At 41.1% G+C, this 144,179-nt stretch overlaps 5 protein-coding genes and 3 long non-coding RNA genes across 9 annotated transcripts in view; 4 read left to right on the top strand and 4 right to left on the bottom strand.

Annotated features, from left to right (window-relative positions):
• Nucleotides 1-6,154: 6,154 nt before the first annotated feature.
• On the bottom strand, nucleotides 6,155-20,149 carry LOC145441036 (estrogen-related receptor gamma-like). Of its 2 annotated transcripts, none has more exons than XM_080318820.1 (8): nucleotides 19,795-20,149; nucleotides 15,635-16,342; nucleotides 15,455-15,571; nucleotides 13,780-13,905; nucleotides 12,358-12,531; nucleotides 10,275-10,359; nucleotides 10,028-10,212; nucleotides 6,155-7,709 (listed from the first exon to the last, which is right to left on the bottom strand). In XM_080318820.1, the coding sequence occupies exons 1-8, from the start codon at nucleotides 19,883-19,885 to the stop codon at nucleotides 7,465-7,467; spliced, it is 1,731 nt and encodes a 576-aa protein (XP_080174946.1). In that variant the 5' UTR covers nucleotides 19,886-20,149; the 3' UTR covers nucleotides 6,155-7,464. The 2 variants fall into 2 exon arrangements, with proteins under 2 accessions (XP_080174946.1, XP_080174947.1); XM_080318821.1 differs by lacking the exon at nucleotides 19,795-20,149 and adding an exon at nucleotides 16,684-19,706.
• Nucleotides 20,150-28,702: 8,553 nt separating this feature from the next.
• On the top strand, nucleotides 28,703-44,887 carry LOC145441037 (uncharacterized). Its single transcript, XR_013915703.1, has 3 exons — nucleotides 28,703-31,938; nucleotides 32,308-32,448; nucleotides 43,721-44,887. It is a non-coding gene; the product is annotated as an uncharacterized LOC145441037 (long non-coding RNA).
• Nucleotides 44,888-50,489: 5,602 nt separating this feature from the next.
• LOC145440326 (uncharacterized) lies at nucleotides 50,490-62,419 on the bottom strand. The gene is made up of 2 exons (XR_013915521.1): nucleotides 51,033-62,419; nucleotides 50,490-50,971 (listed from the first exon to the last, which is right to left on the bottom strand). It is a non-coding gene; the product is annotated as an uncharacterized LOC145440326 (long non-coding RNA).
• A 1,621-nt stretch (nucleotides 62,420-64,040) lies between these two features.
• On the top strand, nucleotides 64,041-66,019 carry LOC145440302 (hepatocyte nuclear factor 3-beta-like). The gene has a single exon (XM_080317870.1). It carries the CDS (start codon nucleotides 64,211-64,213, stop codon nucleotides 65,765-65,767), a length of 1,557 nt encoding a protein of 518 aa, XP_080173996.1. The 5' UTR covers nucleotides 64,041-64,210; the 3' UTR covers nucleotides 65,768-66,019.
• Nucleotides 66,020-68,041: 2,022 nt separating this feature from the next.
• Nucleotides 68,042-94,587, bottom strand: LOC145440286 (VWFA and cache domain-containing protein 1-like). Its single transcript, XM_080317853.1, has 15 exons — nucleotides 93,821-94,587; nucleotides 92,857-93,074; nucleotides 91,089-91,328; nucleotides 90,832-91,029; nucleotides 90,394-90,634; nucleotides 87,114-87,254; nucleotides 85,897-86,014; nucleotides 84,381-84,694; nucleotides 83,390-83,547; nucleotides 82,619-82,861; nucleotides 80,673-80,898; nucleotides 78,264-78,525; nucleotides 76,909-77,069; nucleotides 75,855-76,005; nucleotides 68,042-72,526 (listed from the first exon to the last, which is right to left on the bottom strand). Exons 1-15 carry the CDS (start codon nucleotides 94,223-94,225, stop codon nucleotides 71,958-71,960), a joined length of 3,645 nt encoding a protein of 1,214 aa, XP_080173979.1. The 5' UTR covers nucleotides 94,226-94,587; the 3' UTR covers nucleotides 68,042-71,957.
• LOC145440329 (uncharacterized) lies at nucleotides 74,230-75,768 on the bottom strand. Its single transcript, XR_013915524.1, has 2 exons — nucleotides 75,638-75,768; nucleotides 74,230-75,540 (listed from the first exon to the last, which is right to left on the bottom strand). It is a non-coding gene; the product is annotated as an uncharacterized LOC145440329 (long non-coding RNA).
• An 18,806-nt stretch (nucleotides 94,588-113,393) lies between the features above and the next one.
• On the top strand, nucleotides 113,394-117,034 carry LOC145440306 (uncharacterized). The gene is made up of 3 exons (XM_080317873.1): nucleotides 113,394-113,948; nucleotides 114,618-115,683; nucleotides 115,926-117,034. The coding sequence occupies exons 1-3, from the start codon at nucleotides 113,741-113,743 to the stop codon at nucleotides 116,023-116,025; spliced, it is 1,374 nt and encodes a 457-aa protein (XP_080173999.1). The 5' UTR covers nucleotides 113,394-113,740; the 3' UTR covers nucleotides 116,026-117,034.
• Nucleotides 117,035-144,068: 27,034 nt separating this feature from the next.
• The window catches only part of LOC145440293 (uncharacterized), a 2,492-nt gene continuing 2,381 nt past the window's right edge, over nucleotides 144,069-144,179 (top strand). The window contains exon 1 of the mRNA XM_080317860.1: nucleotides 144,069-144,179. This exon is cut by the window's right edge and continues 2,381 nt beyond it. The gene's annotated coding sequence lies outside the window, so the exon portion shown is untranslated.

Here is a 144,179-nt window from a genome sequence, read left to right as displayed (position 1 = left end):
TCCAGTGCCCCCCAACCTCATACTGTAAGGAATGTAATAAAGACAATGACTAAGAGGGAGGGCCGTAACAGCACTTCGTCAGCCCCCCTAAAAACGATGCACAGTGCTGACACGGTCTCTGCGCACAGAAAATCTACGTTGCGCACAACAAATCCGAAGTTATGACCTTTTTTTAGTCGTTACGCACTGTTGTCCAAGGGTCTGCGCAATGAGTTGTTGAGTGTGCGCAGACTCGTCAAACGTAGAGCGAACATTGTGAGGTGTCTTAGAAACTGTAGGGCCCGTAACTAATAATTAAACATATTCGGGCGGACGAACCCGTTAATATGACTTCGTTGCATGATGTTATTTCGTGACCTCCTGTCTGCTATATCAAAAAATATAGAATCGCCCAACAGGGATGTCGCCCAACAGGAATATCTAGCTTTAGATATCCCTGTCGCCCAATCGTACTAAACTAAAAGACGCACACAATTTCAAATTGAGATTTCTTCACTGGCATGTAATTTTTCCCTGTCAGATGAATTCGTCTTCTGGGGTTCAGATGGCCAAGACAGGAACATTCGGTGCCAGTCATTTAGGCGCCCATGGACAATTAAACCTATATGTCGAAGTTTTCGGTGTTAATTTGCTCTGAATACTCAAGGTTAAGAACCACTGGCGTAGACTATGTGTATTTGAAAACTGCATTGTCCTACAAGCGTCGCTATCTCAAGGCATCAATGAAGGTATCATGCAATCCAAGATTTCGAGGCGCGCGATGGTGGGTAGATCGAATTCGCGAGTGGTGTTAGTCGCCGGCCCGACAGCAACTTATATTTTGGGATTTTGAAAAGGGAGTACGAACCCCTAACCCTGGTTACCCCACTTTCTTGACCTCTCAACGACTGGTTTATGCTACCACGGGAATAATTATTCGGGGCGTCATGAAAATATACAAACAAGTTGCTGGAATATTGAGAAATTTTGGAAATTTTTAAAAAAAAATGTCAAAGCGCCATATCTTATACCCAAAAGAGCCATAGGTTCCCGACCATTAAAATAGACCAATGACTAGCTATGTCAATAAATAGGCAATTTTATACTTCAGAACATGTTGACCGGCACGCAGAAAGTTTCTACTCTGAACGTGAAATACTATTCTGAAGGTATTGCCAAATTTTATGCCTCACATAATGAATCTAAGTTTGCCAACCTGAGAAAGATATGAAACTATTTGCGCTCTTCGGGTGTGTCCATATATTTTCGACCATGAACGTTAACAAGACTACAGGGATGATGTGAACCGCTGAAAGGTTCAGGTTCGTTTGAACGCGAACCTTTTTGAAAGGTTCTGTGTGAACGCGAACGTGAACCTCATGACGTCACGTGACGTCATATTGATACTTTCAACCCGATATTTCGATGATGTGATAGCCTATATTAATGTACTTGAACACGATAGCTAGCGAGGAATCGGGCCACATAAATTCCACCATGCTGAAGTCCATATTGACGTTTTAAACGTCGCTAAATGTATCATCTGAGACAATCAAGTGATCCCATAAAATCATTATCTTCCGTCGCTTTGCCAACAATTTCGACGAGGACTTGCCAGGGAATATAAGCTTACGCCTTAACTGTCTGGCCCAGACCGGACAGTGTATTCAGTGTATTCGGCGTCTGGGTATTGCTACATGGATATTGAGCAGAGTGCAAAACGGATTACTATTCTTGCTACCGATATTGCCCCATTAACAAGGTATACAGGTGTATAGCCAACACCCCAATCGCACGGATTTGGCTTTTATGATAAGTAAACTTATGAAGTCAAGATTGACCCCGTACGCCTGCTAGAGTTTTACATCAGAAAATGATATCAATCTCATTGATTGGTTGAATAAGCATCATTCGCTGACTACATGTAGTGTATTTCGCTCTTGGTTCTGTGTGATTGCAGGTCACAAGCTCACGCAGCAGAGAGTCATTAATAAATATTCACAAACGGAAAGCTGGATATTTCGAGAAAACTTTTGAGATTGTCATGGTGTATGCTCGCTTAGTGTTGATTGTTTATGCTGCCAGCACCATGCATAAGTGGCCCGCAGTTGAAATGCAATATATTTGAACCAAAGATGTTATAATGACGTGAAAATTGTAATATATGAAAAAGGTTCACAGTGCAGAACCTACCAAGGTTCTGTTGTGAACGCGAACCTCAAAATTTCCGAGGTTCACACACAGAACGCGAACGTGAACCTCACGTTCACACCATCCCTACAAGACAACGCTGCGATTCAATCTGACTGATGTTCACTTGCAGTCTTTACTAAAGGTTTCTACATACGACAAGCAGCCAGAGTTCAAGGAACTTGATGACAACTTTGACCGACCACAGATGTCTGATTGACTTAAATGGCTACTGTTAATAAATTTATTAATTACTGTTTTTGGTCTCTATGCTTTATTCCGTGGATAAATACGCGATTAGTGTATCGATTCTGTAATCCGACCCGTCAAGTGCTTCATTTTGCCATATCCGGCCCGCCGACCGGAGAAGTTGCCCGCCCTTGATTAAAATGCTGGTAATGGACTTAGCGGTTCGTTTTGGAGTAGAACAGGGTGGAGTTGACACTTCTTCAGCATGCGATATTTGTCAATGATGATTCTGGAGGAATCCCCCGCGAGAGCTCAGTCATTTCTAATTGATACTTCCTGTGAGATGCTTATAAGTAACGCAGTGCACATGTAATTGCATTGGCGTAGCCAGGGGGTTGAGTTTGAGAACCACTGTGTTAGATGTTAGTCCGATAACCTCGAGCCCTGATTAGTATTTAGAATTTCCAATACGTTGCAGCTTTGCTCATCGTTATTTCAACAGGTTAGAGGTGACCAACCTGCAGACGTGCGGTCACATGCTGTTGTTAAACAATAATTATGTGGCCATCTACACATAATCAAATTAGCGTGTGTTGGCGACCGTCAATATGCAATTTGAATTACCGAATTGCTTCCCAAATCTCTGAGAGATTTCAATTAAAGCTTGGCGAGATTCAGGGTGACTTGTACTTTTCATTACTAATATATAATACTAAAATCTGAGCCCCATCGTACAAATGCTAACCGCAGAGGAAAATAATGCACCCTGAAGAAATACCAAGTCGTCACGAATGAAGTATTTAATTGTGCGTTCGGGTGATTCCAATATATATTTCGACTATGCCTACAAACCTGATGGGAGGTCAAAAATAAAATAACAACATGCAACAAAGTGATCTTTACTTTGGTGCCCAAAATGTTCGAAGACACCCCTCCATCAGCTCTACCGATTAATCTGATCACAAGGGCTAAGAATGGAAGAATATTTGACAGTAATATATGAAACAACCACTATTATCGACGAAATTAATTTTCCTGGTAGAAGGGGAGTCCAGATAACTTTTCCTAGCATTCACACGCGTGATTTTGGTGCATTAAACTTGTGGGGGTTTTCTGCTGCTACAGTTTAAAAAAAATTATACCAGTAGCAAAGGTATATGTCCAGGGTGGTATAGGGACTCGAGTAACTCGATTTGACTCGAGTAATTTTTTCAAATGGCGAAATTCTGCATGACTCGAACCAAGTCATATGACTCGAGAATAGGACTGCCAAGAAAGACATTTTAATGCAACTTCGAAGGAGAGTAAAGTTACCTCATTATTTGTATTTCGTCTATCAGTCCTGATACTTGGAAAATTAGGGCCAGACGCTGTTAAGACTGAGGAAAACAACTAGATATATTATGAATTCGAACCATTCGGACTCGAATCGGGGGAGCTAGCGTATAGTGATGAGCGTTGGCACCATCCCAGCAGGCGGCCCGTGTTCCATTCCCGCCGTCGGGTATTATTCTGGGCTCCTTGTCCTCCGTGTCGTTGTTCTTACGGCGACAAAAATACCAGAACAAGAAGACCCGACAAAGAAAGAAAAAGAACAACAAATAACTTCTGAAAAGGACCGAGGAAGAAAAGAAGGATATCGAAGAAGACTGTGACATCGGGCGCTAGGTCGCGGGGGGAGGGCCAGTTCAAGGGACCCCAACTGTTCATTACATCGCATTGTGTGTCTTGTATATCGTATCGTACATTGTGTGTGTGTGTTTTGGGCAGATGAAAATATAATATATTGACACATTGATTTAGTCAAAACACTACTCCTCAGACTCGACTTGGACTCGGACTTGACTCGGTGGTGGATTTAACAATGACTCGAACTGACTCGAGTGAAAACTACAAAAGTGGGATTGACTTGTGACCAGGAACCTTGTGACTTGGTTACCACCCTGTATATGTCATGAAATCAGTGGTGGCACAGAACTTCACAAGGGCCCTCCGTGGTCCGAAATTACCAGTAACCATTTTAACATGCGTATGACATCCAGATGGGCGGCCATGACGACTCTCCGCCTGAATGCGGCCGTATGGAATCGAAATACGGCCATGAATAGCGAAAATGTTGAGTAACCCAGAATTAGGCTTAGCCTACTATATACGGAATCAGTGTGTTATGTGATCAGAGGTGCACGAGTTTCGAGTAAACGTTAAACGGGTGTAACACCGTGAAAAAGGTTGAAGAGCACAGCACTATACCGCGGGTATCGTATTCATTTCCCGTCCGATATGGAGAATTTAGCACCCTCAACAGATCGTCATTCGTATCAAACAGCACTACCCTACACAGCAGGGGCTGTAAAAAAGTAAACCAACGTCTCGAATGAAGACGCTGCAATAGGCGCTCTCTGATCGATTCAATAGCATTTACTAGGGATGGTGTGAACGTGAGGTTCACGTTCGCGTTCTGTGTGTGAACCTAGGAAATTTAGAGGTTCGCGTTCACAACAGAACCTTGGTAGGTTCTGCACTGTGAACCTTTTGGTAAATTGTAATTTTCACTCCATTATAAGATCTTTGGCTCAAATTTATTGCATTTCAACTACGGGCTACTCCATGCATGGTGCTGGCAGCATAAAAAATCAACGCTTAACGAGCATGCACCGTGCACCTCGATAGCCTTAAAAGTTTTAGTTGCTTTGTTACAAAACTTTCTCGAAATAACCAGCTTTCCGTTTGTGAATATTTAGTGACTCTCTGCTGTGAGCATGACCCGCAATCACACAACATCACGAGCGATATACGTAGTCAGTGAATGATGCTTATTCAACCAATCAATGACATTGATATCGTCTTCTGATGTAAAAATCGAACGGACGTACGGGGTCAATCTTGACTTCATATCTTTACTGTATCATTAAAACCAAATCCGTGCGATTAAGTTGCTTGCTACTGCTGCATAACTTGTTGTTGTTGGTGGTATTGGTAGCGAGTATAGAAACCCGTTGTACACTCTGCTCAATATCAATGTAGCAATACTCAGACTCCGAACACATTGTCCGGTCTGGCTAAGACCGTTAAGGCGTAAGATTATATTCCTCGGTAAGTCCTCGTCGAAATTGTGGGCAAAGCGACGGAATGTATTGATTTTACGCAATTATTATATCCTTTGATTACCGCGGTTGATACATTTAGCGACGTTTCAAACGCCGATATGTACTTACGCATTGTGGCATTATGTGGACCGAGTCTTCGCTAGGTATCGTGTACGTACACTGTACATTAATATAGGCTATCACTTCATTGGAAGATAGGGTTGGAATTAGCAATATGACGTCACGTGACGTCACGAGGTTCACGTTCGTGTTCACACAGAACCTTTCAAAAAGGTTCGCGTTCACACGAACCTGAACCTTTCAGAGGTTCACACCATCCCTAGCATTTACCATAATACATGTCGTTGGTCATCCTTCCACTGAGGAAAATACCATTGAATGAGTAATTATCGTTGATAAAGTAACTCTTAGTGACAAGGAGCGTATAAGTACAGTACTGGAACAAACCAGCTCTCACTGCTCATCTCGAAACAATGCCCGATTCAGATTCGAGTACTCCAATCATTTCGCCCAACCATTCAGTCACGACTGACTATATCCGGCCACCGAACAAATATATACTGGACCAATTTAGAACTGCCTATCTAGTAATGTATCTTGTTCTCATGCGGCCCGTAGACTGTCGTTCTTATTTACAATTCAGAACCATGTATCTGGATATGCTTCATCGAACTTTGATAAACGCTGAAGCCATTACGAATACCAATATATTATTCGGTGCATGCGCACCAATTTAATTTCACTCATTTCTAAAGGATAAAAATAATTACTGTGTAAAATATGCAGAACCGCAGAATTACAACGTAGGATTGACCATAAAATCTATTAGTATGACAATGTCACGAAGATAAAGAACTCGCACGATGCTATGTGAAAGAATGTACTTATTCAATACAATAAAATGAGATAATCGTCAAATACATGTACGGCACAGTGTTTTGCATCTACACATCAGATAGCAGTTCGCTGATAATTACTTATCAGAAGCACATTGGACCAACATTGTTGGCATACCAATTGCCGATATATCCGCTAGTAGTGATCGAGAGTCGGAAATACGACATGGCGGTAAGGACAGGAGAATACTGTGTTAACTTTTTCCAAGCATTTCGATTTGAAGTTGCATCTCGCGCTGATGATGAAGTATGTCGCGGGAATTTGATAAAGAGTATCCCAGAGGTACAGTAAAAGGCAATAGAACATGGGGAACAGAAGAGAAATTCCGGCATATTAAATACAGAAAGCATTTTACGCTATGAAAAAGCTTAGCATGGTGAAAAAAATTGTAATAATATAATGCGAACGCGTATAAATCACATACTGAACAAGAGGAAAAAACCTGCTACAACTAACATGATGTACTAACGGTGCCCAAGCACCGGCAGTGAGTGGGGTAAGCGCTGTTGCACTCAAATCAGTCGAAGGAGTCCAAACGATACGCGATGGACGTAAGAAGCAATATCGTTTTCGGCGAGACGTGACTTGTAGCCTAATCTTTCGTGATATAATAATGTATTTGTGATATAGACAGCAGGGATAGGGTGAGTTCCCTTGCAGCTGGGTGCTTGTGACAGCATAGCAACATAGCATAGCAAGCTCAAGGTAAAAGCGGTTCGTTAACCATGTAGTTTGGCAAAGGGTGTGTCGCAAAGCAGAGCAGCCATTCAAAACCAATATCAACAGACTTATGGATGGGTTAGTTCACGGATGGTTGAATTTCCGACCGGCATCGGGACGGGAAACAATCATTTAATTTTAGCGTGTACATCATTTTTCTGGCAGATGCCGTAAGAACCATTATCGCCTAAGTGAACTTTGGCAGAATGAAATTACGCTGAAGATAAACTTGACGACACAATGACATTAGATAAACGGCCCGTACCGGGCAACGTGCATTACTCAAGCGCGCTAAGTAGCGACACGTCTGAACCACTAAAAGTGGAAATAAATATTCGTCACATATAACTTAAAAGTTGATTTTTTTCAGGGGTTCCAAGCATTACATTTTTGCGTCCAGCATTTCCAAAAATAACTTACACATGGCGACGCCTCCCTTTTGACGAAGGCCGTGGAAAAACGACACGGCCCGCATCGAAGTCTGACGCAGTAGGGGTAAGCTCATTAGTAGCCTGGAGAAGCGTTTAGGGTCCGTCGGGTGATGCAGGCTGCATTGCTCGTGCAGGGCGTCTTGGAGGCTGTCTTGTAATTTCAGCAAGCCGCTCAGATCTTCCACGTGAGGCGAATCTGAGAACACAGGGCTCCGTGTGAATACAAGCGCCCAACTATACACTGTACATTAGGGCTGTTCAAAAATAACTTTTTTCTTCGGATTCCAGCCATTCACTGATTAAATTGTCAGGTTACCCTAAAAAACGCTGCACACCAAATTTGGTTCGATTCTAACAAGTATAGGACTCCGCAGATCCAATTAAAATTTTTAATTTATTATGGAAAATTAAAAAAAAAAAAATTCCAAATTTTTCTGCCAACCCCATGAAATTGTTGAGCTGTCTTCAAAGACGTTGCAAAACAAATTTGAGTCAATTCCGACCAGTGGAAGCGGAGTTATGTGAGTTTTTCGTTGATAAATCGCGGATTATCCACCAATCAAGGATAATCCTAGAAATTTCAACGAAAAACTTCAATAACTCCGCTTCTACTGGTCGGAATTGACTCAAATTTGTTTTGCAACGTCTTTGAAGACAGCTCAACAATTTCATGGGGTTAAGAGAAAAATTTGGAATTTTTTTTTTTTAATTTTCCATAATAAATTAAAATTTTTAATTGGATCTGCGGAGGCCTTTACTGGTTGGAATCGAATGAAATTTGGTGAGCAAGGTTTTCTACTGCAACCTGACGATTTAAGAGGTGACCGGCTTGAATCGGGAAAAAAAAGTTATTTTTGAACAGCCCTACTGTACATAGACGGCTGGAAAATAGGTGTATTAACCAGATTTCCACCATAGCGTGCGAATCAGGCCAGCGCACTTTTTGGTAACAAATTACGCTATCGCACCGATCGCAATGGGTGAAAACGACAAAGACAGCAATCATTGTTAAGATATATTCCAGTGGTACAGAGGGTACGTGTGCCACCTTTTTGCGATTTCTGGGGGCAGTCACGAAAAGAAACATTCCACCGCACGATTTTCATTCACAGTGTATTTTCCCACCTATGAAAAACTCGATATATATTGATTTTTATCGATGCCGACTATTTTCCTACGCGACATTGTTACGCGGTGATTGCCTGTAAGCTCTTGGGACCTTGCCAAATCCCTAATTTACCCAAAATCTCCCACGGAATTTGCGAATCGACGATTGGACATGGACATTGACTTATCTAATTCCCAGAAAGTAGCTAGGAGTCCTAAGACAGGAGCAGCACGGAAATGCGTGCCGTTTTTGCGGGCTATCTCTTAAATGCGGATACAGTGTTCAACGCCGCTTAAGTGACGGTAAGACACGTACTAGTAGCTGCTAAGTTAATTACGATCGAAGCGCAGTGACAACGTTAAGTAATCGTGTCGCCATTACGTAAAAGCATTACGCTGTCCTATCGACGCAATTACATCAAGTGTAGGGAGTAGTGTTGCGAAAAATCGAGTACCTTGGTGATTCAATATAGTATTAGGCTTCGAGTCGAATATTCGAGTATCACTCATTGTGGTGTCACAACATTATGAGTGACGTGGAAAGTTCAAATATACAACCACTGAGAATTAAATGCCAGTCCTACATCACTTTAACGATAATTTGGTATTCTTCGGCTGTACCCAATTCATTGTACTTGAATGCTGCGGGTTGATCAAGAATTGACAGATATGTTATTTTAGTCAACATGCGTAGCTTTGTACTACACGTTTTATCTGCTGCAGTACAAAAAATCGAACTTTCAAGGTTTCCACAAGGGGGAGTACTATCGAAACTATAATTCTAGTTGATACTCTCAGTATCAGTGTCAGTATCAGTTCATTAGTAATTCTACCACTCGATCCAGATTCGAGTACTCAAATCATTTCGACCAGTCCGAGTGCTGATGGAAATGATCTGTAATCGCAACATACAGCCTCTGTGCATCTGACATCAGTGCGAATTGGATTTCTATGGAACAAGTGACATCATCAGGCCCACAGCGAGTACAGCCTCTTCTGAGAAGACTCAAAGTCCACCGCCAGCTCGCAGGCAACGCCCGCTGGGTAATAAAGTAACAGACATCCCATTGAATACCGTTCCAAATTTAAACTCTGTAGCCAGCATCCAGCAACGCCGCAGCCGTATATGGCGGCGAGACAACTGCGTTGCTAGGATACCGAGAGACGTCACGCGCGTTTCGCATACGTCGCAGACATTTCGTCACATCGACCAATCACAGTACGGCTTGAATATCCGTTGTCATCTCTCGCACGATTTCGTAATCGAAAACGTCACAGTTCGAGAGAATGTGACGACCGCAGACTTGACGAGAGAATTTTATTCAATTTGCTCGAACAAACGCACGCGCTTGCTTGCAAACTTGGTAGTTGGTATACACGGTATGACCGGATTTAACGACGACTCACCTGAATTCACCAAAGCAATCGCCTTCATAATGACGAACTCCGCCTTGCTAATACTGAGAGACTTGAGTTTTTTGTGCAAATGAAAAATCGATTGTGAAAGGTCGTTTAACTGCGACACTTGACACATTTCCGAGTCTAATATGAAGTCCTCTGCAAACACTATCTCGTCATTGCGAGACAGAGACCTGAATAAAACATCGAATGTATACAGGCATTCGTGCGATTCGCGAATGTCATCCTTGATTACCTGTACACAATTCCAAGCATTAATATTTCCATCCATGCGGACTGCAATAGCGCCATTTGATCAGCCAGAGAGAGCATGGTGAAACCTGGAAAAGTACGGAAATTGTTGCAACACAATCGGTCGAGTGACGTCGCTAAATCACGTCATCATCTCTGTGTCACTGACGAATTGTGCAATGATCGTACATTACGTCAGTACACGGTCACTACACAGGGGATTTCATCAGTTTTCATTGCGCCATAGACATTCCTTACAACGTAACTATATTTTTCCAATGATCTGAACATCTTGACTTCGGAAATATCGCCGTGGTGGTACCAGTGGTTTGAAAAGGTAGTATATATTGCCATAACCATTCATTGGATAATTTCAACGATTCAAAGCGTCAGAAGTAGAGTTTACGCAATAACGTGAAGAACAGTCCCAAGGGATTCGAAACGTCTCGGCGAAGTAAGTGCCTTGCTATCGGCTATTCGTGAAGCCATTTGGAACGAGAATTGCATGCGAAGCCGTCGTTATCTGACATCACGAGCTGATAACGTACGAGTACAACTACTATTCGGAAGAGTACTGGTTTAATCACGAAAAAGGAGTCACAAAGATTACACATGTTATGACGAACAAGGAGTCTCTCACATCAATCGCCCGACTGCAAGGTATTTCCATGTAAAGCACAGACTGTACGATTGATTTTCTCAGAGTGGGGCCCGTTACCAAGGATTCGGTGATGCCAGTTATTCGGATTAAAGAAATACGTACAAGACAGCATGCAGAGCGTGGGCATGAAGCAGGCGTTTCCATTTATTGTAACGAACATAATCTAAATGCTCAATAGGGCAGATTGAATGGTCTGACTAAATTTAGAAGAAATGATGGCGCTTTCGTCGATAATCGCGCCGTAACTAGCTCTTATTTGAAGACAAAATGGTCGATACAAGTTCATTAACGAACCACCCCGCTAAGCATAATAAACGCGCCGAACTTGTCACGACCGCACATCATAAGCTGATGCACAACCTCCAGTCATCGTCTTATCGATGGCGGCGCGAGAATTCGGAAGATAAACGTACTATATTGCAAACTCATGAACAGGAGCACGCTTATCAAAAAAAAGATACGAGTTCAGACCAATGCTTACAGCTGTTTATTTAGGTCGGAATAGTCGGTAGGGTGCAAATTCCGCTGAATGGAGCGTATATAATAGGTCTTCGGCGCAATAGCGACACAGTCTACTACCGCCGGCTATTGAAGATATTCAATGCCAGATTAAATACGGCTTTGAGCAAACATGACCATTGCCCCCACGTATACAAATTCCGTATATACGCCTAGGGAAGTGCGAAGGGAATGGCCTTCTGGTTTCGTGATATCATAGTCGAAGTCACATCCGCTTGTGCTTTCCATACCATACTTATTAAATACATTCAAAAGTACATTTTATCCCCGAGGTATCTCGTGGTATGCAACGCTACCGGCGTCACGGAGCAACGAGTCATTACGAAATATGCATGCCATCCGATCTATGCAAAATGCATGCTCTCAAGTCTCAACAACTGTGATGTGCGTTGTGCAAACATTACAGGTTGAGTAGCAAACCCCCCAATACCCACAGTTGTACTAGTAATATTCAAATTGAACTCGAATGCAATTACTTGGAACAATCGATTAAACTGAGACATTGACATTCATATTGCGTAGCACTCCAAGTAGCTATACACCCTTTACCGCTGAAATATTCGCGTATATAAACATACAACTCGTTAAGGCCTGTAGCTCCGCCCTGACAAGGTGAGGAAACATCTCGTCGATAATACCAGAAAATTTGAAACTAATGTGCCGTTTTTTCCGCGCATCAAAGCAGTTCTAATATATTTGCAAATTTAGGAGTACATCACTAAAAACCAGTGTCGCGCATACTCGCGGAATTCGGCCGGGAATATGGTAATTTCTGTAGGTATCATATCGGGACAAGAGCGCATACTGCAGTCATTGGTCAACTAAACAACTGTCACATAAACGATCCTACACAAATTAATTGTCGCAAAGTAGGTCCGTGGAGAATGAGCGAAACAGACAATTGTACCTGGAATATGCTTAGCCCATCCGATGATTATCACCAATTCCCGGTCAGCTAGATCGCATAGGGTGTTGAGAACTTTTTCCTCGCTTTTCACGTCGAAGCCGGACGCGCCGGTGTCTCGAGACGCGTAAATTTTGTCGGGTTCAGCAAGTAGAAGATGGGAGATGACTTTGTTCGCTGTGAAAGTAAAGATTTATAAGGGTTGGTGGAGCAGGGCATCGTTCTCAATTCTTCACTATAGCTTGTCGACCCCCTCTTCTGCTTGAATACTAAATGTCGCCCAGATTTTCGGTTGATACTACCAACTATGACACTAAGCTACTATTGGGGCTATTGGGATCACAAATTTGACATGAAATTTGATTGATAACTTATGTGCATAGCCCGCTGCTAAAAATTTTATGATGCTTGCAATTCACAAGACCTTCAACTTCGTAAGGTCATAAGGTGGGATTGCGACGGGGTTGAAGTACAAACGGGTGATCAATCTAGCTAATATCCCGTGCCGTTGAAGATAAGGCCATTGAATTCATAGGTACCAACAAAATATTGGGATATTATCAGAAAGAAGACAAATGGGACGCAGCGTTTGATCACAGCTGCACATACGCACTTTGGAATGTAACATGAAACACACCGATAATCTGGAAAAAGTGTGTGTGGATGAAAGCCGGTATTATATCAGGTTTACGAGATATTCGTTTTAACAATAAGTTCATGTCTATGCAGGACTAGCTTTTCCATCTTCAATGTCGGTCATAGCGAGCGGACAAGACAGTATCGGATTCAAGAACGCCAAACATAGCAAAGTGATTATTTAAACTTTTTCGGTTGAAATCCCCAGAGTTTTGATCAATCGGAGGGATTGCTTTTAACGATATTGGCAATTTCATTACACGTGCTTTACACGGCAAACGCAAATCGATAATTAACGATAACGTCGAAACGCGACTGTGCAGTGTGCACCTCATAGATCGACGAACTTCATATTTGAACGTAGTCACGATGACTTGTGGAAGATCACAACTGATATCTGCGACGCTGCGCTTTGATTATCACTCTCGTCCTTTCTGTTGCTCGGGATTCAACGATTGAAACAACCGCTCAAGAAATATTCCAAACCGGGTCCCACAATCAATGCTCGCTAAACCAACTATCGAGCTGCACTGTGCCGATGGTACACAATGCTCTATACCAGAGCAATGGAACTACATGGGATTATAATCAACCACGCGCATGTAGGGATAACTAACATCGATTGTCATGTACAGAGGATTTCACTAACAAATGATGTTGCGATTGATTAATCAGATGCTATGTAGTTCGATCGATAGCTACACGAAATCGTACTTGTTTTCAAAATATGGAAACAAGGGTTTAGTTAGAGTCTTGTAAAATTAATTTGTCGATGTGCATTGTGCGTACCTTGCGGTAATTGCGATTTCTCCTGGTATTGAACTGTAAACACAGGACGCGCCTCCCCGCCTTCAGTTGGCTCGCTCTTTCTCTTGTACTTCTGTCGTCCTCCCCTTACCCGGTCCAAACGCACACCTGTGCAGAAACCAGGAGTGAGATTAAAGTGTTGTGTAAAAAAACTTCAACAACTTGAAACCGAACCAGGAGTAAAAGAAGTGTGGTACAACGTATCTATCTGACTGGTACCAGCGATATCACTTTATCCTGGCGAAGTTTACGACCCGATTCCTACCAGCTCAGCAGTGTCACGGGTGCATAGCTCAATATTGTCGAAGAGGATATGAGTGACCTAGGACTTATGAAATGACTTGGGCTTCTCAGCATTGGGAGGTTCAGTCAGGCATATTGACAAGGTGCAAAAACAATAACAAAAACTTTTTACGGTGCTTTGGTTGCGACAATTGACACACGCCGTCAAGTTACACGGTAGCTATATTATAGCCTGACAACCTAAGGGCAGTAAATGCTAAGACCACGGCAATAGTTACACGGAACAAACAGTTTGAAATGTTTTCTCAAAGTAAGCAAATAATTACTAAGTTTGTGCACATTCAGCTTTCCTAGACCGGGTACCAAACCAAGTCATTGAGTTTGCCCGCGGCATTAGGAGCCGCGATTTGATTGAATAGTATAGTAGAGTATAGTAAAGTATACTATGACTAAGCTCGTTATTGTCAAAAACATGCCATGTCACGAGCACATTGAGTGTGAAGTAACCAGGTGATATATCCTAAACTTTGAAAACGGAATTTTCCTCAATATCTTGTGGAGATGGGGCATTCTAGCGTTTACCGGGAAACGCACAGTACATTGTCACTTAGGTTACAGTTGTATTCACTGTAATTGGTAATTTCGCGATCTCACGAATTTCATTTCAATGCCAACAATATCCACAATGTGGTATGCGAAATATCGCATCATAAGTCTGGTCAAATTATTGCGTTGCTATATTATCATCGTGCTTGTTAAACACTCTTGAACAAACGAACGGGACTGAACTAGGATGTTACCAATTAGTTATTAATCATCCACTGTGAATTTTTCAGCAATGTAATTTCAAACCCTGGCAAGCCGTGGACACAGAGTGTGAAATTTTGAATGTTTACCGAATCCGCACAGACAGCGAAAAATATCAAATCGACTGCTTTTCGATGTACATTCCGTGCTCCCTATCGGGACCAAAGGTCATCCATCACTCACAAGCATGAATTTCTACCGAATCTTAACTTAGCAAAATATTGCGGTTGATTCCTACTTCATGGGATACGTCTTTGGTACTAAAAGTCAATACGATGCATAATATCATAAAGTCGATGGCGCGTGGGACCCGGCGAAGCGTGAAATGTGGTATTTGAAAGATTAAGCTCTGATGGTAATCTCACTGATGGCGATAGCGCTACGGATTATTTGCAGATTGATCGCACCGGTTGGGCTATCGGGTAATTTCTAGTTACACTGTCGAGAAGAGCCACAAGCATAGGCCTACGACGGAACACCAATAGAATTCGGCCACTTGAGAAGAACAAATGAAATACAAATGAAATTCAAGTTCATTATTAGTCTCGTTGATTCTACTTCAAAATAAGGTCTTAGCCTTTTACGGGCTTTGAACATTTGCATTTACCTTCTCTCAACATTCCTACTCGAAGGCACTTCGTGAAGCGGCAAGCCTGACAGGATTTCCGTCTTCGTTTCGTGATTTCGCAGTCGTTCGTAGCCGGGCATGTGTAATCGATGCTACCTATCCAACAAATTGAAATTGATGTCTGCTGTACGTCACAAAAATGTACCGCTGCATACGTACCTTGTATCGTTCTTTTGAAGAATGCCTTGCACGCTTCGCAAGAGGCCACTCCGTAATGATAGCCGCTCGCTATATCCCCGCATACGAGGCATAGTCGTTTGGGCGGTGCATTCACCGATGTTGCGTGGCTAGATGTAGCGGCTACCGATTGTGTACTGGACGACTGTGATAATGCGGGAGTATAAGATGAACTTGTAATACTGCATGGGGTTTTGATCAACACTGCTGATGGCTGGGTTAGGCTGGAAGAACTGATTATTGAGTCTTTCAGTAGGGTATCTGCATATGGTAATACCACTGACTGAGAGGAATCGTGCATATCCAACCCATCAGTGCGCAGTCTGTAAATTTCGTCGCAATCGCTGCTGTTAAAAGGTTCCAACTTAACATCATAATGTCTGTTGGTCCAGTTGAAACACATATGTTCATCAGCCCCGTAAGAACTAGCCGATCCTAGTCCAGAATCCCCGCTTGCATCGAAGTCGTTGCCCAAGAAATCAAAGCTGCTGGGGAAGGATAAATAGTTCGGCGGACTGCAAGGGATCCCATCGGATGAGCTATTGCTGTCCGGGCTACTTCCAGAAGAATTTAGACTTGTACTGAATCCACCGGTGCTATCGAGGGGACTGTACGGTTCTTGTTTAATGCCACTCGCAGACAGAACTTGATTCAAACGGTCGTCGCCTAGCAATGTACTACACATCTTCGCTGAAAAAGAATATCAAGTGATTGTTATTGATCTGTTTAATGAGAATCATCAATTATAAACCAGGCCAGTAGAAATTGTCTGGAAACTCGAAAAATGGTACATTCCTGCCGAGAGCTCACAATTCAACCGCACTGAATAAGAAGTACCAATCGAGGGTGCGGAGTTTTCCATAGTCTCGCCACCTACGTAAAACAGCGTTTGACATCAACGTGGTCAATCACACCATAGGTGTCGAAAAGATATCAAGAAACTCTACTCGACAAGACCTCGCGTGAACTTGTTTTGCTGGTTTAAATCGGAACTTATCCACTGTAGTCAAGCCACTTATATTCCTGCTTACCAACACCACAATCCATTCTATGTTGTTGATGAGCCATACATCTCGATCTCACATTAAGCGACAGCAGCATACGTGCTCGGCGAGAGCACCTACATCGGCAACTACTCTTGCTGAAGTGAGTGACGTGGTGTCATACGTCACGTTATATCGCAGATGGAAAATTACCGAACTCGTTACGTAAGTACAGCGCAAGCCACTGTTATGAAATTGCTTTTTTTAGTCGGCTACTTATTCTCTCGCATGTATTCCTAGTTCCTACATAGATTGCCGGGGTTGATCTGCAAACACGTCTCAATGCAATGGCATTTTGTACGGACTGAGATGGATGCGATCCAATTCACTTTTTATTATTTACCGATAAGAATGCCTATGTCAACTGTGATGGTTTACTAATTGTAACACAGAACATGCGATTAGTGATGACGATTTCATTTTTCTGGACTAGAAAGAAAGCTCAAGTTCATTTCCCGTTGAGATGAATGCAATCCAATTCACTCTTTCGTAGTTACGGAGAATGCCTATGTCCATTGTCCACCGTGATTGTTCACTAATAACAAATCAATATATGCGGTTATTGGTAATGCTCTTTATAGTACTGGGCTCGAAAGAAAGAGCGAGTTTATTTCACATTACTGTAACACCAATTCGAGAAATTTGGAATTCGTTGATGATTACCGAATGTACCACCGCTAAGTTAAGCACAATGGCCGGACATCTCGATATGTATTCGTGACGTCAAGTGGGTCAGCGACCTAACTGCTGGACAGCACACAGCCTGTCTGACGACATGATATGACGTGTAACTGACCCTTGTATACCCTAGCAGACATAGTAATTATATCAATCGCAAACATTACTGACAACCTATCCACAATTCAACCTGGAACCGAATCGAGATGCTAACTCTCGTACACGTTAAATCAAATACATAATCAGATCAGATACATTTCCGAATTACACATGTTTACATGAGTTGCGGAATTGGAGTAATGAAGCATCGGAAAGTACTTAGATCTATCAGATTCCTGTCGCGCTAACCCCAATTAGAGATTCCTATCCGCTTGTCCCGAAGGATTCGATTTGCCTAAACTGTTAGATAACATTTAACAAAGTTGAGTATATTTATAGAAGCTTAACTGACTTGTGTTTCCTAAACTAATGCCAGGGACACCATAATGCCAGTTACTTGATGGCTTATATTAATTACAGCAGTAACACATGCATCCTAGATTACAGCGAAACAACTATACTCGGCCAATATTTCCAAATGACAGCAAATGAAAGCGTATGCAATCAATCAATGATTGACTGTCTTGGATTGTGGTATACTTCGTCGTTTAGTTTTCTTTACCGGTTGGAAATTGCTGGTTTCCGCGATAGGATAATATGATCTGAACAGGATATTTGAAAAATAGCTGACGGTATATTCCTTTCTAGTAATCCATTTCTCACAATGAACGCATCAGATGCAAGCCCAGATTGGAACGAGATACTCGGTGGTACTATAACACTATGTTCTGAAGCCAACGATGTGGAATAACATCCCTGAACTGTGCGAAATTTAAAATCGATATCACATACTGAATGTCAAGTAAAACGTTCCTCAGGTATCTATACTATGCACTCACTAAACCCTCTCCTGCAGTTGACTTACCTGAATATTGAGCTGTTCAGGAAGTCTATTGGAAAAGTATACGTGAGTTAATAGATTACACGCAGTGAGTTTCTGCATGTGTGGTGTGACGGTATTTGCGTTGCTACATGATTCGCTGGCGTTTCAGTTTGCTGCATGCATTGCGACAATGCCCTTTTGAAGAAAATGTAGAATACCGTTTTTCAGGAATTCGGCTATTTCTAGTTCTGATTAAGATATCTGGAACTATCCGTGTATCGCCTCATACACAGCTGACCTATTAATATATCCCTTGCGGTCCACTTTTGGGACGCTAATTGCAGAATGTCTGCGCTCATATTACGATTCCCACAATTGTTGACGATTCAAATGTGCTTCGCGTCGCGGGAGCTGTGAAACACACCATATATTTCGATAATGAAAGTTCAATCTTTGATATACCGTCGTGGTCATCAGCTGATCGAAATACCGCGCTATCAGTAACGATTATATCGAAGTATATTTAACGGCAAACCGGGTCGGCATTGTTAACGACTAGATCAAATTACCGAGGATAGCGTCTTTTGTCTGTAATCACATTGTCTTGAATTTATCGAGTTTCGCCAAGTCTGGTAACGAATATTGGACTTTAGAATCGGGCGATGTTTTAACAGAAAAGAATGTTTCCAATGTCTAGCGACACCGCTCAGATAATACATTCGACTTTTTAATGTTCAGGAGTTACACTATCACAAAGTTCTACACCCACACAGGAAGTGGTTCTCACTAAAAACTTCAATAAAACGTAACTGATTACGCACTGAGTTACTAGTTCTCCCGTGTCATGCACATTAGGCTGGGAATGGTTTGTCTCTAGGATGCTATGATAATAGTCAATGTGTCACCGAAGGAAATCATGATTAGATGTAGCAGAACTTTACAAAACTCAGCAATGAAAATAGAGTCAGTAAACATGGCTGACTATCGCAGTCCTGCCTTACCTCCACTCGATACACTAAAGTGATCGTTCTCTAATCACCGACAATAAAAAGTACTATGGAATACTTGGAATGGACATGTGATAATATATCAACCACTATCACCAGTCGGTGTTGTTATCACATCGAATCTAATAGGATATGTAACTGTTTCATGTATAAATGCTGCGTATCAGATACGCGACCTAAGTGACAATACAGAATCGTGATGAAGCTATCCGGAACATCCATTTGCACGAGTATGAGAGAAAACTTGCATACAGCTGAAATTACATTGGGACATATATATGCAGACCTTCCGGTTATATTGGTGATTTTTCAATAACCATTTGCAATCAATATTTTACACTCGTCGAACCGTGAGAACTGGACAATAAGTCTGCCTGTCCCAGAGAAATTCCCATACTTATAATGTATGTGTCTCGCTCTTCATTCATCGGAATACAGGTGTATGAGGGAATGATTTCTCAGAAAGCAATCTATAGTAACACATCGAATTACCTCTTTTGATGAATAGTTTTGACGGCGCTGAGCTCTTTGTCGGATCCAGTTTTGCAGACGTTTGGGCTCTGTTCGCTTCGCGACAAAGCATCCACAAGAATAAGATAAAACGTTTGAACTAAGAAGTCTATACACTATATTTGTAAGAATGAAGTAATGAATAAATATTTCTATAACTTAAAAGCGCATATCTCAGTTTGGAGAATATGATTTTGAAAATATTTCTTCTGCCGACGCTCCATTATCCAATAGAGGTAGGCTATATGCTAAATTCTACCAAGGACTCACGCCGAGTGATAATGCCTACCGTGTCTTTACCACCACGAACGTGATAATTCAATAATACTTGGCTTGTAGTATTCCTCGCCCTAGTTCGAAACACAACAGCCGCTCTCTATCCCATTGTCAATATCTCGATACCTATCGCGTTGGCCTTAAAAATAAATGTAGGAATTCTACGACCAAGTAATATTACGTATTTGATTTCTTACTCGTGTAGGCCTTCACGTATAATGGCTAGGGAATCATGTAGCACACTGAATATTTTACTGTTGCTTGCCCAATAGGCATACGATGACGATTCAGCTAGATGTCATACAGTTTATTGAGTATTCCAAGAATTTTCATGCGTCAAAACTTAGACGGATTTTTATCACCAACAACATTTTGTTGTGTTGCTGATATTATGCTTTTCTCATCAATGCGGGTAATAGCAAAATCGTCGAACCGAAGTGATCTGACTGTTTACAAAGGTACATAAGTAGGCCTGCTGCGCATAGCACTGTTGCGGCTCGTTGGAAAAATATTTGGGTATTTTCTGCATTTACAATCATCTAATAACTCATATAGAGACATTTAATCTTGATTACAGTAATTGGTAACTCGAAGTACTGTGCTAAAGAGAACACCGCCCGCTAAATGAACCAGTACATCACCGGTAGCTGGAATATCTATACAACTGAATAAGTATAGCTGTAGTTGACATAATAAGCATACCCGAGTTAATGAATTCAAACTAAACGCCGAGCAGGTGTCGATATATTATAACATATATATAATATCATAAATCCCGCGGTACGCCATGTTATTTCTATTGTTCAATTGGTGAAATGCCGGTGTTATCCGCTACAATAAAGAATCACGTGACGGCATACATCTCAAAAATGATACCAATCTCGGCATGGGCACGACATAGCAATGTAGCAAAGGAAATACAATGGTAACTGTATTCCGAGGGACGCGATCGCCTATTATACGGAAGGAATGGCTTCCTATATGCTTATTCCAAAACTTATCATAATGACGCATTGTTCTCTGTATGCCGCCTGATGTAGACCGAATATTACATAATTGAAAGGTCGCGGGTCTCAGTTATTGATGATCCTTAGGTCAGCACTTGCGGCATATCGCTGGATATTATAAAGTTTACAAACAATTCCCCAATTAAAGAGTGGCTGTCTGGAGCGGGGCACCTTTGACCTCGACGCGACACTTTATACGTCATGGTATACACTCAACGAGATATGCATTGCAGTTGCCATATAATATGCGGAACTGTATCTTTCAAGGAATTCAAATAAAGCGGGCGTGGTGGTCGATACTTGTCTAAAAAGGCTTTGGATTCTGTCAATACTCTATAAATCTTTATTTCAATCAAAGTTAAAATTTGGAATTCTGAGCTGGAGTGTTGTCAGTAAAATTGCAATCTACCCGCTGCAATAACTACGACATCTGGCTCTCGGCATCATTGCTGGGCGCATAATTGGATCGGGATGTGTGACTATGATTACCCAGTCGCTACTGAAGGATTTGGTTTTTTAAGCTTACAAATGAGGAAGCTAGAAGTTGTCAAGTTTATGTATCAGTTTCATTGTCACGTGAAATTACATGCCTTCTTCACTTCGGAATCAATAACGCATGGGCGGCACATAAAAAACAGACGGGCTTAGGCTATTTGGTACGAATTACAAAAACGCACTTCGCTCTACCTAGAACAAGGGTGTAAAGCATACGGCACATCAGACTATTTCATCCGGCTCGTGAAGTATTTATGAGTAGATTGAAAAATGCTTGTATAATCTAGCATATTTATAACAAATATTTATATTTGATAGTAAGAAATACTTCCTTTAAATAATCCCTCACGACAACAAATGTAGAGCAACTTTAATTGTTCATAGGCCACATTATAACCATGCGAGAGCAGTTTCACTCAAGTCGCCAATACGAACAAGACGTTGGCATCGACATGAGGCAAGGAGAACGTAAAAAAGTGCACAGTGCACACTGAGTACTGAGTTTTACGGGAAAATTGATCTTGAAGTAATTTTTAGCAGATGCGAAAACGTCAATGCGAAACCGTTATATGCAAGTTACATGTAGAATATAATACTAACATAAAAACGTATTTCAAATATCTGTGGTCGCACTGCTGAATCAATTCTGACTTTAAAAGACCCCGACCTCTAGAGATACCCTATAATTGCGATTTATAGTAATACAATAAGTAATAAAATTCGAACGTTCGCATTTACAGTTCAATATCTTGTATTGGTCACAACGCCTGCGAAGGGCTAACGAATAAAACAAATGGAGAATAGAATTATATTACCTTATATCGTCGTTGGAGCCACTGCCATTGTCCGGTTATAACTGTATTCAACCAGCCGATTATCGTATTTTTGCTAATTCCGTTGTTTTCGAATAAAGGTCTTGCTAGAATTGAACCTTGTGATCCATAATTTTATATAATTTTTACGTTGCATGTAGACTTGATCATAAAGTATTCAAGTGAACAACTGGGGCTTGGTTTTGAGGTGATATTTTAGAATCTTTTGACTGGTCCGGCCCGCGAGCGATCTGAAGGTTTGCATCCGGCCCGCGACGTAAGTTGAGTTTGACACCCTAAGAACAAATATCACCGTGGTAGAAAATTCTACTGAATGACAGAAATCGATTTCATTGGACCTTGATCCGACCCATGCATCCGACACATCGAATTGGCCGACCATCGCATGTCGCTTCATTTTCCTCGCTTGTCATTTTTATGTAATGTCTTATTACTAGGGCAAGTTTTTTCAACTTTTTCAACCTTTTTTACAGCTTCCGGCAGCTTTCTAAGATACTCAGAATCTGTTGGGAGGGATTTTATACCGCAACTTTTTGCAAATTTTCTCAAGTTTTCATGCCAATTTTACTGCACCCTTTATCAAACATCGAGTAAAAATGTAAATGAGCGAATAAAAAACATGTTCTAAACTATTTCTAGTATGGTTCTATTCTCATTGAGTTGCATAACAAGAATCTATATGATGGGTTAGCGGCATCTCACTATTACACTGGTCAACACATATTTTTAGGCAGACAAAGTAAAAGTGGTTTTGGGGGTTTTGAAGGGCACTGATTCCGAATATGACCTTAGTTTTTTCAAATTGGCTCTTGTTGTGGAGATAACCCATGGGGCTATTTTGGCCAAAATCTCCCATTTTCGCGGTAATGACTAGATAAAAAATCGGCTTAGTCGTACTATAAAGTTTAGAAATTCAATCGACTTGTTATTTTTACACACAAAAGACTAATTTAAATCAAAATACAGCAACAGCACTATATTCAGGGGTAATAGATTTATCATAGTTACAGACTTTCACGGATATCATGTACACAAATATACTCCAGTCATGTATATAAGTATTTACCTAGATACTCAAATAACGTGGCATTAATTCAATCAGTTTTACGTCAACCACCTATTGTAAATTTGAAATAATCAGTTGGAATACAATATTATTGATATATTTTGAATTGAAATTGTTTTTTGTACGATTTTCGCCTGTAAGCTATTTAGTGCAGTTTTTCGAAAGGTTCCGGCAATGGTCTGATATAATATGTTCAATGGTTCATCTCATCTGCCCTGGTATCTTTCTTTTGTTGTTCTGATGTCTTTGTAGAGCCTCTCCGCTAGCTAATCAACAAAATGATCGGGAAATATATCAAGATGACTGAACAGGAAGTGAACTTTTATGCTCATGTTTGTTCCAAGTTTTCGATATGCAGATACGAATTTTCGGACCAACTGTTTGTAGTTGGGTGTTTTGTGATCATCTAAAAAGTTTTATTTACTACATCTTGGGAGAAAATACATGCTGTTAACTCCTTCCTAATGTGAAATTGGAATCTTTCATCGGGATTCAAATATACCAGATACCAGATTTAAGCTTCTCGTTTGATAGGGTTACTAGGTACACCCACTTTGTTAAATCAGTGGAAAATTATCCATTTATCAGTCAAAAGAAATGGGACACGTGCGACACGCTCTCTCAAAAACCCCAGAAACGGCTCTCGCAGATGTTCTGCCTAAAAAAATTTTTCATTTCGTTGACCAGTGTTATCTATGACACAATGGTCAGCAAGCAAGAAGTTCAACAACCCCTACCAAGCCCGACCGTGCTCGAACAATATGTGAATATAGATGGCTTTATCAATTCTGTCGTCCAAATTCGAGTTGGTTTCCCATTTCACGAACGCCCAGGCGAGACCGCCGAACATTGCTTTTCCCTTATAGTCACCATTTTGAAGCTACTGATTTTGTTAAAGTCACCAAGAGTGAGTTTTTCGGCAATGCCTTAGGTCAAGTTTGCAGACCTAGGGGGTTTGAGAGGTGGTATGTAACTTCTTTTCAGTGAGGGGGTTATCGCCACGCTGCTTCGCTTTTTTGTCAAAGTATCCCGCATTGCGTCATTTTCTTGCTGTGTACCGGGGAAAATGTAATTTCTCGCGGTCTCGCCAGACCGTCGATGAAAAGGCCAAGTAACAAACTTGACAGCTCGGCAGAAACTAGGTTATACAACGACACCTTCCGAGTATCTCATACCCTAATAATTTAACAGAAATTATAAATGCAACTTTTTACTGCAAATTTTGTTAAAATTAAATGCAACTTTCTCGCGATTTTAGTGCAACAAAAACCTGCCCTATATTACTTGTTATTCAAAGTGAAACTGTATTTACCTCTTATTGAACACGTGTTTTAGGCCACATGCTTTCCAAGATGGGCTTCTCATTGAAAGATACTTTCTACCAAGTCGTTTCGACCTCTTACGGTGTTTGAATCGAATAAAATATTAATATAACTAACCAAAACCAGACCTTTTACATCTATGTTTCTTCATAGATCATACTAACCTACGGATAGTAAAATCGTCACACTTGAATACGCAGATATAAGTCTGCTGCTGAGCCGGCTAAAACCTATAGCTGTGGCGGTGTTTTCATTGCCCTGACCAGATTTTAATTTGTGTTTTTGTAATCAGTGCAACACTAGCTTGCCAGTTTTATTGTAGTTGAGTGCTCGGATCGCCAGCTATTGGATCACCAATTATGCTGGTTTTAGTCGGTTAGCAGTATACCTCTCTGCGTATTCAAGTGTGGCGAATCAGTTGCCCTCTATATACGTAGGATAGTACGCTATAGTTTTTATCCCTTTACCGATCGCTCATCACTGATTTGTTTTTGACGACACCGCGTAACACCTTATTCACTAATGACTTATTTTTCTAATATGCACATTGCACAGGTATGTATTACTTATTATTAGGGCAAGTTTTTGTTGCACTAAAATCGCGAGAAAGTTGCATTTATAATTTTTGTTGAATTATTGGGGTATGAGATACTCGAAAGGTTCCGTTGTATAACGTAGTTCCTGCAGAGCTGTCAAATCTGTTACTTTATTGCCATTTAACGCACGGTCTGGCGAAACCGCAAATATTTCATTTTTTCCGGCACATAGCAAGAAAATTATGCAATGCGGGAATAATTTACTAAAAAAAGTCAAACATCATAGCTATAACCCCTGCCTCCTAAAAACAAGTCAAATACCACACTCACCTAGGGGATTTGCCTAGGTCTGCTAGCATGACCCAAGGCGTTGCAGAGAGAAACTCACTCTTGGCGACTTTAACAAAATCTGTTCTAAAAATAGATCGAATAGCAGCATTTGCCAATATTCGTCAGATTATCACACTATAACATGCTGTGACTTAGAAATGACAATACATATTTATAGACACTTAAAATGATGATATCAAATATCCCCAATTACAATTAGGAATATACCAACATGTAGTAGAACAACAAGATATCGAAGACGTAGAATAGGCGATATGACGACATGGCATCCACGGTCTTCTTGAAAGGGTGGGGGGTTCCGTTATGGTAACTCGACGTCATGGACAATGCCAAAGTAGTAAACAACATTACTATCCGGTAGCAAGTGGCGGTGATGTACTAGCAGATGCAGTATGCCCAATGTGTATTGCAACTTTTGACACAGCTTGTCTCTCTTACACTCAACGCAATTTATAGTACAATGTTTCTAACTTTCTGTAATCGATGCTGCTGTCAGGTATAATGAAATCTGTCATGTCTGGATGCTGAACAGTTAGAGATTAAAATTGTACAACTGCAAAATCACCTCTACCTCAAAGCCCACAAGGCTGCAGCAAACTTTTGGTGCCTTGTTGACACGGAAAAGTACAGTGGTGAATGCGCAGCAGCTATACGCGAGAGTATTGAACAGTAATTTGGAGAACGTCAGTTTTCGTACTTGAACTTACTTCCAAATCATCTTTTATGGATTTGCGGATTTGTAGGTCGTGGCAATGAATTCAGTGGTGAGGTAAATAAACAACAAATACGCAAACTGAAGACTCGTACATACTACTCAGTTTTCAAAACTCACAACTAGAACAGAACTAGACGAGTCGTCGGCTTAGCCCCTCCGCACGCCACTACATACGACGTGTACCGCCAGAACAGTCACAATTCGGCTGGTTCTCAGCAGCGAATGTTGCCAAGACGGGCGTGCCATCGCGAACCATGTGAGTTAAGTATGTATCTTGCCCTCCCTCAAACCGCTGAGCCTGGAATCACAAATCTACGACGTTCAAGTCCTCATTCACATACAATCATTAAGGTTCTCCATACAATAACCCGCGGTAGTACTCTTCCACCGAGAGCGGAGAATCACGGAAACCTGCGTGTTCTTCTGAGCTTCAACCATCAATTCCAGCCAAGTGCACGGGGTAAATGTGTGTGTATGTAACAAACCGATGTACACAGTAGGAAAGAAATCATGTTGAATTGTGCGAATAAAAAATCGAAATCTGTGTCAATGTAGGTAAAATAGTTATTTCATACTGTAGTGTGAAGATATGGCGTTTTTAAATATTGGCATTCCGGCCCTGGCTGACATAGCCTACTTAGTACCCCTTACACGAGGTTGGAGAGATAGCGTAGGCTAGTGGTATAATCCACAGCTGCAACACCAATCGGTTGCGGGTGTGCCTTTGCCTTCTTTGCTCTCCGTCGATGAAAACAAGGAATGAAGGCTAGAGCGGTTTCCTTCACAACAAAGCAGTCATGCTTTAGATTTTTTTGTTTTTTTTTTCATCATTGATTTCGTTACTTAACATGCCCTGAATTGATAATAAAACATTATTTGCCAACCAACTTACAACGCACTTCCAGAATCACCGTTAGCAGACTCCTTAGCCATCTAATGAGCAAGCTTCTGCTGTCGTGATCATTGCTGAAGTATAGCTGGTTAACCAATCAACGGGCTTGGTTTCGTCATTACTAGTCTTCTGGTCGTTTCGTGGTCGGTGGCACGCCCACTCTTCAGCAGTTACTTACAAACGCTTTGCGCAAAATCTTAACGACTTTCCTGTGATCTTCGTGCAGGCTATTGTGTTTTTGTTTATCAATAATAATCTATAAAATGAGACAGTATACAACGGAGCATTTTGGAGATTTTGCACATTTTGGAAAACCCTAATATACATAAGTGAAACCAACCCCTCCTCGCCACCTCATCCGCGTCAGCGGTGTCTTACAAAAAGCCTAGAGGTGGGCCGTGCTATAAATCGGCAGTTACGGAAAATAAGAAGAATATCGGCCTGGTGTAAATGACCATAGTAGTCGAGAAACACCATGAATACCCCAAAACAAACAAACAAACCCCGGTAATCATCGTCACGTGGATATAAAAACTGCCCGTTCCAGTTTACCCACGTCCCAGGTTGCTGGCCATTTTCAGAAGGATGATAGCTTGCGACTATTCTGTTTTAAGTTGAGTATAAGACTAAGACTCCATTCTAAGTGGTAGGCCACAGAACATTTTCAACCCGGAAAATGGGCCACGACCGAAAAAAAGGTTGAAAACCCCCTGCATTACAGTAAGTAGCAATTATTCCTTGTTTTCATTCTTTGATCGCGTCTAGAAAGTGCCACAATCGAAAATCGAAACCATGTTTCAGTGCCTATGTCATAATTGTTCATTCAGAAGGGACAAAGTGTTTTTTTTGTAAATTAAGTATAAAACTCGACTACTCTTGATCTGCCTTCAGCAACCGCACTTTATGCAAATTCGGTTCTTGTCACCGCATTCGTCAAATTACTGATAAAGTTACATTTTTATGAGTGGTCGTAATATGGATATTCAAATTACATGCACCTCAAATGCTTTATCAAACCTGCCTAAAGAGCTGGCGAACGTAATATGGGAAGTAAATAGCAGGGCTCGTCCACCGGGTGTATCGTACAGCCTAGCCTAGGTTGTACCACAATTTGCAAAGGGTGTACCATGCGGATGGGGTGTACTGGGGTGTACCGGATCCGCATAACAATGGACCGATGTCTAGCTGTGACAATAAACACTAAGTTTATGCTTCAAAACAGGTTGACCGGAGTGCAATATCGTATCAATATTCATTAATTCATATCAACTGTATGCAGCTGGTAAACGCCATTCCTTTTGTGATATCATAAGAAATATTTCTCATCATTTAACTGTTGATAATGGGCATTTTGGTGCATAACAGGGTTGGTCTGTTTTGGTAATCATGGTGTTTGTTGACTACTATGGTCATTTACACCAGGCCACCATTTATATCCCGCAGATGCCGACTTGTAGCACGGCCCACTTCTAGGCTTTTTTAAGATGACGTTTACACGGATGAGATGGCGGGGAGGAGCCCAGATAAAGCTCCAACATTAGGGTATATAAATTCTGGAGTCGACCTCGGTCGGACTCGAACCCGCAACCCATTGGTGTTGAAGCTGTGGATTATACTACTACGGTGTTTCGCCTGGAGTTAAAATGTGTTCAGTTCAGACTGGGATATCAGTCTATAATGATTCTCGAGGAAACCGCGGTAATAGGTCAGACATTTTGAATTGTTTCTTCCTGCAACAAGCTTATAAAGAGCGTAGGGGAGATGTGGTACCGATGGATCACTGGGACAAAAAATACTTAAAAAATTCTCCATGATAATTTCATGATTACACTCCGTAAATTCGTCTACAATTACATGCTGACAGAATCTTTCCTCACATGCAAAAAAATTCGACCTGCGTGAATGATGGGGTCTGTGACGAATGATTTACGTTTCAGGGGGTGTAAAGTAAACAGGACCGTACGTAACTGCCGCACCCCAAACCCCCCAATTGGGGGGGGGTGAGCTCAAAGGGGGCCCAAAATTATTTCGCGAATTAGCATAAATTATAGAGTATTTTTCAAAAATTTATGCAACTTTTTCACAAATTTAAAGTTGCCAACTTTCTTCATTATTTAGTAGCCTACTCTTCCCCAAGACAAAATACACAAGATTTATCGAAATGGACATATCGGCGAGACATTTAAGGTTTTAGGACATGTAACATGCGACTCCAAGAAGTGTGCCATAACGATCGGCAGTGAGAAAACCTTGGCCAAAAAGGACTGCCCTCTTACACTGACCGAAAACTTCGTTATATATGCAAAATACATATAGGTTTCATTGTCCATAGGCGCCTAAATGACTGGCACCGAATGTTCATGTCTTGGCAATCTGAACCTCACAAGACAAATACCATTCCGCAGGGAAAAATTATATGCCAGTGAAGAAATACCAATTTGAAATCGTGTGCGTCGTTAGTTTAGTACATTTGGGCGATTCTATATTTTTTGATATAACAAACACGAGATCACGAAATGACATCATGAAACGAAGTCATACCAACGGGTCCGCCCGCCCGAATACGTTTGATTATTATTTACGGGCCCTTCAGTTTCCAAGCCACCTCATTCAGCTCTACCGGTAAATCTGATAACGTGAACAGAGAGGACAAGAAATTGATAGCAATATATATGCAATTCCCAATATTATTGACCGATTTTATCATGAATTATAGAAAATTTTTGCACTTCGCGCTGGCTCACTAAACTGTGACCTTTATTTCGTGACAACAGCGAACAACGTGATGAAGGGGTCGGTTTAGCACCATATGGGAGCCCAAGACCCAAGCTTTATTGGGGGGCCTGACCAAGTGCTGTTTCGTTCCTGCGAACGGGTATACGCCCGAAGATGTTTAATTGTTATTGAGGGGTCCTACCATTTCAAACACACCTCACTCAGCTCTACCGGTAAATCTGATTACGTGGAAAGAGAGACGATAAAAATTGATAACAATTTCCCGATCATATTGACCGATTCAATCATGAATTTTGAAATTTTCCGCGCTTCGCGCGTCTAGCCGAGAAAAGCTGACCCACTAAACGGACTGTCAACACAGATGATGAGTAGCGGTAAACAGCGTACAGCCATGGGGGTCTGGGGGGCGAAGCCCCCCAGAAGTTCAGTTTATCACCCTATGCGGGCCCAAGACCAACGTTTTGGGGGGGCTGGCGAAGTGCTGTTACGGCCCTGGGTGTAAAGTAAATTTGGATCGACATTTTCATTTTTCTATATCACCTTTCAGACTGACAAACTCGCCATAATTTTTGATGTGAAGTATAGGGCTTGTATCAGGGTATATAATGGCTCATATTTTTCGAATCAATACCATCCTCGAGTGGACTATTCTCGAGTCAATTGCAATATTTATGGGGTGGGGGACCTATGATACCATAGCCAAATCAAGCAAAATAGATGGGCCAACTAATCACTTAACAACAGAAACTCGCCTACATATATATAGGCTGTAAATCATAGTTAGCTGTGGTGTTTTATCGCTATTACGAGGTATTTGAAAGTCAAGATGTCGATTTGCGGGTAATATGGATGTGGCATTAATTTTGTAAGTTTAGGCGTAAATCAAAACATGATTTTATGCCGACATTTGAATTGATATAATCTATTTTATTCTTGGAGGTCGCGAGGAAACATTTTTCATTGGCTTGCTGTAGCTTCGCTTATAGTACACAACAAAACAAGTTAACAAATTTGAGTTTTTAAGCTTATGTCTCATAGGTCCCATGGTCGTGTGCCTTTGCACCCACCGGGTGGGGATCGATGTTCGAGCAACAAATTTCATACGTTTATATATAGTTTTTGAAAAGGCGGATATTCATATAAATGTCCGCCATAGGTAGAGCTTTTATCGAAGTATTGGGACAGCAAAAGATCTGCTAGTCAGAGATGATTTTGCAATTTTTGATCCATCGGTACCATATCTCCCCTACATGAGTACAGGGGCGTAGCCAGGCGTGTCGGCGTCCAGCTTGAGAACCCCTGTGTTAAATGGTGATCCGGTAGTCTCGAGCCCTGACTAGTATTTACCAATTCCTATACGTTGCAGCCTTGCTCATATTTCGATTGGCCAGGGGTGGCAAACCTGTGTACGTGCGGCTCATGCAACCGTATTAAACCATAATAATACGACCGTCTTGAGCACGGGTCGGTAACCTTTTTCTGCCCAATATTTTTAATTGTAACTTCGAAATAGAGCCATACATGCAAATCAACTGTTACGTCGAAATTGAAAATTTGTGGAATGCGGCCGTAAGCTGGATATGTAATCCAAATGCGGCTTACCTACTGAATCGGTGAATTATGTGGTGAGGGGTGAACGAGTTTTGAGTAAACGACGAAACGGTGTACGACGACGAAAAAGGTTGAAGACCACTGGTATATAGGCTATCTCGCTCATTATTCATTATAACCAACGTAATTCCGCACGCCGACATCCCTGGACATAAATCCTCTCACATGGCGAAATAATTCCTCTCACATTATCTAGGAATACTCATTTCATCGATATATCTCACTTTTGGCTCGGCATATGATGCAAATTGGACGCCGGATGTTGACGGCAAGCCAGTTTGGGGAGGTAAGTTATTTCGATGTATATAATTACTTTTCAGCGTGAAAACTTCATCAGGACTCTAATTATGATTAAACTCTTGACATAAGTTGCAATGAGTTGTCATGTTTCATTTTCCAACGTCCGAGCAGATTCGATTACAGTTTTAAGTTTCTGATTTCAGATGTTGTTGCAGTTGATATAGTGTCGGCCTTCAAGTACGACGTAATATCGATTATTATCATTCTTTGTCCGTCTCATAAATATTTTTTGCCGATAATTTATCTATAAATACTATAAGCATAAACGTTTTGACTACAGTCATTAAAATAGATTATATCATGTTTTGCGGGTGGCATATTTTCTGTCTTCCATTCGATCGTATATTACCTACAGTTCTACACCATTGGTAATGCGGTGATGGAAAGCCTATCTGAAGCAGACCAGGGCTATATGTGCAGTAGCATGTCAATGCGTGCCGTACACGTCTGCCAGAGCTTGAAAACATGGTTACTTTCAAAGTTGTATATATTACCGGTAAGAAATATTCGAAAATGATGCATAGCAATGATAGCGTATACCTTTCATTTTTATCATTTTTGACAAAAGAGATACGTACTGTAATTTCGCGTAAATCCAACACTACTCACTCTCCTTCCATTACCATAGTATCGAGCCCAATTATATATCAAGAATAATTCTTTTTCTTGCGAATGCCTTTGGTGCGACTTACCAACAAGTGCAGGAATTTACCGAATGCTCCAGATGAACACCTTTTGTGTGAATCACCCTAAAGTCCTAGACTCAAATAGTGTTCACTCGTACGTACAGGTTCATGGGCATTGTATGGCCTCGAATAATACATTATTTTCATTTCAACATCGTGGAATATCAGCTAAAGCCAATGCATGCATCCATCCGCTCAGTTCAGTTCACTGCAGTCATTCCACCACTTCAGTATGTCCTTCCTGCCATCCCAGGCTCTGGAGCAGGAGCCTGACAAAGGTGCAGAAGCATTTTCAGACAAGCTGGAGCAGGAGCCGGGGTTCCGAATAAAATTCAAATGGAGTCGGAGCCGGAGCTGGAGTCGGTTGTTTGAAATGTAGCTGCGGCTCTGAGGTGCTACATAAGACGCTATGCTACTGTTATTGACTGAATTCACATAATTTTACTGTAATCGTTCACAAAATTAGCAATTGTTGTCTCGTTGGCTCACCTATTCTAACTGACCGCGCTTACTCCGTAATTACCGTACTGTGGGTATTCGTCATACCCACAATTCCGTCAGCAGCACAACACCGTTTGCCAGCTCCATATTGTTGGATAAAAGAGGGCAATGTATGACTGGGTGCGCGCTTTCCAGTTAGTAGTCATCTGTTCTGTGTATTATTCTTGTCGGATTGTTGATACACTCGTATTCGTCAATTGTCGCGCATTGTCACTTTGGAGGATGTGGCTTAATTCGTTACTTGCACAGTATACAGCTTGAATTGCCGATATTAAAACGTCACGTAAGTGTTTCAATGCTGTACTGTACACCAGAGGTTCTCAACCTCCTGTATGTGACAAAATTTGAACTTATTAGAAATGCGGGACCTATGCTATGCATGGCGGCGCAACGGAGAGTTCATAGTCGTTCGTCTCAATGGTACCGCATGTGTTAAAAGCAGGGCGATTTTTTGACATATCAAAATTTGTCAAAATTTTGTCAAAATTGTAGCGTTAGATCAACATTTTTTTGACGTCTGCATTTAGTTTGTATCGTAGATTTTGCACTCCGCTGGGTGGCGACTGAATCTAAGACCTTCCGGTCCCCCGTCGTCTCCCAATCTATACCAATTTACATGTTGTGTTTGTTGGTGAGATGAATAAAAGCATACTGACTGACTGACTGTCGGTGAACTTATCATTTGCTATTTTACAGCTTGCAGCCTACTTTATAGGCCTATACCGTTGTAAACGGCCAATTGTCTGCCCATTGTGAATCGCTTCTTGGAGGTACAGAACTTCAATATACAAATGAATAGTACATTCCAGAGTTGGATCAATTGTAATTTGTAATTGTAATTGAATGTAGTTAATTACATTTTTCAATGTAATTGTAATGTAATTGTAATTGAAGCATTTTTATTTTGTGTAATTGTAATTGTAATTGTAATTTGACAAAAATTTTGCTCAATTACAATTTCAATTACATTAAATTGCTATTGCGACCTGACAAGCACATATAAAATAAGTGACTTATAATGCATTCTCTTTAAATGTCGACAAGGAATTTGGTGGATCTATTCGCGGAAGCCCTTGACTGCGCCCTTGCGGGCGAAGTGTTTTTCTATTTTTACCGCTATGCTGGCCTAGGCTGCCATTGTATACAATTTTTAGATTACTAACCAGCGGATGGATTCGCAACACGTGACTCACGATTGAATACGTCGAGAAGCGAACTGCTGAGCCGGCTAAAAGCAGCAGAATTGATATTCCCATAGCTGGCGATCCAAGCGTCGAAATTTGATATGTATGGTCCTAATCGAAAGCTAGTGTCGCACTGATTCCGCAATAAAAGTATATTTCCAGGCAATGGTACCATCCCAAAATAGTCGTGAAAGTCTGGGAATCGGCATTGTTCTGAACAATCGCTAGGCGTAATTGGTAATTGTTGTGGTCATGCTGCTGCAGCGCTCTCACTTTTCAGAACAGTCGGCCTTAAACGGCTATTTTGGAGCAGTTACATTGCCCTGACGAGATTATATTTTGTATTTTCGGAATTAGTACATCAATAGCTTACGATAAAGAACAGATGCATCAAATTTGGACGCATGGATCGCCAGCTCTATGACCACAAAGTTTGCTGCTTTTAGCCGGCTCTGCAGTACGTTTGTCGGTGCATTCATCCGTGACTCACATCTTGGGCATCTATCCGTGGGTTGGCAATCTACAATACGATTTCAGATCACGATGCTGCATCGTTATTTCGTCTGGCTAACTAACCAGACCACTGGATATTATATAACGTCTTATCTGACAAAGCACGGTTTTGTTTTCACTCCTCATCCTAATTCCTACGTCCCTCGATAAAAATAATATCATTTCTTTAATTATATACTATATACCAGTGGTCGGGAACCTATGGCTCGCGAGCCATACATAGCTCTTTTGGGTATAAGATATGGCTCTTTGCCAAATATTTATTTTTGTACCGAATTGATCAATATTGCAGCGACTGGTTGGTAAATTTTTATCTCGGCCAGAATAATTATTCTCGTGGCAATATAAACATGTTTTTGGGAGTCAAAGACAATGTTTTCTTCAGGTTTAGGGGCTAAAAACCCCTATTTTCAAAATCATCAAATTTTAGTTACTGTGACGCCGGCGGCCAATATCACTCGCGAATTCTATGTACCCGACTCGAAATCTTGAATTGTGCGATACGTTGATTAATCAAAGAGCATATAGCAGACATGGCGACGCCCATTTCAATACGCAGTTTTCAAATACGCATTGACTTAATTGATTCATTGATCTATGGCGCGAAATGAACGGTTGTGGATGGGACAATTACAAACTCGAATTACAAACAACGTCATAGCTATCCACGTTCTCGATTGGTAAGTAGCTCTGTGTAGTACCGGCGATAAAATGTAGGCGTGTAGCGCAACGTTATGTTACCGCCGAATACTTTGAGAATTGGGAAATCTGTAAGTATTTAGATTTTCGGAATCAGTGTGACAGTCACATTCGATTAATATCAGTTATAATAATTTCTATGCTACTTACGATGAATTGTGTTTTCAATGGTGAGACTTGGCCCGTCTGTGCCTTACCTCTCGTTTCGAGCTTTATTTTCCAACAAAAAATAACAGTTTTTACAGAGAAATTATTGCGCATACGAGGAATCCCATGTAGTGAGCTCGCATTAGTACTACCATGACGTCACGACTTTTCAATTGTGACGTAACAGTTGATTGGAATGTATGGCTCTTTGGGAGTTGAGATGGAAAAAATAGGGTCAATATGGCTCTTCGGACAAAAAAGGTTCCCGACCACTGCTATATACGCAAATCCAACACGTGCATATGTTATAATACTTTTTCAACGCCATACTGCACCCTATCCTTAATCCTAACCCATAGGAAATTAGGTAAATAACATTTTACATTTCCAATTACGTGAGCCATAATTACCAAGCATACAAAACACGCTTATATTACGTCACAATGACATCTCACATAGCATACTATGTACGCACATAAACGCATTTATTACCACACAATCTGAACTAGACTTGAATTGTTGTTAAATACGACGCTACGGTTGTCAAGGAGCACAGTTGAATTTATGATTATTCAATTACATGTTCAACAGCAGCAATTGTAATTATAATTGTAATGTAATTGAAGCATGCAAGGAGTAATTGTAATTGTAATTGTAATTGTAATTTGATATTTTTAGCATGAAGTAATTGTAATTGTAATGTAATTGAAACATTCATGAAAGTAATTGTAATTGTAATTGTAATTGAACTGAAATAATGTAATTGATCCAACTCTGGTACATTCATATTGAAATAAACCCGAATATTTTCGGCTGACACTCGTCAGGGTAATCGTCAGCAACTAGTAGAGAATTGGAAAGAACATTGTATATCAACAATCGTATCAGCAAATGGGACATCATTGAAGTAAATTGAACGCTCTCTGTTTCCTGCTGGTGACGTCATATTTTGTGATACGATTGTTGATATACAATGTTCTTTCCAATTCTCTACCAGTTGCTGACGATTACCCCTGACGAGTGTCAGCCGAAAATATCCGGGTTTATTTCAATATGAATATACTATTCAATTGTCATTGTGGATCATGAACGGTCAAATAAAACAAATGACATGGTTTTATGGCAGGGACAGGCAACCTCTCCAGTCGGCGGGCCGGATATAGGAAAATTAAGTACTCGGCGGGCCGGATTGCGGAATCGATACATTATTCACCCATTCATCCACATGTACAATGAATAAATCGTATTTAACTAATGTATTTCAGCGTCAGCAATGTCACTTCAAATCCACTTCTCGCCAATGTGGATTTGAGAACGGCATTGTCGTAGAGGCGTCGCCATGTCTGCTTCTCTCTGATCAATCAACACACGCTGCAATCATAGAGGCATGTATGGTGTGGACACAAGCAAATGTCATGGCTCTTTAAAATTGGTCTACGTCACACCTTCCATTGGTCGAAGGCAATTTGACGGTAACTATACTGACCGGCTTGCCGAGCATTAAATTTGATTAAATGGGTATCAATCGTAAGCTATACCGTGGTACTGATAGCGAAAATATAAATTTTATTCTTCTCGTGGTCCTGGAACCCCCAAAAACCAGCCTCGAATGTTGCATTTCAACGGAGTTTGGTATTGTGACGCAACAATGCTGTCTGGGAGCAGGTGAGAAGCAGCGTGAACCCAAGCGTATTGGCCATTGTTGCGCAACCGTTTGAGCATCCACACTCTCACTCTCGTGCGAAATTGCTCCTCAGCTGATCACATATCATACCAAACTCCGTTACAATGCCACATTAGAGGCTGATTTTGAGGAGTCCAGCACCACGAGCAGAATAATAGTTATATTTTCGAAATCAGTACCACGGTAGCTCTCGATTGGTACTTATTATTATTATGTATAAGATCATTTAGTGGTGCTTTTCGCATCGAAGGTTTTTGCACCATGGCGATTTAGAAATTTTGATCAATATGGTGGCAGAAAATTTCATGAAAACACAAAATAAGTAACTATAGTTAAATGCGATTGATACTCATTTTATCAAATTTAATGCTCGGCAAGCCGGTCGAAAATCACCGTCAAATTGTCTTTGACCAAATGAAAAGTGTGACGTAGACCAATGTCACTGAGCCGTGAGATTTGCTTGTGTCCACACCATAGAACACTATGGTGCATTCCTTAATTAAGATTTCGAGGCGTTCGAAAACTCCGAGACCCCAAATTTACCAAGATATAGTGGTAGCATAGTGGTATATCCCACATGGGTTATGGGTTCGAGTTCGACCGATGTCGACTCCAGAATTCCTACCAAAGAGTTGGAGGTTTATCTAGGCTCCTCCTCGCCACCTTATTCGCATAAGCGGTGTTTACGAAAGCCTACAAGTATGTCGTGCTATAAGTAGGCGGTTGCGGAATCAAAAATGATAAATATAGGCCTGGTGTAAATGAACATTGTTGTCATCAAACACCATGATTACCACAAACTACATTAGGGTTGAGTAGCCTACATCGTAAATGTCTATAATGTAAGTCTTCTCGCTTCGACGAGCATACGCGTAATCTCCACTATCGTACGCTGCGCTGCGCGCACACGTATATAATAACATAAAGTCACTAAAATGTTACGTAGTTAGCAAGTAGGTGGGGATCTCGGCAGACTGGGGCCGCTATGGCCACATTATCATGTAAGACGGGAAACTGTCCGCGGGCCGGACAAAATCCCGTCGCGGGCCGTATGTTGACGCCCCTGTGTTATGGTCACCGTATCGCAATATCCTAACTGAAGAAAGACTTCTTGGGCATTGCACCATTCTTATATTAAGAAGCGCATGATGAAAAATTGTGATGTACACAACATTGTTAGAATGAAGCAACACGGTTTGTCACCAGCAGTACGCACAACTTGAGTGTTGTCAGCCAACAACTGCTGATGTTGAACGTTCTTTCTCCATTCTTGGCAAGCTTCTTAGTAAGTACATACACTTTCTACCCAAGAATGTAGAAAAGTATCTCTCGTTGTACTACAGGAAATATTAATTATTTCTACTGTAATACGTATTGTAACTATTGGAATTCTTCATAGGGCCAGGGCATGGTATGGTATGGTATGGTATGGAAGTATGGTATGGTATGGATCGCTATTTAGGTATGGAATATGGAAGAATGCAAGTATGGTATGGAATGGAAGATTTTAATCTATGGTATGGAACGACATTTCCATACTTCCATACTTTGATATTTTATACATTTTATCGTGATCTGTGCAAGCTTCATGAAGCGTACGTTGATCGCTGCTCAGTGCTCACGGAATACGATCGCTTTTGTTATGTGTGAACGTGAACTATTGAACGCTGTGGAGGTACAAATACGCGCTTGTGCAACGGTTTTAGGAGCACTTGGAATGACATGATTTTGTGATATAATAATGACAACAGTAATGTTGATCTGACATTCTATTGAGTCTAGACACGACGTCTCCGAGCATAGTCTATCATGTGACGCAATAATTGGTAATGTATAGGCAACTCCAACTATACCTCATTCCTTGAGTGACGACAGCTCACAAGCAATCATGATGCAACGTACTAATTGCTCAATGCGATTGATAATTACATTTCTTCTGAAACATTGCCCGCTCCACACATTTATACTATTAAATAGTATATTCTTATTGAAATGAACCCGAATATTTTCGGCTGACACTCGTCAGGGGTAATCGTCAGCAACTAGTAGAGAATTGGAAAGAACATTGTATATCAACAATCGTATCACAAAATATGACGTCACCAGCATGAAATTTCGAATGAGAGAGCGTTCAATGTACTATTTTTAGGTGATACACGAACTCCTTTTGTTGACAGAGTTTTGGTTGGTGTATTTTGATAAAAGTTGATTCCAAGGCACACAAATGGAATTGTGAACGGCCTCGACCTACGATTCGAAATCGGTCGTCTCGATAATTATTCGCACAAATCGGATTATCCAACAGATGTTTGCCGATGGCAGAATTAATGGCCTTTGATCGATCAGCATCAATCTTAAGTGGATGAGTTAAGGGTGAGCTTTTCACATCGCGTGACGCACGTGTTCTGATAAATCTGGGGACATGTTGGTTTATGCGGTCCTGCAGACGTCTTGACGTTCTTCCCACGTAGCCACAATCACAGTGGCACCTATATTCGTACACTACATTACTTTGTTGAAGTGCAGGAAGCACGTCTTTGCGTGTTGAAGGGAGCAGTTGTGTTGTTGTAAAAATCACATTGGTTTTGACTGTATCGTAACATTTACCGACAGCAGAAATCAATTGTTTTTCAAAGCGGGTGGAAATGGGGCCAATCCAAGGTAGATGGATATAAACATCTTTTATTGTTCGTGCGATGGGCTCTGTTCGTTTTTCTGCGTTGAATTGCGTTAATTTCCTCTCCATGCCGCGGCTGATGACGTGTTCAGGGTAACCGTTATCAAGTAAGATTTTTCGGATGTAGTCAAGTTCTAAACTCAGTTTGACTTGACTACATCAGCGGGCAGTATGTTACCCGTCCCTTTTATGAACGGTCCTAGATAACAATCTGCTGACTATCTCATTTTGCTCACGGAAGCTGTAGAGTAGACTTACACGGCACTTCACCACCGTGGACTAAACCTCCCCAAAACAGACTCTGTAAAACAATACCAGGAATTTGATTCGCATCATGGCTAGTTTAAGCAATTATGACATCCGAAATATCAATAATATAGGTGCTAGAAAAGGTACTATGCTTATGATATTTAAGTATTTGAAAGTATGGAATATGTATCAAGTATGGTATGGAACAATGTTGGTATGGTATGGAAAATTGCAAGTATGGTATGGAGAGAGTAAGGCAAGTATTGAGTATGGAAAATTCTCGTTCCATACCATACCATACCATGCCCTGCATAGGGCCACATTTTATGAAAATAGTAGTTTTTTCATGTAATAATTAGTCTCCTTCTAAGCAAAAAGCGTTTTTTCAGGTCAAATTACATCCTTATGACAGCCAGTTCCAACCATCAGATATGGAGATAAATGGTACAATTTTAACGTTATGTGGGAAACACCTAATTTGCATACGTTAGATCAAAATTTGGTCAACATTTTAATTTTTTTGGTCAAAATTTTCCTTAATTTAGGTCAAAAAATCGCCGTAGTTATAAGAAACTGTCAAAGAGTAGACTCGTTTCGGTCAATGCATATGTTTGTTTGTTTTGTGGTATTTATGGTGTTTGTCGACTTCTATGGTCATTTACACCAGGCCGATACTCTTCATTATTTTCCGTAACGGCCGACTTATAGCACGGCCCACCTCTAGGCTTACGCGGATGAGGTGGCGAGGAGGAGCCTAGGTAAACCTCCAACACTTAGGCATCGGAATTCTGAAGTCGACCTCGGTCGGACTCGAATCCGCACCCATTGGTGTTGCAGCCGTGGATATACCACTGCGCTATCTCGCCACCCACAATATATATGTAAAAGCTTTGAGTTTTTAAACAAAATTCAATTAAGCAGGTCTTGGCAGTATAATAGAGCCTATAGCAAATAGCAAATGCATATTTCTTTCAAAGGACACCGAACAGTCACAATCAAGATAGTGGTATACTATATAACAGGACTTCGCGAACTTCGCCTTGTGGAAACTTCAATGGAACCACGTATAAATGTCAAGTATCAAAAGCCATCATTAAATAAAGTCTCCAACATTACGTTAAGTTAAGTTAAGTTGTCGTGATTAACTGTAGGGATAATATCAGTATTTGTAGGTTTACATGTCCGCGAGGTCAAAAAGGTTGAGAACCGCTGCTGTACAGCCTGTACTCAGCAATAGCATGGAGTAAAGAGCGTTCTATAGATCAACTATGATGTCATTGACATCAGTTGACACGAAGTTATTATGACGTCACATCACTTCGCATACCCACACAAAATCAAGGTTCGGCGCGACGGCCCCAATGTGTTCATAGCTACAATTGTTGTTACTGACCACTGACTTTTAATTATGAACCATTCGATAGTATTCGGAGCCCAGAGCAGTGGTAACAATGAGATGCGGTGCTGGAGGGGGAGCTAATTTATGACAGAAGAGAGCTCCAGAGTTGAAGATCGAGCAGTTTAAAATTTGAGCAGTGACTTCTAAACCGAGGGTCACGGCAGTATATGCTGACAAATGTCTATACTGCCGTGATGTAGCATTGGCTGTGCGCATGCGCATATATGTGCCGTGAATAGTACAAGACAACTGCATTGCAACTATAAACGCGGACTCTTCGAATTTGGATAATTTATTGAACTCTACAGAAAGTGGGAGATGTGAAGAATTTTTTTATAACAATTAGCATACTTTCATAGCGCCCATCTGATGGATAGAATAGAGAAGATAGTTTTGTGGGGCCATGAACCTTTTGATTCAGGCATATAGCAGTGCCGCCACACAATATATATCTTTGAGCAGTATGTTACTTGCGCATCCTGGTTTTCATCGGCGTACCATCTTTTGGTGCATCTTTCCTGAAACCGTGCGGGTGCAGGTTTTTACCTTCTCGAAATTTGGTGTCGATGTCATAGACCAGTGGTTCTTAACCTTGCCTCCAGCGCCCCCCGAGGGGCGATTTGGATTTTGAAGGGGGCGGAAACGCTCAGGGGGCGAAATGGGGGGCGCTAGGCTCAGGGGGGCGGTATGGGGGACGCTGAAGAAAAATGGTGTAGTAGTAGGACATATCATTACTAAGTTTTCAGTGCAAATTAACATTTGTCAAAACATGTAAAATCTCTAGATGTTTGTTAGCGCTCCGCGACAATGTTTGCTACATATGTTTTAATAAATGTAGTCGCTTATTATAATTCATGTAAAATGAATTGCGCGTACTTATAGATCGTCAATTCCCCTTTGACACACTGCTTGCTAGGGGTATTTTCAACATCATGTTTCGTGTATTAGTGTTCCTTGGGCGCGATTGAAGCGCGAAATATGTCCATAATAGTAAACTCTCGACCCGAAAAGACCAACCGGAATTTGACCACTTACCAGGACCGTAACTGCCGCACCCCTAACCCCCCAATTGGAGGCCCGAGCTCGAAAGGGGGACAAAATCATTTCGGTGAATGATCATCATCATTTTTTAGCAATTTATGTAACTTTTTTCAATTGTTTTTCGCGCTGCGCGCGATTTCGCGTTGCCACATTATTAATGATTGGGTACCCTTCCCCACGAAAAAATACTCATGATTTATAGAAAATAGAAATAGGCATTTAGGCGTCGGCCATTACCACGCCACAATGCACGAAAAAAATCTGATTACGTGGGCTGAGAGGATAAAAAATTATAGCGATATATATAGATGCAATTACAAATATTCTTGACCGATTCGTTCATGCATTATAGAAAATTTTGGCGCCTGGCGCGAATAGGCCCCATAGACTTTGCTGACTATCGAAATCTCGCGACAGGGTCTGCTGCCTCTTACACATTGTCTTTATTACTGTCCTTAATATATGGGGTGGGGGACGCTAGAGCACGGCAATTTTGGAAAAGGGGCGCTGAAGGAATAAAGGTTAAGAACCACTGTCATAGACTATTTGTTCACGCTGATCAGATTAAAAGTAAAATGTGGCCGCCCGGCGGATATAAGGTAACGTATGAAAATCTTCGATATTAGCTGCCTTGAGGGATTATATTTATTTTCCTATTCCAAATCTCAACTTTAGATGGGAATCTGCTGATTAATACAAGCCTTATTCTATTCAAATAGTATTACTTCGAGGGCCGGATTAAATCGTCTATGGCAAGCCGCATCTGGCGCGCGGGTTGTATGTATGTCATTCCTGGGCCCATAGACCACCATACGGGTTATAGTCTCACATATGAACAATTGAACGTATTTTTTAATCTAATAAATTTATCAAAAAGCTTAACTTTTGATATAAAAATGCTGGTTCATGGTAGTATTCGCACAGCATTGCCTCGCGGGACGGATGAAATCGACTGGCGGGCAGTATGTTTGACATATCTGCTTTACAGCAAGGCCATGATTTTCAACTCGGGCTCCTGTGCTATTGGCAAGTGATGGATTAATATTGAGCCCAAAAGACCCACACCACCGATGCCGTATTGAAAGCAGCGGTAGGTAACTAATATTGACAATCACCGACACACGTTTGCGTCATATCTTTGACATCCTGTACTTTCAAGGAACAACCGAACCATCGACTGCGAAGGTGATTATAGACTACTACGTTTACAAATCAACGCCGTCCGTTTCGCACTGGTTCGGAGAAATGGACTTGAGAACTGCGATGCTGCTAAAACATGTCGGCTTGAAATAAAAAGTTTTTATATTTGAGGATGGGCCCGGATTATTTGTGTCATTTCGAAGTTGAACCAATAAACTAGTATGCTTTTACATAACGATATTGACAACAGCTGGAATAGTGCAACGTGTAATGCGCTTTGACATGCAACATGCGGATGATACAGTTTTACTACTGTATTCATCGGAGTGGTTAAAATTGTCGCTCACTGATTAATTCACACAAATCGCAAAGGACTCGAGACAATTAGATATCACATTTATACCCTCTTGGATTACTTGTGTTATTTATTTGCCGACCGCCCGCATCGTCCCTTCGTATCCCATTAAGCGGGGGAGATAGCGTGGTGGTAACGATAAGCGCCCACCAATCTGACGGATCCGGATCGATTCCCGTCGGAGGTTTATCTGGGCTCCTCTTCCCCCGCCGTTGCCGTTCTTACGGCGACAAAAAAGCAAAGAAAAATAACTGACGAAAGAAAGCACTCACTCACAAGAAATGGAAAAAAAACTAGTAGAGAGGGCCCCAGCTTCAAACAGATCAACACCGAAAAGAACTGTGACATCGGGCACTCTACGCCGAGGTGGATGTTAGAGTAAAGGATCGCGACTGATGCGTGTCGTTCGAACTCCTACTATCTGATCAAGCCGATGCATTGTGTCTTATCGCAATGTACATTATGTGTGACTTGTTCAGATGAAAACCATAACCCAACGATATATTCTTATTTAATTAATGCATGCAGTAGACTACAAGCTTTAAAATACTAGTACTGTTCGAGGTTATTTCTAGTTACTTCGCTAGTCAAAGGCCCGTTTTATTTAGTTGGCTACGGAAATCGGGGTCGCTAATTTCGAATTGATAGGTGGATATCAAAGCGGACAGGGATATATAAAGAGCTACACATAATTTGAAGGGGCGCGGCAGTTCCGTATTTTTAGAGTTCCACACGACGTCTCATAAAATACAGAATTGTGCCTATACATCACACATGGTGCGTTGCACCAGGTTTGTAATGAGTCTAGTGACTAATATATTCACCTACACGTTGCATACATACCAACTACATCAGTGGTTCCCAAAGTGGGTGCCAGCGCCCACCCCCCACCCCATGGGGGCGTTCGCGAGCGTGAAGGGGGCGCTGGGGATGAAATGTGCGATTGGCGGGCGCTGGCTATAAAATTGGGCGGTAGGGGGCGCTGAGTGGGCGGTGTAGGTTTAGAAAGTCACTACTGCGTATAGTGTTAAAACGATTGATTAATAACGCAGCTAAATTCCCAGTAAAATGCAGAATCGATTCAGTAAAGGCAATTTAGGGTCGTCCGTCTATTTATTCAGCTACACTAGAAATGTCCATTGTTACTTGACAATGTTGATCCTGCCCATCAATGGACTAATTTAGCAGTCGGTAGTAATCCTGAAAATCGTGGTTCGTTGTGTGCTGTGCGAACAACAAAGTATTTGATCAGTTATTGCTCACTGCAAGGTGCGATGGCTTTCTAAGAGAAACTGTCTTGCGTGATTATATTCTCAGTTTCAACCGCTCGTGTATTTTCCAGTGTTGCTACCGTGGCCTTCGACACGGCGTTCTATGGTTGCGAGAAACGATATCGCCATCCTACTGGGCGGGCACATTTTCCCATGAGTAGAATATTTCCGATCTTAGTTACGATGAAACCTGATAACGGTGAAATGGCACTGTCCGGATTCATTGATAAGCCCGTGATATTTCACTGACATTTTGCGATACGTGAACTGTTCCAATTCTCAGACTTGCATGAGCTACCAGTCCAGCTCGAATTTTGATGAAGAAACATAGATCATTTATCTCACAAGATTACAGTAGCATATGGTGATTTGATTCCAAGATATATTCCAATTAGAAATTCCTCATTAGATAATCAATCCATTCTAGAAGTTTCCGGGCATGAAATGGCTGAGGAGCTGATTACATTGTAGTGTAGAACAATTTTGAGTTCAACCCAAAGTTCAATATCTCCAATCAGTCGTTCTGGATACACATTTGGATCAAATAGAAATACTGCCGCAAGAGTCGGGTTGACTTTTCGTCTTTGCCTTTCCCTCTCATATCGGATAGAACGTGTTTTCAGTGCCGTGGCAAAGTTTCTAACTCACAGCAGAAACCGACTTGACAGTAGACCTGCATGAAGTGGACACTGGAGATTTTAAAATGTGATTGTTCCTATCAAAACTCAAACCCAATATGACGAGGATGTTCAAAATATTACACCAGCTTCATCCGTCTCATTATTAGTTGTATTAAATGCAGAACGACTTTCGTTTTATGATTTAGGCGGAGTGAGGGGTTGTCGTGGGCTGGCACTTTATTCATGGTCCAGGGGGTAGCTCAAAAAGTTTGGTAAACACGGAACTACATAATAAAGAGAAGGTATTTGCTCAGTACTACATGCTTCTGTCGGCTGTCAATCAGTGAGGCATATTTATTCCTGCCTCACTCACCTTGCATTTTTCACTGCGTTGTCCTTGTTCGTGTAGGTAGTAAAGTCGAATTTCACTGGCCTCCTGACCGCACGTCAGCAGCTATGTGACTGGTGACTACCGCTGCTACTTACCCACTTCTACAGTGATAATGATTCGCATTATAAGTTGGTTGCAGTATATACGGTGGATGCCCTCGTATCGCAACTCGCAACCGGTTACCAGAGGTGGTCAGTAACGAAGTAATTCTACTTTTTGGAAGTACTCAAGTAGTTTTCCGCTACTTCTGGTACTTACTCAAGTAGATCTGATTTTCTCTACTTCTACTTCTGCTTCGTAATATTTTGTTATCTACTTACTTACTTTTCGCTATTCTCAGTTTGTCCAGTAGAAGTCGTTTAATCCTCCAATACGAAAGATAGCCTGGGGAATTTCGGGGCCGTTTTCACAGAGTATACCAACATTTAATATTCATAAAAGTCAGTTAAAGCCAAGAAATTTTGTTGCGCTTCGCGTACAGTATTTATGGAGTGACAAATCTATATCTATATCTGTATCAGTGAATATAATTTAGGTACCGGATTACTGGTTCCGCTCACACCGCATTGACGCCCATATCAAATATTTCATCACATTAAATATGTCCCTCCATAACGTTTAAAACCACGGTTTCGCAATCTAGCAATTACCTATCATATCGTATAATCTAGCAGCCACTATGACGTGTCCTGCTAATCTGGAAAATCCGGCTTTTTTGAACGTTACACCTGTTTTAGCAGATCACCTTTGAAGCTTTATGGACAAAAGACATGAAATATATTTTCCGCTTTTTAGAAGTTTTATTTGTATTTCACTTTCAATTCCGAGTATGTGTTGAAGCATAAAAGCAAGTGTAGTAATGCTTCTATTTTCCGAAAATATAGCTGCACTAAATATATATTTTACCATCCACAATATTTGTTATTTACGTATACTAATCGCGCAAAGTGTTGAAACCGTATCCGATACAGCTTCTCCGTATTGCTCTTCGCCTAAACTTGGGACCTTATAATACGAGGTAGGGCGCCATGCCATGATATTATCTAAAATGGGGTCTTCTAGTAAAAAAAAAGGGTTAGTATCGAATTTTCATATCAATACTATAATTTGCATCCCATGCTGCGAACGAACTCTGATCCTGTTGTAAATTGATACCTCCTGGGATGCATCAATACGAATCAAGCTCTCAACACCTTCTGCGTAGCTAAATTGGCAGCTTTTGACAGTCCATGCGAACGAATTATGACTGTTTTCAAAACTACTTACTTACGGTACTTACTTGAGTAGATTTAAAGTTAGTCAATTCTACTTCTACTTCAAGCAGTTTTAGGTGACTTATGGAAGAAGTACTTCTACTCGTGCTTGAGTAGATTTTTTCGTCGCTACTTCTACTTCTACTTGAGTAGATTCCTTGACTACTCTGACCACCTCTGCCGGATACACGTTTGTCTTGCTTGGTGCCGCTACTGGAATGGAATCTGCTCGCCAGTGCTGGCTGGCTGTTTGTAGGATAGCGTCCGGTGGTATTTGAACCCTAAGCGTGGAGATCGACAGACCGGTTATGTAACCCCTCGGCCACGTCGACGGATAAAACACAGAACACACAATACGGTTTTATCGAGAAACCTTATTCGCGCTTCGATGGGCAATGGTGAATTTATGTCATATTGCGGGATGTCGCTATTGAGCCATCACCGTTGGTAAAATATTAAAAACACGGAGATACTAAGCTCAATGCCGGGGTGATCAACATCGTCGATATGACTACATCATTGTATAGTTTACAGTAACGCTGTTATATTAGATATCAATCAGTAAACAGCATAGGTTTAACAGGAATCTATTATATTTTCATGGTTACATGCCTGTACTGTACATATGTTGCGAGTGCGATTTCGTGTAGTATCCACTACAAATCGAAACAGTTCAATCTTTCGGGATCGACTTAATACGATTCAAATGATCATTGGATTTCCTAGAAACCCATACAGCAGTACATGCAGTCCTGTCTTGGATAAATTTATTGGGCACTCATTTCATTTGCGACATGGGCGGTATTTTTCATAGCAATAACCGAAAGACGGTATCGCCATATGTGTTACACGTGTCGATTTGGTAGGACGAAAACGTTTCGAATCAATATTATTGATCAGACAGATCTCCACAACGAAACTGGAGATAAAAGTCACGTTCTATCGTGGTAATTCAACAGAGACGAAACATATGAACAAGACTGGCTATTTCTAATAAGCGATCTCTGTTATTGCAGTATTGTCAGCATGCCATGTAGCCATACTTTAAAATACATGGGTGAGAAATAGATGTATTTGCCAGATTTTCACCTTAGCGTTGCCTGCAAACTAGGTAAACGGCACTTTCAGGTGCTAAATTATGCTTTCCACCGATTCCGATTTGTGAAAACGAGTCTATTACATGAACTCTTATGAAGATCTCCATAAGAATTTCTTCATTTGGCATGTTTGTACGCATTGGAATGGATGCGAAAGCCCAATTGTGTACCAGCAGCCCTGTTTATCTGATTTGCACCGTCCGATAGTGTGGGAATCTGCGAAATACAGGCTTTTCTATCGCAATGTACACTTGTACAGTGTACAATAGGGTTACCATATTTTGGAATCGGGAAAGGAGGACACTTTTTCAAAATTTTCAAACCCAGAATACCGGTGGAAAATCCTAAAATAATGGTAAATTCTTTCCACTTAGTAGTCGGTTGAGCAAAAAAAGGTCAACTTTCTCGCTCAGCAACCAAAATACTGTTTTTCCTTCACTTTATCAGGTGGTTGACTGATAAAAAAAGCTTCAACTTTCGCTCGGCTCCCGAAATACCCGCCTGAGCGTTAATTCAGGGCAATTTTATGGTATCTCGGTCGAATTTGAACTGAAATTTTTTTAAAAAAAGAGGACAAAATCTAAAAAAGGAAGACATTTAGGCGTCCTCGGAGGACTTGTTCAAAAACCCGAAAAAAGGGGACAAATCCTCCTAATGGAAGACGTATGGTAACCAGAGGTGGTCAAAGTAGTCACCGTGGCTACTCAAGTAGAAGTAGAAGTAACGCCGGAATTTCTACTCAAGTAGAAGTAGGAGTGGTGGTTCAGAAGTAAGTAATTAAGTAGGCATTGTACGCTTATTTTTGCCTAGAAAACTGAAAACTGTCAAGTAGAAGTAGAAGTAGTCTAAAATCATAACTACTTAAAAAGTAGTTTGAGTAGGCAAAATCTACTTCAAGTACTTCAAAAAGTAGAAGTACTTCGTTACTGACCACCTCTGATGGTAACCCAAGTGTATAATAGCTTCCACCATTCGGGATCATATAGGCTGCTTACGACGCGGCACGAGGTAATCAGATCGCAATAACGTTAACTGACAAAGGTTACACACACAGTTTCTCTGATTCCCTTGTTGCGCTTGAAGTCATTATTTAAAGTAGCGAAAACATACCACTGATTTTTATGAGTACCACAGCACATAATTTTTAGGCCGACGACGAAGGCATTCTCGAAAAGAGGCTATTGTAATTAGCCGAATTAATAATATTGTGCAACTTAACTTAATGCAGGCGTGCGTACGGTGATACGGGGATCAGTTTGTTATTCTACTCATAATGTTCTTTTTGTGGGAGAAATTTTTCTTAGCTCAGCCTATTGATAGTCACCACTGCTTTATGCAAGATAACACACTTCGTGCCATTGCCTCTGATTTGCGTTCAAACTGAGCTTAATCAGAACGGTAATCAGCGATTCGCGCAAGAATATGGATAATCTTCCCGCAAGAAACCGGAATTTATTTGGCTGAGTAAACATGTAATCGAGGCAGACAAATTTGCGGTACATGATGGACTTTCCCTTCGGGTAAACTTACACTGCCAGTTTCAGCGTTTTGTTTCGCAAAAGCAGGCAAACATCCTCATGTTATTCCAATAAATATGTACTCGGCATACGAGGAAAATATGAATTCCTTGTCAAATTTGTGTAGTGCTAACATTAGTAACAAAAGCTATTTATTTAGTTATATAGACCTACAGCTAAATACTGCTCATTCACATATTGATCGATGATGGTGGGGACAAGTCAATTTGCAGAGACTTCGGGTTTGTGGAGTTAGCAGCAAATGGTTCTTCACACCAACATTGTATCGGGTTTAATATAGCGAGGAGGTGTAGGATATTGCTGCAGTAAATAAAAGCCACCACCACCTGAAGTGATATATCGCCTTGGTTGGAACAGTGTTTCATAATTGTCCTACCATATTTTCATTAGCTTTATTTCGGTTTACCCCCGAAGTCGCTACCAAAGTACACAGTAGTCCACCGCACTTCGCCGGCCATCGTTGATATCATAACCGGAGATGTAGCATTTCTCTACTACAGATTCCGCCTATAGAGGTATTTCCCTCATTAGTATACCTCAAGTTATGAGCAGAAACTGATGCCATTTGCCGTTGCTATAAAAACATATTTTGGGTTAGTGACGAATCCCATCAACTCCTTCCTCGCAACACTCACCGCTTTGAGACATGTGCTTTTGAATCCTCATTATTTCGAACTCGCTCCATTTCAAACTCGCTTTTCCATCCGAATGCAAGATATCTATGCCGATATATGCAGGTATATGTACCGGATCGAATTCATCTGAATATGTTATAGCTGCCGCGTCATACCGTTCGGCATACGTTCTCGTTGATTTATAGCCGGGGTCATCCCAAAAACTAATAAATATACAGAAGACGGGGCTGAATTGTGAAACTGTTAGCATGAAATCGGGGTCTCGTACACTGAACATTGTACAACTTTGTTCTAAATTAGCCAGTGGCTATAATTTTTATGAAAATGAATAAATATATATCAGAAATGCAATCGACGAAGGCTCTGCGCGCCAACACCAATACCAATAACACCAATGTTCACACCCTACTATAGATTGACACTAGAATACGATTGCCCTGTTTTGGGATCCGGAAAAGTAGACACTTTTTACAAATCGCAAAGTTAGATTACCACACTAGAAAACGGGTTATTTGAAAAATTTTACGGGAAACACTCTTGTGTTGACTTAAAAAAGGTTATTTTTTCAGTCTGACCCCCAAAAGGCCCGCTCGAACGTCCAGATTCCTGATTTCGAGTCATTTATGGCATATTTTAGTTGTACCTGGCCAATGACCTGGCTGTCAAAGCTATAAAGGAGGACGAATTGCCAAAAAGGACAACATTTGGGCCTCCTTGAACTACATTTTCGACAGCCCGTAAAAGGAGGACGAATCCTCCTAAAAGAGGACGTATGCTAGTCCGTAGATATGAAAAAGAACACTGGATGAAGTAAAAAAATTCCTGGCGTTGTAATCTCCAATCAAACGCAAAATCAACAACAACCCTCTAGTTCGATTCTCAGCAGTAGCACGTTCCGTTATGTTAAAGTGTCGTCATATGTGTCGGAAGTTTATCTGAGCTCCCACACCCCTACGTCGCTTCACAAAAAATATTCCAGACAGAGACACGACAAGAAAGCGAAAAGAAAGAGCAAGGAATGGCGTCTAAAAATAAAAACTGCTGTTGCATTTGTATACTACTCCCACTATAACAGTTGATGCAGAAATGGGAATTTTGCATGCCTAATTTTTAAGTAAAATGTACTTTTAGGATGCATTTCAATCATTTCTGTGAATGAATGAATCAACAGATGGAACTAGGCGCAGGTAAGCTTTTTAGTTCCAATCTTCCTCTATCAACACCAACTTCGGTATAGGGTGAAAATGCATCATAGTCGTCGTGCAACGTGAAATTTCGCAAATACGGAAGACATACATACTGCTGACCATTAGGATAGCGGGTACGGTCGCGAAAATCAACCTTGAACCAGGCGCTGCAAAATTTTCGTATAATAAATACTCTTATACTGGCGATACACTAATTATGAAGTTTGAAAATAAGGACATATACCCGAATGAATGCTCGGTTTTTAGCGCATTCGTTCGGATACAGCGTTTCTGTAGTGTTCAGGTGCTCTGGTTAACATGGGTGGGAGGTCACATGACACGCAGGCAAAGTACAAATTATCTATGTCACCGCGAACCGCCGTTGTCACAGATTCGGACGTTGGATAAGGCATGAGTACAAATACAGGATTGGTGAATTTTGCTAATTTTCATATACTCCGCGAAGTTATACAGTGAGGCTAAAGATCTGAATTAATGCATTGATTTTACATTTGGGCTTCGTTCTAAGCTTCCAAAATAGGAGGATATCGACATCAATGGTTATGAAAATGTGTGATTTGTGTGATATCTACTAAGTTTAATATATCCTACATATAATGCCGTCTAGACCAGAGTAAAGATGATATATGGCACACTGGGAATTTGAATTGGGTATATAAATTTTATATGTGCTTATTGCTAATATATGTCATCAATTGCGAAAAAATTAACATGACCTGTTTGCAGATTAGTGGCATTCTGCTTGAGACTGTTGCTAAAGTTGGACCAAATGATCGAACGATGAATCTAATAATCGTATGTAGGTCCTATATATATATAGTAGTTGTTGCAAAATACAAAATATTACCAAGCACCGAGAATGTTCAATGTTCATTGTACAAACAGGAAATCATTGAATGTAGGGTTGCATGTAAATCAAACGGTGTTTTAAAACACTTTCTTTAAAACGTGTTTTAATCAGTGTTTTAAATAAAGACCTTTTTTAAAGTGTTTTTTAAGTTGTAAAATTGTGCCGTCATTTTGTCAATACTTTCCTAAAAACATGTTGTATGAGCCTACGGAAAATTACCACCCGATATAGCCAACGTATATCAATATGGGATGGTTAAAACCCTCAAAATAGTCGGTTCAACATTGATAGTGCAGATATTTCGTCAAAGGAGCCATATTTACCCTATATTTTCAATTGTCAATGTTAATCCACTATGGCGTAACAATTGAATATTCGTGACGTCATGGCTTTAAAAAAAAAATGTTTTAAATTAGGGCCTTGTTTTAAACATGTTTTTTTTTAATTTGATTTTTGTTTTAAATGCAACTCTAATTGAATGGCTTTAGCATCAGTATTGTCCATCAAAAGTCAACGTCGCAAGGAACTAGAAATTAAAACCTAAAAGTTGACACACTCGTGACCCTATCGTGCGCTGCCGTGCTTCGCTATCCGGACAGCCCCATGTCTCGCCAAATCACCCTTTTTGAGAACCACTGACCTATAGTGAAAGTGGCCTGCCAACGACCATATGACTGTAATGAGAATGACCAAGCACCCTAAACTCCAAAGCAACAATAGGCAGCAGTTCAGCGCCATGCCTGGCGGATGGGGATTGAAATGAACTTCAATGTCCGATCAGAGAATCACACGAATCATTCATACATCTGTGAGACTGTATATTAAAAACAGAATTATATTATTATCATTTTCAAACAAGGCAAGTTTGTCTAGCTCAAAATGCACGGTGCTCTGAAAATATTGATAATTCGTAAAATCTGATGTTAGTAGGACACATATTTATTTTCGGCTATCGCATGTTTACAATCGTAAACGAATAAAATGATCGCAATTTTTCAAGATTTGGTTAGCATACATCTACAGCTACAACTGTGCATATATTTAGGCGCGGTTAGACGAATAAATAAAACGCGTGAATGATGAACTTTTGCGATCGCGTCAGCTTAAATTTTGTATGGCCCTGCACAGGCGGCACAGGCGACGTAACCAAAACGCTTTCAGGATCAGTAAGTATACGCAGATAGATACCTATGTGACTGACATTGAATCGTCAGCAGTACAGCTATAGACTTAGCAATGAACGCATCCTTCGAGTAGTTCCGTGCGTCGTATGCAGAGTCGTAAGTCCTGCATGGTAACGGACCGACACATTGTCCTCCAAGACATTCATTGCATGCGTTACACGTTCTTTTAGCTGCTCTACGGCGAGTGAGATTTAGCGAGACTCGAACTCTGCATTTCTAGTGACCTAGAAATTTCATAGTGTGAGTAAGTGGACCGGATTGGATCAACACTCCTCTCATATAACCAGTAACTATCTGGCGACACGCGCGGTGCTCGCGAGTTCATAAGCAATGCTGCTGCATGCTGCATAACGATGTAGTCCTGGTCACACATATTTTTGCTCTGTTTAAGACAGAGATCGGCAACCTATTTCGTTAAAGGAGCCATGCTGACTCCATAAATTTTCAATTATAATCTTAAGGAACCATATTACAACTTCAGTCCATTGTGACGCCATAATTGAAGATTTGTGACAAGGACCCTGTTTTGAACATGTTCGTTTTAAATTGATTTTTCTTCTAAATACAACCCTGCATAAGTGAAGTTTGGGTTCACACGAACTCCCACATTTCACGTATACGAGAAATCGTTGCGCCGTGGCCCGCTGACCGAACTTCGGACAGGCTTGATTTAGTACAAAGGAACACTGTGTGATATTTGTCGAGTAGCCTATATGACACCATGACTGTATCATTGAAGACAATATGATTAGGAGAGGTGTTATCTTCCCGTACAAACATTCGTTTATTCAGTATAATAATAATTTCATCTTTTCAAAACACCACAAGAATGCGATAAAATTAAAAGATAAGACTGAGTCGAAACGTCTTGTAGTATAGTCTTTGAATCAGCCTATAACCTATAAATTGGAGGCGTAAAAACTGAATGGAAAGTAACAGGAGATAAATGTGGGGACATGTGGTTGAAAAGAAGTGTATCGGTTGGCAAAGTTGATGGATATGTGAGATCGTGCTCTGGCAATCTCGATAGCTGCCTACCAACAGGTAGCCGTATCTAATTTGATTATAAGACACAGTCACCTGTTGGATAAAAGCGTTGAGTCTTCTTGTGTATACTTCTAGGACGGTATACATATCTCATACAATCTTATCAAAGCTGAATGCTTGTACTAGGGAATTAGACACACGCGCATGCGTGTAATGTCACTACATAATCACCTGCGAACTGACAGTGCACACGGACCTTTATTACTAATATTCAATGCAGCGTCAGGTACCCGCATAAGCGAAGCACGGTGGTGGTGGTGGTATACACATTTCAAGTAGATATGTCACTACTACACAAAGGCCATTGCTCTCTGTTTTATTTGGGATTCGTGCTTTGAGCAAATAATCTGATTATTCCACCTCATTGGGGAGCGATGTTATCAGCCCAAACCCATATTTTATTCCGGATGTCTCTTTCAATCACGTTGTATTCAAGGACATTACAAGTAATTCATCAGACGCACGTCCCCTATTTGACGTATGGATTTTGCCGAAGTAACATCTGAAGACCTCAATCGATGTGATGCTGAAGCAACAGTAAATCGCCAAGGTTAATTGGGTATTGTGGTCGGCTATTTTCATATCAGGATTTCATATCCTTATCGAGTATGCTAAAGTTGTTATATGGAACTTGGAACGTTATTCAGTCCCTTTGTCGAGTACATCAAGACTTCCGGAACTGGGAGTCGCGTAACGAATTTCATGGGTCGCAGAGAACGATCCAATTCCACACCAAATACCGTGCATTGAACTAAGGTACTCTCGAATGTTCAAATCGGAGACTTCGCAATTGTAATATGCCAATGCACTTGTGTGATGGCAACGGATCTTGCTTTGTTAAAAAGGATTATTTTCGTTAACATAAAAAAATAATAAAATATTCCCGTTAATATGTTGTGTTATCAACTGATCTGCCACGCCGGATCTTGTATTTTGGATTCATTCATCACTGCACATTGCACAATACCTTACCTGGCTCCTTGCGAATTTTTTTATTGAGGGGATTAACTAGTAGAAGCGTAGTTATTCGAGTTTTTCGTTGATAATTCTCGGATTATCCTTGATCGTTGGATTATCAACGAAAAACTCAAATAACCCCGCTTTTACTATAGTTGGAATTAACTCAAATTTGTTTTGCATCGTCTCTGAAGACGACTCAACAATTTCATGGGGTTGACAGAAAAAATTGATTTTTTTTTTTCTAAATTTTTGTTAATAAATTAAAATTTTTAATTGGATCTGCGGAGTCGTATACTTGTTAGAATTGCATCAAATTTGGTGAGCAGCGTTTTTTAGGGTAACCTGACAATTTAATCAGTGAATGGCTTGAATCCGGGGGAAAAAGTTATTTTTGAACAGCCCTAGCGGGCATGCATTCGATATCGAGATTATTGGGCCTTACAGTTGAACAACGACGCTATCTCGTCACCTACTCAAGCTTAATAAATTGATATCTTAGTAAATTTGGGGTACCGGGCTTATCGAACGCCTTGAAATCCTAATTAAGGATTGCACCGTGTGTTGATTGATCAGATAGAAGCAGACACGGCGGCGCCTGTATGACAATGCTATTCTCAAATCCACATTGTCTTCGTTATCATAGGCGAGAAATGGCTTTGAAGGGACATTGCTGTCGTTAAAATACATTCATTAAATACGATTTATTCCTTGTATATGTGGATAAACGGGCTAATAATGTATGGATTCCGCAATCCCGCCCGCCAAGTACTTAATTTTCCTACATCCGGACCACCGACTGGAGAAGTTCCTCGCCCCTGATACAAACCGTGAGAGGTCACGAATAAAATTGGTCGCGAGCAAAGATGTTTTAGAAGCCCTGGCTTACATTGTGTGTTGATATCACCGACTTCCGACATGAGTCGAAAGTTAGCCGTCGATAAAACGTTTCGTTTGTGTCACTATGCGAGTCTGGGTCATAATTAGCACGAATAAACTATCCTGCGATAACGTTAGTCATGCAATGTGCATACATGAATTAATCCGGTACGTGATAGCAACTGTGCGTCCATTTGAAAAAGGCTATCAATTCACGAAATTGACTATACATCGTATGTGGCGCCAGCTCATGTGTCATGCTGGCAACAAAATACTGACAAAATGGTGATACCTTTGTAATGATGTAGTTACTTCGATAAGGCACGAGTTCTCAGCTTGTCGTATTTATTAGTACCAGTCGTCAATAATATCAACACGTAGTATATAATATATGCTACTTCATTTTGTGTAGACAATTTCTTGAACAACTCAAGATGTCTTACACATACATGTCGTCATCATCATCATGCATATACGTATGCATGAACGAAGAAAAATAATTTCGTCGGAACAACAAACAACTTTGGATTACCAACCTCGACCAGCTATACCATGCCATTGTGGCTTGCTGTCTTTGCTGACTCAACTTCTGTGATCACAAATGATATTTTGTTGCAGAAGTTGATATCAGCCATTTTGGTTTTACATTCCGTTTTTCCTGAAAATAGATCTGTCGTTATATTCATGAAAGCGTTGTGCTAATTGATCAGGCATCGAGTGGGAAATCCAAAATTGTATATCATAGCAATAGCAGACAATATAAAAAGAATCGCACTTCGGGCGTATGCCACGATAGGATTCCATGCAATTATCGCCGCATTAAAGAAAGTAGGGCAACCAAGACAGTGTTAGACCAATGAAATTGACAACGTCATATCACAACGTCCCAAAAGTCGCACACTTTACCATTTTATGCTCGATAGACAATGAGGTAAAAGCTGTTCATTTACTTCCCATTTTCGCACGTGAACTCAAATCCGAGGTCCGTTTACTGTAATTGCGTTATGACAGAAGCGTGTGTTCTCAGAATACTTGCGTAGAGTTTACTTTACGGTTAGTGTGTGCAAGAAAGACGGATAAGGCGCGAATGATCACATCAAATCGCTCTTAGTGTATATATGTCTTTTCATTTGACGCTGAGCGATTTCTTTTTATTAAAGCCATATCTATGAGCGTTTCCATTGGTAGTGAACAGTTCCATGGGTGACATAATTAGTTATGTTTTTCAGAAGTCAGTTAACACATCATGACTTGTGAATCTACAAAAGTGAAAAAAGATTCATCCAGTACGGTTCCGCAGGTACAACACTAATGGTTTAGCGGTTCCAGTTCGACCCAGAATCCCCACCTAGTGCTGGGGCGTCACTTAGACCCCTACCTTTCATCCATACCGCGTAAGCGGTGTCTTGCAAATAGTATATAATAACAGTGAGCCTTGTTATAAGTCGGGCTGGCACAGCGGGCTGGTGCAATGAATTACACCAGCCCGTTGTGAAATGGCCACAGTCGAAATTATGTGAATTCAGAAACAACAATTACAAAAATTACGACAGCGTTATTTCAGTTACTAAACCTCCAATATTTTGATATGGATATGGGGAAATAAAGTAATTGGCGGGCCGGATTCCTGAATCGATACATTAATTGCGTATTTATCCACCTACATACGAAATTAATCGTATACATTGGTAATTTTAAGCGTAAAGCATAGAGATCAAAAAACAGTAGTCAATGAATATCTTAAAGCAATGTAGACCTACTTCAATAGTTGTTGAAGTCAATGAGGCATTTGTGGAATATCAAATTTGTCAACAAGTTTTTTGAATTGGCTGCATGTTGGACGTACAAACCTGTAATAAAGACTGCACGTAGACATAAGTAAGATTGGAACGCAGCTTTGTCTTGTAAATGTACATGGTCGAAAACATTTGCACACAAATGCATGCAGATTCGTAGAATAATTGCAAGGAAAAATTCCTGCGAAACGTTGGTTTGTTCAAAAAGCGTATTAAACCTTTACCCCTTCCCGTTATTGTATCTCATTTGTTAATGCAGATACAATATGAATGCACTATTCATATCATAATGAACCAGGCATAACTATATACATATGACTAATTACACCGCGACCGTAAGTAAATGCCCAAAGCCTATACATGAAGGACATAAAGATGCACACGCCCTTTCAGATATGCCGGCCGATAACCCGAATGTATAGCGCTATGCTGATTACTGATATGGCAAATAGGCTTACCCTTGCCAGAAGCCAGAAGCCAAACAATGGAACCATGGCATTAGCGATAATGCCTGATCTACGCATTGAATCTTGATTCACCCAGTTTATGGCAGTTAACGTTTGTGCTCCATGACCGAAACTGCAAGTTATCAGCCCCCAACCCTACCCAAATAAACTCTTTCTCTGACCCCCCCTAACGTGTGAATGCCAGAAACGAGTCCGAACAGGCAACGTCGACCGCAAGACTTAAATTTCAATCAGCGTACTGCGCATTAACTTTGTAGACTCCCGAAGCCTGAAAAGAATGCATTTTGTGAATAATATTGGTATATTTTGTATTCATTATTAATAAATTTTATATCCTCTCTCAGCCCACGTAATCAGCTTTACCGATATAGCTTATGACTTTCAAAGTTGATGTATCGTAATTGTATGTAATAAGCCACGTTTATTGTTCAATCCACACGGTCAAAAATATTTATTTGCCTTAATTCAGTACCCAATACAGCCCCGCACCGGCAGGCTGCACAGTGCACATCCAGAGACTGAAGCCTCCCAACGGCCTCCAACGACCTCAAGCGATGCTAGAAGTATTCCTTTCTCTCGTAATTGGGAATGCAGTTAACTACTATCTGTAGATTCCGTGTTTTATTTAATTTTTTTATTTAAAAATAATATTTATTTTGGCAGGTGGGTGCCTATATTAAAATCAAAAAATATCGTGACATTAAATCGAGCGAAGAAAAAATTATAGTTGATTTACATAATAGTATTTGGCCCTCTTTGAACTCGCACCCGCTTACCAAAATGGGGGGGGGGGGAATTGTGCGGCAGTTACGGTCCTGATGTGCACGCGTTCCTATTTCTGCTATATTGCTAGGCCACTTAGCTACAGTCCAGCCGTGGCAAGGAATTCAGGATTATCAAACACGAGTGATTTGTAATCTCGTATCTGGATGATATGGTGTCAATTTGTAACGAGTGAGACTGACGCCACAGTTCGTTTGATAGCGCGTTTTCCCGACAGGGTACTCTTTGCATTACACATCCACCCGTTTGCATTCTGCGAAATACCTGTTCGTCATCAACAGCCGACTACATGTTCGACGCGAAGAAGGGGTCAATCGCCTGCTCAAAAGTCACATATTAACAGAATCGTGCAAATATTGACCGACAACAACGCTCCAGTTTTACCTGTTATCATCCGTTCCCATTAATTTTATGCCACGGAACGACATAACGCTCATGTAAAATGGCGGGACTATTACTTTTGCTGAGAGCCGCAGTAAAATTCTATTTGGTTTGCGACGTTAAGACCGTCACTGAAATCTCGATCGTATAATGCCATTTATTCCAAACCCTTTTTTACGTTCACAAAGAAACTGGACTGGATTTTTGTGTAGTGCATATTGTGCCTACGATATTTAAGATCGACATATGAATTTTTCGTGGTGACCTCCGGGCGAACTTTGCTTATAACATGTCTCGGGTGGACTGAAGTTTAATAATCCATGACTAAATAGGCTTGAGTGTGTCTCCGAGCGGAATTTCATGCTATCATCAGAAGCTACAATGGGAAAGAGAAAAGTCGGACTTCAATGGAAGAAATTTCCGTTGTTTTCCGGAGTCGGACGCAAAATCTTTGTGAAAGCCTCGAATGGTCCCTTTGTGCAATTCTTGCTTCCCGGGTGTGGTACACATTGCCAGAAAGCTCCTTTGTCTGCGAGTAATTGATTAACGCGGGGCCCGTTTAATTGAGGGGCCCGATAGAGCATTTGGTGCTTTTGTCGGAACGCTTGGCAAACATGAGTGGCCGTTCACTCTAAATGTCCTAAAGAGCGGGCCTTGACGCGCTAGAATATAAGCGATTGTTAATATTTTCTAAAAGCCCAATCATTCCGAGCAGAGGTACGCCCATACTGGTTTATTTGCGCCGGAACGCGCGCGTAGGTCGTGCAAATATTTGCTGGTAGATTAATCATTGAATGCGTTCGTTTGAAGGTCGCTTCATCTGGCCAACGATAAATTACGAAAGGCATCGTTTTTGTCATCCGACCGGCGATCCCACGACATGAGATATATTCGATTTGATAATATATTCGCCCTGCCCATCTGTAATAAAGCGGTTGATTCCTAATACCGATTCAGACATAAGGTTATTCCCATGTTGCACAATTCAACAACCTTTTTGACACTATATGGACAATGGACATAGGCTACTAACAAGACATACGGACTATTTTATTCTAACACACCTGCCTTTAAAACAGTGTAAAACATATTTTGTGGTCCTGCGTCTACCAGGTATACTATAAGCCTATTTATACTCTCTAAATTTTCTTGTTATATAATTGCTTCCTCACCAGATCATACCACATATGAGTTCACACTGCACACTCAAGTCTCTTCCAGTTAGTCTTGCTCACGCAGTCCCAGTGGTTCGGGATGCCTGTTCTGGGATCATTCCAGCTGTAACGTTGCTATTTGTAGGTTGTAGCAAACAATTTCCGTGTGTATTTTGACTTATTGAGTCCGGCAAATGTTTTTGGGTAAATAATTGCGTCTAACATTATACATAAATATCTTGCTTGCTTGTCAAATAGGAAAAGCAAACGACACTATTCCACTTTATGTCCGCATGTGGCTTGTCATCTCTGGTTGGTGTTCTGGCAAATATACTCCAAGTTTGATTTGGCTAACCCAAACAGGTAACATAAATACACATTTTTGGTTGTTTAGGAGAGATACTACTGCTTACTTTTCCTTATTCATGCTCGGACTCGGTTTACACGACTAACAAAATACTGTCCATGGAATCAATATAACACTGCGTTATTTAGTTAACAAAATTGTGGACAGTTTGATAGACCGGACTGTAGTCAGGGTCAACACCTTATAAGTGTTACTACCCGTATGATTACATTGGATTAATTTCGGTTTTAATGCATTGTAGAGGTGACAAATCCTGCCAAGTCAACATAATATTTGGCTCCATATTGTAGATGCCATATTTAACAACATATTTGAGGAGACATATTGACTGAGTTGAACAAGAAAAATTTTCCATATCAATGCTCCCTGTTTACTCGCAATACAAGACAAGCTAGAAATGTTTTCAGTGACATATTGACTTAAAACTATCTGTGACTAGTCAATTCAATGTAAACGTAACAATGCCGGCATAAGATTATTTATATAAATAACTGATCATAATTCCAGAGTACATATTACATACCCTTCGTTGACACATTTCCATCAACCTACAATGGAAATAAACAAGATCTTGCGTGTGGAATGATGGGGGTATGTGCACACTACATATATGCATGGACACCAGTCACTGATCATAATCATGTACAAATTAGCTGCAGCAGGTGACCAAATTCTGAACGTCAATATTAATTCAAGCAAGACTGCACACCATGGTCGATTGTCCGAATAAGTCGCGATTCCTAAAAATATCAGATTAATTTGAATTTGGAAAATCACAGAAAAAACACTTGATTAATAGTTGTCTCAAATCTGTAAGTGGGACGTGCGTAGTTATACGCTATATCCAGGCTGTATACCTGAATTTATAGAACATACTTTTTTATAGGCTTGCCAACATGGTTGTGAAATCGAAATGCATACGGGTTGTATATAGTCGGAAAATGTTAATATAATAGAAATAGTGGGTATAATTGAATAGGTGCGATTGAGTCCATATTGGAATATTATTTTACCAGTATCAAACCCTTGCTCCATCTTCCCCATGCGTTGCATAATTTCATGTGTCAGTTTTAATATCGCGACATTCATTCATTCTAATTTATCATATACCTTGTTCAATAAGCACTACACAGTGTCCATTGTGCAAAAGAGCATCAACTGAAATCGGCGTGTGTCATAGAATTCGCCAATAGTTACAGTCAAGTGCAATTGAAGGCTTACCTGCGACCGGACAGTAGCACATGGTGCATCCGAAGTAATGGCACCATGAAATGACGGGTGAAATATTTTCCGCACGCTGACTGATTTTCAGCGCCCAGAGCCGCGGTAACCTCTTCTTGAACTTTCTGTCATGCTTACGTTAAGTTGTAAAGATTCACAAGCAACAGCGTGCGGGCGTGAATTTGTCAATTGTTCATTATGAACTACGCTAGATCATGGATTTCAGTGATACAAAATACGTTACAATCGCCGTGCCCATACGTACAATGGCAGATGCGAAGTGTTGAATGTTTTGCTATTGTTGCATCAACGTGGCGGTGGTGGAGAAAGGCATGACATTCTTCGTAACATCAGAGCTACACTTGGAGAATGGGCAGAAGTTGACTAGCTGCGTCAGATAAATATTCGAAATTTGTAGTATCGCATTTCAAGCGTCACGTTATGAAATTTAAAACAGGTCGTAAATTTCCAACGTAAGTTTTCATATAATACTTGTTGTCGATAAAATATCGGGCAAGTTGAGGCATACCCATTATCTACCGCGCCGCCTGTGAGACTACAAGTCCCTCATATTTAGACATTAATTAGGATATGATCACCCTCGGATAGCAAATAGGGCGTCCAATACACAATACCAACGTACAGTGCTCCTGGTATCTCCTGATATTTTTTCTCTCGCACGGATAGAGTAGACGTTAAACATTAAATATCGCAATACCGCGTATCGAGAGATCTAACGTATAAATCGGCGAGCTGGTCCATCGCTCATATCGAAAAGGATTCGTCAACGTCGGCACTTAGTCCAAATTGTTTTTGTCGCGAGTCGTGAAAGGTCAGTGTACGAGAAATATACTGGATTTTTCGCTTCTGAATCAGCAGAGAAGATGCTCAATCCACCAAATGAACTTATGAACGGCGCGCGCTATTCTTATCAAAGCGCTTACGCCACAACAAGCATTCCAGGATCGTACGCTACGGGAGCCGCCAGTGCAGCCATGCAATTGCCAGTGTATACTGGTAATCAGTCAGGGATAAATCAAGGATTTCCAACAGGAAGTCTGAATTACGTTAATCATCCGGGAATTGGGCATACAGGAGCGGTAATGCCGCAAATATCCACAGGTATGAAGGCTCAGCCGTTACAGACTTCGCCATATCCGTCCATGACGCCAAATTTTGCGCTCAACGCGAACTTAGGAGTAGTCCCGGGGTCTCTTCCGGGCCCGCCTCGTCAGGATAAAGCATACCGTCGGAATTATACGCACGCAAAGCCCCCGTATAGTTACATATCTCTCATCACCATGGCGATTCAATCTAGCGAGAGCAAAATGATGACGCTTAGCGAAATTTATGGATGGATTATGGAGTTGTTTCCGTTTTACCGACAGAACCAACAGCGGTGGCAAAATTCAATAAGGCACAGCCTTTCATTCAACGACTGCTTCGTAAAAGTGCCCCGTTCGCCAGACAAACCAGGAAAAGGCTCTTACTGGTCACTTCATCCCGACGCCGGGAACATGTTCGAAAACGGATGCTACTTACGCAGACAGAAACGATTTAAATGCGAGAAGAGAGCAGCCATGAAGGCGGCGCAACGGAAACAAGGCGACGGACCGGACGACGATGAACAAGACGGCCAGGTACCAATGATGGATGTTTCGAAGCGAGAAATTTTAGCCGACCATCAAGCTGAGCAAATGACATTGGTAAATGGCGTGGACGGCGTGGATACGAAACCCTCTTTCGAGACACTACACCCGCCGACATCAGATTCGAATCTTCCTGTCGCGCAGGCTGACGAAAATAAGGAACATAACCCGCCAGCGGCAACACCAGTAGCCACACAAGAGCATATGGAGATGGACCGAAGAGTTACGCAGAACAGTGTGCAGGGCGAAGTAGCTTCCATGCTTCCTCCGCCGCATCAAATGATTCAACCCTATCCGGGGTACCCAACCGCCCATCACTTCCTTCACCAGCCAAGCTTCACTTTGGCAGGCGATCCTTCTGGATTCGGGGCGCAGTACGCGCAAATGTCCAACGCTACCGCCGTGAAACCAGACCCTCAAGCGTTTGCGCATCCTTTCTCAATAAATAGCCTGGTCGGCGATCAGCACAGGCGGGATTTACACGCATACCAGGAGGCCGCTATGCAGTATTATCCCATGCAGAGCCTGCCACATGTATCGGTACCTAATTCGGGATTCCAATCGCCCACTGTCGCCGCACAGCAGCATTCATCTCAGTCGCCTGTCTCTACCGCGCCCCAACATAACCAACAAACCATGACGACGCAGCAATTGGAAACTGTGAACCTATCGAACATTAACGGCGACAGGACGGTGTTGACCGGTATGGCACCGCCGCCAGAGTCTTACTACCCAGTTTCTGTAACTTCAATGCCGTCTCACATACCCGAGACCAGCGGTACCGTGCAATGAGGTCACTCTAATTTAAACCTAACGTATTCATATACTGAGCTAAGCCATGTCTGGAATTATGAAGCGGTGTTCGGCGCCGTTTCAGGCTGCTACATTGGCTTGATCATACAAGACGTTTTCTGTCGGTAACATCGTTAAGTTTCAATTTATTTTCCTTTTCAATTACTTTTGTTTGTGTCTCCAGTCTCGATTGAAGCAATCAACTACTTTTTGTATCATTTTTTCAAACTGCAATTCACTGTAACAATATCAGTTGCGTTCATTGTTTCGCGGTAAACAGGTGGGTTGAAGACATATTACAGTCAGCGAAAAGAACTGTGAGCACAGAGCGCTATAGGCCTAATATTGTTTTTGTTCGGTTGACGAAACGCCGAAATTCCGTTTTACCTCAGATACATTCTGTACAATGAATCGAACATTACAATTCGACGCCATTATGTTCCGTTTTGTCGTTCAACCGATTCGTGATCGCTCACGGGATGATAACTGATATTCTCTACATTGGTGACTGTTTGGCGTTTCGGGTCATTGACACAGAATCGAGTATTCCTTAACTTGGACGGGTGGAGATGATTTATGAAATAGTTGCTTATGAAATATCATCATTAAATCCCATAGGTAGCCATAGCCAAGATAACTCTTTGCGAATCTGAGGGCGTTAAAGACAGACACAGATTCTTTAGTGGTAATTGCCAAATCGGTTTGCGGTAAAAGAGATATGTTCCTTTCGTGAGATGAAACGGCCTTCACATCACCTCTACATATCTAGATAGAAAGCCCACGAACTGAATCCGGAGCTGGTCAAAGTAGTTAGTACGCAAATCAAAGTACAAGTCGCGACGTCAACTACAAGAAGCAATAACTTCCAATGCATCAGCGGTTCTCAACCGGGGATCCGCGAAGCCTCTAAACTTGCAAAATGATTGAATAGTACAAGACAGTTTCGCTTTATTACTCTTACAACATCAACATAATGGCCGTCTGAAATGAAATATCCTACTGCGCAAACTCATTTTAATTGCCAAATTGCCAATAGCCTACTGATAAAAAACATATTGCCGTTTGGAGAGGTTTGTTGGGGTGATATACATAACCACTATCCCAGACCAACCTCAAAATGAGCTGCTGCATGAAAATGAATAGGATGGACGTTTATTTCAAGAAAGTCAGCTACAGAATTCGATGAAAAAATAAGCTGACATGACGTGATGACCAACACGCTTAAAAACGAGTGAAAGTTTTAGTACAGGGCCGGCCAACCCGTGGCCCGCGAGGTAATTTCCGAAATTTCTAATATCATCAAAAATGGATTGCGCAGATTGTGAACTTGCAAGGCCAACCAAAAATTTGATTAGTCTGGCCGCAACACTTGAGATGTGATGGCTAAAATATCAGTTTCGACTCATTGACAGATCCATCAACCATTCATATATTGGTATGTCTTCGTAAACTACAATAAAGCAGAATAATTTTGCGATCGATTTATAAAGGTAAAAATTTTCTACAAGCTTAGCGCAATATGTTGTCACTCGATTTCTTGTTCTTAATATTGTTGCCCTTTTGTAAAAATTGAAGAACACCCAATGTATCAGATTGAGTCTAACTATATTAACGATTACGAGACAAAGTGTCGTTCAACATATGCGACCTTGCGTTTGCACTGGCAGTAAGACCGTCGACTATGAAACCTATAGGCACGAAATGATTGACGCATGTTGGTCGCAGCTTTCGATATCGATATGTCCATGCGCCGAATAGCCCAGTCCTCGCAAACTTAGCCCAGCGATATACAGCAGGTCCACAATATAATCAAGTGACAATATTATTGACCTATGAACTTCAAAAAATTTTCGCGATTCGCGCGGATATTAGCCCGCCCAAATGTTCGTCAATCGAATGTGGCCGTTGGCTGAAAAGGTTGGCCAGCCCTGTTTTAGTAGATCCGAAGTTTTTACAAGCTCACGCCGAAATCTCAAATCTAAATGTGAAACTTGGCAGCATGGCGGACATTGATTCTTATAGCGCAGTGGTTATCAATGTATGGGTGGATCGCAAGAGGTTAATAAAACTCAGATTTGGATTGCGGTCTAATATGCGCGACGTAGACAACGTTGTCGGTATGAAACGACACGAACGTAACAAGTACTCCAGCAGCACAAATACTGAGCTTCAATGCTGCCAACAATTGCTGCTGTTGAACGTTTTTTGGCTATTCTTACCAAGCTATTTCGCATGGACAGGCAATTCCAACCAAAACCTAGAAAACTACAAAAGTTTCAACATGAAGTGTCAAATTTTCCGTTTTAGTGCAAAATTTTCCGTTTCAAGTAAAAAAAAATATTCGCCCTACTAATTACGCTACAGAAGGCGCATGATTCGAAAAATATATTCAGTTACCGTGATACACGGGTACTTCGCCCAGTAATTACGACAATTTCGCTCGCCAAAGTGACGCAAACACATCCCAAAACTACTCTCTACTTTACAAAACACTAAATGTATAAAGTAAACAGTTTTCCCAAAAAGGCGTAAAGTAGAACCAATTTGGGCAATCTGAAAGAGTAGAGGTACTTTTTTAATGACCTCCTCCGCGTCAAACACATATGCGGCGCAGGTGAGAAATCGATTTATTTTCTGCCGGACGAATCTCGCACAGCGAGCTGTCACGGTCACTAACAAATCGCAATAGCGACACCTGGAGGCGCCGCAGACGTAACAAGTTGGGAGGTAGCGCTGAAACAAGGCCTCAGCCTTCGAAGTCCCCGCAGACAACATTTATCCTATAGAGGCCCATATTATTAAATTGCACGATCTGAAAATAATGAACGTGTACATCCCACCGAATCGAGCAATTTCACACGCTCTCTTCGAGCGATGCTTTGCGCAGTGCAACTCGAGAACGATCCTGTTGGCTGACTTCAATTCTCACCATCCAATATGGAGCAGTGGCGCCATCAATACGAATGGTCGTCATCTTTACTCAATAATAGACGATAATGACTTGGTTGTTATCAATGCAACAACGCCAACTCGTATTGATATTTCCGTATCGAGTACCACAAGGACTTCACTTTTAGACCTATGCATTGCATCCAGAGATATCGCCCCGAATGTTGTGACCTCGGTGACGGACGAACTATTGGGGAGCGATCATTTTGTTGTTATGAACGACTTGCAGTTATCCAGTCACGGGGATGATTTCCATTACCGGTCTTGGTCCTTCAAGAAAGCCAACTGGAACGTCTTTCAAGAGCTATGTTCGAAATACCTTTAAAATCTAGACGAGATAACTATAGAAAAGATCAGCAACTCGATAATCAAAGGAGGATCATACTTTCAGCTAGGGCTCTGGTTTAAATCATTTTGCCCTTGATTAAAATCGATTTTAAATAATTAAATAATTCAAATCAGGATTTTTTTGATTTTTTCGTTTTTTTTTTACTCATAATAACAACAACATAACAAAAGAAAATGGGATGAATGACGACAACGCCAATCAAGGTGATGAAGAATAACGCTTAAACTTAAATAATGTGGGGCAGTGAATTATCATCCAGATAGCTGAAAACGCTCAACCTATGTGGTAATGATTACTGAAAACTATGTGATAATGATGGGTCGCCCGAATCATTACTGATCGGTTCTAGTAACGAGGAAACATGTTGAGTCAAATCGAGACCATCCATAATATTTGCATCTTCATCTTGATCGATGGAGTGGTTTCTGCCAGAAAACTGGATCAGAGATGAGGTATTTTTATAAATTCGATAGAGACTCCCAATTGCGCTTCGCTTGCTGTATCCCAGCAGTGCCTCGGAAATAGCAGCAGCATGTCCCAGACAACTAACCAGTATCCACAGCAAAACGCTAACATATTGATTGACTATCGCTCTTTGCTCTTTTCCCGTCTGTCTGTCAAATAGCTGAACTATACCGGTGCCGGTGACGAGATGTTATCTCCGGTTTATATAAAATGCACATGATTGTCCGATAATAAACCACATCCACGCATCTCGTCCGAAAATTTGAAAAAACCAAAATATTCAATAAAATCAAAATGGTAAAATTAAAATCAAAAATCAACGAAAAAAACCTGATTTAAATCACACTGATTTAAATCAGCCTGATTTAAACCAGAACCCTACTTTCAGCCAAAAATCGTACTGGGATAGTTGATCACAATTCTAAGTTGTGCCAAGTGTGGCGTGTCGTGCGATCGATTAACGGTTGCAGCAGATCCTGGAACCAGATCCGTATACTCAGTCATCTTGACAACCATCTGACTGACAGCAAGGACAAGGCCAATGCTCCCGCAAATAGTTTTGCTGAATTCAGCAGCAACAATAATTTAGATTGCCAATTCCTACATCGGCGAACTTTAATGGAAACCAATCTTTCGTTGCCCCCTATTGAAAATTTTACCCAAACACTCGGAGTAAACGCGCTATTCAATATGGTAGAAATGAAACGTGCAATAAATAATCGCAAAAGCACTTCTCCGGGAGCGGACAGAATCTGTTATCAGATGCTGCAGCACCTGGACGAGGAAAGTCAGTTGGTCATGCTAACAGCCATCAATAACATTTGGGCAGTTGGTTCTTGTCCCGAATCCTGCTGGCAACATTCAATTGTTGTGCCCATACTTAACCAAGGTAAAGATGAAACCAGGACATCCTCCTATCGTCCTATTTCACTCACCAGCAACATGTGTAAAACAACGGAGCGGATGGTTGCTAATCGTTTAGAATGGTGGCTCACTGAAAACAATTTGTTGAACCACCATCAGAGTGGGTTTCGTCGACATAGGTCCACGAACAACTGTATTCTCGCGTTACATGACCATGTATATAAAGCCATTTGGACCAAGCGGTATGCCATAGCAGTTTTCTTAGATACAGAAAAGGCATACGCCATGGTATGGAGAAACGGAGTCATTCTCAAGCTTCAACGTCTCGGTCTTGCAGGTAATATTCTCCATTGGTTACACTCCTTCATGACACATCGGACGTTCCAAGTTCGCATTGGCAACACATTATCGGACGTGCATGAACTTGCGAATGGAATCGTGCGGGGAATTGTTATTAGTCCTCTGCTTTTCTCAATAATAATAAACGACCTTCCTGACGAAATTACAACGAACATCAATTTGTTTGCCGACGATGTCTGCATATGGGATTCTAGTTTGGTCATGAACAATGTACAGAAATATATTCAGGATTCTCTCGATACAATCAGGAAATGGTCCGAGCAATGGGGTTTCAAAATCAATATATCCAAATCTGCAGCCATAGTTTTTACGATGCGCCGCAAAGTCCCCACGATTCGTCTTAGTCTAGGCAATTCCATTTTGCCAGTCGTAAAGGAATTCAAGTACCTGGGAATCCTATTCCATTATCGATTGAAGTATCGGAGTCACGCTCGCGCATTGACTGCGAGATGTAGTAAACGGATGAACCTGTTACGTCTTCTATCAGGGACATCTTGGAGCGCCTCGAAATCGAGCTTATTGACGCTATACAGATCTACCATACGATCAATAATCGACTATGGTTCTGAAGCATACCTACTCTCCCCAAAATACGTCATTGATAAAATACAGAAAATTCAGAATAAAGCGCTTCGCATTTGTTGCGGAGGTATGAGGAGTACGCCCATACCGTGCGAGATCAAAACCTTCAGCAAAAAATTACTATGAAGGAAATGAAATCCCACATTGCCGATATATGTCGGAAAAATTGGATCGACCACATGAATGCCCACGACGACGACTCGCAATATAGAAAAATTATTGGAGATATCAGGGACATTAACCCAATTATCGATTTGTCACGCAGGGAATCTGGAATCCTAATTAGACTGCAGACTGGTCACTCTAGGCTGAACGGTCATCTACACAGAATTAAATGTCATCAAAATGGCCTTTGTGATGCATGCGGGATCAAAGAAACCGTCGAGCATTTCCTCCTCCATTGCCCTAAATATGACCGTGCCAGGATCAATCTAATTCAGACTGCTGACCAAAACAGACTGCCCCTAACGCCAGAGTCCCTACTCACAGACGCACATACTATATGGCCGGTCATCGAATTCACGATTTCAAGTGGCAGGGATATATAAAGAATTGTAATTCCTTCCTATAGTACAGGAGTATTTATCGCCAGATATCGTCCTGGGGCAAAAAGCCGAGTAGCTAAGCCCCACTACCCCCCTCATACCTACCTATCCCAAAACTACTCTCTACTTTACAAAACACTAAATGTATAAAGTAAACAGTTTTCCCAAAAAAGCGTAAAGTAGAACCTATTTGGGCAATCTGAAAGAGTAGAGGTACTTCGTTAATGACCTCCTCCGCGTCAAACACATATGCGGCGCAGGTGTGAAATCGATTTATTTTCTGCCGGACGAATCTCGCACAGCGAGCTGTCACGGTCACTAACAATATCGCAATAGCGACACCTGGAGGCGCCGCGGACGTAACAAGTTGGGAGGTAGCGCTGAAACAAGGCCTCAGCGAGGCGATGTCAATCTCACGCAGATTGGAGCTTCCGTCTTCTTCCACGATGAAGCCGAATCTCTCGTCGATGAATTTGTCGGGAACACAGGGCGGCGGTTCTGAAGCCCAGGTGAAGTTGAATTTGTTCAAGCACGCGTCGTATTTCGTTTCGGCTTCTTTCAAATTCACGCACGGGGATTCGCACTGTGCCGACTGTACCGGCCTCCGGCACGCTATCGACGCTTCGTGATGCTTTATGCATTCTCCTGTGACATAAACGGGATGATACACTGCGGAAGGGCGGGTTTTAACGGACGATTTATCGAGTCCGGTTTTATGGCAACGAGTGGACATCCGGGATTAAACCAACCTGTCTTACAATTGAATAGCATATTAAATATGGAATAAACCCGAATATTTTCGGCAGAGACTCGTCAGGGGTAATCGTCAGCTACTATACAGTAGGCACTTGAAAAGATTTTGGATGTGAATATATTATTCGATTGTATATCGAAGTTCTGTACCCCCAACAGTCTTTGTTTGTTTGTGGTATTCATGGTGTTTGTCGACTACTACGGTCATTTACGTCATGCCAATATTCTTCACTTTTATTCCGTAGCTGCCGACTTGTAGCACGGCTCACTCCTGGGCTTTTCATAAGACACCGCCTGGATACACCTCCGACACTTCGGTAGGAATGCCGGAGTCGTCCTCGGTCGGAGTCGAACCCTCAACCCATTGGTGTTGCAGTCTTGGATTATACCACTACCACTACGCTATCTCGCTACTTGGCTTCAAGTGTATCGTCAGATTAAAGTTACTATAAATTATCCGTATGGGAGAGTTGCGAACAAATTTAACGTACAGTGGGTGAGTCAAGGTTCTTCCCTGATTCATGGTCAGTTGATCACGGCCCACGGTTCATAATTTCTATCGGCACGCACGTACAGATTGCAGTAGAGGTCACACATCTGCTCTCGTATAGTGGCTGTCCATAGAATCGAGGTAAGGACGAGTAAAGTCAGTGATGGTCCCAAACCCGGATAAATAGACGGGACAGGAATGGCACGGTCGTATGGACAAATAGATTTCATTGCAATGCGTGCTACGATATTTTAAAATATGTGTTCGTCCGGGATATGAACCCAGGGTCTGCGGCGTTCGTCTTAACACTTTTCAATTGCATGTCAATTACTCACTATACATTGACGGGTATGAACAAAATATAATATAATCGCGAACTTAAAACTAGGCTGGGCAAAATCAAGTAAGCGAGCCGAATCGAATATCCGAGAACCGCATATCATGGCACTATAACATAGGGTTGCCATACGTCCTCCTTTAGGAAGATTTGTCCTTCTTTTTCAGGTTTTTGAAAATGTCTTCAGAGGACGCCTAAATGTCCTCCTTTACAGCTTCTACAGCAAAGATAAAGGAGAGATTCGAGTGAAAATGGCCATAAATGACTATAAATAGGAAACTCGTGGTTTGATCGAAAGTGACGACCTTTATTTTAGACAACACCACTAGTTTTAAGTAAAAAGTGAGTAAATCGGAAGTCGAACGAAATTGATGAACTTTTTTTCAATCAGCCAACCACAAAGTCGGAAAAAATTTACCATATTCCGGATATTTCTCCAGTATCGTAAGTCTGAAAATTAGGACAAAAGTGTCCTTCTTTCACGATTCCAATATATGGCAGCCCTATTTAACAGTAATGATGACTTTGAAGATTGAAATATATATCTTTTCTGTGACCACACGGGAAATAATGCCAGTTGCACTTCAACCAAAATAATTTCCTATATCTTGAGCATGACTATTTCATAGCTCTTTGTACATCCATTGTGAGGGTCTATCGTTCCTTGACAGTAAAGTCGTACCATGAATATTCGCAGCCTTGTGCAACATTTCTTTCTGTACTATATGACTATGAGATACTAGCCGAGGTTATACCAAACTGCAACGGTGGATGAAAAGATAATAAACTATATTTCTCGTTGATAAAATATTACTCCTGATGTGAAGGCGGGCAATATTTTCGTTACTTGAAAAGATTGAGCTTCACTAGCAGAATCGACACTCGACTCGGGTTCGAATATTCGGATCGTCATGCTCAACCCATCTTGCCTCTTGGCGAAGAATAGCGAAGTAGATGTTGAGTGTATGTAGTGTAGACCAGAGGTCTCAAACTCAAATGTGCTTGCGGGCCATTTTTCCAGTTTTGACGACGCCGCGGGCCGCAGCATTTAGATGGGGGTATTCTATGTCTTTTCAAGTAGGCCTTATTTGGCGGGAATGAATTTTCCTACTGAAAGTGAGCCGATCCAGCATACTTACAGTAAACACACATCGTCAAAATGTGATTTACGTTTGTATCAATTTAGGCCTGGCACGAAAAGAATCATCACATTTATAAATTATTTGAATAGAATTGTTGTACTTGATATATATGAACTATAAGATATAGACACCATGATGGGCGGACAAATGTATGATGCCATCATAAAAGCTATCAGGTTATAATTTTCAGCTACTATGAATATTTTGAATCCAACAAACTGATAATAGAGACTGATCTGATATCAAAACCTTTTTAAGTTGAGCATTGTAATTCCAATCCAGGATTCGGGTATACTTCTGATACGTAGGCTATTAATCTCATGGCCAAATATCTTCAAATATAGGAGCAGAAAAAAATATAAATATAATATAAATATATTAATGAATGTGTCCTAGTGATTGAAATGTCGGAACGCCGAACGGCCCATTGCTGTTACATCGTTGGAGCGTACCACTACGGTAGCCTACTCGGTACCTTTAAGTGGCCTTAATAACATGGTTTAGCGACCAAATATGTAGGCCCACCTAACAGATTGCCAATGGTTGCCATAACTATATACTTGCTTAGTTAGCGAAATACCAAGCTGCGACCTTCTGATCTATTACTATTCCCCTGATGCGCGATTAGTTTATTGCGTCCATGGTTCTAACAAATTTACGGCATTCCGAGTCACTTCAAGTCCACTGGAGTCATTATCATTTTGCCAGCGAGTTAGCCCGAGTCTGAGTAATTCTAAGAAAGGTCGCGTCCAAGTCCAACTCACAAATTTCAGTCTAGAATCGTCTAAGGGTCCGGTTTTGTCATCATGAATTGGAAATGTGGCGAAATAGTGAATGTTCCACTGCATGGTAGCGTTTGCAATTGATGTGATAGTGAAGTTTCATGAATAGTTTAAGGCTTTCGGAGCAATTTAAGAGGGAATTTTCACTTTAAAACCTGAAAAGATATATGTGACACTTATATTTTGTAGTGACGTTTGGTGAATAGTTTAGGGCTTTCGGAGCAATTTAAGAAGGAATTTTCACTTTAAAACCTGAAAAGATATATGTGACACTTTTATTTTGTCATATTAATAAAAATCTAAAATGTCGTCGCGGGCCGCACAAAATGCTCTGGCGGGCAGCATGCGGCCCGCGGGCCGCGTGTTTGAGACCTCTGGTGTAGACCTTAGTTTCGGGACTTTCACTCGGTTTTTCGCCATTGATCAATTCCTGGGCAAAACACGCCGCGCTTATAGTTAGGTCGCTTACTTTGTCCAACATATTGGGGGATCCAGAGGTCACTCGGAATGATCAGCAAAATGATGTTCGTGTGATCCACTCTCCCGGCTCTGAACGGCAGAGATTTGCGTGAAGCTTCCAACTGCTTCAAATCAACCCGAAACTCTTCCAAATAGGCCACCTAAAAGCAGTATTAATCGGTAACATCGCATGGCAGTGAGCGGCAAAGTGTGGTCCACTCCACATAAGTGGGCCTAGAGAAGGTTTATACGTGAGCCGCACTTAGGTGTACAAAAGCAGACTTCGTCGGTGGAGTATAGTTGCATTTTATTTTGATTACGAATTTTCTCCGATCTAGCTTAATCACGATGGATTAATTCGATTTATTCCCATCGTAACTTTGCAAAGTAGAACATTTGTTAACTTGGAAATTAACTTGAAAATTTGAACGCGTGACGAGTCATTCCGCATTTATAGCCCGACTCCGAGTCAAGTCAAATCCTTTTAGGGCAGTGACTCGAGTCAAGTCGAGTCTTTGAAACAACGAGACTCGAGCCATCGCAGCAGTGGTGCAATATAGTCACGTAAAGCGCATTTAGGCAGCCAAGATAATTAAAGATGTGAAGAAGAAACTGAAATGGACACTAGGCAGACTGCGTATGGTAAATTCATAGTTTATGGAACAACCACTTGGCTATTGATGGATACAAATGCTCAAAGATACTGAATACCGAGAAAGTCTAAAACTGACCAACACTTCCTGTTTTTTTTAATCAAAATCCGCTAACCTATAGTTTGTGCCAACGGAAGGAATTCGGGCATAATCTAAATATAGTACACGTCTGTTCGCCTCAGATCTTAAATTTGCATGCATGTGACGTCATATTTGATGATACGATTTTGGATATGCAATGTTCTTATCAATTCTGTATAGTTGCTGACGAGTGTTCGGCTTTATTGCGATATGAATTGAAGTTCTGTTCCTCCAAGTCTCTTGCACTACAGGTTCTCAAAACCCATCAGTAGGTGATCCGCTACAACCGATACAAAAATATTAATAGACGATTAATAACCCGTTTCTCACCTTCGACACATCCGCACATTTATGTCTGACAAGTACCCCCTTCGCATAGAGTACATCCGCCAACATTCTGTGTGCAGACGTGAGATGGTAGTTCGAGTTCACGATGTTTTCTATCATTGCTTCGCCCGTCGCGGCCAAGAAGCTATCGTACACGACATAACCTGTGGGGGAGAGTTCATTTAGTGTCGTAAATGATATCGCTACAATGTGCGATTGGATTTAAAAAGACTTTATTTGGATTCTTTCGACCGATCACATGACAGCAAGTACTGCATCAGAAATATTTTGGTATCCTTTCGCAGGAATGGAAACTGGAAAAACCAACGAATCAGAGCTGAAAGTCGGTCCAGTCGGCCGTTTAGTTGAAAATATTTCTGGCTGGATTCCCGTCAAGCGTCCGCAGTCGATAAATTAACGATATGACTTTTGTTTATCTTCGGCTGTTGATGTTACTATAGATCAGGGGTTCTCAACCTAGGGGTCGTTTGCCTAATCACCGGGGTCGCGGAGACGGAAATTAAATATCACTGGCTATTACAAGAAGGCCAATAAAGCGGATGCTATCGCTGGCTCATTTCTGAAAGTTTTATTTCATTTTTCACAATAGCAGAAAAATACCTTTGAGGAATGTGAGCTCGGCAAACAATTCGATATCAGAGCCAGACTTGGATAACTACATAATTCTAGTTGTCTAATTTCACTAGATAAGAACAAAATGCCAGTAATCTAATTCTAATCCAATTTGTGAAATTATTTCTATCTTCTAATTCTAATTCTAATCTAACTTGGAAACAACTGTGAAGCTCTAATTCTAATTCTAATCTAATTTGGTAACAACTGTGTAGCTCTAATTCTAGTTCTAATCTAATTTGTTCAAGTTTGATCAGATCAGTTGAAGCGTCATTTTGAAGCGTCACCTACTATGACGTAAGGTTGGTGTCTCGAGTCTAGCCATCACTATGAAGATTAAAGTGTTATGATGGTTATATAGGGTCACCATATTTTGGGAATCTGAAAAGAGGACGCTTTTGGTCGGTTGACTAAAAAATAAAAATAAAAATAAAAAAAGGTCAACTTCCCGGCTCAGCACCCAAAATAGCCGCCAGAGCGTACTTCGGTGCTGATTTACCAAAATTCTCAAAAATGGAGACAAACTCTTTAAAATGAGGTCAAAAGGACGTCCTCCGAGGACACTTTCAAAAAAGTCAAAAGAGGACCAATCCTCTTAAAAGAAGACGTGGTAACCCTACGGTTATATGACGATAATTCTTCCTTCCAGAAAACTATAAGTGACCGGTATAGTGTTATATAATATTCGACAACAAGAATTATTATCCAAATCTGCATTGACCTACCTGATAAATCCATCAATACACATTTGTATCCTCGCGATTTGCATTCTTTGATAGAATCTTCCAAAAGGATTTTCAAAAACGACAGCTTCACGTCTCCCGCCGCAACCCCCGCCAGATGCCAGGTAGTGTCACCTCTGCCGGACCGTACGGGCGTCAGCACGGCCTGGCTTATTGTAACGACAACGCCAGCCCCCGTCGCGTCCACGTAAGGAGGCGATACGGCAGCAACGTCGCCGCAATCTTGAGCACCGTCAACGCAGGGCTAAAATGATGTTCATGACTAGGTCTGGACTCAATGATTCGCGTACTCGAGAATGAATCCAGTGTTAATTGTAATGATTCGAGTGGAGTGGCGGGAAAGGTAATTTCAACTGCCGAAGTTATACGTCGCTCTACACTCAGAGTTAGGCTACATTCTGAGAATTATAGTTTCCATACTGTTTTCTCATGATGGAAGCCTTGACATTCAATTGGTCGCAACACACTCTCTCGGCGAAAAGTGTGTGTATAGACTGTTGTATACTCACGAGGGTTGCAATGACTCGAGTGGCGATTTTTTGTTGTTTCGACTTGACTCGTGGTGTAATATTTTCAAATGCGTAAACTGACTAGAACAGACTCGAGTCAATTTGTGTTCTGACTCGACTTGCACTCCAGTCATCGTGTCATCGTGACTCGAACAAAGTCATATGACTGGAAACTAGGACAGCCAAGGCAAACATTGCATTGCAACTTCGAAGAATAGTGAAGTCACAACATTATATAAGTATTTCGTCTATCAGTATTGATACTTGGAAAATAGGGCCAGAAACTGTTAGGACTGAGGAAAATTACGATATTGTGAATGTGAGCCATTCTATATCACTCGAGCAGAATTGAAAAAGTGGATTGAACCGGATTGAACTTAAAACTGAACAGTGAACATAATGACTTGGACTCGGACTCGAGTCACAACACTATAACTCGGACTTGACTCGGTGTTGAATTGAAAATGACTCGACTTGAATCGAGTCAAAACTGAAAAAGTGAGATTGACTTGTGACTCGGAAGCTTGTGACTTAGTTACAACCCTGAATCACACCCAAAAGGTGGTACACGACAACAGGACCAAACTCAGAATTATATCTGGGCTATAAATCCTACCTCCCTTGGTGCAAGCATGATTTGGTATAAAATAGTTGTTTGTGATGTATACTGTAGTGTAAGTTCGAGGTTGGTTCTGGTTTATGGCACGACGGGTGCATATTCACATCCGTGTATCACACGGGTGGTACAATGTGTGAAGACACATTAATTTAGCTAGGAGTGCAGCATCCGAAACATGTAGGCTATTAGAAATCCACACAAGTTATGGAAATGAATTTCTGTGAAGTCGCGATCATGCACCCATCATTGTCACAAAGTGCAGTACGACATATGATATGATCGAAGAAATATCAAATTTTCTGTAATGTAATATAGAACTAGCAATATTTTCTTTGTGAACGCATGAAAGGCACATATTTGAACTCTCCTCCTCATCCATACTGGTAAAACGTAATAATGACTGATACTGGAATACTAGGCCTGATGCGAAGCCAAATACTAGATTCGAAAAAACTATACTTAGAAGCGCAGTGATGATTGACAAATGACAATGACAAAGAAATGACAGCGTGGTATGAAGAGGTGCTATAATCATCAAACGTGAACACTCCACGGGATCCGATCCTTACGTGACAGATGCGATATTAATATTGGCAAAGTTCTCTTGAAGGCATGGTCCGAACGTTCGGTTGACCTCCGTGTTTGGTGTGCATGCGAGCCTTGATAATGCAGAGGTTCGTGATCGCTAAAGAACCCTGGTAGGTTCTATCTACACTGTGAGCAGTTTCGTGATTTATCCTAATTCTACAGCAATATTAACATGGTTGTCGTACCCGGATACACATGAAAGACTGCGGTATTTTGCAGCAACAAGAAAGTGAATTCAACATGAAAGCAAGATAACCCAGACTTGGACAACTAGATAATTCTAGTTGTCTAATTACACTAAATTAGAGCGAAATGCCAGTAATCTAATTCTAATCTAATTTGGAAAAGCTGAAAATTTTCTTATAGTTGTCCAAGTATATGCTTGGATAACTAGATAATTCTAGTTTCTAATTTCACTAAATTAGAGCCGAATTCCGGTAATCTAATTCTAATCTAATTTGGAAAAGCTGAAAATTTTCTAGTTGTCCAAGTCTGAGATAACCTTCTATCGTTAGAAATCATACTGATTCCGATAATTTTCCCTAAAATATTACGAGTTTCCTGCTGTAAATAATAAATTGACTCTATTCCGTTACTGGTAAGTGGTTGGCCTGAATGCGACCCGCGAGCCGTATGCTTGACACCCCTGCTTTTATGTGTTCGCACATTACTTACCCTGTCCTTCAGTTCATCTGCTAGTAGCGCTTGCGCTTGAATGTACCAAGGTCTGTGTATCGGATTGTATGACTTTGGCATTCTAATACCCGGCTGAATACGGAACACCCCATCTTCGGTTGAAAAGTACCGATACAGTATATTGCGACGAATCAGGTGAGGGGTTACGGGAAATCCGCCGATTGATAAAGTTTTGGAAGTCATATTGTTCCAGATTTCATCAAACCTGCAAAGATTATATCATTGAAGCGGCGATAATATGGCGACGGAATGATAAGCCGTGTACGGCCAGGTCAGCAACGCAGGACTTCTACTTTTTCATGTTACTCCGGTAGATCTGGCCTAATAGCACTTACTCAATAGGTCGTGTTTTAGACTCCTTTCATCTCTATCTGACAAATTTTAGGCCACAAGACTTGTTTCACTCTATATTTTATTAAGTAGCAAGCAGATTTGGGGTATTGTTTGTTTGGGGTATTCGTGGTGTTTGTCGACTATTATGGTCATTTACGCCAGGCCAAATTTCTTTTTTTATTCCATAGCTGCCGATTTTTAGCACGGCCACAAGAACAAGAAGCCACCTTCACGGATGAGATGGCAAGGAGGAGGCTAGATAAACCTCCAACACTTAGGTATAGGAATTCTGGTGTCGACCTTAGTCGGACTCGACCCCGCAACCCGTTAGTGTTGCAGCTTTGGATTATACCACTTCGCTATCCCGCCACCGGAGATATATGGGGTATGTTTGCAACACTTTTATCAATGAAATTTGTCATGACAATTGGAGAAACTACCGCTGTATCACGGTACCTGAACACATTCCCAAGCATGAAAAGCAATTTGACTAAAAGTCACCCTCCCCCCCCCCCCCGATTAATTGCTAAAAGTATGCGACTCTCGAATAAATCTACTTCTTGAAACTAGGCCTACTGTGTATTTACTTAAGCACGTTTAGCACCGCCGTTTTCACTTGAAGTATATCTCCGACATGTATTGGAAACCTACTAGCAGTGTTGGGATCAAGTCACTACCTTCGAGTCACGAGTCATTGCAGATTTTGACTCGAGTCAAGTCAAGTCAATCGATTTTCAAAGGTGACTCGAGTCAAATCAAGTCACTCGTTTTTTGGAGGTGACTCGAGTCAAGTCGAGTCAAGTGAAGTCAAGTCACGAGTCAAGTCACGATTCAAGTCAAATCGAATTTTCGAAGTATGAGGGATGATGCAAAGTCAAACAACGAATATAAAGTTAAATATACATGCAAAAATGTGTTGTATATTGCTCACGCACAGGTAGAACTGCTAATAAATGCGTGAGTGACCGTATAGCTACATGCTACAGTCTGTTATTATCAGGATTATCCAATATAGAGGATCGAATATGAAGCCTCGAGAATCTGAACAAATTGATGTGGTACAATACACTACCATCAACACATCCGTGAGAATATAAACGCATAAACTATATTCGTCTGATTTAAATCATACAAGAATGTTGGTAAAGATAAGCACCGCGCAATGTAAGAACTCATCCGTATAAGACATTAGATACGTGGCTATTAGATTAATCTACTACAACTACGACAACGTAAGCTGCGATAGTTTCGTTTGCGGTCAATTTATTTGTGATGTGGGATCAGTGAAACGTACAATCAGCGAATGACTGGTTGCTCTCACAAGTGACACCGGCGTATCGCGAACATGCATAAGATAGGGTGATTTAATCGACATCGCTCACTTAATGACTTGAAATTGACTCGCAAATTTTGCTCCTATAGTCACGAGTCAATCCACATTTCTGAAGCGCCGAGTCAAGTCAAGTCATGACTCGAGTCATCCCAACACTGACCACTAGTTATAAATTTACGGCGCTACTTTGACTTTTACTCGTGTACTGACTGCTTTGACGACCACTGATCGTGTACATTATACAACTACGACTACATACTTTGCAGTTATCCTGACAGAATCCCTTATGCCTTGTCTCAAATTAACGTCCTCGTGCGTGGTCAGGCTTGCGTCGTTACTCATGAAGTCTTCCAGCAGTTTGATGGATTCCGCGGTTTCCGGTCGTCCCAAGTGTGATCCGACGTCCACGAATGCTGAAGGTCCGAAAAACACTGACGACGCTTTTCCGCTGCTGACGGCGTCCTTGTAGGAGCACGTCTTCGCAGGTAGCTTGATGTCGAATCTGAAACAAGGGAGCTCGTATTACCACATGTCATGAAGGCGGCAAGATAGCGTAGTGGTACGTTCCACAGCTGCGACAATAATGGGGTTGCTGGTACGAGTAAGACCGAGGATGTCTACTCCAGGATTCCTACCTAGGTGTCGAAGGTTTATCTACGTTCTTCTTCGTCAAACAAAGTGTTTCAAACTACCATTTTTTTTTAAATGCAACTCTACCTATAATAGTGATGCAAACATAGCCAAAAACTTTTCTTTACTTTACAAAATCAAAAGTACAAAAAAGTAAGTTCTGCTCAAAAATCTGTTAAGTAGAAGGGGAAGTAGTCCACCATATCTTCCTGACTAAGTAGTGGAAGTAAGTAAAAATGAAAAAATATAACTACTTCGTTATGGACCCTCTCTGAATGCAAGATAATTGATTAAACCGATGCAGTGCGTGATAGTAAAGAGAATAAATACACTTCCACTGTCACATTACTGCTCATACCTATTTTTTTATTCAATCAAACAAGAACTAATTCTTCATTACCGGTGATAAATGAAGGAATAGTCGTTCCCTACGCGTTGTCGCTTCATGTTGACCTCAAAATGCGTTTCTGCCTCCACAACAACGCAAACTACCAGATGTCGCACCCTCATACAACGGTAAGTCATTGTAGCGTCCCTTGTCTCTACGTTGCGGTGATCCTAAGATATCACACACGTTACTTTTCTATGCAGGGGTATACAAAGTAGTCATTATCAGAGGTTCTCAAGTAGAAGTATAATAAATGGAAATTCATTAATTTCAACTCAAGTACAAGTAATATTAGCTATTTCCAGGTGAGTTACATGAAAAGTAAGCCTTGTTTTGCCTTGCTAGCTAATATTGCAATTAGGCATAACCAGGGTTGTAATGACTCGAGTAACGTATTTTGGAGACTCGGCTTGATTTGAGTCCCTTTTTAATATGCGTAAAATTACTCGACTCGAGTCAATACATAGACGGGTCAGTGTGCATGACTCGAACCAATTCATATGACACGAGAGTAGGACGGCCAAGACAGACATTTCATTGTAACTTCGAAGAATAGCAAAGTCACTTCATTATTGTTATTTCATTTATCGGTTCTGATACTTGGAAAATAGGGCCAGAAACTGCTAGGAGTTTGGAAAATTACGATGGTATGAATCCGAGCCATTCAATACCAGAGGGTTGAACCGGATTGAACTCAAAACTGAACAGTGAACACAATAACTTGGACTCGAACTCGAGTCACGGCACTATGACTCGGACTTGACTCGGTGGTGAATTGAAAATGACTCGGCTCAAAACTATAAAAGTGAAATTGACTTGGTTAAAACCGTTTCCAAGTGAGTAAAAAGTAACTTTACTGGGTCTTGTTTTGCCTAAAATGCCGAAAACTGATAAGTAGAAGTGGACGCAGTCTAAAATCATACTCAGTAGCGTACTTAGGCAGAATCTAATTATACCCCCTCTGTTCCTATGTATAATCTATCTTCAATTGAAAATATGATACCCGAGGCATTATGTATTTCGTCCGAGCCGTCAGCTCATATACCAAGTCACTGCCGCGATCGGAGCCGGTAGGCCGCGACAGAATGTTGTTTAAAAAATCCCGCACGACAGGCGTTCTCTCCAGCGCGCCTATATCCGCCAGCATGGGATCTTCGCCAACTGTGGCAGGTGATGGCATATAAGGGTGCAGCAAGACACGGCCGAATTCATCCATTAGAAAGGCGTATCCGTTCTTGCCGCCCGTGTGAAAATAAGTCACGTCGGCCATCATCTCGCGCGCGGTCAAGTCGGTTCCTATCACCCCGACAAGATCACCTGCAGTTGTGGAGAAATTAGTCAGCGGGCAGTCGCGCGGAAGTAGCCGCAACTGTCTTCTCAACTACAGTTAGACGTATTGACTTACGAAACATGTCAAAACTGCTTCTACTATATGTAGATAATGAACGGTTTAAACGTACTGAAGTACGTGGTTTTAGAAAGTAAATTTGATGAAGGGATCGTACACTCAGTAACAGTTGAAATCGGAGGTGGCTTATTTCTTCTTATTATTATTATTATTATTAATGAGGAGTTTTAAGTGGCTTATTTCTTAATCGTAAGGGTGCATCCTCGCGACTAACACAAATTGATGGAAAATTCTTGCAATAGTATCAGTTATACTGTGATACAAGCTTTATCACACACTGTCCTCATTATAATTTCACTCATAAACGTGATGAAAGCATATCCCAAGAGTAATTTCTACTTTTGAAAAAGTAAGTAGAGTAAGTAGCTTCTTGGAGATTCAGACATTCAATATACAATTGAATTATAAATTCATTATGAAATGAACCCGAATATTTTCGGCTGACACTCGCCAGGGGTAATCGTCAGCAGCTACAAGTAGAGAATTGGAAAGAACATTGTGTAAATCAACAATCGTATCAACAAATATGACGTCACCGGCATGAAATTTCGAATAATCTGGGGGAAGAGAGAGCTTAAGCTTAATGCACTATTTTTGGACGGTACATGAACTCCTCCTGTAGGAACAGGCTAGGTTGGCGTATTGTGATAAAAATCCACACCAAGGCACCTAAATGAAAGTACGAATTTTTACCAATGGCAGAATTTATGGCCTTTGCCTGTTCTGCATCAAGCTTCAAGGGATGAGTCAAGCGTGAGCGTTTCGCCAAGCGTGATGCGCGCGTTCTCATAACTCTACGGACATGTCTTTTTATGCGGTCCTGCAAACGTTGTTTCGTTGTTTCACGCGTAGCCACAGTGACACCGGGGCCCCTCTGTGGCACTTATATTCAGAAATGCATTACTTTGTTGAAGTGCAAATTAATTAGTTTTGCTTAAAAAGCTGTGACATAGAGGTGGGGCTAGTCCAAAACATAATCACTTGAGTAAATAATACAAGACACAAGTAGACAAATCCTATTTTAAGTATAGGCCTACTTCGATACTGACCGCCTCTGATGACCTGGTGAATATTGCAACGCAGTGCACAGCACACGGGTATAAAGACGCACCTTCTACGAGGATGGGAGTCGCCGATGTCAGCACCATTCCCATGCCACCTGCGTCGAAGTATGGCACGCTCCACACGACTTCCTCCCCGTGAAAGATATCGAACGATTGACCAACGTCCTATATGAGCAATCGAAAATATGTCACCACTACTTCAAGAACTTGACATTGATCAGTGATTACTAATTTTTGAACTTGCATGCATTTTCATATCTGGGCAGACTATGCGAAACGATTTTTGAATGGAACGGGTGTTGTTTTCCCAGTTATGATATTTCGGCTGTTATTTTGTGCCGGTGGCAGGCAGGCCACCAGTTTCAGAATCGTTGTGCCCAAGCTGAATATTTCAAGTTAGTCAATAAGCTGAGAGTTCGCGGTATATTCGTATTATGCCATCGCAAGGTTTGGAGTGGAAAAATGTAAATTTTAGTTATCTTATATATCACGGAATAGAACAGGCATTGCGCGCATGACAGATATATTACCAAGGAATTTATAATGTTAGATGCGATGATCAAATGTCTGTCATCTACCAACAACATACAATATTTACGAGATGAATACATATTGTGCTGCGATTATCCAATTGTTAGCGAATGGTGAGTGAGACAGAGTCGTCAGGGCCTCACTTGGCTGTTGTTTCTCTGCTGTCATTGTGCGTAAAAAGTTGAATTTCATATTCCTTGGCGCATTTGAGGAGGTTCTGGTGCTCTGATATTGTTAATATTCAGATTTTAGGATTCAGTGCGACAGTAGTATTTGATTGATACCAGTTATTATAAGTTCTGTTTATAATGAATTGCATTATCCCAGGCGAGGCACGACTTGTCCGTGTCTCACCTGTGCTGCACCTCTCCTTCCAGGCAGTATTTTTTAAACAATAAATATCATAATTGGTGATGTTGGATGGAAAAATATTCAACTTTAGTTATTCATTAACATCGACGGAAAATTTGTTGGTTTTCACATTATTGTTTTACGCGTCCTAGTGAAAGGTAAGTCACGGCCTCACTGGCCTTTCCTGGCCAATGTTAATTTGGTGCTAAGAGCTTTCCATTGGGGAAAACAGGCTTTATTTCAGAATATCGGATCAGACATCGTAAAGATCATAGATAATTGGTAATAAGCTTGAAAAAACAGAGTTTTAGCCATCTATAATGAAAATCTTATCTTCGTCCATTTAGTCGGCGTTTATTCATCACTGAAGCAAATACGATACCTTGATTCTGGTGGCGAAGAACGTGTAGTAGGAGCCCATCTCCGACCTTAGATATCGGCTGTCGGAAACTTGTCGGTAAAGGCCTTCTTTAGGGCGAGGCAATCCGCACGCGAAAGAACCGTCAACTTCGCACTGTTCTAGCTGAAAAATTCATCGATGAAGGTATATGCTTTGGGGGTGGTGCGTTCTTTAGAAGGCTCTGCCGTCCCGAGTGAACATTTTAGTGATAGGCTAAACCAGAATTTTCTAAAAATCTTTCATCTATGAACAATATTTCAATTTGATATCAGTCACTGCATTACGATGGCAACATCAAAGGGAATTCAACACAAATAAGAAACACGTTTACTGAGATACCGATTTTTGAGAAGCTTTCCTTACTTATTTATCATTCTATTTTATTAATATTAAAATGACTCACTTCCGTCACTGCTACATGATTGGCCTAGGCATATATACTATCTATTTTATATATACATTAGGGTTATGACTAGAAAAAAAAATTCAAAATTTTGTGTGTCCTGTAGTCACAAATGATGAGCTTTTGTGTCCTGATTTCAAAACTCACAAAAGTTAAGACTGTTTGAACAAAAACCTCCCGCACAAAAATTTTCCAGTTTTCACTGTATTGAGGATAGGATTTGTTTTGTAGATACAGACTATATAATTTATTTATCGACTGATTTGAATTTGACTGACCCAATTCCAATTGCGAAGATTTAAAATAGTATTTTGGTACATTTTGATCGCCCAGATTGAATTATTCCTATCGTGTTTTTGTTTACAGTCAATATTAAATAATTAATAAATAATTAATAATTCCGATTTTAGATGTAGACTGTATATATGGTATAATTTCAATTTGTCTGCCACAAATCAAACTGGGTGTTCGAAAAGGCGAAAGTAGAACAACTCTAGGTATTTTCAGCGGTCTAGAAAACCGCTTAGAAGAATATGATGTACAGGAAAATTTGAAAATCTCATATATCATATGTGACACCGTAGCATCTGTTGATACTGGACGGCAGAATGGCGTTGTTTCGAAACTGCGAAATGCAGTGATGAGCATGGGTTTTCATATCCCTTGCCAACATCATATTATCGATTCTTAAAGCATATATTAGAGTTCTTCGATCCAACGTCTTCAAGAAATCCAACTCTCAGCTACAAATTTGGAGATGATGTGGTAAAACACTACGAAAACTAGGTGCAATCAACCAAGCACGAATTTCAGTTGAAAATATTAGAAAACCGAGGATGTAGGGATGATTTTAGGTTTATCTATGGCATGTGCAGAACATGCCGTTCTTTCAAAGAAAATAGTATAGATTACCACTGATCAAATGGCATAAACTTCCATCTCTACGCAATGCGAGAGGGTGCTCAAGGGTTGCGTTGCGTACTTCCACTTCCCCTGACAGAGAATAACTCTGGAGATGATTATTTATCACAAATGCGTGTCAGGAAGACTGGTATTCCAACCAGATGTCTAAGGATGGAATATACTAGAGCCCGACCGATTATCGGTTCGTCGATAATATCGAGACGATATCACACTTTGAAAGAATTATCGGTATCGGCCATTGGAGTTGAAAAATTAACGGCAATTTGCGTGTGACGTCACAACATGGCGGAAGGAAGCCGTAAAACTATAATCTTTGATCGCTAGACTGAGAATATTGATATATTTCATATAGCTTACACTTTACAGGTGTCCAGATGCAGCCTTTCTAGTTCATTTCATGTTCAAGTATAACAATGGCTGTAAAGATGTTCAAATAAATGCCCTCTGAAGATTTGAAAATGTGCTTATGTATACATCCAACTTATTTTGAATATCGGCTGAATGTATTGGCGTTATCGGCTAAGGTGTGAGATATTGGTTTATCAGTATCGACCCAAAAATCCAATATCGGTCGGGCTCTAGAATATACCAAAGATCATTTGCTGCTATCTTTGCGGTCGAATGTCCTGCAGCGATAAAGTGCCCCAAAACCCCATTGGAAGTCGGATATGTCCGTCGTAGATGTCCCTGGCACTAACATAATAACAGAAAGGGAGGTCAAATTGATGAATGAACTTTACAATAAGTGTAAAAGGACATATATTTGAAGATTAAATTTGTAGCAAAGAATATCTTTGAATTTTAATTTTTTTCCATATTTGGACCAGTGTCGAAAATTGATGTTAGTTTGTGCGGGACATTTTTTTCGATTTGAACAAAATGATTATGATTTTATTAATTTATACCAAAATTTTCATCAATTCCTGCTACAGGCAAAATTTTTTTTTAGTCATAACCCTAATATACATCTGTTACATCTATATGTATGATGATGATGACGCGAAAATTGTATAAATGGTCAGCTGTGTAAAACAGTTCCTGGGCTGCGAAGATTCCCTGAGCATACCTATAATATTGGATACGAATGCGAGCCCTTTACAAACGCAAAGAGATCTCTGATAGTAGCATTTTACTAACGAGTTAGTACATTTTGTGACAAGATACTTCGTTCAAGTTCCGTCGATCGTAATGAGTGACATCTTAAGAATTGCACCAAGTGCGCTCGGATTAATGACGACAAATTAAGCAATATATTTTACAGTCAGGCGCATGGACAGTCAGAATCGCTTCCCAGTGCCCCTCCAATCGAACCAAAAGTATAAAGAATTCAGTCCGTATTTTCGCTATAGGAGGTGGGAGATGAAAACCAAAACAGGTGAAGAGGAGGAGAAAACTAAATAAACATGCATAATAAATGAAACATATACAATTATCCATGTATAATAAACATTTATAACTTTTTGAATAATATATTCATATTCAAATGAACCCGAATATTTTCATGTGACACTCGGCAGGTAAACGTCAGCATTGACGACTTAGAAACTAGTAGGAGTTGAGAAGAACATTGTTAAAATAAATTCGTATCAGCAAATATGACGTCACCGGTGTGAAAATTCCAGTAATCGAGGCTAGTAGATGGTTTAGGCTTAATGTGCTATCCTTAAATGATACACTAATTCCTCTTGTTAGCACAAACTGGAGTAGGGTATTTTGATAAAAGTCTACTTCAAGGTATGATAAATAGAAGAATGGCCTCTTCCGACGACGCGCAATCGGCAGTCGTCTCGATAATTTTCCGCACAAATAGGATTTTTATAAAATGGTTGTCATTTCGTTGTAATTAACCTTGAAATACCCCAGACACGAACCAAAACCTTTCAGAGCTTCGCTCCATCCGAAGTCATGCAGCCATTACCGTGAGGCAGTCCTTACCTGATGATTGCATGTCGTGACTCTGGACGGAACGTGTTGTTGCTCTGACATTTTTTCGACAAAACGCCCGAAAGTTCCTTCCCCCAGGGCGTAGCATAATATCACTACACTGTTGTGCATCGCTCTGTTGCGGTTGTAAATCAAATCGAGGATTTTCTGGGGCGCGTCACTTGGCTTACCGTCCGATAAGAACATAATTGCCCTATGTCGAGATTCCGCTATTTCGGTGGAGGAGATTTTACTGAAATTAGTAAAATATCTGGGTTATCATTCTCTATTATCGGGGAATATCGAGAGAATAATCAGAACAAGTGGTTTCTACTATCACATGAAAAACACTCGCTCCCAAGAAAATTGTATCACCATGAAATTCTGTATTCAGCATTGCAGGACTTGAGATCTATTTCAACACGCTTGCACAAAGCATTGCAGTCTTACTTTTTGCTGTTGCGACACGCGGATGACACGTCTTGTTGAAAAACTTTGTACAGCAAGTCAAACGCCATGTTGAGACCGGGCATGTAATTGGTGTCTCCGTGCGGAACCATGCCCTTTACTGCTTCTGTTAAGTGCTTGATGTTTCGCGGCGTGGCGGACAACATTGTCGTGTCGGAACAAATTTTCGCGGTCGATTTCCTGTAGAAGTATTTTATTAAACATTCAGTGCTTGCGAAAGTAGGATTGAATCTTGTCACCGCTCTTTAGACGCAGCGTAGTTCTTATCTGATATCGCCGACAACGCAATATCCGATCCCACGGCGTATGCAGCATCGGAGAACGCGACTACTGCGACTCGGTCGTTTGGACTCAGGGTTTCCAACACGGTTGTGGCCGCGTGAATAGTTGCTTGCAGTCTCCCGAGCTTTGCCATAGAACCTGACATGTCTAACACTAATGCGATGTCCTTTGGCACGGGTGCACTGGCTTGAACGTACCTGTAGCAGAGATTAATATTATCAAAACTATGGTCGAAATATATTATATGTATGAAGTAGGCTATAGTAGTAATCCCACCAAGTTCTACTCAATTATAAGTTACAGCAGTGATTTCCAACCATGAATACCACAAACAACAACAACTAACGACATCACAAATTGGTGCTATTTTCGACAACATATTTCACTCAGTTATTATAACATTTTCCCCCATTACAACAGTGGTTAACCGATGTGCCACAGAACACTATAGGTCCAAGTTCAAGAAACTCACTCAACGCATACATAGGATTTGAGATGATACCACGATCTTGGCCCTCATGGATTGCAGGCAATTATAGGCCCGGTCACTATAGTCGAATTGCGACTGTTGTGGTGGTGCGACGGGTGCAGTGGCGTACGCAGGGGAGGTCGGGGTTCAAAATGGAAACCCCCGTCCCTCTGAGATGACAATTCTATCCACAATTTTTATAAGCTCATCTGTAACTAAGCAAATAGTACCACGCTGCTGCGTTTCGACCGAGCAATACGATGACACTTTCCAAGGTAAAGTCTCACATCTCTGATCTGGTATCTAACTGGGGACTGCAGAAGTCACACAGATTTGCAATAAATATTCGTTATGATGTTTCCTTTCGTGTGAAAATAATATTTTATTGGTTTTGTTCTTCTAAAACCCTGTTGATGCACAGGTTATTTTGTGCACCTATATTCAGTAGAAAGTATCAGATGTGTTTAGTTAGGTGCGCATTGGGATATATGGAGTGGTAACTTTTGGGGTGGGCGAGGTGGGCGGTCGCCCGGGGCCCCCCTGGTCGAAGGGCCCCCCTCTTTGGTTTATACGCTTTTTCAGGGACAATAGCGAATAAACATGGGAATCCGTGTACCAAGCAAGAATATGATTCCGTACAGATGTGTCAATCATCATCAAATCGTCTCTGCATTTGTTAGAAAAGTCCCGTATCCCTATAATCATCACGTCTATGCCTGCGGTAGAATTAATTCGTTTTGATGTAGTCTATCCTTGCACACGTGCAATAATAGATATGGCCGAATCCAGCATCTGGCCAAACCTTGACGCGATGAGGGATAGATAATTATAACAGATGCGAAAGGGGGGTCTGGGAGGCGGAGCCCCCAAGAAGTTACGGTTAGATACTTATAGGGGGTCCCCCGGTAAGTCTCGCCCGGGGCCCCCCGTTCATAAGGCCACCGCTGGATATCTGTCTCTTATGACTCTGCGAATATTTGGGGTTCCGCGAAGGCTTGAAGATCAGCGTAAGTGTTCCGCGAGTTAGTAAAGGTTGAGAACCAGTGCATTACAGGGATACCGTCGCATCCCTAAACTACTTTCGACTTAACAAAATCCGAAGTGTAAAAAGTATGTAGTTTTAACTAAAAACTAGTCTAAAACCATAACCACTGGAATATATAGTGCAAGTGAGGTAAAATATACTTGAGTACTCCGAAAAAGTAGAAGTACTCCGTTAGAGACCACCTCTGATTATATGCAATATATATATATACCAGGGTCTATATCTGTTATCGTAAGTTCCGCAATTCTCAGCAATCGCCGCCGGGAATCGCAAAAGCGTTCCGTTTTCGCTGCCGAAATATTGAGATTTGATTCCTGATGGGTACCGCAGTAGATTCTCCCTTGCGGTCCTGAGAAAGTCCTCGTTCGGAATTCGATCTGATTTGGACGCGTGCGACGACTTCATTAGGCACAGAGATTCCGTGTCGACCTAAAATGGGGAGATCGTTTAGGGCAGGGGTTCTCAGCCTTTTTACCTTTGGGGTTGCTAAAAGTTTAGAATAAGTCTGGCGAGCCGGTGAACCTGACAATGTAATTACGACAAATGTATGCAACTTGAAAGCATACACTGGAAACTTCAATTTAGCGGGAATTTTACCGCTGTCTTACTGCTATTACACGCGTTCTACCAGAATTCTACCTATGGCCATTTCGATTAGAGAGAACGCGTTTTGATATATATACTAGTGGATTTCATATCGCATGAGATATTACGCCGATCATGAAATTAATCTACTAATAATTATGACATTTTATCGTAGGTTCGGTATGTCTACGAATAGATGAATATTTAATGAGTGGAGTACAAGTTAAAACCGAGCCATGACACATTCACGGAGTAAGAAGTTACGAAATACTGGGTCCATAAGTGCTAATGAGTAAAATAACTATCAAATGGACTCGCAACTCTCTTACTCATGTTCCTCTAACTGTTTTGAATGTAAGTGGATGTCGCTTCAATCAGTAATTTGACGGAAGAGCGATATGAATGGAATGGTAATGGGTAGATAAGAAAATAATAATAGCATGTGTGTATATAGAATCGATGGTGTTTTCATGACACACCAAATATCATAGCAGTTCGTATGTATGCAGGAGTTGCATTTGGTGTTACATTACTAGGATATGTTATTCAAATATTCTTGGTAGCATGAATGAGATTAATGCAATACTTGCCTTTCCAAGAAATTGATCGTCGTATTTGAATTTGTGATCAAAGTCTGCGAGCTCGCAGCACTGTGGATATTCGGCCCAAGCACTCCTGTAAAATGATCGTTTCACTGCATCTTTCAGTCTGGTGATGGCATTCTCCCTGTCAGAGATTTTCTTCTCGATGTCCGTCGACAATTTCGTGACTAATTCTTCAGCGTCGAAGCGTTTCGTTACGAAATTTTTCTGTTCTACTAGGTGCGCTTTGAACGTTTGAGTTCCAATAATCTCATCCGCTACTTTCATAATTGCCTTGCCGAAGTACCGGTACGGGGCGTTTGTACCGACAGCTGGTGAAATGAATGCTGGAGCCAGCAGTAAAATCAAAATGAAAACCAAGTGACCGCGAAAGAGCATTCTACATGCCATCATTTATAATTTGTGAAGAGTTCCATCCCTTTACGAACAGCCGCAGCAGACGGATTGAAAAACTCACTCGAATCTTTGGTATCGAAATTCCAGTGTCATAGCGAATCTATACAACACTTCCAGCGCTACACATTTTTGTTGATCTCTCAACACTTTGCTGATCGCTGTTACGTCACATGCATATTTGCAACTTCGGTACCGATATAGTTGAATGACATCATAATTATCAGTTCTCTTTATTGATATATAGAATGTTTTGTTAATACGATAACGATGGATAGCGATCGAAAACTGCTTGTAATGAATCGTGCTATCGGACAACATCTCCTAAAACACCCTGAATTTGCCTAATATTATAATAACAACTAATTTTCTATAGCGGCTCGTGGCTTCTTCGTGGAAAGATTCTTGAATCCTGAACCAACTCTCATAAAGCTGCAGCAGCCGATTGTCTGCTGTCGACAGAAAGTACGGCACTATACCTTGGAAATATTTCATAAAGTGTTTCGTGCACTGGCGTAGCCAGGGGGGGCGAAAGGGGCGGTCGCCCCCCCCCCCCCAAATTTTTGGAAAATTTTCCTAAAATCAATAGATAGTAGAGTATTTTGGTGCAAATGTATGCAACCTAAAATTTTTCTTCGCGCTTCGCGCGATTTAGTGTCTGTTCATGTCGTGATTTTGTTTTCGGCATTACGAAAAAAAATTATTCCGCAAATATCTACCCATTATTGAATTTTGCTGCATTCTCAATTATGAGAATACAGCAGTACCAGTAGATACACTAGAGTAGCCCGAGGTCGTTGGGTTGATTGAGTCTGTACGAGTGTCAGTTCAGTATGGGGGTTGGGGACTGTTAGCTCAAGCAACTTCCGTTCCGGGACACACGAAGATATATAAAGTATGCTACTCCGCAAAGTGCGCTCCCAAAAGGATTGACCACCATAAAACCGACCCATGTATTCCGAAACCTTCGATATAGATTTTCGGGTGCTTAAATGGCTGGCGCCGAATGATCCTGTCCCTGCAATCAGACCCCTCCAACATAAACGCAACTGACACAGGAAAATATCACCACATCCCGTCAAAAATTGCTAATTTGAAATTGAACGAGTCTGATCAAAGGAGTTTTTTAATTTGGTCTGGTATGTATCAGCGATTTTAATCTTTAAAGTAGCGTCAATCTCTACCAGAGGTTACGAACAAACCGTGCTTCAACGAAGTAATAAGAATGGACACCACTTGCTCATATAGACGTACCAATATTTTTGATCAAATTCTTTCATTTATTCAAAAAAAAAATTTCGCTTCGCGCGACTAGGGCCGAAATTCACACTGAGTGTTCATCACTTTATGTCAGCGATTTGGGCTCATCCGTACAACGACCGCCTAATAAGCTATAGTTGGCAACTGGAAGCTTCCATAGGGTATGTGTGTGTGTGCGTCTAAGAATCGTTTGTATAAAGGGTAGTGATGAAATTGCCCATGGCAGGATGTACGGTTCTGCGAGATGTTACCACGGGAGAGCTCCTATAAAGTCATAATCCCCCCCAAACAAAATAAATTGTTTTTCTGGCTACGACCTTGCGTGAGCTCGATCTCTTGAGTGGTGACAACTGTCCCGTCCGGCATCCACCCTTTAGAACAGGAGCGGTCAACCCGTGGCCCGCGAGAAGGTTTAGAGAGGCCCGCGGGTTAATTCTAGAAATTACTAGTATTATCAGAAAATAAATTACCAAAACCGAATAACTAAAATTTGATTAGTCTGACCGCGGAATTTAGGATTTTGTCGACTAAAATATCAGTTCTGAGTTCCGAAGCATTGGCGTAGCCAGGGGCCGGCCACATTTTTCGCAGATCGTCGTATACGTCTATATAATGTACAATATTTCGCGCGACGAGGTTGGGGATCCACACCAAGTCTTCATGTCATAATTGTCATTGATTTTGATGGGTATAATATAAGTATTGTTTTCAACGTTACCTATTATCCGGTACGCTCCTATCGGAAGACTAAAAAAGGTCATCAACATTCAAGTGGCCCGCGCAATGGTTCGTAAGTCTCATGTGGCCCTTTGGCCACCCTGCTCTAGAAACTCTAAATAGTCTTGCCGTGTTGTATGAACATATACCTCAAGACGTATAATCAATTGCCCCCCGAATGTTTGATGACACCACTTCTATCAGCCCTGCCGGCAAATCTGATAATGAAAACGTATTTACAATATGCAAAGACCAATATAATGAACGAAAGTGTTGTCGTCCTGGTTTTCCACAATCATCATTTGATCACATCCGTCTGAGAGTGGAATACATATAACGATCGCCCCAGATGTTGTGTTAATCATCCAATAAGCGCCCAAGTCCATCGATTTTACCTATTTTTTCCTTATCTTTAAGGGGAGGGGGGGCAATTACGTCATCGAATTTTTCGCCCCCCCCCCCCCAAATATTTTTTCTGGCTACGCCCTTGGTTTCGTGTCGTTATTTGGTTATTTTTCTATGATATAATGTGGCAGTATTTTTCAATGTGTGGGATGGTAGCATGGTGCACACTTGTGCGGGTGAGGAATGTTGCGGTGCAGATGAGTGCGGATAAAAATTGTGCATAGTTTATACTTTTTCTGGCGTAGAATGATCTAAATCAGGGTTGGGCAAACTTTTGAGCTCGCGGTCCGCATCCAACATCTGAATCCATTCGCGGACCGCACTATATAAAATTGAGATCATAAACCAAAACGCAATATTGCTGGTATTTGATTATATAGTGAGGACATGGAGATGATATATATGCTCATTTGAAACAAACCAAACATTGCTATGATGATATCGTACACGCGCCGGAAACAATGGTGAGATTTCATAGGTTGGTCGACCTCAATAACCAATTTATCAAAACTATAGAGATGAAAGTCTGTTGTCCCGATTCTTAGAACAGGATTGACATTTAAATCTGTGAGCAGTGATCTGTTCATAGATTTACTAATTCCGCTTTGGGCTCAGTTCCAGGACACACTATACTGACAGCATCATAACCATGTTAGCTTCAAACAAGCTTCTACTATATACTATGTGTAGATTTCGCATATCGTCATATCACAAAACGCAACCAGTATGCTATAGCAAACCTAACGGATAGTTTGGTGGCATGGGAGGTTACGACTATTGACGAGAGATTTTTAAATATGAAATTCATACTAAATACAGAGCAATAATTATGAGTTGGAAGTAACTCAGTTGAGCTCAGCTTCGCGATCCCCTTCAGATGCTTTTATGACCCCAAGGGGCTCGCGTCCCCCAGGCTGAGGACCCACTGCCTTAGAATTATCAAGGTGAAATATACTAAGAAAAAGTTTAATCAGATCCCTGCATTAATTCGATTTTTAGTACGGATTTTATCAATATTTTTATTAAGTTGCTTTAGACTGTCGCGGGCCGCACAGAACGGTGGTGCGGGCCGCATGCGGCCCGCGGGCCGTAGTTTGCCCACCCCTGATCTAAATGTACTTGATAGAATATTAAAGTACAGTGGCTCCAACTTCTGTCGAGGCGAGAAATTCGTAAAAATTGGTTGGACTGCTTACGACGTGAACATTTTCTGTTCACCCCGTGAAAGTGTTAGGTTGTCTGTAGAAATTATGTTCATCAAATTCGGTTCAATTCCAATCAGTGGATGCGGAGTTATTGCCGTCGAAAAATTTGGATTTGGATAAAATAGTATTTACGGTGGGCACCACTATAATAAACAATTAAAGAATTGGCCACCGTAAATATACTATTTTATTGATAATCCAAATTTTTCGACCGCAATAACTCCGCTTCCATTCGTTGGAATTCAACCAAATTTGGTGGAAATCATTTTTACAGACAACCTAACACTTTCATGGGGTAAACAGAAAATTTTCAATTTTTTATTATATAACGTTATACAATAAATAGGAACTTTCTTCTCCTGTAGCAAAGCGGCTACTTGCTGGAATTGAACCAAATTTGGTGTGTGGGCTTAAATTAGGTAACCTAACAATTTTATCAAGTAGCCAATACGATCTGAAAAAAAGTCATCCTCATAGTATAGCCGCCGATGGCGGCGAGAAGTACGTGTCATCCCGGAAGTTAGAAATGGTAAATGATGGATTTCCCTAGGACAGCGGTTTCAGCCTGTGGGTCGCAAAGCGGAGTTATTTCAGTTATTATTCGATAATTCTGGGATTATCCTTGATCGATGGATAATCCAAGAATTATCATTGAAAAACTGGAATAACTCCGCTTCTACGGCTTGGAATTGAGTCAAATTTGTTTTGCATGGTTTTTGAAGACAAGCCCAACCAACAATTTCATGGGGTTGGCAGAAAAATTTGAGAACAAAATTATTTTGCGTTTTCGGGCAAATTCAAAATTTTCAAACTCTACGTAACCCGCGAATATTGGTTGGAATGAATTCAAATTTTGTGTGCGTCGTTTTTTAAGGCAACCTAACAATTTAATCACGTAGCCAACAAGATTCAGGAAAAAAGACTATTTTTTGAACAGCCCTAATGGATAGCTATGGTGTTTGTAATTGTGAATGTCACTTCCACGGCAGTTCATTTCGCGCCGTAGATCAGGAAGACGGTGCGCATATATTTGATAACTGCGTTGTCATTCATGGGCATCGCTATGTCTGCTATTCCCTTTGATCAATCAACGTATTGTGCAATCCAAGATTTCGAGTCGGGTATACCGAATTCGCGAGTGATATTGGTCTCCAGCGCGACAGTAATTTAAATTTGGGGATTTTTAAATGGGCTGCCCGAGCCCCTAACCCTGAAGGTGGCATTGTCTTTACCTCCCAACGACATGTTTATACGGTCATCATCATCATCATCATCATTGGTTTATTAGCGATTTTATCAGTTCAATACACCACAAAAAATGTGATACAATGAAAAGAAAGGAAGATGTCGAAGCGACTAGGAGTTGTCTATGGAATCGGACACCCACCTTGGCCTAGGCGATGTAAAGAGGAGGCATGCACACTGAATGAAAGTAAAGAAGATAGTATAGAAAAAGGAAGCGACAAGAAATAGGGCGGCATGTCATGGGAAGCGAGATCGATAGGTCAGTCGTGGTCCGGTAATCTTGAGGATGGACTGTATTTATTTAGTAGTAATTGCATCTTGCTTGTATTTCGACTTGAATGTGGACATGCTCGTCGACTGCCGGGTGGCCGGCGGGATACTGTTCCACATATCAGGTCCGGCATATTTGATAGAGCGATGATCTTTTCGGTCGATCATATGATATTTGGACGACGTGGACGCGCGTGTGTTGTACTTATGCGCTTTTGATTCAGAGGTAAAGAAGTCATTGAAGTATTCGGGGCAACGACCGCAGTGAAACTGATACATAAACTTGGCGATTTCTAGTTTCCGCATATCTTCCATGTTTAGGACGCCGAATCTCTTCAGCAGCGACTTATTGGTCACGAGAATAATTATTCTGGTCGTGATGAAAATTTACTAACAAGTTGCTGCAATATTAAGCAATTCAGTAAAAAATTATATATTTGGCAAAGAGCCAAATCTTATACCCAAAAGAGCCATATATGGCTCGCGACCCATAGGAATTCCCGACCGCTGATTGTGAGCATACGGATACACCGAACACTTAGTCGATATCAAGAGGTTCGTGTTCGCAAAAATACCTTGGTAGGTTTCACCTTGAGGAAACCACTTTGAAATAGCAGAATTTTACGATAATCTCAACACGTATACGTTCCATCCTTGAATTTAAACTTGTTATCATTCGTTACATCACGATGGCGACGCAAAACCCAGAAAATCAGAACCGGAACTTACGAGGGTTCCCACCATCGCTATATCATGTCGAAAGAAAATGGTCAGCGGTATCTGAAAAGATCTCGCAACGAAGAATTCTGAACGCCCAATTCTAACTAAATGGGCCTGCTCGTTGACCCTCAAAAATTCCTTGGGAAACGCTAATGTTACTTCGTAAAAGGTAATGCAATCGCGCTATAAAGCCCAAAAATAGCTTGCATGGTGGTTCTGTGGAGTAAGCGACTTTAGAAACATATTACAACCAATTGTATTGAAATAATCGGCGCGCTCTATGGCTATACGTGGGCGCTCTGGCCGTTTAAATTATGAGTCCTAAAACCTATGGGGACTAAACCTGTAAACGCCTGAGTAATTACGATCATATGTGGCAGAGCAACACGGTGTGACGACAACTATACAATACAGCCAGCCGTGAAGCGCTGAATGGTAGCATAGTCTAGTTAAGGAGGATTGTGTATGGATCGAGTGTATATGGAGATAGACAGTCACAAGGTTACTGGTATGGATTATATATGAAATGGTTTGTCAGGGCTGTTCAAGGACCACCAAGTATATACTCTAGTAATCAATATAATGTTCATCGTTAAACTGCGTCCGAGAAGTGGTCAATTAACATCTTCGTATAGATGCAAAATACCCGGATATTGAACCTATCGTCGAATGCTGAACGATTTCTGTGCAAGACCATTTGTGAAATAGGATTTGTTTGTATATGTCACTCGTGTTATCCTGCTTGTCAAAACACGATAGTCCCGACTGTAATATACCCGCGAGAAGATACCGCGACAGTTAGGAATGTACTTTCACCATTTTCCATTATCATCATGTTGAAGTAGAGATCGATAGTAACATGCTGCTGTTAACATCTATTCAATTAAGATGAGATCATCAGTGATATCCCTGTTCCGCATTCAATTGATCACTGTCGGCAGCATGATGCCTTGGGATGGTCTCATTGGTCCATACGTGGGGCGATTGCTGCATCAATGCAATCGAATACAAAAAGTATTACTTATTTTCCGATTATGATTACTGCTAAAGCTCGCCGTATTCGATTACGATTACATCGAAAAGTATGTCCTATTACTCACATTTATTGTTTCCGTCGAACTCGATTTAACGTATGTTCGCAGGAAATACAGCGATTGAGAAGAGACCGCATAATGACAACGTAATTTTAACCATAGCGAGTAGCGTAGTGTGGTGTGTATCAATATCTCTGGAGTGAGGTGTCTCCTTTCAATAATAACTTGATGCAATGACATATCTGTGACGTCGTGATCAATATGGCTGTGCAAAATCGAGTACCTGATGGATCCGATTTGGAATCGAGTATTGGAGCATCAATCATTATGACGTCACAACAGTATGAATAATGTGAAAGTTCAAATATGTGCCGTTTATGCGACAACAAAGAATATAATGCCAGGTTTACATTACAATAATATTATTGTAGGGATGGCTTGAACCCCTGGGAGGTTCAGGTTCCTGTGAACGCTAACATTTTTGAAAGGTTCTGTGTGAACGCGAAATGAACCTATGACGTCACTGGACGTCATATTGCTAATTCCAACCCTACTTTTCAGTGAAATGATATATTAATGTAGCCTACACAGCGACGACTCAGGCCACACTATGCAGAAGCACTTGTTTACTTTTTAAACGTCACCAAATGTATCAACTGGAGCATTCAGATTATATTACTCTCATTAAATCAAAATCTTCCGTAGCTTTGCCAAGAATTCCGACGGGGACTTGCGAGGGAATATAAGCTTACGCCTTAACGGTCCAAGCCAAACCGGACAACCTATTCGGCATCTAACTATTTCTACATTGGTATTGAGCAAAGTGTAAAACTGGTTTCTATATACTTGCTACCGATATCACCCCACAAACAAGTTATGCAGTAGCCAGCACCCCAATCGCATGGATTTGGTTTTTATATGGTAGCCTACAGTAAACACATCAAATCAAGATGGATTCCGTACGCCTACTAGATTTGTTACATTAGGAAACGATGCAGCCTATTCTTTGAATCAATTTCATTGATTGGTTGAATAATCATCATTTGCTGATTACCAACGTGTTCGTTCTTGATGTTGTGTGATCGCGGATCAAGCTCACAGCAGAGAGTCACTAAATAACCACGAACGGAAAGCTGAATATTTCGAGCAAGCTTTTTTAACGAAACAAGTAACATTTTTGAGATTCGCAAGGTACATGCTCGTTTAGTGTTCATTTTAGTATTCTGCCAGTGGCAGCGCGATAGACTATGGTCCGAAGTTGAAATAAAAAGAATTTCAACCAAAGATGTTATAATGACGTGAAAAATTGTAATATATGAAAAGTGTAACGGTGTAGAACCTAGTCAACCTACCAAGGTTCGTTTGTCAACGTGAACCTTACGTTCACACCATCGCTAATTATTATTTTGTCGACCATACCCATATTTCATTTCACCATGTGATGATGCTGTGGGCTGATCGTGACTTAGCAGATGATAAGTCATTTCCACTAATGTGGGTAGTTTTACTACATGATTTGTATTATGCAATACGACCAATCGAGTTTTACAGCCTTTCACAATAGAATTTCGTATCGATGCTAAACGTCTCGTTGATAAGTTAAATATTACTCATGGTAAGGATTGTATAATTTCACAACCCGCAAAGATCTTCCCTCATTACTCTACACCAGAGGTCTCAAACTCAAATGTGCTCGCGGGCCAATTTCCTAGTTTTTGATGACGCCGCGGGCCGCAGCATCAATAATTAGGATATTCAATTTATAATTTCCAACTATGCCTTTTGACGAGACCTTAGAGACAGGCATTCCACAAACATCGTGGACATGTAGTTTACTATTGTAATATTCACGCTTAATACGTAAAAATCACATTTTCAATTATTTGAATATAATTGATTTTGTGCCGGGCATATTTTTTTAATTAATGAGTTATAGACATCATGCGAGTGGATGCATCATGACATCGTAAAACTGTCGGGTTATAATATTGCAGCTAGTGGACCTTTGACGTGTCACAATTTCATGTAGACCAGGGGTTCTCAACCTGGGGGCGCGGGAGGCTCTCAGAGGGGGCGCGAGAAATTTTTGTCAATTTTGTCAATGTCTGTATAAATTGTGACTAAACATGTGTTTCACAACCATTCTGAAGATACGATTATTGAAGATTAAACTTAATTCGTATTCTAGAAAGCTTGACAGACTCAACCCCCAGCAGTGGCGCTCAGCGGAGTATAGGCTGACTTCAACTTCATTTGAGCAAATTTTTGATATCCTTTGAAGATTTAGAGAAATTCCTACGTGCAAGTCATTCATTACTTTATATATTTGGCATAGTAGCCTGAATCTCTGTGCGCTAGGTAGCTGTTGTTGATAACTAGCGAACTACACTACGTAAGACAGACTTAGATGCAATATAGGTTGCCCGGTTTAGCCCTCAATTTGGCTATAAATCAACACAATTTAATTCATTTCTGTTATGTTCTTGATCTTGTTTGAACAATAACTCAATGCGACGAGGTTGCAATACAGAATCAGTATATTATCAGCAGAATAACTTTACGGCAGCGACCCGATCCAGAGTGCAGTTAAACTAAAGACCACGAGACAACAGAACACAGGGTATAAATACAAGCACGACACACGAGGAAATAATGATTGGCTGTAATTACTAATCCTATGGAAAGAAAGAGTTGTACGACACTAAAACGTAAATGCACGAACATAACAGTCCTCCCCTATAAGTTGAGAGGGTTGCCCACATTTACGTAGGTCTGTAGAAATCGGTTGGCTTTCTGTTCCTAAGAGGATAACGTCTACCCGACGTATGGGCGGGACTAGCCGCAGGACCTTGTGCCCTGTTCCTAACCAATGGTTGCTCAGCCTCCTGTGTGGCTGTATTATTATGGCCAGCTGAAATCAAGCGTGGTTGGAGTTGGTTTTTGTGCCTCCTCCAATACCCATGATCCGTTTTTATAATGTACACAACACGCCCCAGTATTTCCGTCACCACGCCAGCAACCCACTATGGTCCGCTTCGGTAACTGCGAGCGTAAACCGAGGAACCAATCTCGAAATGAGTGACCGATTGTCTAGGCGTAACGGGTTTCGATTTATCGAAGGGCGAGCACAAACTTAACAAATTGCGCGGCTGCCGACCATGTAAAATCTCAGCAGGCGTTTTCCAGTCTATGCCCGGGTGCGGTGCACATCGGTAAGTAGCGAGAAGTGTTTGGAGCGCGAAGTTGAGATCTTTTCCCCCGTCACAATTTTTATTAATCCAGCTTTTAAAGTCTGGACGAAACGCTCCGCTTCCCCGTTCGAGGCAGGGTGAAAAGACGGTGATACGATATGGCTGATTGCCAAATTAGAGCAAAACGTATCGAATTCATTCGATGTGAATTGCGGCCCGCCATCCGTGACAATTGTTATGGGCAAGCCTTCGATAGAGCAGACTTCCCTCAAAGCGTTGACCACACACAAGGTTGTGGTAGAACCTACATTCATTACTTTAACGAAAGGATATTTCGAATGCGCATCGACGATGACAAGAAACATTTTATTGTTTATTGGACCTGCGAAATCCAAGTGAATTCGTTCAAAGCTTTCAGAAGTTTTAAGCCATTCGCGATACTGACGATCAGGCGCTTTCATTACTTTGCGGCAAGCGTCGCAACTCTTCACGAGATTTTTAATGTCGCGATTAATGGAAGGCCATGCGATGTAACGTCGAGCCATCTGCTCATTTTCGCGATACCCCAATGTCCTTCGTGCAACAATGATAAGACTCACGAGCGAAGTGACTGCGGAATTACTACGCGCTAAAAACCATCAATATTGAGCATGACTATGTCTTCGTGCAGAGAAAGCAAATGTTTGCGAGTCGAAAACCAAGAAAAATCATCAATGTGCGTCTTTGGATTCCAATTACCATGAGTGACAGATAATTTTACTAGTTTCATGGTTTTGTCCTTCAGCGTCGCGTCGCGAATTTCATTGCGAGTTAACGGTAAGCCATCGAATGCCATATTAATAGCGTGAACGATCTCCGCGTTTTCACGAATTTCCAGTTCGTCAAACTCAGGGTCTGGACCCTTCGGTAGGCGAGATAAACCGTCAGCGTTTCCGTGCTGATTAGTCGGTTTATAGCGAATATCGTATTGGTAAGCCATGAGCGTTAGTGCCCATCGCTGTAAGCGTTGCGCTGTAATCACGGGAATTTTCTTGTCCGGCGAGAAAATAGCTAAAAGCGGTTTGTGGTCCGTTACGAGCCTAAATTTTCTACCATACAAGAATTGACGAAATTTAGTGACTCCGTAAATGATTGACAGAGCTTCCTTCTCGATTTGAGAGTAGAATTTTTGCGAATCGGAAAGCGTTTTCGATGCGTGCGCGATCGGTCTCTATTAGCCATTGTGCTCGATTGAGAGGACAGCGCCAATTCCGATTTGAGAAGCATCCGTTGACAAAATGAGATGCTTGTTTACATCATAATGAGCTAACTGCGTAGCGTCGATTACGTCGTTTCTGAGAATGCGAAAAGCTGCGTCACAGTCCGTATTCCAAATGAATTCCGCGTCTTTTTGAAGAAGACGGTACAAGGCAGCGGCTTTATTCGTGAAATTAGGAATAAACGCGCGATAATAATTTACTTTGCCCAGGACTGCCTGTAGCTGGCGAACATTCTGAGGTTTAGGCAACTGTTTGATTGCTTCAACGGATTAGTTAGACGGGCGCTTGCCGTCCTTGTCAATTATATGACCAAGGTACTCGATACTACTTTTGAAAAATTCACATTTAGCGAAGTTGACGGTGAAACCGTATTCGGTGAGGCGCTCAAAGAGTAGCGATAAGTTGCGAAAATGATCGCGTTCATCAGTGCCAGTAACGATTATGTCATCGATAAAACTAGCAACACCGGGTAAGCCGGCGATCATGGCATCAATACAGCGTTGAAAATTTGCGGGACTAGATGCGACTTCGAAACACATGCGTCGATAACGGAACGCACAAAATGCTCTCGCGGGCCGCGTGTTTGAGACCTCTGCTCTACACGAATCATTAAAATTATTACTCGATTCAGATTCGAGTGCACAAGTCATTGTGCTGCCCAACCGTATAAGTGATCAGTAGTGCAAGTTTTTGTTGCACCAAAATCGAGAGAAAGTTGCACCTAATTTTTTTTTAAGTTGCAGTAAAAAGTTGCATTTATAATTTTTGTTGAATTATAAGGGCTTGAGATACTCGAAGGGTTCCGTTGTATAACCTAGCTCATGCATTGCTGTCAAATTTGATACTTTGCTATTTCACGGACGGTCTGGCGACGTGCGAGACCGCCACAAATTACATTTTACCGGTACGCAGCAAGAAAATTACACAATATGGAAATAATTTTCCCCAAAAAAAGCCAAACATCTTAGCGATAACCCTCTCCCCCTAAAACAAGTCAAATGACACACCACAAACCCCCTGGGTCTGCAAAGTTGACCCAAGACAATGCAGAAAACTCACTCTTGGCGACTTTTACAAAATCAATAGCCTGAAAAGGGAGACCAATGACGGTCTCGGCTGGGCGTACATGAAATGGGAAACTATCTCAAATTTAAACGACAGAATTAAAATAGCGATCTATATACATATTGTTCGGGCAAGGTAGTGCTTAACGGGGGTATAGTTGAACTTCTTGCTTGAAAGCAATTGTGTCATATAGATCAGTGGTTCTCAACCTTTTTGACCTCGCGGACCGGTAAAATTTCAAAAAATGTCTGGCGGACCGGTGAACTTGCAAAATTGAAATGAAGCCAAAATGTAAAGTATGCAACCGTTTCTTTGCAATTATATGGTGCTAGCCTAGCGGCTGGGGTTCGCGACCCCCTTGGGGGTCGTAGAGCATTTCATAGGGGGTCGCGAAGCTATTGCTCATGCAACAACAAAAGTGAATGTAAGTAGGGCGAGGTACCGGTCTGCTAGTAGTAGGTGCCTTATTGTGTGTCACTCATCCAGTATGCGTCCACTGTGATTTAATAAATATGACTGTAGGTCCTACAGTAACGTTTATTACATCACAGTGAACGCATACTGTGTAGGACTAAGCGTTCAGTCACTGTAAATTGAAACTCCATTAACAAAGTAGCCTTGTATATTAGACAACAGAGATCAGTCAAGACTCGAGATTGCTAAAAAATAGTTAAAGGGAGCATCGTTCGATGGAGAAAAAACGAAAATACATTGAAGAGTACATTAACCTAGGCTTTACTTCTTTTTTGACCAATGGTGTTGAGAAGCCACAGTGTGTTCTATGCAACGTTGTTCTTAGCGCAGAATCATTGAAACCATCAAAATTGAAACGCCATTTGGAAACCAAGCACCCTGATCATGCTAAAAAGGATGCAGCATTCTTTAAGCGCCATGAAGCTCAGCTAGAGAGTGAAATTTAGAGGGTTTTGATCGTGTTTAATTATATTCATGATGGCATCCATGTGATTTTATGGTAGCGAGTCTGCCGAGTCGAGGCAAAATTGCTTTATTCAGATAAACGTGCTACCGCCGAGAGTCCTTTACAGTCTTTCGCGTTGAAGGCCGTGGGCTTAGCTGACCACGCCAACTATAATAATATTCTTCTCTTTGATAATATCGAGAGAAGAAGCGTATCGGAGTCGAACCAAGCACCTTGTCGTGCAACATTGCCCACTGCCACCAGACGCAGGCTACTCTGGCAACTACCTATACGAATACAATGCGTGCCGCAAGAAAACACATTACAGCAGCTATACCGGCCATCCGCAAATCCTGGCCGAAAAAGCACTTCGTCAGCCCACCCCTAAAAACGCTTGTCTTGGAGCCCCCACAGGGCGAAAAGTCAAACTTCCGCTGGCTTCACCCCCGGACCCTACCGTTGGGTGGATGTTTTCACCTGTACTTGTGAGCACATCCATTCTACTCAGCGTAAGCGAGAGTTTACGTAGCTTTAATCGCGCCAATAATGAAAATTTCCGATCATTCACGGGAGAAGCGGTTTTCTCGCGGCCGAATTTTTGGCCCACCTTTCGGAGTCCCATGTTAACCTAAGCTTCATTATGTGTTGGTACGCCGCGGCGTGGTAATGGCTGACGCCGAAATACCTATAAATCATTCCGTATTTCTCAGTGAAGGTCACCTAATAAGCAAGACTTTTAGCGCGAAAGTTTCAAATAAATACGAATATATAATATATAATAAATATGATTTATGTTCATTTGCGAAATAATTTTGAGCCCTATTCATGCTTGGCCCGTCTCCAATTGGGCGGTTTGGAGCGCCGCCGTTAAGGTCCTGCACAAAATGAATGAATCAAAAACCAATGATCAAACTGCGCTGTTTAGCGATGAGTCGGCTCGTATCTGTTCTGTGTAGCCTACTTGTCACTCGCATGTCGTTAAATGACACGTCTTGAACTTTAAGTCAAAACGAACATGTTTCCAGCCCTAATGTTACCTCACGAAGTTTTTAATCAGTTTAAAATTTGATGTTTTATTTATTTTATCAATGAACAAGCCTTCAACATTGCATCTTGAAATTAAAGTATAAAATTCAAATATGCCTGGCGGACCGGCAGGAACGTCGTCGCGGACCGGCACCGGTCCGCGGACCGGCGGTTGAGAACCACTGATATAGATAACATTCAGAAGCACCTAACCCATCATATAGCTCAGTGGTTCCCAACCTTTTTCGACTCATCGCCCCCTTTTCAAGCTTCACACCAATCAACCAACTTTTCGGCTCGACACCAACGCCATATTGTTGCAATAAAGTGCAATGAAATAGGCTTGGTCAAATATACCAAATTATCCTAAATGTGATGTAGAACTAGCATTATACTTTTTGTGCGTAGCATAAAATGAGCATGTTTGAACTTTCTGCATCTTTCATACTGTTCTGATTTTCGATTTTACCCAGCCACACTTAATATATAGCTCATACCATACCTGGATTGGTGGAATTTCCTTTCTACAATTTATGCAGCTCAATTCAGTTCAGTTTACCAACAATTTCATCAGTTCCAAACACCACACGATTGCGATAAAAGAAACCATAGAAATGAGTCGAAACTACTTTCAATCAAGCATGCACCTTGGCCTGCAGATAATAATGAGACAACATGTGAATATGAGGAATATACACTGAATGAAAAGTAATGGAAGATAACTTAAAACGGACAAAAGCAATCAAAATCAAGTGGCATACATGATGAATGTGTCGATTAGATGAAATCTACATGTTTGTTTATCTTTATTACCGGTGATTCTCAATATGCTGAGGCCTTTTAGTTCCTTTAGCTTGATATACTTGAACCCGTTAGGTATGGATTTTCTGTGTTTAGGACCTGATGATGTTGCGGTTCGTGATTTGAGAGGCAACATGCCCATCTGCTTTACGACATAAAATTCAGTTCTGGTCGCAGGCTTGCAGCAACAAGCCCCTTTGACATAGTCCCCGTGATTACGCTTTACGGACGGCAAGCTGCACTGTAAAAATTATTGTTGTAAATACCCTGTAACCCTGGTATGTGTCTCAAGCTACTGTTAAATCAGTATACGTTTCCTGCTCCACGAGCAAACTTATAACTTCCCGTTATAAACATAAAAGTGAATGATTGAATGAAAGAAATAGGCCATGCTGTGGAAGATCACGTTACAACCGTATCAGCGTTGTTGGCGACATGCAAAGACACTGCGGCAGGCATACACCAATTGATGTATCAGACCCATTTATTATAATTATTGAATTCATAGGTAGAGTCCTACTCCTAGCTATTACACCTCACATTCTAAGGCAGAGGTCTCAAACACGCGGCCCGCGAGACCATTTTGTGCGGCCCGCGACGGCGTTTTGGATTTCGAAGTATTCGACAATATTTTACTACCAATTTTTGAGAACTTAAAATTCTACTCCAGAAGCCTGAAACTACTCATCAAACTTCACTAATACATCACTTTCAAAAGTTACCACTCAGTGGAAGATCAACTATTACGTGACATTACTTGTTTAATATGGTAAAACATGAACCGTTGATGATTCGTGACTGAAAATTGTGATTTGAACTTTAGCGCGACCCTCTGTAGAATTACTCGTACTCGTACTCGTCACGTCAAACGTTACAATCAGAGAAGGACTTTTGTGACTCGGAATGCCGTGACTTGGTACAACCACGCACGCAACAAAGCATGGTGTCCTATATGGTGTGGACACAAACAAATCTCACGGCTCAGTGAAATTGGTCTTTGTCACACTTTGGTCAAAGGCAATTTGACGGTAATTTTTGACCGGCTTGTCCTGCATTAGCCTAAATTTGATAAAACGGATATCAGTGGAATGCTACCACGGTACTGATTGCGAGAATATAAATTTATTCTGTTCGTGGTCCTGGAACTCCCCAAAATAAGCCTCGAATGTTGCATTGTATGTGAGTTTGGTATTGTGATGCAGCAATGACGTCTGGGAGCAGGCGAGGAGCACCGCAAGATGAAAGCGTATTGGCCATTGTTACGCAAGCGATTGAGCGCTCTCACTCTCGTGCGCATTTGCTCTTGAGCTGCTCAGACGGCGGCATGGCTGCGTCACACTACCAAACCCACTTACAATGCAATATTTGAGGCTTATTTTGGCGAGTTCCAGGGCCACGAACAGAATAAAATTGATATTTTCGCAATCAGTACCGTGGTAGCATTCCATTGATACCCGTTTTATCAAATTTAGGCTTGTGCAGGACAAGCCGGTCAAAAATTACCGTCAAATTGCCTTTGACCAAAGTGTGACAAAGACCAATTTCACTGAGTCATGAGATTTGCTTGTGTCCACACCATATAGCAGGGTTACCATACGTCCTCTTTTAAGAGGATTTGTCCTCTTTTTTGACTTTTTTGAAAGTGTCCTCGGAGGACGCCCTTTTGTCCTCTTTTTTGAGATTTTGTCCTCTTTTTTGAAAATTTAGGTCAGATTTAGAGCAAATTGCGAGTGATATGCCGTAAATGAGCACAGAAGTGACGCTCCGGCGGGTATTTCGGAGCGAAAAACGGTGATTTTAGCTCTGAGCGAAAAGATGACCTTTTTTTAGTCATCCACCTGGCAATGCGGAAAAATTCACCGGTTTTTGAGAATTCTTCCCCGGTTTTGCTAGTCTCAAATTTCTGAAAAAGTGTCCTCTTTTTAGATTTCCAAAATATGGTAAGCCTACCATATAGGACACTATGAACAAACTATCAAACTGGTAGGAGAAATAGTAAAATATCAAAAAGCCGTAGCTTGCGTTGCGTATAGCTTATTTAGATATCTAAGCATGTATAGGAGGTATGGCAACCGACATTGGCAGTATGTTGCCCCTTTGATATAGTTGGTTACATCCCGTGTCATCGTGGGCATCTTTATATATGTTATTATCGCCAATTAAATGTGACGAGCATTAGTCGTAGCCTACGCTTCACAGCTGTAACACCTACGGATTCTTCGGCGATTGCACATTTCTATTGTTATTGCACAGATCCTTTATGTTCAAGTTGTTATTGATCTGTTCCAACATTCGAAGGTAAAATCAAACGATGATTCTATTTGACTTCCGTAATGACATGTCAATATAGCCTAGTTATCAGGAGTAGACCTATGCTCGAAACCCGGAAATAAGGCCTACTTTGAAATACATTGAATTCCCCTATTATTGGTGGTGCGGCCCGCGGTGCCATCAAAAATAGGAAATTGGCCCGCGAGCACATTTGAGTTTGAGACCTCTGTTCTAAGGCAATATATATACACGTGTACGTCGGCTGTAAAAATTATCATAATTAGTAATTAATAGAGGCCAGGGGAACAAACGTATATATAGCCAGGGCCGTAACTGCCGCACCCCAAAGCCCCCAATTGGGGGGGGCGAGCTCGAAGGGGGCCCCAAATTTCTTGGTGAATTAGCATGAATTATAGAGTTTTTTTTTATCTTTATGCAACTTTTTCAAAAAAAATTCGCATTGCGCGCGATTTAAACTTGTCAAATGTTATGATTATTGGGTAGGCTACTCTTCCCCCGGGGGAAAATACGCAACATTTATATTAATGGGCATATCGGCGTTGGCCATTACCGCGCCACAACGCACCATGACATATACAGTTTTAGTCCATGTAACATGCGACTCCAAGAAGTGTGCCAGAACGATCGGCAGCGAGAAACCTTGGCCAAAAAGGACTGCCCTTATGGTGACCGAAAACTTCATTATATATACGAAATACATATAGGTTTGTTAGACCACAGTCGCCTAAATGCTGGCGCCGAATGTTCCCGTATTGCTAATTTGAACCTCACAACACAAATACCATCCCGAAGGGAAAAATTTGGTGCCAGTGAAGAAATACTAATTTGAAATCGTGTGATCTTTTAGTTTAGTACGTTTGGGCGATTCTATATTTTTTGATATAGCAGACAGGAGGTCACGAAATAACATCATGCAACGAAGTCATACCAACGTGTCCGCCCGTCAGAAGATGTATAATTATTATTTACGGGCTTTACAGTTTCAAAGACACCTCACTCAGCCCTACCGGTAAATCTGATTACGTGAGTAGAAAGGACAAGAAATTGATAGCAATATATATGCAATTACCGATCTTATTGACCGATTTTATCATGAATTATCAAAATTTATCGCGCTTAGCGCTGGCTAACTGAACAATACAACTGTAATTTCGTGGCAAAAGCGAACAACGTGATTGGGGGGAGGGGTCGGTTTATCACCCTATGGGAGCCCAAGACTCACGTTTTTTGGGGAGCCTGACGAAGTGCTGTTTCGTTCCTGCCAACGGGTATACACCCGTAGATGTTCATGTTCAATTATTAATGAGGCATCCTACCTTTTCAATCACACCTTAATCAGCTCTACCGGTAAATCAGATTACTGGAGCAGTGAGAGGATAAAAATTGATAGCGATATATAATAAGCAATACCGATCATATTGACTGATTCAGTCACGAAGTATACAAATTTCTCGCGCTTCGCGCGATTAGGCAAGCAAAGCTGACTCACTAAACGGACACCCAATGTATAAACAGCGTCATATTGACCGATTCAGCCATGAATCAAATAAATGTCTCGCGCTTCGCGCGATTAGGCCAGCAATGCAGATTCACTAAACGGACACCCAATGTAGAAACAACGCACACCCAATGTAAGCAAGGTACAGTCGGAGGGGGGTCTGGGTGGCGAAGCCCCCCAGAAGTTTGGTTTACCACCCTATGGGGGCCCAAAGCCAACGTTTTGGGGGGGGGCTGACGAAGTGCTGTTACGGCCCTGTATATAGCCATATCTTATATTTACCATAGGAACATATCACGGTCTGCCTATACCGGAACTGAACGTTCTTGTGCAAACCTAGTTTCAGAGGGTATCAAATTTCACGCGTCGTACTTTCTGCAGACACGGTTATAGTGGCGAATCGGTGGCGGCGACTTGCCCTATGTGCTGAAGTGCCGCGAGCTATTTACCCATTGTATATGGTATCGTAAGGTCGAAATATGAAGAACCAGTGGGCAGTACTGATTTTGCTCGATAGATGAAAAAATAATTATTACAATCATACTTTTAAGGAGGAATCATTCAATAATATTCCAATTTATTCGTGCGTGTGTCCTTCTGTGTAGGAAATGGCAATAATAACAACCGAGCAATTGCCAGTTTGCTTTACGCTCCTGTCAATTGTGTTGACGCAAGTCTCTTCGCTGAGATGTCACGAAGGATTCAACCTCACCGTAGGCGGGATCCCATTTTACTTTTGGGCGGAACATGGGTGCGACAAAAACAGCAACTGCATGATACAAGAATACACTTATCCATCGGAAAGGCGGTTTTCGGGTGAGTAGGGAGCATGTTGTATTTATGCGATCTTCCATCACGTTATCATCAGTCATACGCATTCATGTTGGTAATACCACACAAACCATGTGGTAAAACAGTAAAATTTCTACAACTGTTTGTTATTACTGCAATAAAATAAAGGCCTACACCTCACTCCTTGTTCGGCATCTGTTCCGTTTAGTTATAGATAACTAAGTAGGTTAATTATCTATAGTTCCATAGCAATAAAAATAATAATACCCCACCTCGAGAAAACGATATACGTTATATGTCTGTAGGGTTTCATTTAAAACAAAAATCAATTTAAAACAAACAACACCGTTTGTTATAAGTGCAACTCTATCTACCTGACGTTGCGTGACTATATAGCTCAATATATTTGAAGAGTATCTTGGAGGTACAGAACTCCAATATATCAATTGGAAAGTATATTCTCATTGAAATGAACCCGAATATTTCCTTGACACTCGTCAGGCAGTTGCGGACGATTACCATTGACCAGTGTAAGCCGAAAATATTCAATATTATATATTTTTCAATTCAATACAATACAGCATCGATATCAATAGTTCCGGATATAAAATCATTAACTTGGACTCTTCATATCAGCATCATTGAAATAAGTCATTCGTGTATACTGAATAATTAACTTATATGTGCTTGCAGAAATCTCCGTAAGGTACGGCGGCTGCGTATCAACGTCTGTCAAGCACTATTTCGCATGTCCCGCGAAGGGGGAGCCAGTTATACCAGACATTGAAGCATATAAAAACATTATTCGAGGCCTTGATAGAAAACTAGACCTTTTTGCGTCCGACTTGATGTCCAACGAGCAAAGATACAAAAATACGTATTTGTCTCGAGGAAATGATGTGACGGAGTTTATCGACGGGATCTACCAATTTCTGATGTCTGCTGGCTACTCAGCGAAGGAACTTCGCAGTTCGCTGTACGGTTTCGCTGATGACATCAAAAACAGCGATTCTTCTGCTATGATGATGAGTGGATACGCTTTATTACGATCATTGAAATCAGAGCATGAATCGGCGAGAACGCTTTCCAAGTCTTTGCGTCACTATATAAAGCAGCATTATGACGGGCGAGAGTTGTCACTAATCAGTCAGACAATAATCGATGCTGTGCCAAAAGTTCTGTTTCCGATTTTACAGAATTGGTTTCCCGATGTTGATAATTCTTACGAGGACATCTCGAACAGCATTGACTTGGAATTTGCCGGGTTGGGAGATGACGCCTACTCACACCTTCTCCTTATGATGACGTTGATCCAGAGTTCGATAACTCAACTCAGTCCTGACGAAAGCGATCTTATTTCGCTGGCATGTCGCGAAATCGTTAAAAGTCGTACCCTTGAATCGGGATCGGATGACTTGACGAAATTCGTTGTCGATGGCTTCACCTCGTTTGCACAGAAAACTAGACACAAATGCTCTAGTCGTGATGCAAAATGTATCCAAAACCGACTGAATGTATTCTTCGAATTTTATTCCATACCCTTTCAATATAGAAGCAAAACCTCTCGCACAAATCAGCATGTATTTTACGATTCTGTTAGCGAATTGATGGTTGCATACATCGTGGGAATAAGCGAAGCATTAGCGAATCCTAACAAAGTGATGGGGAGACACTACGACTTCATCATGCCGAAGATCGAAAAGCAACTTGGCGCCCTCGTTGGAGTGCTGAATGATCCTGCGGTTCAGCTCCCAACGACGTAAGTAATTTTAGTATAGATGCATGTAACAGCGGACTTGTTCTGCGTTATTTCTATTTTCTTACATCAGACCGAACTATCAACAAAACCCAGTTTTTTGTAGCAAACAGTATAGAATACCCATAAGAGAGTATTATAGAAATACTTTCCGTCATATTGCATCAGAGTATATACGATGCATTTGATTGGACCTGGCGGCGTATTTAGTAGGCTTCTGAGTATGCTGTCGATCTGTTTTACAGGGTTTGCAGATCTCATCATTGTGAAACCACCCTATGCAACGCTCATAAGTCTCTCGTCAACAGCGATCCACCCAACTACACTCTGAAAACTGAACTTTGATTCATCGATCATGCATATTCTACTTGGTTTGAAGTTGGATCTCTTCTATCGCATTCATCTCGCATCGGCTCACACATGATTAGATATTAGTATTAGATATTGTGACCATGAAAATTTGCCGACCTTTGAATCACATAAGCATATCTGATCGTCGAACTGGTCACACCGAATGGATCTGTACTTTCAATTTGAGCCCCGCAGTATACATCGCGATGCGGTACACATGCATTCATTTCGATGTGTGAGGCTTGGATCGCGGCACACCAATAAAACTCATATTGGGTCGCGGTCTAAAAAGTTTTTCAAGAACCACTGCTGTATATTAACATTGAACAATCCTATCGCCAAATATGACGTGACCGGCATGAAATGAAGAAAAATAGTAAATACGCTTCCTTGACAGTTCGGCAGTTTGTTGCGTTGATAGGGGTGGAAAAAGTACCGTTTTAAAACGCTATATATACGTGTGTTACACAACAATCTATAGTCTACAGTTTATATTCGATGGTTTGGTATCGAAAATACTGCACAATACAACTATACCCTGAAGGTATATAACTAATGTGCGTATTATGCGATCTGTGCCAATTACTGCGGTATAGCGAAGCTGCAATTAATGTATTACCCAACAGTATCCTATTTTGAATCCGTTTTGTGCCTTTGCGCACGACCATGTAGCAAACAATTGATGTTGTCTTTATTCGGACAAAACCGTTTCTCCGCTTAATTTGGTTAAAAGTGATCGGATCAAAGCGTCCAAATTAAGCGGAGTCGACTGTATATGAAAGTAGCTACATTGTCGTTTTCGGATTACAATTTATCCAGCAACGAATTTTGCCTGTAGTATTGACCAATTTTTAATGATACCGCAAACTAAGTGGTTATAGTACATTCGCTTATGAAGCTTATGAGCTATCTGATATGGATTCAATCGTTTGTTATAGTCTCTGCACCCAATGACTTGCCCAGATTATGTAGTCTGTACGAAATAAAATATATTCCTAGTTCAGAGTTGAGAATATAATGTACAATATTCAGAGATAATATTAGTTTTTCGCTCAACGACTAACGCAAGGTACAATGTGATACACAAGATTGTAATGGACTGACCTCAGAATATCGAAACGATCACAAGCGGTCCATTAATCTAGGAACCAAACCCTCTGCTATCCCAGACAATTTAAGTTACTTAATAGAAGTTGCGCAGCACTCAAAACTATGTCAAATATACCGTAGAGGAAAAAGTAGCTATTGACTTAATACTGAATGAAAATGGTCTGGACAATAAAACCACTTTTCTAGTAAGTACTTCAAGTGAAGAGTTACCAAATTTGAAAATCTCATGTTACCGACACTCGAATGACGGCAAAGTATATTGTAGGTCAGGCGCGTGCCTGTTCGTGTGGCCGCGAAATGTTCGTATACTTTTGAAGGCCGCAAACGTCTCTGTTTTGCGATGAGTCAGCTCGTATTTGTTTCGTAGTTGTCGCCTTCAACATTGCATCTTAAAATTAAGGTCTAAATATGTAATATACCTGGCGGACCAGCAGGAATGTCGTTGAGGACCGGCACCTGTCCGCGGACCGGCAGTTGAGAACGACTGATGTAGACAACATTGTCAGACTGATAAGCAACACGGTGTGTCACCGGCATCGTACGCGCAACTTCAGTGTTGCCAGCCAACAACTGCTGCTGTTGAATGTTCTTCCTCCAATGTGGCAAGCTACTTAGTGAGGACAGACACTTTTTACCCGAGAATGTAGGAAAGTATCTTTCGTTGTACAACAACAAAATTTAGTTGTTTCTACCATAATACGTGATTTAACTACTGGAATTCTTCACAGGGCCAGATTTTGTTTAAATACTGTTTTTTTTTATGCAAATATTTGTCAGTTTTTAAGCCAAAATCGTTTTTGAGGCCAAACTACTTCGTAAGGACAGGCAGTTCCATCCAGAAATGTAGATAAGTAGTATATTTTTTAAATTAGGTGCGAAAACCCCAAAATTTCGAATTTTTTTTTTGGTCAAAATCTTCCGTTCTCAGGTAATAAAAATCGCCCTACTTATGAGTAATTAGCCAGTGCTTCTCAAAGTGTGGTACGCGTACCACTGTGGTAAAAAAATAGTGGCACGCGATGGGAAAAAGTTTGAAAGACACTGAATTAAATGAAGTGACGCCAAAGGACAAACGTGACCTTGCTGCACATCAGAGATACCGTCGGCCGTCTACTCTCTGAATTAGACGAGCAAATGCCCGTTCTTTGGTGATAGCTTTTTAATCGTAGGGGGAAATTCAACAGTGTGTTATTGTGTGTCCCTGCTAATTGGAATTCCATCCTGCGCATGATCGTGTATGCTGTAGGATCTGCGAACGTAAATAGAGAAACGCATCCCAGAACGCAGTTATAGTCCGCGAACAATTTTCGCAATGTGAGCTATAGTCAATTCGATGCCCGGATCGAACCCTTTGGTGTTGGATATAATAGAGAGACATAAGTGATTAAATGCGCGCTTTTCCACATGTAATCATCTGTTATGGGCATTTATTCTTGTCTGCTTGAAACAAACGTATTCTGAATTGTCACGCAATGTGCATTGTATACTTGTATAGTTTAATTCGTTACTTACACGGTGCACTGCACATCAGATTCTTAGTGGCACTAGTTCTGAATTTATTCATTCTTTTGAAGGAAAACTTTCTATATTCCAGTAAACTTGATCGACACCGGACGGACTGGTAACGAGCGCATCAACATCGAATTTCAACCCATTGGATATTTGGTAGAAAGCGAATTTCTGGTCGCGACATGCATTCATGTTGCGCTTGCTGCAGTTACACTGGAACAATCCCACAATTTCAAGATTACAGTCAACTGTATGGCTTGATATGATCAAGTGCAGCGCCGGTATTTAAACGTCGCATTGTTTTGATGCGGTACGCAGCAATGCCGTGGAGTGAGTTCTCATGCGACTGTGGCGTTTTCGACAGTCGACATAAAGTAATTATGCGTCATAGGACTACGCATACCCACACAAAATATCGGTTCGCCGCGACGGCCCCCGGCGCAACGGTAGTTATTTACTTCATGACTGAACCATTTGATAGTATACGGAGCCGGAGCTGGAGTCGAAGCGGTATCAATGAACTCCAGAGCTTGGAGCCGGAGCTGTAAGTCATCATAGAAGAGGGCTCCGGAGTCGAAGCTGGAGCAGTTTAAAATTTGTGCTAGCTCCAAAGTCCTGATTGTGAGTCAGATTAAATCGTGTCATCGCGTCCCAGTCAACAAAAGGGGAAGCGATCGACCGGCGTATTATGCGCATGCGCATTCGATGTCAAAATGATGCTTCAAAAGATACAATTTTCGCACTTCAGCTGCAGACTCATTAACCCTTTTGTTGCCATTTATTAACCCTCTCGCTACTGCAGCTTACAACCGCTAGTAACCCCATCGCTACCTGAATCCAGATATATTAAACCTTATGTTGCAAGACATCACAATTTGACAATATGTTTTCATTATTATGTTAGTTAAGATAAAAGCCACCACGAGCATACATTCAAAATACCGGTCAAATACAGACAGAAAGTCATTTAAAATGCATAATCAGCCTCGAATGATGCATTGTAACAGAGTTTAGTATTGTGACGCCTGGGAGCAGGTTACGAGCAGAGCAAACCGCAAGCGTATTGGCCATTGTTTCGCAACCGATTGAACATTCACACTTTCACTCTCCTGCGCACTTGCTCCTGAGCTGCTCAGACGTCATGGTTGCGTCACAATACCAAACTCCGTTACAATGCAACATTCGAGGCTGATTTGGGGGGTTCCAGGGCCACGAGCAAAATAAAATATATATTTTCGAAATCAGTACGGCAGTAGCTTTCGATTGATACCCGTTTTTATCAAATTTCGCGCTCGGCAAGCCGGGCAAAAATTACAATCCAATTGCCTTCAGTCAAATGGAATGTGTGACGTAGACCAATTTCACTGAGCCCTGAGATTTGCTTGCGTCCACACCATATAGGACACTATGGTATAATGCAGTGGTTCCCAACCTGTGGTATACGCGTACCACTAGTGGTACGCGAAGGTCTTCCAGGTGGTACGCGAGTAGATTATGTTTTTTCAACCGAAGGGAGTTATTAGTTCAGGTGAGGTTGATTTTGAGTTTTTTCACGCCTCACGCTATTCCCGAGCTGCTAATTTTTCCTTATACGAGCGAATGCGAGCAAGGATTTTCATCCCTGATGACTATCAAGTCGAAGAAACGAAACCGACTTGTTGCGCCCATACATGACTTTCGATGCGCTGCAAGCAAACGTATGCCACGCATCGACAAGCTAGTGGAAAATAAACAATTGCAGCCATCGCAATAAATAAATTGATTTTTGTTGGTTGTTTTTATTTCAATATGTTGTTCTTCTTGTTAAGAACGATGTTTGTCCGGTTGAATACAGTTAAGAACCGCTAAAACAATGGCATTACCGGCGATACAAGTAGACATATTTCAGTGTTCCCTTTGCTTTAGTCCAGGGGTGGCCAACCTGCCGCCGTAAGAGGTAATTTGTGCGGCCGTAGACACGCAATTCAATTAGTATGTGTTGGCGGCCGTCGACATGCAATTTGAATTTACGAATTGACTCCCGATTTCTTGGAAGATTTTAATTTATCTTGAAATTTTCTTCGCGCGGCGCGCGATTCAATGCAACTACGTTTTCGATTTTAATATATAGTAGCACCTTTGCAATCAGAGCCCCACAATACAGATGCGAACATCAGGGAAATGATGCGCCTCACGTGGAAATATCAACTCGGAATCGTGTGCTCCTCACTATACTAACAATCCTAATGGGAGGTCAAGAATTATCAGGATGCTACAAAGTGACTAATACCAATTGGCCCACCCGAAGATGCATCATAATTTATAACGTGCTTTGAATTTTCGAAAACACCCCTACATCAAATCTATACCAGTGAATCTGATCACACGAGATGAGAAAGGATAAATCTTTGATGGTAATATAGAAAACTACCAATATCAATAACGAAATTCATTGATGAATCTGAATTTTTTCGCGCTTTCGCGCGACTATCAGCACGGCCTTCCTTACCATTACCAGTGACCACTCGCGATTTGGGTGCGCATAGTAAGTCTATCATTAAATAGATTAGTCCGGAGTTCACCAGAAATGGACATAGACACTTTAACCTGGGTATTTGGCGTCCAGCTCGTTCATTACGACTATGCCCTGGAATGCGGCCGTGAATGGCAAAAAGGTTGGCCACCCCTGCGTTAGTCATAATCTGGCGTTAGCCCTGCGTATGCGTTGTGATGAATACAAGATATTTAACTGTTCACGCGGACGTTGTAATTTATTTTATTACTGTGGATGTGATGGCTAATATAATCTATTTTCAATGTACTCAGAATTGCTATGCGGGCCGGATAAGATCGTCTGGCGGGCCGGATCCGGCCCATCTGGCCGTATGTTTGACATCCCTGGCCTAGTTTAATATAATTTGTTAATACACATCGCATAGGTCAAATGCGTGAATATGACGTCATAAATGGTGGAAACGCGCGTAACATGTATAGGTGGCAGAGATGAGCGGATTTGAAATTTCTATGTCCTAATCCAATCCAAATCCAAACCTTCAAATCCAAATCCAAATCCTAATCCATAACTTTTTCATATTCAAGTCCATGTCCAATCCTAATCCGATTCCAAATGGAAATTCAGAAAAAATACTAATTTATGCAATGGAGGGATTCGAAAATTTTCTTTCACAACCAACAATTCACTTGATTCAAGATAACTTAGTAACCGTAAGTACAATAATAACTGATCTGAATGAAGTTTGTCGCGATTCGCCACACGACAATTCAATCTCCCAGAAAATAGGTAAATCCAATCCAAATCCTAATCCGTTCCGAAAAAAATGTCTAATCCAAATCCAATCCAAATCCGACAAAATTTCACAAATCCTGTTTTTTCAAAACCTAATCCTAATCCATGCTCATCTCTGATAGGTGGTACGCGAGCACTGCATAAAACCTCAAAATGGTACGTGGGTGGGTGGAAAAAGGTTGGGAACCACTGGTATAATGAGTTCGTTATACATGATGTTATTTCGTGACCACCTGTCTATGCTATGTCAAAAGATATTGAAATCGCCCAAACCTACTTAAGACGCACACGATTTCAAATTGGTATTTCCTCACTGGAAAATAATTTTTCTCTGCGGAATTGCATTTGTCTTGTTGGGTTCGGTTAAGATTGCTAGGACAGGAACATTCGGCACCAGCCATTTGGGAGCCTATGGACAATTAAACATATATGTGCAATTGTACATGTATCTAAGTTTTGGTAAGCAAAACGCAGCCCTTTTCGGTCAAGGTTTTCTCGCTGCCGATCGCTCTGGCACACTTCTCGGAGTCGCATGTTACATGACCTAAAACTTCATATGTCTTGGTGCGTCGTGATGCGGTAATGGCCGACGCCGAAATGCCCATTTATATTTCATGCGTGTTTTTTTCTTGGGGGAATGGTACCCAAGATATTTCAAGATATTTCGTAACATTAAATTTGGATAAAGTTGCATAAATTTTCAAAAAATACTATATAATTTATGTTGATTCACAAATTAATTTTGGGCCTCCTTCGAGCTCCTCCCTTCCCAATTGGGGGGTTTGGGGTGCGGCAGTTACGGTCCTGCGGTGAAGGATTATAGTTTTCTGACTTCCTACCATCATGTTGTGACGTCACGTAAAATGCCTATATTTTTCACCTGCAATGGCTGACAATAATTCTTTCAAAGTGTAATATCAACTCGGTATTATCGGCGAATTGATAATAACACAGGGCAACGAAAAATATTTTTTTCAAAAATCATTATATGTGAGATCGATATAGAGGTACACCAGGGGCGCCGAGTCCGAAAATGACATTACTTTTGCCGAATTGGCTCTATTTTTTAAATATTGCCTCTTCCTACATATGCCATGAAAAGTAGTATGTTTGTGGGTAATATAGGTAAACTTCTACTTGAGGAGATGAATATGGGCTTAGATTAGTTTATATCATATCCCATGTAGTACTAACATGTGCGTTGTAGTGCACTGATAAAGCAATAGTAAGTTTTATCCTGAAAATTATCATTTGGAGACTATTTTTCCGACAGATTACGTCAATCAACACCCCCCCCTCATTTAAGCTACAGAATGAGTCACATGACACTTATCTCATCACCAATGATTAGTGGGCTCAAATTTAACACGCTTTCCGACGCTTTTTATTATTAGATACCGTCCCTTGCTATCATTTTTAGAAATCTCAATTGATGGATGTTTTATTAAGTATTTTAAAATTGAGTGATAGCTAGACAGAGAAAGTGTTGTAATGACCAAGATTTATTTTGCTACATATGTTACGAGAACAGGTTGAACATGAAGCGATTCATTATGTGATATGTCACCAAGTGCACTTACGAGTACTTTGGTATGACATTGAGAAATCAAGATAACCGTAAGGCAACGTAAACGCCCCGCCAGCATTGGGCTAAAACTTCGCGCTTGTGGATCGAAAGGTGTTGCAATTATTAATCCCCATAGTTTTGTGCGAGCCAAAAATCCACCATAATGATTGTTATTTTTACATGAATGAGATGTAACATGTAAGGTCTGAATAAAACGAGAAGTCATAGCACTACCTCAACATTGACTCTGCTTTACAGTCAATTACCCACTCCCTTGAAATTCCAGTTGCAGCAGTCCCTACCAGATATGATTTCAAATGATGGGTGATGAATGGGTGTAATGGAAGATGTAGATGGCAATAGTATATGCTGTAGAAAATCCATTAACACCGACTCCTCAACATTATTACGGATGCATAGTGAACCAACGCCTTTTACTCGAGATCAGCTAAACAACGAAGGTCTTGACTTGCGTTGAGACGACAAAGAGAGAAACTATATGTGGATAACGTATAGCTGTTGTTCACGAACGTTTTTGGATCAAGGATAACAATGTGCATATAAGTTCAGTATCATCGCTATGCCTCAAAAACCCGGGGAATATGAGTGAGGAACGAGGTGGAAGGTTTCTCATATAAATCAAATAAATGGAAGAGAAATATCAAAATAGTTGGGATGCTCACATTATGACTGATTACTGCCAGCTGCCTATTGCGAATCTGTCCCCATCAAAATCGTAGAAGAGGACTTTCCCGCAGATGACTTCAAGCTAATTTGAGTTAATAACACGAGTTGCATCTAAGAACTTCACTAATCCACATCCTGATATTGAATTATTTCTACGATAAGATTTGAATACTCATTGGTAAACAAAACTATTGCTTGCTTGCTTTGTTATTTCGTCTATGTTTACAAATTGTCGTCTCTTTGTAGATCCAGGCATACTTGGTTTGTTTACCGAATTACTGCTATTTGTTGTTCACTTCAAGCACATTATTCGGTATAGGAAGCTTATTGTCACAAATTACAATATATTAGGAGAATCATTACTCGACTGAGAGAAAAAATTGATTCATATTATTATTAATACTGCCAAATATGCCTGGGTGACTCCGGCCTAGAAGACTTCGGTCATATCGGGTCTCCCAGTCTATACCGTGTAGAACAGAGGTCTCAAACTCAAATGTGCTCGCGGGCCAATTTCCTAGTTTTGATGACGTCGCGGGCCGCAGAATCAATAATTATTCATATTCAATTACTCCTATTCCATGTATAATTCCTAAGTAGGCTTTATTTGACGGAACATTGCGGACGGGCATTCCACAAACATCGTGGAAATGTAATTGACTATTGTACCATTTCCGCTTGATACCGAAAAAAAGTCACATTTTCAAATATTTGAATAAAATTTATTTTGTGCCGGACATAAATTTTTTAATTATTGAGTTATAAACATCATGCGAGAGGATGTATCATGATCCATGACATCGTAAAACTGCCGGGTTATAATATTCCAGCTAGTGGACCTTTGACGTGCCACAATTTTATGTAGATTATTTTACAATCTATTGATGATTGAGCTGATATCAGTGCATTTGAGCGGTGTAGCCTAATCATGGTTTTGATATAGTCGTGAATCGTGATAAGTATCGGCTATTGTTACAGTCCTTGCCAAACCCAAATTAAATCAGCGCTAGATTATGCCTTCCATTATTGGAACATATCAATAACAACTTAAATATAATCATTATTGAGCCATAATAACATTGCTTCTTTATCTGTTTAGCGATCGTACCCTTTTTTCAACACATGTAATTTCTGGTGGTAGGCCTATTACCTATATTAAATAAGAAAGCCCATTCACATAAAATCGCGCATGGCGCGAATACTATTTCCCAGTTGAATAAATTGGTCAAGAAAATATGTCACAGCTGTAGAGTGTAGCCTACTACTATACCTTACTCGCCACCGATAATAACATGGATAAAGAGAACAAACAACACCAAGCATGTAACCAACTAGGCCTATACGTCACAGGCGTCACAGAATACCAATGGTTGTCACACTGACCTGATTAGATAACTATATACATTACGCAACGCAACGCAAGCTACTACCTTTTGATATATTACTATTGCTCCTGACAGTTTCATAGATTGTTGCGTCCGTAGGATTACCAAGTCACCGTTCCAAGTCGTCCGAGTTTGACCCGACTCGAGTCATTTTTATTTAATCACCCAATCCGAAATCTAGTAATTTTACGAGAAGGTAACTCCAAGGTAACTCCAAACTAAATCTCAACTTTCAGTCACGAATCATCAACGGGTCATGTTTTATCATCATGAACTAGAAATGTGACGTTATCGCTGATCTACCGCATGGTAGCTTTCAAAAGTGTTGTGATAGTGAAGTTTGTTGAGATTTCAGAGATTTATATAGTGTAGCTTCAGCGTGAACTTCAGGTTCCTATATTTAAAAAAGATATATGGCACTTGAATATATTGTTAAATACTTGAAATTCCAAAATGCCGTCGCGGGCCGCATGCGGGCCGCGTGTTTGAGACCTCTGGTGTAGAATATAGTTAGGAAAATATTTTTAAAAATGTGTACTATTGGAGGCATTGGCGTAGTCAGATAAGGGCGAAAAGGGCGATCGCCCCCCCCCCCCCCAAATTTCAGGAAAATGTTCGTAAAAGCAATAAATCTGACAGAATTTTGGGGAAGATGAAGCAAAATAAAAGTTTTCATCGCGCTTCGCGCGATTTAGCGGCCGTACATGACGTCGTTTTATTATCGGTATCCCGAAAAAAATTCTTCCGCAAATATACCCATAATTGAATTTAGCTGCATTCTCAATTATGAGAATACAACAGCGTCAGTAGATACACTAGAGCAGTGCTTTTCAACCTGTGTGACGGTTCGCACCTGTGCGAATGAAAAAAATTGCAGTGCGAATGACGAAGGTGGTGCGAACGGTGCGAATGAAAATCACGGATGAGTGCGAATGACGAAGGTGGCGCGAATGGTGCGAATAAAAATCCCGAATGAGTGCGAATGAAAATCGTGAATAATAATTGTTAATTTTTCTGACCTGTAATAATTCAAATAAACCTAATAGGAAATTCAAGGGCAGTGTAACTTTTGTTGTTGCGAAGCAATTGTAAAAACTTGTTTAACTTACGATTCACCACTAATCGCAGCTCTCACATGCCGTAGTGAATTAATATTTTCGCACTATAATTATTACGTAATCAAAAGCCTGGTTTGGAAGCTTGTGTAGTTGCAGACATATAGTATATCAGCCAGTCTGGGCCAGCGACAGGCTGGAAAAATGACGTCAAATTGACTTTCTGCTTTCTTTCGCTATACAATCATCATACTTACGCAATAACTGTTCGATTAGTCCGAGGCACGTGGATAGTAGTAAATACCATCATTACAGACTCACATTTGCAAGGTGCTGTAACGCAAATCTTTACCCCATCAAGGGTTATTAAAGTATGGACCGCAAAGGGTATAATTTTCGGTCGATACGGTGCCAGAGCTATCTGTGTGTATATGTATGTAATATTTGTTGAATGTATTGCAAAAAAATCCTGCGATAGTTTTTACAAATCTAAGGTCACGGTGTTGGGTACTGTAGCGAGATACGCAGAAAATATGGCTTTATCATAAGAATTCATGATAAGATTTGACCGACTGGTGAACATGGTCGAAGACCGTTGAAATGAACTAGTGTAGGGACTAGGGATGTGCAACGAGCGAGTTCAGGCCTATGAGACTCATTCATTTCGAGACCAAGCCCTTCTACGTCGGGTCACATGACGACGTAAGGTTTTGGCCAACAAACCGCTGATAAAGTGCGGTGCCAAAACATAAGCGTCGACAAAACCCTGGCTGAAAATGACCGACGCTGGACGGCCAAACCACTCGATACGGATATGTTCCGTTGTCGGCACGGAATAGTCCCGTTCTTGCAATCTGAGTAGACAGCAGTACAACTGCGACACGCAGAGGAATTTAATTCACCCTAATTTGAAAACGCGTGCGTCAGACATATTTTGTAGAGCTGTGTTGGATAGAATTGTGGTGTGCGCGTTCTGTATGTCATACATGTCCGTAAAATCGTAGCATGCTATTGTAATATTAAAAATGAATTCCTTTTCATGGGTGAGGCTCGGGTGGCGAGATGCCACAAAAACTCAGATCTTGGCGATAGTCTAAAACAGTGTTTGTCAACCGAGGGTCCGCGGACCCCTGGGGGTCCGTGAAGCTTTTTCAGGGGGTCCGCGAAGCCTCTAAATTTGTAAAATGCTTGATAACCTAATTTTTATTTCATTTAATAATTAGGAAAGGCATTGGCCTGTTTCGCTTCACAATAGGTAAAACTTTAGGACTCACAACATTGAAATGGTCGTCTGAGTTGATATATCCGACTGTGCAAACTCATTTTGATTGTCAAATTGTTAATAGCCTGCTGATGCGAACATATTGCTGTTTACGGATGTTTTGTTGGGGTTTGTGTAAAAATGAAATGTTGGAGATGTGGTGGTCAGACAAGCAAACATTTCGGATTTGAAGTCGTCAGTCTCAGCAAATTAGTAAACAATCGTTTGAAATCGAAATTTCTGAGTTTTTTTCGAATGTGTCCCGGTGAAGGAATTGAAACCTCGCCACGAATTCCATTTTCTCGTGTGATATAACCACTAAATAACTTCAACATGAGATGCTATATAGAAATGACTATAGGCTGGGCCCACGTGGTATGTTCATTAAAACTCACACCAAAAGCTGTCGTCGGAAGCGGTACGCGTTAATAATACATTCGCGACCAATATATCTTTGTGGAAATGGAGTTTCGGCGCTCATTAATATCAAATCGAAATCGTAGATTTTCTCGACCATAAATACGGATGTAAAATTACCTTCGAAATAATAAATGTCCACCAAATTTCTGCATATAGTGCAGGGCTGTGGAGTCGGAGTCGGAGTCGGTGGAGTCGGAGTCGGAGTCTGGGTAATTTTCGCTTGATGGAGTCGGAGTCGGAGTCGGAGTCGTGAAAACTATAATAGCTGGAGTCGGAGTCGGAGTCGGAGTCGGTGGGAAAATACTGACTGGAGTCGGAGTCGGAGTTTGTGAGAATGACCCTGACTTCGACTCCGACTCCAACTTCTCTATCATGAAAACATTTGCTTTCAAAGAATTTTCAATATAATTTTTATGTACCACTTATCACTGTTATTAATAACCATACAGATCACGTGCGGCAAGCCCGTGGCACGCAGGCCAAATTTGGCACACGAGAAGGTTAGGTGTGGCCTGTGAGGTAATTCTCGAAATTATTTATGACATCAGGTACAATTGCAAGGCCAACCAAAATATGATTAGCATGACCGCGAAATTTGATGATGACTAAAGCAACAGTTCTGACGCCTTGACGTATCCAGGGGCCAGCCACATTTATCCCAGATCTTCGTATATGACCATAAAGTAGAATGTTTCATAGCTGATTTATTTGACTTGAAATTTTTCTCTGTACTTCGCGTGATTCAATGTCACTAGATTTCTTGCATTCATTAGGCCTATTTGAGCCCCCTTCTGAAAATTATAAATACATATTATTCACAGAATTGAGTCTAACTATATTCGCAAAAAGGAGATACGGCTTCGCTTGTGCACTCGCAGCGAGATCGTTGACAAAACATTTGCACAACATGATGGAGGCATGTTCACTGATACCGTCGATTTTGCTATGTCTAAACATCGAATAATCCTGTCCTTGCCAAATGAGCCCAGTGGTATACAAATGCGACCCCCAATGTATGTTAGCAACATATTTATTGATATAATTCAGACATTATATTGCAAAAAAATTTCGCGCTTCGCGCGACAAGGGCCTAATTGCACACTACACAGTTGCATGACATATTATCAATTTTAGAGCGTAACTATTGTTTGCAATGTTACCTAATTCGGTTTGCTCATATCGGACGACTAAAACAAGGTTATCAACATTCCAGTTGCCCGCGCAATGGTTCGTAAATCTCATGTGTCCCTTTGGCCGACAAAGTTGCCCACCCCTGATATAGATAAAATTAGACATTACTTACTACATTAATTACAACTCGGTTGCACAGGGGAAGAAATTCGCAAAATGCGTTTTCGCGATGCAGTCGAAATTGATGCAATTCTTGGAATTATACCATGATACTGTGACAGAGCAAATGCATCGGCTGGTTTTGTAAAATTGTAAAAATGATGTAAATATGACCAAACGATGCTTCCCGCTTGACAAAATGAAAAATATTTGTAGTGTAGCTTAGCTGTTTGCGTCGAACAAATGATTAAGAAAGATTGCAAGTCCCAATCCTTGAATACTTGATTAAGTACGTGTAGACTAGAAATAGGCTATGGTCTTTGACTACTTAACTAAATTCCATTTATGACCAATGTCTATTAGTAGTTAGAGTGTGTGTGCTTGTAATCAGGATAGTGTGCAATGACAAAATTAGTAAGTTCAATCTCTTTTATTAGTTGCTACCTCATACACAAGAGCTACACTTCGATTTTGTATCTACATTTATCATACATTATTGGATATCTGCCATATTTGAATGATTCATACATTTCAGGATATTAGAGAGTCCACGTTATAAAAACTTGAAAAGGGAAGGATATTTAGCAAATCTTTCTTTCATGTTAATTGCATAGTGGATAATTCGAGCTGTTCCACAATGAAACAATTTAGCATGCCACCGTTATTCATATATTTGAATATGTTTAATGGTTGTATGATAGTCATTAAACCGACAATGTGGCATATCATTTTCGAAGTAAATTGGTAATATTGCTGGAGTCGGAGTCGGAGTCGGGAGTCGGAGTCGGTATGTTTAAAGACCCAGGAGTCGGAGTCGGAGTCGGAGTCGGTACATTCGAAGACTTAGGAGTCGGAGTCGGAGTCGGAGTCGGTATATTGAAAATGTGTGGAGTCGGAGTCGGAGCCGGAGTCGGTGGTAAAATTTACCGACTCCACAGCCCTGATATAGTGTGCTGTTATTTTCAAGAAAAGTCATTTTGTGGCTGTTTATCACTAGCCAACATTTACTATTTGCACAAGACAGTTGACGGTTGCACGATAATTGAGGTAATTTTGAACCAAAACTTGAGGGGGTCCGCGGAGGTCCGTGACAGTCCAAAAGGGCTCCACGAGGGCAAAAAGGTTGAGAACCACTGGTTTAAAACGCTGCTTTAACGTTATTAAACTGCTATGAATTCTCAAGTTAGATTGATCTAAAGAGCAGAACACACAGTATCGTGAGTTTAGTTGCTCTTTCCACATACTCGCGAGACAGAAAATGGGAAATCGAAAAAAGTTGGAGCTACTTATCATAAGGTAGCGAGCTCTAAATGTGTCTACTCTCCTTGGTCGTTTGTACCTTATTCTCCAAGAGATAAGGCAAAAGCCTCAACACAAACAAGTGGGTTTTTCACCCTTCCGACATACTGGAGCCTCCAAGAACTTTTTGTCATCTCTCAAAATCGATTTCTTCCAGCAAGCATTTTTCACTCGTGAAAAAATACGTTGTATTTTGGATAGAAGTGCAGAACAGATTTTAAGACCTGGCCATCCAGCACTAGTTGACGTTCTTGTTCAAAACCCAACAGCTGGTTTGGCCGAGAAGGGTTTTAGTGAGATTGTTGAAATCAAAACGAGCGAAAATAGCAGTTTTTTAATGAGGCACTTGATCGCTTAAGATACACAGTAGCCAATTTGCTGCACATCTGAACAAATAAATGTTGTATTTTCATCATCTTTTTGTATAACAACTTTCGGTTAGTTTGTGCGAATGGAATTTATTTTACAAAAAGAGTACGAATGAGGCTCAAAAAGGTTGAAAAGCACTGCACTAGAGTAACCCAGGTAGTTGGGTTGATTGACAGGGATGTCAGTTCAGTATGGGGGTTGGGGAGTGTTAATTCCGGCAATTTCCGTTCCGGGGACACACGAAGCAGTGCGGAGCGGATCGACAAATTCTCTGGTCCGGCTCCGATCCGGTTGTGCAATTCTCTGGTCCGGCTCCGATCCGGCTCCGGCCGCATCCGGAAAAGTAATGATCCGGTTCCAATCTGGTTCCGGCCAAAAATGAAAAAGTCCGGCCAGAAATCCGGCCCTACTCGGTACGGAGGTTCCGTGAATTGATAAATATGCCTCGTTTATATGTTCACACTGGCTTGGTGGTTATTTACGTGTGGTTGGTTGGTAGTTATATAGTTATAAAAGTTATAAAAGCTTATATCCATAAGAGAGAGAGAGAGAGAGTCTTTATTTTCATCCAACCAAAATACATAACACACGGCAGTGATGGTGGTACAGAAAATATGCTTGCACAGTATTCGGTATTAGACAGGAATGATCGATAAGACCGTGAAGGTCATCTAGTCTGATCACACCAGCATCAAACAGGTACACTTGACTCTAAGCAGTCTGGCTGTAAAAAAGGTTACAGTAGTTAAAAAAATAAAATAGAAGAAAAATTAAACGATGGTAGCAAATGATTAATGAAGCAATGTCTGGGCGAGGTAGGGCAACAGTGTTAGTGTAACGACAAGAGGTGATCAAGTAGGGCTTTTTTGAATCTATTATAAGGCAATTCACGGATGTGTGGTGGTAATGCATTCCAGATGATAGGCCCCGATTAGTCGATAGATCTCATAGTTAGGTTGCTATTGGGTGGGGGTAAGTAGATATTTCCTTTAGACGAGGATCTCGTGTAGTGGGAGTGGACATTTTTGGCAGGTATGAAAAAGTCATCAAACTCAGGAGGCAAACTATTGGAAAAATATTTGTGAATGACTTTTGATACTTCGAATCGATATAGTTTGTCAACTTGCAAAATTCGGTGCTTACGGTAGTAAGGCGATAGTTTGGTACGTAAAGGTACAGATGAGATCAGCCGTATCGCACGGTTTTGCAGGGTTCGAATTCTGCACAAAAATGTTGTGCATGCAAAGATTCTGGCCGGATCAAAAAAGTAGTGATCCGGCCCCGATCCGGCTCCGGCCGTAACAGAAAAAGTACTGATCCGGCTCCGATCCGGTCCGGTCAAAATTGTAAAAATCCGGCCGGATATCCAATCCGGCTCCGGTACATGATCCGCACTAACACGAAGGCATGTGAAGTAGGCTATGCGACTCCGCAAAGTGAGCTCCCAAAATGATTGATGGCCATAAAACTGACGCATATATTCCGGAGCTTTTGATATAGATTTTCGGGTGCTTAAATGGCTGGCGCCTAATGATCCTGTCCCTGTAATAAGATCCCTCCAACATAAATGTGACTGGCACAAGAAAATATCGCCACCTCCCGTTAAAAAGTGTTAATTGGAAATCGCACGAGTCTGATCAAAGGAGTTTTTTAATTCGGTCTGGTATGTATCAGCGATTCCAATCTATAAAGTAGCGTCAATCTTTACTTGAGGTTACTAAATAACCGTGCTTCAACGAAGTAATTAATAGGCTAATAATGGACATCATTTGCTCATATACACACACCAATATTATTGATCAAATTCTTTCATTTATTAAAAAAAAATTTACGCTCCGCGCGACTAGGCCCGAAATTCACACTGATTGTTCATCACTTAATGTCAGCGACTTGTGCTCGTCCGTGAATCGATCGCCTAATACAAGCTATAGTTAGCAACTGGAAGCTTACAAAGGGTATGTGTGTGTGTGCGCCTAAGAATTGTATGTATAAAGGGCAGTGTTGGGATGACTCGAGTCATCACTTGACTCGAGTCACTTTTTCGTATCACTTGACTTGACTCGAGTCACTTTGCAAAAATGACTTGACTTGACTTGACTCGGCGCTTCAAAAATGCGGATTGACTCGTGACTCGAACCAAAATTTACGAGTCAATTTCAAGTCATCAAGTTAACGGTATCAATCAAATCAGTGTATTTTGTGTATATGTTCGTATTGTTCGCGGTACGCCAGTGTCACTTGTGAGAGTAACCAGGCATTCACTGAATGTACGTTTGAACGATCCTCCATTATTGCATCACAAATATATTGACCACTAGGGCTGTTCAAAAATAACCTTTTTTCCTTAATCTTGCGGGCTACTTGATTAAATCGTTAGGTTGCCTTAAAAAACGACGCACACCAAATTTGAATTCATTCCAACCAATATTAGCGGTTTACGTAGAGTTTGAAAATTTTGAATTTGCCCAGAAACGCAAAAAAATTTTTTTTTCAAATTTTTCTGCCAACCCCATGAAATTGTTGGGCTGTCTTCAAAGACTATGCAAAACAAATTTTACTCAATTCCAAGCCGTAGAAGCGGAGTTATTCCAGTTTTTCGATGGAAATTCTTGGATTATCACCCGATCAAGGATAATCCCAGAATTATCAAAGAAAAACTGGAATAACTCCGCTTCTACGGCTTGGAATTGAGTAAAATTTGTTTTGCATAGTCTTTGAAGACAGCCCAACAATTTCATGGGGTTGGCAGAAAAATTTGAAAAAAAATTTTTTTTGCGTTTCTGCGCAAATTCAAAATTTTCAAACTCTACGTAAACCGCGAATATTGGTTGGAATGAATTCAAATTTGGTGTGCGTCGTTTTTTAAGGCAACCTAACGATTTAATCAAGTAGCCCGCAAGATTAAGGAAAAAAAGTTATTTTTGAACAGCCCTATTGACCACGAACGAAATGATCACAGCTTACGTTGTCGTAGTAGTATAGTAGCAGTAGAAGAAGAAGAAGAATACAGTAGCAATTAAAGTATCAATGTTTCTCGGACGGCTCAGTGCTAACATTGCGCAGTGATCACTTTTACCAACCCTCTTGAATGATTCAAATTCATATCAATTTGTTACAACTTCTCGAGGCTTCATATTCGATCCTATTGGCTGATATTATAACAGACTGCAGCATGGCTATACAGTTAGTCGCGTATTTTATTTGCGATTTTACGTGTGCGTGATAGACGCCTTCTTGCGTGCTTATTAAGCTTTATATTAGTTATTTGATGCAAGATAAATGACAAATTATTCAGTCTTTCACACAGCTAGCAAAATGTAATGACTTTGAACCGTCACGGATACTTCGAAAATTCAATTTGACTTGACTTGACTTGACTCGAGTCACAGCCAAAAAACGAGTGACTTGACTTGACTCGAGTCACCTTTGAAAATCGATTGACTTGACTTGACTCGAGTCAAAATGTGCAATGACTCGAGATGACTCGTGACTCGAAGGTAGTGACTTGATCCCAACACTGATAAAGGGTAGTGATGAAATTGCCCATGACAGAATGTACGGTTCTGCGAGGAGTTCCCACGAGGGAGCTCCCCTAAACTCATAAAAAATTTGACCCTCCCCCCATAAAAAGTTGTTTTTTCTGGCTACGACCTTGCGTGTGAGCGATCTTTCGAGTAGTGACAGCTTTCTCTGCAAGTAATGAAGTAACAGCAATAGTGACAACTGTCCCGTCCGGCGGCCACCCTCTAGAAACTCTAAATTGTCTTGCCGTGTGTTACTAACATATGTTCAAGTGTCCCCTGAATTTTCGATGACACCACTTCTATCCTCCAGGGTTGGTGCGATGACATGCAAAGTAAGGTAAAAAACATGCAATATAAGGTCAGTCGCGACATGCAAAATAAGGTCAGTCACATGCAAAATAAGGTCAGTCGCGACATGCAAAATAAGGTCAGTCACATGCAAAATAAGGTCAGTCGCGACATGCAAAATAAGGTCAGTCCGCGCATAAATCCAAATCTATTCTTCAATTACAAATCCAACTCTTTTTCTTATGAAAACGAAATTCAAAATATCTTTCCTGTATAGTAGCCTACTTTCAACATTAAAATTCCTTATCTATATCCTAAATCTTCAGATGTTTCAATCAAAAGATAATCATGATTATCTTCATTACGAAGTCAGTCGCATGTAGAATATTATTATCAGTCCGCGCATATACCCAAATTCATATTTCCATTAGAAATCCAACTATTTCTCTTATGAAAAATGAATTTAAAAAATATCTTTCCTATATAGTAATTTCATGATTGACATTCCTCATCTATATCCTAAAACTGAAGATGTTTCAACAAAATATAATCAGACGATTATTACGATTACGAGCAATGTTCCCTCTAAGCTGCGCACGTGCGCAAATGCGCAGTGCTGAAACGGTCTCTGCGCACAGAAAATGTACGCTGCGCACAAAAAATCAGAAATGATGATTTTTTTATAGTTGTTGCGCACTGTTGTCCAATGGACCACGCAGGCGCGCAGATTCGTGAAAATTGAGATGGAACATTGCCAGGGCCAAATAGTGTTATCACACAAGTCTGAAACCGAGGTATAAGTGCACCCCGCAAAGGTAACTATTGCGCTCCGTGAAGAAATGAGAGTTCACAATCACCTGCGCCTCAAGGAAGATATTTTTTAGTATGGCCTCGTACACGTGAGCGATACTGATATCATTTCAATCAGGGCTTTGGAGCCGGAGCCGGAGCCCGGAGCCGGAGCCCCGGAGCCGTGCATTTTCACCGGAGCTGGAGCCGGAGCCGGAGCTCTACATAAAATTCAGCCGGAGCCGGAGCCGGAGCTGGAGCCCGTTATTTGAGGAGTAGCTCCGGCTCCGACCTATTTCATAAGATGCCATTATATATATGCAACAACCACATCTGCTGATTTATCATAATTGAACAGCAGGCCTGAATTTTAATGCTGTGCACAGCAATGGCATAGAGTAAAGTGCGTTCTAGTGCAACTACGATGTTGTCGACAATTGACAAGTATTCAGTATAACGTCACAAACCGGCACGGCGGCACCTATATGTCTTCGTTGCTACATCGGATGTTACTGATGGCTGACAGACTCTAGATGACTATAGATAACTACATATGGGTAGACTAGTGATCTATATAGACCAGGAATGGCCAACCTTTTCGGCTAAAAGGGCACATGCAATTGACGAACGAGTGTGCGGTCCACTAGCTGCGCCAAGCGGGTAAAATTTTGTAAGTTTAATAATGAACTAGGTCAATAATAATATTACTCGAGTATTGCGGGTCTATTGTATACCGCCCGCTAGGCTCAGTTTGCAAGGACACGACTATTCGGCGTCTGGTCACATCGATATCGAAGGTATCCGATAATATGCGACAATCATGTTGCGCCTACATTTCACGTCGACGATCTTTATGCGAGCGCAAACGCGAAAAGACTTTCTCCCGTAATTGCGAATACAGTTAGACTGAATCGGGTTAATTAGGCGTTTTTTTTCTTCATTTCCAGCAGGGGGTAGGCTACCAAGCAAGAAAGCGTGCGACAATTAAACATGCGAAGCGTGAAGAAAAATTTCGCTACTATTTTAGTTGATTGTAATGTACGACGATTTACTGAAAATGTGACTGGACCCTGGTTCTGCCAATGCGTCGGAACTGATATTTTAGTCATCAACATCCCAAGGGTCGCAGCCAGAATTGTAATTTCTGGTTGGCATTGCAAGTTCACAATCTGAGCAATTCATTTTCGATAAGATAATAGGAAATTACCTCGCGGGTCACGCAAAACCCTGTCGCGGGCCACATTTGACCCGCGGGTTGGGCACCCCTGATATAGACATGCCTATTCGATAATTTCAGAGCCGGAGCCGGAGCTGGAGCCGGAGCAGTGGTAATAATGCAGCTCCGGAGCTGGAGCCTGAGCTAATGTATGATAAAAGAGAGCTCCGGAGCCGGAGCCGGAGCAGTTTAAATTTACGGCTGCTCCAAAGCCCTGATTTCAATAGCGCATTATTTTCTGGGAATGACGAAATAACATGGTTTAACAAAGGTATAAATAACAATGGGCTAGCTCGAAGTTAATCTGCGAGAAACTAACGAATGATAGTCTTCTCCGCGTGGCATGAACATTGCGTAAAATTTACTCAGGACCGTAACTTTCGCACCCCAAACCCCCCAATTGGAGAGGCCGAGCTCGAAGGGGGTCCAAAATTATTTCGAGAATTAACACAAATCATGGTGTATTTTTTGAAATTTTTCAGGAATTTTTTTTCGCGCTACGCGCGTTTTATTAGTGTAAGATATCTGATTATTGGGTAGGCCTACCCTTTCCCAACAAAAATTAGGCATGATTTATAGAAATGGGCAGTTGGGCGTCGACCATTACCGCACCATGACATATGAACTTAAAGGCTATGTAACATGCAAATCCAAGAAGTGCGCCAGAACGATCAGCAGCGAGAAAACCTTGGGCGAAAAAGACTGCCCCGGTGCTGACCGAAAACTTCGATATATACAAATATATGTGTAATTGTCCATGTCCATGGGCGCCTAAATGCTGGCGCCGAATGTTCCTGTCCTGGCGATCCGAGTCCCACAACGAGACAAATGCCATATCGAGGGAACATTATTTTCCAGTTAAGAAATACCAATTTGAAATCGTGTAGGCTACTACGTCTTTTACTTTAGTACGTTTTGGCGATTTCAATATCTTTTGACATAGGAGATAGGGGGTCACGAAATAGCATCATGTAACGAAGTCATTATATCAACGGGTATACGCCCGAAGATGTTTTATTATTATTTAGAGGGCCTATCTATTCCAACACTACCTCACTGGATCAGACCGGTAAATCTGATTATGTGAGCAGGGAGAGGATAAAAATGGACAGCAATATATATGCAATTCCCGATCATATTGGCCGATGCAATCATGAATTAGAGAAATTTTTTCGCGCTTCGCGCGTTTAGGGACGCTACTACTAAATGGGCACCCAATGTACATGATAAGTACCGGAAGAAGCCTAGAGACGTAGGGGGGTCTGGGGGGCGAAGCCCCCCAGTAGTTCGTTTTATCACCCTATTGGAGGGTGATTGCGCACTGTTGTCCGAGGGCCTGCGCAGTGAGTTGGCGTGTTTGCGCAGACTCGTGAAAAATTAGAGGGAACATTGATTACGAGGTGATTAGTCGCATGTAGAATATTAACAGTCCGTGTATTAATCCAAATATTTACTTCAAATGCAACTTATTTTCTTGTGCCACTGACCTTAGTCTGCAATCTGCATGTGGCGACTGACCTTATTTTGCATGCGACTGACCTTATTCTGCATGTCGCGACTGACCTTATTTTGCATGCCACTGACCTTATTTTGCATGTGACTGACCTTATTCTGCATGTCGCGAGTGACCTTATTTTGCATGCGACTGACCTGATTTTGCATGTGACTGACCTTATTTTACATGTGACTGACCTTATTTTGCATGCGACTGACCTTATTTTGCATGTGACTGACCTTATTCTGCATGTAGCGAGTGACCTTATTTTGCATGCGACTGACCTTATTTTACATGTGACTGACCTTATTTTGCATGCGGCTGACCTTATTTTGCATGCGACTGACCTTATTTTACATGTGACTGACCTTATTTTGCATGTCATCGCACCACACCTCCTCCTTCTATCAGCCCTACCGGTAAATCTGATAATCAAAACGTAATAATGAACCAATTTCATTCAATAACCATAAAAATTTTTCGCGCTTCGCGCGAAAGTCTTGACGCTTCAGTTTTTCACAATCATTATATTGTCACATCACTTTATGTCTGTGAGTGGAATATATGTATTACAATCGCCCCAGCTGTTGTGTTAATCATCCAATAAGGGCCCAAGACCATCGATTTTTACCTTATCTTTAAGGGGGGAGTTAATTTACGTCATCGAATTTTTGGCCCCCCAAATATTTTTTCTAGCTACGCCCTTGATTGGAGGTGAATGTTTGTGGACACTGGACATAGCCCAGTGTTGGGATGACTCGAGTCATGACTTGACTCGAGTCAGACTCGAGTTACTTTTTTCGTATGACTTGACTTGACTCGAGTCACTTTGCTAAAATGACTTGACTTGACTTGACTCGGCGTATCAGAAATGTGGATTGACTCGTGACTCGGAGCAAAATTCACGAGTCAATTTCAAGTCATATAGTAATCGGTGTCGATAAAAATCACTATATCTTGCAAATTGTCGGATTATTCGCGAAACGCTGGTGTAACCCGTGAGAGAGACCAACCATTCAATGACCGTACATTTTACTGGGCCTCCATTGTTCTCTCACAAATAAACGACCACAAACAAAGTGATCGAAGCTTACGTTTTCGTAAACTAGTATAGTATAGTAATTAAATAGCAAAATGTATATTTCTGTTCTCTGTTCTTACCTTAACTAAACCTCTTTGTTTTATATAGTTTATATCAGTGGTCGGGAACCTTTTTCGTCCAAAGAGCCATATTTGCCCTATATTGTCCACTTTCACTACCAAAGAGCCATACATGGCAATCATCTGTTACGTCACAATTGAAGGTTCGTGACGTCATGGTATAACTAATCGAACTCACTACATGGGTTTCGTCGAGTGCGTCATATTTTCTCTGTAAATTCTCGAACTAATCATGCTGGATGCCTTATTTGACCATGTGAAACTTGAGTTACATCTTTTTAATTGTATTATTGTGCGAGCCATATGATACTTTTCGAAGCTTGAGACAATGAACATTTAGATTTCAAACAGATATAGTCAGAAGTGAAAGTATGAATCTACTATTTACATACTTTTCTACAGTAAATGCCTCTCATACGAGATCGTAGGTTCGTCTTGATGTTCGTTTTAAAGGTGAGGTGCCAAGGGCCACATGCGTAAGTAGAGCCAAACATGCTCACTTCAACATTACATACCCAATGTGAGGTGTGATAGCCTACTTCGTTGACGTGTGCCCAGAGGTAGCAAGTGAAGCAGTGCCTCACCTGTCGTCAGGATGAGTGAACTTGAATTGTGAAACCGTCAATGGTTATTATCGGTATTTTCTATCGATGTTAATGAATGACTAGATATTTTGCGCATCACGAACTTTGCGTATTTAGTCTTCGAAAAAAAGCTCAAAAACAGAGGTAACACACATGCGGGCCAAGCCTATAAAAGCCTATATTTTGACGGAAGGAGGCTATTAAAAAGCTGAAGAACCCGGATAGCTATGACGTTGTTTGCAATTTGAATTTGTAATTGTGAGTGTCACTTCCACGCCAGTCGATTTCGCGGCGTAGATCAGGAAGACAATGTGTATTTGAAAACTACATCGTCATACAGGTGTCGCCATGTCTACTATTCTCTTTGATCAGCCAACGTATCGTGCTATCCAAGATTTGGAGGCGGGTATATAAAAAATGAGTGATATTGGTCGCCGGCGCGACAGCAACTTAAATGTCACAAGAATAATTATGTCACAAGAATAATTGTTATGACAGTGATTAAAATTTACTAAGAAGATGTTGCAATATTGATAAATTAATGACGAAAATACAAATTTAGCAAAGAGCCATATCATGTACCCAAAAGAGCCATATATGGCTCGCGAGCCATAGGTTCCCGACCGCTGGTTTATATAGTGCTCAACCATCGGCGCAGGCTCGAATTGTATCATATCAATTTGTAAATGGTTAATGTATTGCATCTTATCAATTCGTTTCTCTATTCTCTATTTTGGCTGGTAACTATGTAAACTGAGGCAATGCGATTCCTTACGTAGTTTAGCAGTTCTACGTATATGTGAGCGATACAGCGCCTTCATGCATGTATATTTACTAGGGTTGTTCAGAATTGATCGACTTTCACAATGTCGTGGTTTTCAGTCCGATTCCCATGCCTTATACCATAAAAACATATTCTAGGTACTTTTTTTCGTAATTCATCCCTTGCATCCGTGTGCACATTGAGCTGGAAGAATATCGGCTGAAAATAGGGGATTCCCCTAAAATTTGAGTGTCCCTATTCGGACTAGGCTAGTAAAACGTCATATATAAGCTGGTTTTATGTAGCTATTGCGGTTGGAGTGCTCCATAACCTCACTATAGAAAGTATTGTCAGTTCAGGACACCATTTTCATGTCCCACACTGCCTTAGAACTCCTCAAAACTGCCTAAGACTGATAGTCATTTTGTTGGATCACCTATCCTACACTCCTCAACCCTACCCGAGATTGTTCATCAACTGCCGGGATCACCACGTGCAAGAATACAACTGTAAAGGTATCATTCACTCACAGCCACATTGTAAACATCACATTGTTCAAAGGAAACGAAACAAAAAGGCAAAGAAACAGATCAACTTGGCAAATACTACTTAAATCAGGTCCGGATGAAATGGTTGCTTTAGAGAAATCGGCATATCTGTTCCCGTTATCTTCCACGGCTTGTAAGAGGCTTGCTCGCTGTTCTTTGTCATCTGTTTTGAAAGCATCAAAGTCGGTATTCAATTTCACCAAACGCTCTGCTGCGTCGTTAAATATTTCAACGCTACTCACAAATTCTTGAGCAGTCACGAAATGCGAATCAGTATGCCATTCCGAAACTGGAAGACTAAACCAATCATGTTCGACATGTATAGCATTGGATAGAAACCATGATTCCGGTTCAATTAAAGCAACCATACTCATTGACTCAGAGATTAGACTCAGAGGTATAGCCTACCTCTGCGAAATTGTTCAAGGATTGGCATTTGCAGCAATTTAGCAGCCATCGCTTCCTTCACTTTGTCAGGAATCTTTGGTTTAGCCGAGAACATTGTTGATACCACCGTTTCCTCGGTGAGATGCCAATGATGTTCTCGCATCTTTTTATATGCCACATCAGCAACTGTGAAATCGCACAATGAAAAGTCTGTCATGCCATGAAGGAATTCGAGATCAATATACTGTGCGTCACATGCATTACCGGTTTTCAACCAAGCTGGGACATAAAACAGGGCAACTTTCTAATGAACTCTTCAGAATAGCCCATTTGCTCTCTCCACATGAACATTTTTGACAGTACAGCACTTGACTCATCCATCCAGTGCTAATAGTAGCACCAGGCTTGCGAAAACGATTATCAATATATTGGGCAGCTACAATCTCCAAGGTGCCTGTTGCACATTCTCTGTAGTCATTTATTATCAAGACTTCTTTCTGCTTTCCATTATATGGCTTCATCAGTGGAATTATTTCTTGATTAGCTTCATCAGCTTTGATCGCCAACCAGCTGCATTCATCAAACTGAAGTGTTTTAGAGCTTCGTAATTGATCAATATCTTTCCACTTCTTGGAATTTATTAAAATCTGTGTTTTCAGGGCCTGTGGTTGCAGATCCAAACACACTTCACTTCCAGACCTCCCCGGATGACTAGTTCATAAATATGATGGCGACAAGCAGAAGTAGAAAGTAGAAAACTTTCCTGTTTATCAATTCTTCAAGTAACAGAACCGCACCTTTATTTTTTCCATTGTTTGAGGGTGTTGTGTCAAACACAAGAGCTCTGACATTATTTGTTAAATTATAAAGTTCCAGCAGTTCAAATGACAGATCAGCCTGTGCTTTTCCTGTAGCACTCTCCAGAGTTCGATCGCCAAGAAGTTTGCCATTCTCAAATGCGTTGGAATACGCAGACTATGCCAGCACTGCCAAGGCCTCAAATTTCCCTCCGAAACGACTTTTAGTGAGCTTTGCATCCCAGTGCAATGCAATGTGCCAAGTTGATCTGTTTCTTTGCCTTTTTGTTTCGTTTCCTTTGAACAATGTGATGTTTATAATGTGGCTGTGAGTGAATGATACATTTACAGTTGTATTCTTGCACGTGGTGATCCCGGCAATTGATGAACAATCTCGGGTAGGGTTGAGGAGTGTAGGATAGGTGATCCAACAAAATGACTATCAGTCTTAGGCAGTTTTGAGGAGTTCTAAGGCAGTGTGGGACATGAAAATGGTGTCCTGAACGGACAATACTTTCTATAGTGAGGTTATGTAGCACTCCAACCGCAATAGCTACATAAAACCAGCTTATATATGACGTTTTACTAGCCTAGTCCGAATAGGGACACTCAAATTTTAGGGGAATCCCCTATTTTTAGCCGATATTCTTCCAGCTCAATGTGCACACGGATGCAAGGGATGAATTACGAAAAAAAGTACCTAGAATATGTTTTTATGGTATAAGGCATGGGAATCGGACTGAAAACCACGACATTGTGAAAGTCGATCAATTCTGAACAACCCTAATATTTACCTCTATATTCGTTAATTGGTTCAAAATCTATGACCACTCAATCTGTATTTCAGACAGCTAGCAAAATGCAATGACCTAATCATGCTTCATACCTCGAAAAGGCAACTTGACTTGAATTGTGACTTGACTCGTGACTTGACTTGACTTGACTCGAGTCACCTCCAAAAATTGAGTGACTTGACTTTATTCGAGTCACCTTTGAAAATTGACTTGACTTGACTCGAGTCAAAAGGTGCAATGACTCGAAATGACTCGTGACTCGAAGGTAGTGACTTGATCCCGACACTGACATAGCCTACACTATATTTCATGTATGCAGTACAGTTTCGTTCGTTGTGCTTTAATTTTCTCACATTCTCGTGGTTTCAGTACAGACGGGTCTACTAAAACATTTAATGTAGGCTGTCAGGATTAAATGTAACCTAGTTTGGATAAAATAGGTTACATTAGTCGTGATTAGTCGTTGAGCAGTGCGGACGTCCATCGCGGAGCTCCGAGCCTAATCAAGACTTCATTGCACGGAAGCGCTTTTATTTTAGCTGCATGCCGACGAAATAAGTATTC

The sequence above is a fragment of the Botryllus schlosseri genome, chromosome 6, assembly GCF_051294905.1.
Source record: "Botryllus schlosseri isolate E-star chromosome 6, Bs_hap1, whole genome shotgun sequence".
NCBI classification, from domain to species: Eukaryota; Metazoa; Chordata; class Ascidiacea; order Stolidobranchia; family Styelidae; genus Botryllus; species Botryllus schlosseri.
The sequence above is the reverse complement of the archived record's forward strand: the minus strand, read 5'-3'. Positions and strand labels throughout refer to the sequence as shown.

Coding starts and splice junctions, on each gene's coding strand:
- LOC145441036 (XM_080318820.1), bottom strand. CDS start 19,885: ATGCTTTGTCGCGAAGCGAACAGAGCCCAAACGTCTGCAAAACTGGAT. Junction 16,343..19,794: donor AAAACTATTCATCAAAAGAG/GTAATTCGATGT, acceptor ATTCTTTTTCAG/CGAAGATGTGTAGTACATTG. Junction 7,710..10,027: donor GATTGCTTTGGTGAATTCAG/GTGAGTCGTCGT, acceptor CTGTGTTCTCAG/ATTCGCCTCACGTGGAAGAT.
- LOC145440302 (XM_080317870.1), top strand. CDS start 64,211: ATGCTCAATCCACCAAATGAACTTATGAACGGCGCGCGCTATTCTTAT.
- LOC145440306 (XM_080317873.1), top strand. CDS start 113,741: ATGGCAATAATAACAACCGAGCAATTGCCAGTTTGCTTTACGCTCCTG. Junction 113,949..114,617: donor ATCGGAAAGGCGGTTTTCGG/GTGAGTAGGGAG, acceptor ATGTGCTTGCAG/AAATCTCCGTAAGGTACGGC. Junction 115,684..115,925: donor GCGGTTCAGCTCCCAACGAC/GTAAGTAATTTT, acceptor TCTGTTTTACAG/GGTTTGCAGATCTCATCATT.
- LOC145440286 (XM_080317853.1), bottom strand. CDS start 94,225: ATGATGGCATGTAGAATGCTCTTTCGCGGTCACTTGGTTTTCATTTTG. Junction 84,695..85,896: donor GACTCCCATCCTCGTAGAAG/GTGCGTCTTTAT, acceptor CCACAACTGCAG/GTGATCTTGTCGGGGTGATA. Junction 80,899..82,618: donor TCTGTCAGGATAACTGCAAA/GTATGTAGTCGT, acceptor TAATCTTTGCAG/GTTTGATGAAATCTGGAACA.